This window comes from Camellia sinensis, chromosome 6 (assembly GCF_055761805.1).
Source record: "Camellia sinensis isolate YWXY chromosome 6, ASM5576180v1, whole genome shotgun sequence".
In the NCBI taxonomy this organism is placed as follows: Eukaryota; Viridiplantae; Streptophyta; class Magnoliopsida; order Ericales; family Theaceae; genus Camellia; species Camellia sinensis.
Window position 1 is genome coordinate 139,757,648 of NC_138966.1, and position 144,179 is coordinate 139,901,826.

The 144,179-nt window shown below is 36.0% G+C and overlaps 3 protein-coding genes, 1 long non-coding RNA gene and 2 pseudogenes across 6 annotated transcripts in view; 4 read left to right on the plus strand and 2 right to left on the minus strand.

Annotated features, from left to right (window-relative positions):
* Positions 1-2,785: 2,785 nt before the first annotated feature.
* LOC114272699 (2-alkenal reductase (NADP(+)-dependent)) lies at positions 2,786-9,544 on the plus strand. Its single transcript, XM_028214415.2, has 5 exons — positions 2,786-3,192; positions 6,633-6,810; positions 8,154-8,320; positions 8,570-8,652; positions 9,024-9,544. Exons 1-5 carry the CDS (start codon positions 2,839-2,841, stop codon positions 9,400-9,402), a joined length of 1,161 nt encoding a protein of 386 aa, XP_028070216.2. The 5' UTR covers positions 2,786-2,838; the 3' UTR covers positions 9,403-9,544.
* Positions 9,545-21,787: 12,243 nt separating this feature from the next.
* LOC114272724 (2-alkenal reductase (NADP(+)-dependent)-like) lies at positions 21,788-60,252 on the plus strand (annotated as a pseudogene).
* LOC114272704 (peroxiredoxin-2E, chloroplastic-like) lies at positions 51,732-53,957 on the minus strand (annotated as a pseudogene).
* Positions 60,253-99,139: 38,887 nt separating the features above from the next.
* LOC114272706 (2-alkenal reductase (NADP(+)-dependent)-like) lies at positions 99,140-107,576 on the plus strand. The gene is made up of 5 exons (XM_082874853.1): positions 99,140-99,705; positions 104,608-104,785; positions 106,179-106,345; positions 106,594-106,678; positions 107,058-107,576. Exons 1-5 carry the CDS (start codon positions 99,469-99,471, stop codon positions 107,432-107,434), a joined length of 1,044 nt encoding a protein of 347 aa, XP_082730979.1. The 5' UTR covers positions 99,140-99,468; the 3' UTR covers positions 107,435-107,576.
* LOC145792923 (uncharacterized) lies at positions 100,902-101,593 on the minus strand. Its single transcript, XR_014333144.1, has 3 exons — positions 101,540-101,593; positions 101,293-101,433; positions 100,902-101,153 (listed from the first exon to the last, which is right to left on the minus strand). It is a non-coding gene; the product is annotated as an uncharacterized LOC145792923 (long non-coding RNA).
* A 19,512-nt stretch (positions 107,577-127,088) lies between the features above and the next one.
* The window catches only part of LOC114272707 (integrin-linked protein kinase 1-like), an 18,221-nt gene continuing 1,130 nt past the window's right edge, over positions 127,089-144,179 (plus strand). Inside the window, exons 1-12 of one of the 3 annotated variants that reach the window (XR_014333146.1) lie at positions 127,089-128,181; positions 131,255-131,329; positions 131,412-131,516; positions 138,874-138,959; positions 139,891-140,011; positions 141,444-141,523; positions 141,797-141,859; positions 141,980-142,101; positions 142,757-142,842; positions 143,024-143,084; positions 143,202-143,326; positions 144,031-144,162. Coding sequence is in view for 1 of the 3 variants with exons in the window: in XM_028214420.2 (XP_028070221.2) it covers positions 127,765-128,181; positions 131,255-131,329; positions 131,412-131,516; positions 138,874-138,959; positions 139,891-140,011; positions 141,444-141,523; positions 141,797-141,859; positions 141,980-142,101; positions 142,757-142,842; positions 143,202-143,326; positions 144,031-144,162 (1,412 nt within the window). In the remaining 2 variants the exon portion in view is untranslated. Of the gene's footprint in view, positions 128,182-131,254; positions 131,330-131,411; positions 131,517-138,873; positions 138,960-139,890; positions 140,012-141,443; positions 141,524-141,796; positions 141,860-141,979; positions 142,102-142,756; positions 142,843-143,023; positions 143,327-144,030; positions 144,163-144,179 lie in introns of all 3 variants that reach the window. The other 2 variants (XR_014333145.1, XM_028214420.2) reach the window with 2 other exon arrangements.

Below are 144,179 nucleotides of genomic sequence, written 5' to 3' on the forward strand. Positions count from 1 at the left end.
AACAGTAAAATAAAAATAAAAGTGCATAATAAAGTAATATTTATTATATAATAATAATAAGAATGGAACCCTTTTCTGGGGTCCAAAACAAGTTTCTAATATGAAACCTCTTAAGATAAAAAAAAAAAAAAAAAATATGAAGGCTCTTATACATACATACATATAACGCTCCAAAGTAAAATTTTAATATCAATTGATTTTTGAATCACTTTTTGACAGAATCAGACTAGTTGATAATTCAAATTTTATTTAAATTTTTTAAACTTTTGAATTTTTAACTATAAAATTACTAATCAAATTGTTTTAATCAACTCATCAACCAAACTCATTTAATCTGTCTTGTGGTATGCGTCACTAAATGCATGATTTAATAAATTTCAAATTTAAAATGTTTCTTTTTTCCATAAACAATTTGTAAGTAATAACTATGATTAATAATATTTTATATACAATTCATACATTTAGAAAACAACCATCAATTAATTTTAAACAATTCGCTATATCGATAAGTTTTTTGTTTTTTAGGAGCCCTTTTGATAATATTTTTTCAAAGTTTTTTTGATCCTTTTCCCAATTAATTTATAAGGGTCCAAAACTGCCGGCTGTATCCAAAGCCGGCACTGAGCATTTCTTTTGGGTTGGGTGGCCTCCTGGTTCAGGATAAGTTATTTGGATGCTATTTAAAATAATATTATGGGTTAATTTGAAAATATATTATTTTAATAATTTTTTAATTTTTTGACTAAAATATAAAGTGACAAAAATTAATATGTTTAGAATAATGTAAATATGAATAAGTTCTTAATAGATAGTCTTTTGAAGCAAATTTTTTTTTTCTTTTCTTCTGGACTAAACTCTCTATTAAAAGTTTGTCATTTTCTATATTTTTTTTTAATAGTAATACTATGAATTCAGACTTAATTATTCACAATTATTATCTTATAATTAAGATTTATTTTATATATAAATTTCACATTATACAAACTTAATTTTCACTATAAACTTTGGGGGGTGGGGGTTGCGCCAAGATACAAGTCGTAACAATACATTTGGCACATCCTCTATCGGCCATCCACACAGTCCTTTTTTTTTTTTTTTCCTTTTTTTTTGAGCGTTCCATCCACACATTGTTCGGTCCTCAAAATAAGGGAAGTTTTGGGAAGATGAAAAATATTTTTTTTTGGTTTATTTTAAGATTTTTTTTTATTTTTTTATAAATGAAAAGTGTTAAATAAATATTTTTTTAAACTTTTTTTTTTGAAATTATTATAATATGATGTCACTTATAAAAATTATAAAATTCTCATTTTATTCTTGTGCATATTTTTAAAATTATCATTTTACTAAAAAAAAAAGTGAGGGCATTTTGATAATTTCTCAGGTTGATTATATCTATCTTTCCAAATGGTTTGTTGCTCAAAAAAGCTGACTTTATAAGCAAAAAGCTGGTTTATATTCATTTTTCCAAAATGTTCCTAAATTATCATTCTACCAAGCTTATTTATTTTTTGGTAATACTACAAATATAGGGAAATCATTCACTAAAAAATTATTTAAAATTATTATTTTTTTATTCAGATTTATTTTTCTTATAAATATAATACTATATAAATTTAATCTCTACTGTACAAATACCCACCCTATAGACGTCACATTATATAATTAATCTCTATCATACAAGTAACCGCCCAAAAAATCCTGAATGAATATGTCTAAGGTTCTAGACTTTTTCATTTTTTTTTTTTTTTTGATAATTATCATCCTACCAAGCCTATGATTACCTTAATTATTATTATACATATATTTTACCTTTACCTCAGTTAATTATAATAATAGCTATAGCATAATCTAATTTAAAATAAGGAAGATCTATTAGAATTTTTTTTTTTAAATGTTTGTATCCCAATTAGTTCATAAGATATTCTTTTATTCTAATAAGTCCTATTATTTGAACATTTGATCTATCAAATCCTAATTCTCATATTTAAAATATTTTACGGACATTTCTACCCTTATAAATATTTTTTGAACGATTAGCAATTTGGTGATGTGAACATTCATATTTTACAACGTGAATATTCACATTGACGGTGTGAACATTCACATTACATAACATTCACACTATAAATGTAAATATTATTAGGGATATTTTGATAATTATATCACTTATAAAATTTATTGGAATATAAGAAAATAATATGAACTAAATAAAATATAAATAGGTAAAAAAAAATTTATGAAAAAGTATTCCTTAAAATAATTTTCATACGTGCACTATAAATATAATATTCTTTTAAAGGTTAGGTAATCAAACCTATACCAGTCACATTTTATTTGATTTTATTTTTTTTTAACTCATATTTGATTTTATTTTTTTGTAAGATAATTTTTTGGTATGTATAAAATCTTAACATAAAATTACATAAATTTTTATAAATTCATATAAATTATCTTACAAAAATATATAAATTAAATAAAATTAATGTAAATTTATATTCAATATATGTAATTTTTTAGTGTGGGTATTGCACAGTAAAATATTTAAAACTCTAATAATAGAGTTCTAATCAGAACTCTATTGATATGATAAAGTAAAATAAAAAAATTAAAATAACATCACACCAAATAAATAATGAGGCCCACATCCTCTATAGCTCCAAATTTATAACTGTCAATCATTTTGCGTATTGCACACGAAGAGCATTTCGCTTTTTTGCACTCAAAGCACATTATTAACGTGAAAATGGAATATAATAATAATAAAAAAAGTTTAAAAAAAAAAACGTGAAAATTGAAGAAAATGCGAGATCGGCTTTAGAAACGGTTGACAGTTCAGTGATGAGTCACACAGGGACCTACATACACGCTTATATATCTATATCTATATATATATCTATATCATCAAATCTCTCTAGGGTTTTCCATTGTGTTTGTGAGAGAGAGAGAGAGAGCGCTATGGCGGTGGTGGGAGAGGAAGTGAGCAACAAACAGATCATTCTGAAGGAGTACGTGAGTGGTTTCCCCAAAGAGTCGGACATGGTGGTGAAGAATGGTACCATTCGTCTCAAGCTTCCAGAGGATTCGAAGAACGCCATTCTGGTCAAGAATCTCTACTTGTCTTGCGATCCTTACATGCGTGGTCGCATGAGGAAGTTGGAAGAGAGCTACGTTGAGCCCTTCACTCCTGGTTCTGTAAGTCAATTCTGAAACTATATACATATACATATATATATGTATGTATGTATGTGTATTATATTGAGAAGCATTTGATTGGAAGATCTAGATTGTTTGATGAAATTGGGGGTGTTTTTGGTGAATCACGATCCCTTCCTTGGCTTCTTACTTGATGGGTAATTGGACCATTTTAGGCTTAATTTCGATAATCCGAACCGTTAGATTTGTTAAGTATATTATATTTGTAAAAAATTAAATTGATTGGATATTAAAAATATGCATTCCAAAAGCTGTTTATTAAATTTTTTGAAAAATGATTTTTAATTCAATGATCCGAACACATACTTTTTTCTATCTGATCAGTTTAATTTTTTACAAGTATGATATAATTAACAAATTTTAAAATATAAATGGTTCGAATTATAAAAATTGAGCTTAAAAGTGGATCTAATAGCCCCGCAAGTAAAAAATCAAGGAGGGTATCTTGACTCGTTTTTGGTAATACCCTAGAGGAGGACTGTCGGTTGATGTCCTTTTGCCTCGTTTCAAGTTCTGAATAATTATTTTAACAAATTAATTGAAAAAGTGAAATTTCTTTCTGTTCACCTATTCAATAATAAAATTATCTGAATTATTAATTGAAATAAAATTTTAACAATATAAAAAGCTGTTAATTAACTTGATAATTTATTAATAAAATGACCTATTTGTTATAAAATTAAAAATCTTGGGACATATAATTTTTAGAATCACAGGAATAATTTGTAATTTAAATAAAATTTAGAGAACTTGTTTATAATTTACCATTATTTTAATGGAATTGAAGGAGTGGATATGTTGAATTTTATATTTGTGGGTTTTTATCATGATCCCAATTGTTGATGACGTCCTTTTTCTTGTTTTCTATTTGATGGGATGATCTGGATAATAATGTAAAGCTCTTGAAAATTAGGGGAATTACAAAACTGTTGTAACAAACTCTCAAATTGCTCTCCAATTCCGCAAACCAGTCTCACCATGTTTAGAATTTAGGGTATCATCACAGATATTTTGTACGATTCCCAAATTTTTTTTTTTTTTTTTTTTTTTTTTTTTTTTTAAGAGTTCTAACTATGTTGAATATTTATTAGAGCATCTCCATCCAGTCCCCTCTCTGTCTCTCTCTCCAATCAAATTTGAGTGAAAATTTGAATAAAAGTTTGATATGACATGGGATATTTCAATCCTTACTCTCTCTTTTTTTCATCAAATCAAATCTTTTTAATAAAATTCCAAACTTATCCAAAAAAACCATTTTTGATGAAAGAAAATAATCTCCAATCCTTACTTTCTTTATAATTTTTATCAAATTTGAGTAAAAATATGAATGTTGAGAATTTGGTCGAGGATTTAATTCATCCTTGATTTGAGGAAAACTTTGCCTCTACCTTTATTTGATACAAATTTAAAAAAATGATTGGAGCATACTTTTTGGTTATTATCTCATCAAATTTGAATTTGATGAAGGATTAGAGATGTTCTTAGATGATCTTACATCTTTCTATTTTGATGATGTGACATAATTTCCGAAGCATCTCTAGAAATTCTGTTTGTTCATTCAGCCAATAATTTTTCATAATGTTCAATTTTTTGTGTGTTTGCGTGGAGGTGAATAAATGGATTTTGATTTTTCTTCATTTTCATTTATTTTCTTACTTTTTGCTCCGGGCTCAAGTATGAATTTGTCTTAGTTATGCCCTTTTAGGCATTGCAAACATTCTGCAAAGGTCTTATTTCCAGAGTTATTTTATGACTTTGACATGAGTCCAAACTTCACAGTAACTGAAAAAACACTAATTCCTTGATGATTATATTTTGGGCAAACTTCACTATATCCCCTAGGATTTGGGTGATGTGTGGTTTACTCCCCTAACGTTTGGAAATAGCCACATAACCTCATGTGATTTGTGGACCAAAATGCACACTAATATCTATTAATAGAACATATGAATTGACCTTTTTGCCCTTGTCTTCTTCCTCTCTTTAGTAAGACCTCATCTTCATCACCATGACCAGCCACCCTTTTCCCTCCCTCACAGACCATCGCCGTTGCTTCCTCTGCCATCCTTGACTGTCACCATCGTCTCCTTTCCAGTCCCCGACTATCACCGAGCGTCCCCTCCCATCTCCAACCATTGCTGCCACCCCATCTCCCATCCCTGTCGTCTCTTCTTCCATCCCCAACCATCATCAGTTTTTTTTCATTTTTTTCTGGGCTCCAGTGATGCTTCCTTACTATATATATATATATATATATATATATTATTCTGTGAAGACAGAAAATTTGAAGAAAAACACACCAGGAATTACAAAACAGAGCACTCTAATATATATTTATCAAAAAAAAAAAAAAAAAACAGAGCACTCTAATATATATAGAATTACAACCATATGAGAAAGGAAATAACAACAGTAAATAATCCCAAGATTTCAACAATATCATATCAAATCAAGCATGAGTTGTTTGCATAATTAATTTGGATTTGCTAGAGAAGGAGAGACTTTAGGCTATAATTCATACTTTCCTTCTCCACAACATTCTGTGATAATTATGAGAAAAGGGTTGCCAAGAAAGCAAGTGGAATTGAAGACTGAAAATTGTCTGGTTTAGGTTATCGAACTGGAGAAATTGTTGTGGGAGAAGTTCTATATATATATATATATAACTAGTGAAGGATTTATTGTTGTTATGGTAATGGTGAAAAAAATTAATTATTATTAGGGATTTGCAAACTGATGAGGCAGAGCTGTGCAAATGGAGGAGGAGTAGAAGAATAAGAACTGGTGCGAGGATGTGCTAATGGTTGAGGAAGAAAGGTGTAGAGAGAGAAACAATAGAAAAATGGAAGAAATGGCATTTTTTGTAAATTTGAAGATATAGAGAGGATATTTTCATCTTTAAAATTAACCTATTCTCTCCAGGGTGTGTGACTCTCACCTTCTATCTTCTTTGACGGAAAAATTAACAGTGCATTTTCGTTCACAAAACACGTGGGAGTTATGTGGTTATTTTTAAATGTTTGGCAGTAAACCACTACAAGGGGTAAAGTGAAGTTTGCCCTTAGATTTTTGCAAGGACTTTTAAGATGGGTTTTTCAAAAGGCCTTTTTTTTTTTTTTATCTGCAACTTTTTAGACCACGTATCAACCTAATTGTTCCAACTAGTGTAGTCAACATCTTCTAATTCTCAGGTCTTTCCAATGTTGTATCACAGTTAAATCGAGGGCACAGTTTTCTTTTTATTGAATCAACTTGTATGCTTGGCCTTCCTCTTATTCTTTTTGTTCCCTCAACCTCATTTTAGCTACAATATTTAGGAATTTGTGTGGTCTTTTGAGAAATCACAAGCTTGAATGAGTGACTTTTCTTTTTTCTTTTTTTGATTTCAAGTGACTTCTCTTGTTAATGTTTTTGGGCAGCCTATAACTGGAGGTGGAGTGGCTAGAGTTTTGGATTCTGGACATCCAAACTTTAAGAAAGGTGACTTGGTTTGGGGAAGAACTGGATGGGAAGAGTATAGCGTCATTACAGAGCCAGAGAGCGTATTTAAAATTCAAAATACAGATGTACCTCTTTCTTATTATACAGGAATCCTTGGTAAGTTTATTTAATTTGTTTGCTTCAATTATTGCAAGCGCAATAAGTGATTCTCTTACATATCTTTTTTTTTTCCTTTTAATTACAAGAATAATTTTATTCTTGCACAAATTATTGCTTGAGGAGGTTATCAGGACATGGAAGGTTAAAGAAGCTTTCTTCGTTTTACTTATTTTTATCTAACTTTGAGGGCCCCAACAATTATACTAAATGAAATCGCCAAGGGGATCATTTAATATATTACAAGAACAATCATTCTGAGAACTATCTTGACACTTGAAGGAACAAATGAGCTTGCAGTAGTGCTTCGTTAGGTCCAATATTGAAGAGTGGGTAACTTGTAACTACACTTGATAAATTTATGGATCCTGTTGGTGTCTTAAAATTGAAATTTGCAATGTGGCATTGGAAGATTCTCTCTCTCTCTCTCTCTCTCACGCACACACACACACACACACACAAGAACATAGATTTTTTTTTTGATACATGAAACTCTCTTTATGTTTTACTATGTTTTAATGAATAGCTTCCTTATTTTTGGACTAGTAGTTTCCACTAATTAGATTGAATATACCAACCTAATCTTTCTTCTTCTTTTTTTCTCGAACACAAATACGGACACGGACATGGACATGGCAATGGAAAAAAATATTTTTTTATATATGTTTATTTATTATATAGATTATTTTTGCATTCTCAAACAATCAAAATTAACAAAAACTAACACTAATTCAATATTTAAAAAATTTCCATTCTTAAGTTAACTTTTATCGTTTATGTCTTTTTTATGGATGATTTATTATTAATTATTTAAATCTAAACAAAAAATAATAAACATTCAACACACAACATCTCTCAAAAGCACTAAAGAACAAATTAATTACATAAAGGGACACGCCAGCTAGCATGTCCTATACGTGTCCCCGGCATGTCTGACACCACTATGACACATGATTTTGAGTGTTGGTGCTTCATAGTCTGTACACAGCTTCATTATAAATTGTAACAACTGCCTATCAAGAGAAAATTGTAATTATAGCAACACAGTGTAACTCCTACAGTAGTATTTGATCACTTCTTTAGAATTTCCTAGTCTATTACAACAAAAGGAGCTGATGACCTCAATCCAACATTAAGGTCCAAGTATGAACTTTATTGCAAACAATAGGATATTTCTGTAGCTATTGATTGATTTAATTTCTGGTAGTTTGATGGTTGCACTCAAGGTGCAGAACACGTGTTTTTATCGAATTCTACTCTTTTTTGTTGTTGTTGTTGTTGCTGTTGTTGTTGTTGTGGCTACATTGGATGCTCAATTGGTTGCTTTGAATTTATACTTGTAGGTATGCCTGGTATGACGGCCTATGTTGGTTTTTTTGAGATATGCTCTCCTAAACAAGGAGACTATGTTTTCATTTCAGCTGCATCTGGAGCTGTTGGTCAGCTTGTTGGCCAGTTTGCAAAGTTATTAGGATGTTATGTTGTTGGAAGTGCTGGAACCAAAGAAAAGGTAAGCGCCCCTCCACATGTCCATCAATGTTCAAATAACCAGTAAGTGGCTGCTAATAGAGTCAGAGTATATTAGTTTGCACAATGTATGTGATCTTCCACCTTTTTCTTAACTGGCATGTTTGCAGAGCCGTCACAAATTTAGAAATTTTAGCCTAGTATATTAAGCTGGGTCAGAGCAGGCATGGTTACTGACTCTCTTCTATTTTTTTTTCTTTTGTTTCTTTCTTTTACTATTTGTCTACTTAAGGTTGATCTGTTGAAGAACAAATTTGGGTTTGATGAAGCTTTTAACTATAAAGAGGAGAAGGACTTGGAAGCAGTTCTGAAAAGGTGAGCATTTCATTTTCTTGTAGAGAAATACGTAACAGCACTAAAAAAAATAGGAATCCAAAACACCTAGCCAGGATTGGTGAAATGTAGAACACAAAACAACAAACGCACGACAAAAATAAAACAGACGCACACATGAAGAATACAAAGATTTATGTAGTTCATCCCATAACTAGAGCTCCTACTATATTCACTATAATCAAAAAAGTTACAAGAGATTACTTGATAAAGCCGTCTCCTCTCAACTATAAATAAATTAAAAATCCATGGTCGAGTGGAATACCTTTTAGGTAGTTTTTTTTTTTTTAATAATCTCAAATTTTCAAGTTAAATATCCGCATTCTCTACACCTCTGTTTAAACTTCTGCCAGGTACTTTCCCAATGGCATCGATATTTACTTTGAGAATGTTGGAGGAAAGATGCTTGATGCAGTACTTGTCAACATGAGACTAAACGGTCGCATTGCTGTGTGTGGTATGATCTCACAGTACAACCTTGAACAACACGAAGGTGTACACAACTTGTTCTGTCTTATCACGAAACGTGTCCGAATGGAAGGATTTCTAGTTTTTGATTACTATCACCTGTATCCGAAGTTTATTGAAATGATCCTCCCCCGCATAAAAGAAGGAAAAATCACATATGTGGAAGACGTAGCTGAAGGCCTAGAGAGTGCACCAGCAGCTCTTATTGGGCTTTTCTCTGGTCGAAATGTTGGCAAACAGGAGGTGGTGGTTGCTTGTGAATGATGATGTTATTGATGTCCTGGTAATCCCTAATGTAAGTTGTTAGTATGCTTTGACTAAAGTTATTAGGGAAATGGTTTCTCACTGGATGATGTTGCTAGAAGCAGTGTTTTTTAAGTTTTAATCAATGGGTTTTGAACTGAAAGTATTTTTATTTCTTCTTTTTGTTTGGGTATATTTATATTTCTTACAATTTACGACTTGCAAAAATGTTTTAGGTGGATGTAAGTTTTTTCTTCTCAACTCTCAAAGCTATGTTTGTTTGAACGAACCGAATTAAATGAGATTAATCTCTCTTGGTTGTGAGTCATGAGATTATTAATTTCATATTGGGATCTCTAGTGGAATTATAAAAATTTTATTCAATGTGCAACATACTTTATACTCTACATTTTAAAATATTTTTCTTTAGTTCCAATTAATACAGATTTTTATTTGTACAAAAAAATATGAAAAATTACTACCACCGTATAATGCGATTTTCATGACTAAAGCGTTTTCTTTTTCTGTATAATTTTTTTTTCTTATTGCAAAATAATCGAGCATATTGAATATGCATAATTGCTCTTTAAATTGAATATTTAGAAATTAATAAAAATCTATATCTATATATCTATATCTATACTATATATTAAGTAAAATGGGGTTTTTAACCCCCAAAGCTTGTGGAAGCTTCAATATGTCAATCTTAATTTTCTAATTTTTTGTTTTTTTTAAAAAAAAAATTAATCTCAGCATTTATTAACTTGGTTCAACACACAACACTTTTTGACTTCTCTCATAATTACTGTAGTACATTTTCCAAAACCAATAATTTACATATTAAATTTTTTTTAATACAAATATAAATATCTATATCTATCTATTTATTTATTTCTATCTCTAACCCACAAGTTTTGTGGGAGTTCCAATAGCTGAACATTAATTTTTTTGATTTTTTTGAAAAAAAAAAAAAACTGAACACTTATTAAATTTTTTCAAGTCTTTTTAACTTCTCCAATACACACACTCTTTTTAACTTTTCACATATCTATTGCAAACAGTGAGTCTCCTTTTTGTTTTCTTCTTCTTGACTTCTCACTTCTACATTTTCAATTTCAGTGACCACGTATGCAAATAGTAAGTCTTGTTTTTGTTTTCTCCTTCTTGACTTTTCCTTTTGTTTACTGTTTTAATATTGTAATTAAATAGCGCATAAAAAAAATTGTGATTGAAGTTAGTTAAAAAATCAAATTATAATTTTTTGATTATAATTAGTTGAGTAATTTTTTTTTTTAAAATGTGATTGTAGTTAGTTTAACAGTTTTTTTTTTCATTTATTTATTTTATTATGTGAAAAATGTGATGTAATTGTAGTTTAGTTTAATAATTCTTTTTTTTCATTTATTTATTTTATTATGTGAAAAATGTGATGTGATTGTAGTTTGTTCAATGGTTCTCTTTTTTTTAATATGATTGTTGTAATTAGTTAAATGCTTTTTTTAATGTTATTTAATCTTTTTATTTACTATTTTAATTTTATTTTTGATTTTTTAATATGATTGAAATTAGATAAATATAAACCCTCACAAAGAGAAAAATATAATTATAATTATCATAATTTTTTTATTATAATTAGTTGAATGATTTTTTTTTTAATTTGATTGTAGTTAATAGTTTTTTTTCATTTATTTATTTTATTATGTGAAAAATGTGATGTGATTGTAATTTGTTCAATGACTCTTTTTTTTAATATGATTGTTGCAGTTAGTTCAATGGCTTTTTTTTAATGTTATTTAATCTTTTTATTTACTATTTTAATTTTATTTTTAATATGATTGAAATTAGATAAACATAAACACTCACAAAGAAAAAAATGTGATTGTAGTTAGTTCAATGGTTCTTTTTTTTTTAATGTGATTGTAGTTAGTCAATGGTTCTTTTTTTCATTTATTCATTTTTGGATAAATTACATTGACACCCCCTGAGGTTTATATTTATTACAGTTCTCCCCCCTCACATTTTGAAAATTACATCCCTCTCCCTGAGGTTTAAAGTTTCATTACAGATTGCCTACTGAGGTTTAAAGTTTTATAACAGTTCCCCCCCTCACCGTAATGATCATCACACATAAAATTAGATTAACAGGGGGTCAGTGTAATTTCCCAAATGTGTGGAAGGAATCTATAATAAGCATAAACCTCAGGGGGTATTAGTGTAATTTACCCTTTACTTTTTTATTATGAAAAAAAATGTGATGTGATTGTAGTTTGTTCAATGATTTTTTTTTAATTTGATTTAATCTTTTATTTACTGTTTTAATGGTTTTTCTTTTACAATTATTTATGAAAAAAATATGATTGTAGTTAGATAGCATAAAAATATTTGTGATTTGATTTGATTTTTTTCTGATTTGATTTTTAAAGTACCAATTATTAATAATTATTAGATGGTATTTTGAAAAAAAATTGTAATTGATTTTTTTAACTCATTGTGTTTTTTAAAAAATGTCACTAATTGTTTTAGTGACAGTTTGAAAATTTTATCTATACTATATATTAAGCAAAATAGAGTTTTTAACCCCCAAGGCCTGTGGGAGATTCAATATCCCAATCTGAATTTTCTAAATTTTTTATTTAAAAAAAAAACTCAGCATTTATTGATTTGGTTAAAATCCCCTTATCAGCATTTATTAACTTTTTTCAATCCACGTGTTTTTCCATATGTCTGCATTTATTGATTTGGTTAAAATTTCCTGATTAATATTTAAAATCCCCTCATACAAATAATTATAGATACAATCCGTATATAGTTATTACAGTATCCTTTTCAACTTTTCCCATACATTATGGTTAGTGATAAGATTGTTAAATTATTTTTATAAAAAATCTTAAAAAACATAATTTATATATTAAAAAAAATCTAAAACAAATATTAATATCTATAATTATCCCGTGCATAGCACAGGTGATGGGTTAGTTATATATTAAGCAAAAGGAAATTTTTAACTCCCAAGGCCTGTGAGAGTTTCAATATGTCAATCCTAATTTTTTAATTTTTTATTTTTTTTTAAAAAAAATAACCTCGGCATTTATTAACTTCTCTCAACCCACAAGAATTTTTAACTTCTCTCATAATTACTGCAGTACCTTTTCCAAAACAAATAATTTGTATATTAAAAAAAATTTAAAACAAATATAAATATCTATATCTATCTCTAACCGACAAGTTTTGTGGGAGTTCCAATATCTGAACCTTAATTGCTTAATTTTTTTTTATTTTTTTTGAAAAAAAAAACTTAGCACTTATTAAATTCTTCCAAGTCTTTTTAACTTCTCCAATACATACACTCTTTTTAACTTTTCACATACGTATTGTAAACAGTGAATCTCCTTTTTGTTTTCTCATTCTTGACTTCTCACTTCTACACTTTCAACTTCAGTGACCACGTATGCAAACAGTAAGTCTTCTTTTTATTTTTTCCTTCTTGACTTTTTCTTTTGTTTACTGTTTTAATATTGTAGTTAGATAGCGCATAAAAATATTTGTGATTTGTCTAGCGAATAAAAAATTATAATTTGATTTTTTAATATTATTAAAGCTAGATAAATATAAACACTCACAAAGAGAAAAAATGATTATAATTAATTGAATAATTCTTTTTTTTAATGCGATTGTAGTTAGTTTAATAGTTTTTATTTATTTATTTATTTTATTATGGGAAAAATGTGATGTGATTGTAGTTTGTTCAATGGCTTTTTTTTTTTTAATATGATTGTTGTAATTAGTTCAATGGTTTTTTTTTAATGTTATTTAATCTTTTTATTTACTATTTTAATTTTATTTTTGATTTTTTAATATGATTGAACTTAGATAAATATAAATCTTCACAAAGAGAAAAATGTGATTATAATTAGTTGAATAATTCTTTTTTTTTTTTAATGTGATTGTAGTTAGTTTAATAGTTCTTTTTTTTTCATTTATTTATTTATTTTATTATGGGGAAAATGTGATGTGATTGTAGTTTGTTCAATGATTTTTTTTTAATATGATTGTTATATTTAGTTCAATTGTTTTTTTTTTAATGTTATTTAATCTTTTTATTTATTATTTTAATTTTATTTTTGATTTTTTAATATGATTGAAATTAGATAAATATAAACCCATCACAAAGAGAAAAATGTGATTATAATTAATTGAATGATTCTTTTTTTTTTTAAATGTGATTGTACTTAATTTAATAGTTCTTTTTTTCATTTATTTATTTTATTATGGGAAAAATGTAATGTAATTGTAGTTTGTTCAATGGCTCTTTTTTTAAAATATGATTGTTGTAGTTAGTTCAATGATTTTTTTTAATGTTATTTAATCTTTTTATTTACTATTTTAATTTTATTTTTAATATGATTGAAGTTAGATAAATATAAAACTCACAAATAAAAAAAATGTGATTGTAGTTAGTTCAATGGTTCTTTTTTTTTTTAATGTGATTGTAGTTAGTTAATGATTTTTTTTTCATTTATTTATTTATTTTTATTATGGAAAAAATGTGATGTGATTATAGTTTGTTCAATAGTTTTTTTTAATGTGATTTAATATTTTATTTACTGTTTTAATGGTTTTTCTTTACAATTATTTATGAAAAAAATATGATTGTAGTTAGATAGCATAAAAATATTTGTGATTTGATTTGATTTTTAAAGTACCAATTATTGATAATGATTACATTGTATTTTGAAAAAAAAAATTGTAATTGATTTTTTTAACTCACTGTGTTTTTTGAAAAAAATTATTTTAGTTTGTGTTTTCTGAATTAAGTTTTTTGAAAACTGGCTTTTTTGATTTTCGTGTTTTTTTGTTTTTAGTGAATATTTTTAAAATTTTAAACATTTGTTTTTACTTTTTTAGATGCACCTTACTTAGATGTATCTAAAAAGTAAAAAATTTGTGAAAAAATATTTAAAAAAATTAATAAATACATAAAAATACAAAAAATATACTGAATTTTTGTATGTTTTTTGTATTTTTGGTATTTAGTGAATTTAAAAAAAAATTTACAATTTTTTTACTTTTTAGGTGTATTTATGTTAGGTGTGTCTAAAAAGTAAAAAAATTGCTTAAAATATTAAAAAAATTCAGTAAAAATAAAAAGCACGAAAAATAAGAAAGTAAAATTTTCTGAAAAGTATTTTTTGAAAAGTGGAAACAAGCTACTATCAATTCATTTAATTTGTGATTTGATTTTTAACTCACTGTGTTTTTTAAAAAACAAAATGAATTGTACTCATTAGGGTCACATAGTATACCAATTATTGATGATGATTAGATTGTATTTTGATCCAAAAAAAAAAAAATTGTAATTGATCTTTTTAACTCACTATGTTTTTTGAAAAATAAATTATTGTGTTTTTTAATTATCAATTGACTTAATTTGTGATTGAGTTCTTTAAATATCGATGATGATTAGATAGCATTAAAAAAATTATGATATGTATGATTGAAGTTATTTCCTTTTGTTTATAATTTTATTTTTTAATATGATGGAAGTTAGATAAACATAAACACACACAAAAAGAAAAATGTAAAGAAAAAAGGATTTCTAACCCCCAAATCTTGTGGGAGTTTCAATATACCGATCTTAATTTTCTAAATTTTTTATTTAAAAAAAAAAAGAAATCTCAGCATTTATTGATTTGGTCAAAATCTCCTGATTAGCATTTATTAACTTTTTCCCATCCACATGTCTTTCCACTGCATTTATTGATTTGGTCAAAATCCATGATTAACATTTAAAATCCTCTCATACAAATAATTATAGATACAACCCGTGCATAGTTACTGCGGTACACTTTTCAACTTCTCTCATACACTATGATTAGTGATAAGATTGTTAAATTATTTTTATAAAAAAAATTAAAAAACATAATTTATATATTAAAAAAATTTTAAAAAATAAAAATATTTATAATTATCGCGTGCATAGCACGGGTGATAGGCTAATATATATTAAGGAAAAAAAGGGTTTCTAACTCTCAAACCTTGTGGGAGCCCCAATATCTCAATATAAATTTCCTAATTTTTTATTTAAAAAAAATAAAAAACCTTAACATTTATTAACTTCTCTCAACCCCCAAGCCTTACCCTCATAATAACACTTTAATGCATTAAGAACAAGCATAAAAAAAAAAATTTGAAAAGTCCAACACATATGAATTCCTTGAAAAGTCCTAACACATATGATTATTATCTCTCATAATAACACTTTAATGCATTAAGAACAAACATAAAAAAAAAATTTCTTGAAAAATCCAACACATATGATTTTTTTGAAAAGTCCAACACATATGATTATTATCAAAATATTAAACTTTAATATAATATAAAAAATAAAAAAAGGCATTTAAAAATCACAATTTACATATCTAGTGGTAACCGATGCTATGCACGGTATGTAAAAAAATTAATAATATATTTTTATATGAAATAATATAATATTTAAATTGGGGGAAAAAATAGACACTCACAACTCCATCTTAAATAAATTGGAAAAAAAAAAAAAAAACAAACAAACCAAACCAAATAGAAACCATACAAAAATAAAAAAATATAAGAATTTAAATATGGATCTCAAAAAAATATGACAATATCTAAATTTGAATCTAACGCATATGATTATTATCAAAATATTAAACTTTAATATAATATAAAAAAGAAAAAAAGAAAAAGACATTTAAAAATCACAATTCACATATCTAGTCGTAACCAGTGCTATGCATGGTATGTAAAAAAATTAATAATATATTTTTATATGAAATAATATAAATAGTTAAATTGGGAGGGAAAAAATAGACATCCACGTCTCTATCTTAAATAAATTAGAAAAAAAAAAAAAAACAAACCAAAACAAATAGAAACCACACAAAAATAAACAACAAATATAAGAATTTAAAATATGGGTCTCAAAAAAATATGACAATATCTAAATTTGAATTATAATTTAGTAATATAATTATTTATGTTTCTTATATATATACCTATCAAAATTTTAAATCACTTAATGAGATAAATTAATCAATTTTCAAATCTTATTTGAAGAATAATCTGATTAGTCATCCCAACTCCTAGACTTTGCGGGCACTGGCGGAAGAGTTAACGGATTGGGTTAGGTGAGATCTAGGTTGTTGGAGGTAACATTCTCTCATTCCATAAATTTATTTGTTTTTTTAATTTTATTTTTTTTCCCCTGTGATTCTTTTTCTCTGTTGTTGGTTTGGTTTTAGTTTCGATTTTAGTGAGGTTTATGTGTTTGTTTACAGGTTTGCATGGTGGAAAAGAATTATTGGTGATTATGGTTGTAATCAAAGTATCTGTGTCTGTACTGTGCCAAGGATTTTGATCGGATTTTGTTTTCTTCAATGAAAACCATAAAATTGAAGTAAAAAAAATGGGTATCCAATTTTTTTATTTTTTATTGTCATTTTATTTTATAGAAAATGTGAAAATTTATTGGGAATTCAAGATTTTACTATAATATTAGATTTTTGTATAACTAGGTAAATTTAAAATTTTTAAATATCATTGCGTTATTTATTTGTATTCTCTTTCTTTCCCATTATACCATTATTGCTATTTCTTAGTTTGTTAATTATAATTTAATTAATTGAAAATGAAAGCTTAATATAACTTTTCATATATATTATAATTAATTTATTACAGCTATAGTTGTATATAATAACATAACATATAGGGATAATCTCTAAATATAATTTCTATTTTTTTATGTGATTAAATAGTCCATCTTAAATAATATATAGAAGAGTTAGATGCCTTTTTTATCTCTAAAAAACCCAACCTTTTTTTTATTACTTTTTAATTTTTTAAATTGAAACATTAATTGTTTATGTCTATAAAACAAAACTGATAAATACATATCCAAAAGCTGCACTTTTTTTTTTAATATGTAGGATATTTGCAAATGGAAAATTTTTGACATCTCAAATTTTTTTTCATAATCTGACTTATAATGATGTAATTATAAGTGTCAATTTCTTTACAAATATGAGAAGAAAATTAATTAAATTATACATTTCAACCAACCACATACCCAAACTTTGACTATTTCAATATGTTATTTCACTATAATTCTAATTAAGAGAATTTTCAACCCTTAATAATTTTTTTATTAAATTATAATTTGATAAAAATTTAAAAAGATGAAACGTTGAAAATTATTGTTTTTTTTTCCATCAAAATTGGTATAAAAAAATTAAAAAAAAAAAAGGATAAGAATGAAGTTCTTTTAAAAATTGATAAAAAATTTAATAAAAAAGTGAAAATAATTCGTATCAAATCAAAAAATTTATTCAAATTTAAAATCAAATTAGATAGAAAAAAATTAAAAGAAAATGATGAAAATTTGAAAATATTTTCAAACCTTCTTATTCTTAAAGACTAGAAATTCATGTGTGTATTATATTCATATTGTATTTTTAGTTATAAAATTGAAATCAAAAGAAATGTAACTTAAATTATTGAATTAATAATAGAAACATCATATTAATTAGTGTTAAATATCGCTTCACTTCACATTTAATAATAAAATTGTATATTTATCTTAACATAACTTTTAAATTTGTATATTTTCATAGCAAGAAAAGGTATGTCATGACTTATTTAATTAGGTTTAACTTTTTTTTAATACAAATTATCAAAATTATACTAAACAAATTTATATATATATTTTAATTTTTTTTAAACTAATAATTTAAAAAATTATAAATATAAAAATTAACTTATAAATTTTATGTATTCTACAAGATAAAATATTAAATTATTTTAAAATATTTATAATATATTTTTTTTAATTTATAAAACCTCGTACATAGTAGGAATTATCACTAATAATTAATATAATGCAATATGGCTGTCAACAAAATCCTAGTTACTGTCGCACATTAGGTTTGTCTTTGTGAATATGATATGATACGAGCTAACGAGTAAAGTAGTCATTGTTATCTGATAATGAAAGTGGAGATTTTTCCTTTGTGGACATCCAATACAAGGCCCAGCTGGCTTATCAGATGTTGATTTCTTGCGGCCCCACCATTGTGAGTTTTTGAGAAGTTAGGTATTTTAATAATTTATTTTAGTTTTGACTGTTTTAATAGATTAAAATTTTTTATTTATAAAGATAATTGAATTTTTTTATAATTAGATATGATGTTTTTGTGAGAAAAAAAATAAAATAATTATAAGTTTGATGTGATATTTTGTCTTATTAACTATTTTAATATATTTTGTCTTTTTATAAATTTTAACCAAAAAATAGGTTAAACTTAAGTTACCAAAGATAGTTCTACATGCATCAATTAGTATACTAACATTAATTATAACATTATTATTGGCCCAACTCATTATATAAATTATAAATATTAAAAATATCTTAAATTAATACACTAACGAGTACATTAATTAAAGTATATATCATTATTCTTTCGGCTTGGGTGGCCCTCACGATTCACGAGATGAAAACAATTATTGACGTTTGATAAATTAATTTTTTTAAATACATTCTATTTGATATATATTTTCAAGTTTTAACGATTTAGATTATAAAACAATCTTAAATAAGGATCTTTTGATAAATAAGTTAAAAGTTAATTTTTATTTTTTTTTATTTTTAAAAAATATATATAAAAAATAAAAATAAAAAGAGAATGTGATCAAAAAAGTCAAAACAGCTAAAGTTACCAAAATGGGCCTAAGTCTAGCATAACAATTAGGGGTAAAAGTATTCGTGGTTCGGTTGTAGTTAGGGAACTAATCAGCCATCTATCCACCGGATGTGCGGATTAAAAAAAATTAATTTGCATCCGTCTGCTTAATTGACGGATACGAATTGAGCGAATTGATAGATGGATGCAAATCGGTTTCGCGGTTTAAACGTTTACAAATTTTGAACATAATACAATAATTTGCCAATATTTTTTTTGGATAATAATCTAACTCAACATAACCAAAAGATTATCAATTAAATTATCAAATATTAATAATAAATATAAATAAGAAAATCATATATTACCAAAACTATTTTTAAGCTGTTTTTTTTTTTTTTCTTCTTTTCAATAGGCTATTTTTTGTTTGTTATTTTCTAGACTAAATGTTCAATTCTAGTGTAGTTTATTGTTGGATGCTGAACCTTTGGAATCTTGTCTCTTGTGATACGCAATAGGGGTGAGCAGCGGATATACCAATCCGCCAAAACCGACCGAACCGAACCGATCCGCCGCATTTTGGACGGATGCGTGATGATGAGCGGACGGTTGTGGATTGATTTTCTCCAATCCATCAATTTGGCAGACGGATGGCGGATTTGAGATTTTTTGGCTGCAACTGAACCGCCAAACCGCCAAATCGCGAACACCTGTAGTAATTTATAAGATTTTGTATTTTCAATTTGTTTAAATATTATGTTTGTGTTTTCAATTGAAAAAGAGTTTAAATATTCTGTTGAAAAAAAGTTTTCAACTTGAATATATTTTTGAATTGAAAAAAATAAACGTATTATTCATCTATATTTTTTAGTTTTAAATCTAACTCTAAAAATAATAAATAGAAATTATGATATATGCTGGTTGGTTTTTGTTTTCAAAAATATATGTAGATGTAACAATATAGAGACATTCAATCTCTACTACTGCTCTGTTCATGGTTTTGGTGGTTTGAATTGTCATTATATTTTAAGAATCACAGATTGTAATACTTTATAGGGATGAATCATGCTGCGATTGTAATATGTGGATGAAGCATGCAGTGATCATGATATTTTAAAGTTTCAAACTTTCTTTCTTTGGATAAGGCATACAGTGATTGTAATACTTTTTTAAGTCATTGACTGTAATACTTTTTTTTTTCTTTTTTTTTTTAAAGAAGTGCACAAGTTGAATTATGTTGAAAATTTATAAAATTTTAAACCGCCAAACCGATTTGCATCCATCCGCCAAACCGCCAATCCGCTCAATCCACATCCGCCGGATTGGCGGACAGATGCGGATTGATTTTCTTCAATTCGCCAATCTGGTGGACGGATGACGGATTGGAGGTCTCGTGGCCGCAACCGACCCGCGCCCACCCCTAATACGCAATCCAAAACAAGGAACACTTCCATTCCAAAACAAGCCTTTATTATTTGAAAATCAAAGTTTTTTTTTGCATAGTTAATGGAACGCCCTCAAAATAAATTCGTAAATCATGTATTCACGACATCCATAAATGTAAGAGAAATAAACATATTTCTATTCATCAGAGTGTTTAATCCAAAAGTATTACATGTTGACAACAAAAGTAAATGCCCCACGGGCTTACAACTTTCCAAGCCAACACTTGGCTACAAAAGAAAGAGTACTAACTCTACACAAAATAAGCCCTTGGCTTAATATACATGTAATACACAAAAATAAACAAAAGAGTCTTCAACTCCCACAACCATCCAAGCTATGACCTCAGAGGTGGCATATTACCTGAACCTGAAAATGATCCCATATAGGGTGAGCCAACGCCCAGTAGAGATATGCTAAACATAATATGAGCAATAACTAAAACATTAGCATTCGATAAATGTTTAACTAACATAAATCAATTCATATCCCATTTCAATTACATGACAAATGTGTCCATGTATCATTTCACTTTCCATTTCCATTTCTTATCCAATTTCTCAATTCATAACTATGGCTCAGTACCTGGCCAAACAATTTAAATGAGATTACATCTCATATCAACAGTATTTCCATTTCAATTGAGATAACAACTCAAATTAAACACTTCCTACTTCACAATAGATACACATAATTGTTGTATCAATCTCAAACAAAACACTTCCATACTTCATATATGATACACAGATTTGCTGTATCAATACTTCAATAGATATACATATTTTCTGTATCAGTGGAGTCCATCCCCTATCTCCTCCCAAACAATAACCGGTTTAGGAGTCCATCCCCTATCTTCTCCTAAATCGTGGAGTATATCCCCTATCTCCTCCCACACAATACAATGTATATAAACACATATCATATACATAGTCAACCAATACACAAATTTGATGTATTATTCCAATCGTCATATTCGATGACATATTCAATTGATTAGTTTTAGTTTGCCTAATCATCATGCATTGTCTACAACAATCAAAACTATCCTCCACCGATAGCCCAAAATAATTATTTCTAAACAGAAAATAATTACATCAACAGATAATTTATCAACAATTTTCAAAGGTGAGTGATTAGTAAATCCAACTCCACTATTCCATCTCATATTAAACCAATTTCATTATTTCCAACTCAATTTCATGATTCCATGATAAATGTCATTAATTACACTAATGACCCAAATATACCCAAACATGGCATTTTTCTCCTTTTTTCCCAATATTGATCCAAAGGTTCAAATATCATCAACAACATTAATAATCTCTTTTTAAGACCCAAAATATACATACATGAGTCAAAAAGACAAAACCTCTCTTTTCAATATAACACATCTCAAACCCTAACTTCCCAAATCAAATCATCTATACAAATAGCTCAACATCTATGTTAAAGCACATAAGAATGAGTAGTTATCCCTACCTCAAATTCGGAGCTCCAAGGAAGAAGATGTAGAAATCTCGAAGTACTCCAAATCAAGAAATTTTCGGATTGATAGGAAGCCCACACCAAGCTCTACACTTTTTGCAAAGGCTCAAAGGTAGGAGATCATTCTAACTAGATCAAATCCTAAAGAGAAGGTGAGGTTTTAGAGAGAGAAACTCTCCAATGGTGGTTTTTGAAAAGTAAGAAAGAGAAAAGATGTTGAAAAGTCATCCAAAAAGTCAAAACTCAGACTGATATAAAAGTCACCCCGCTCGAGCGTGGAACGCCCCCTCGAGCGTCAGACACAGACTCACGCTCGAGCATGAAATGCGCCGCTCGAGCATCGATTGCACACCTGCAGAAGTTTTGCAGACATGGTCCTCGCTCGAGCGTCAAACTCCCCGTTCGAGCGGAGGGACAAAGATCAAAGGGTCACGCTCGAGCGTCAAAACTCCCGCTCGAGCGTACGAAGACCTGCAGAGAAAAATACTGGGAGATGGAAATTTACGCTCGAGCGTCAAAACTCCCGCTCGAGCGGAGAAACAACAACAAAGGGCCCGCTTGAGCGTGAAGGCCAAATTCTAGGCATCAACTTTTGGTTTTAAAGCACAACCAACCTGTTTCAAACCTGCCCAACACAACCCAAGACTCAAGTAACAGGAGTAAAGGATGGAAATGAGAATGAGACAACAACACAACCACGGAACCTAGTCTGGAATACAATAAATAAATGAAGGACAAACTGGGATCGCTATATTTAATAACTCAAAATTAGCAAAATAAAAAGAATCCACTAACAAATTCTCTTAATTTCTAGATATGGAGACATGATAATGATTGGTGGAAAATGATTTAATTATAATATTAACATTTAAATTTGAGTTTACAATTTCACCTCAACTTAACAAGCCTTAGTCCCCTTACTTGGGGTTTAGCTACAAGGGTTTGTCTTCACCAATTGAGTCTGTCCAATGTTGTATCCTGGTTAAATCCAAGGCACAATTATATTCTTTTTCATTGGCTCAACTTGTACGCATGGCCTTCCTCTTATCCTTTTAGTTAGTGCACATTGCACATGCATATGACCCTTAAATTCCAATTAAATAAACCCATCCACTAAAATTTTCCTGCTATACTAATCCAATACTAAAATTTTCCTGTACTATTTATTTTGTTCCATCAAACATCTCCAGAATTTAGGGACTCAAAAGGTCTATTTTATTTCTTTCCATAGAGTGATTGTTTATGTTTTGTTAGCTACAATATTTAGGATTTTTTGTGGTCTTTTGAGAAATTATAAGTTTGCATGAGTGACTTTTCTTTTTCTTTTTTTATTGCTAATGACTTTTCCTGTTGATGTTTTGTAGCCTATAACTGGATATGGAGTGGCTAGAGTTTTGGATTCTGGATATCCGAACTTTAAGAAAGGTGACTTGGTTTGGGAAATGACTGGATGGGGAGAGTATAGTGTCATTAAAGCACCAGAGAACGTATTTAAAATTCAAAATACTTTTTCTTATTATACAGGAATCCTTGATAAGTTTGTTTAATTTGTTTGCTTCAACTACTGCAAGTGCAATAAGGTATGTTACATAGACTCGGATATAGGTGTTGGGTGCGGGTATGTATCTATAAGTCGGACTTGTTAAACCATAAATTTAAATATACGATGACTCGGTAAAAAAATGTCATATTTTTATATTTTTAATCAAGTATATGAGATAAAATGGTGCTATATATAACTTACAACGTCAAAAAGACATTTCTAACAATTATACAACAATATGTATATATATATATATTATAATAATGTTATATACATAAATCAATTTGTGAGTGTCTTGTGCTTGGGTGAGATCTTTGTCTCACATGGTGTGTTTCAGAGGACTGTTTGGGGGCACAGATTTTATACAGTTTGGTTGTCTTCTTCAACTCTGTTTCGAAAACTTTTGTTCGTCTATTTGGTGAGGCATTTCCTCTTGATTATTTGTGATTATTTGGAATTCACCTAAGAGTGGTTTTGTGAGACCATTCGTGTCTTGTTTGTAATCGTTTGGAAACCTTTTAGTTGATAATGGAATCGGATTTTGATCCCGTGGACGTACCTCACATTGAGAGAACCACGTAAAAATTCTTGTGTCGTCATTGATTTAATTTTTCCGCATTAGTTTTTATTCTCATTGCTTGATTTACTTGTGGGAAATCATATATTTTCCCTAACAACTGGTATCAAAGCTTACGGTTTATTTGGGTTTATGAAGGAGAATGTGGGTTGTATGTCTAGCTTCAATGGAAGCAATTGGGTAACTTGGAAAACTAAAATGGAGGACCCATTATTTTGTAAAGATTTGTATTGGCCTATTGAGGGTGATAGTGACAAACCTGATGGTATGAAAGATGATAAATGGAAGAGGCTTAATCGAAAAGTCGTTTGTGTTATCCGTCAATGGATTGATGACAATGTGTTTCAGGATGTTGCTACTAAAACTTTAGCACATGATTTATGCAAAAAATTAGAAAGCCTTTATGATAGGAAATCAACCACAAATAAAGTCTTTCTGTTTCGAAAGTTAGTTAATTTAAAATAAAAAGATGGCAGCCCTATTCCGGAACATTTGAATGAAATAAAGAGTAATGTTTACCAACTTGCTTCTATGAAAAAATTTTTTGATGATGAGTTGTAGGTTTTGATGCTACTTAGTTCTTTGCCCAAAAGTTGGGAAACTTTGGTTGTGACGATTAGTAATTTGGTGGCTGATAGAGTTGTCACAATGAGCCAAGTCACTAGTAGCTTGTTGAATTAAGAAACTACAAGAAAATCAGCGGGTTCCTCTCATTCGGAAGCATTTATTATGAGAGGCCAAAACAAAACAAGGGGGAGGAGTAAAACTCATCATGGTCGTGATCAAAGCCGTGACAAATCAAGAGATGGTTCTTTTTCCAAGAAAGACATTGAGTGCCATTATTACCATGAGAAAAGGCACATAGAGCGGAAATGCTGAAAGCTCAAGAACAAGGAGAAAAGACATGACAAAAGTGTGGATAAGAAGCAAGAAAAAACAACGGCGGTTACTATCGATGATCTCATGGTCGTTTGTAAAGATGATTGTATTAATTTTGTGGACCAAGAGAGCAATTGGGTGATTGATCCCGGTGCTTCTTTTCATGTGACTTCTCGAGTTGATTTCTTCACTACCTACACCAAAGGAGATTATGGTTGTGTTCGAATGGATAATGAAGATTTGTCCAAGATTATTGGCATGGGTAATGTTTGCTTAGAAACAAATTTGGGCTGCAAGTTGTTGCTTAAAGATGTGAGGGACGTTCCCGACATTCGCCTCAATTTGATCTCTACCAAGAAGCTAGATGATGAAAGCTATAACAACAAATTTAGTGATGGAATGTGGAATCTCACAAAGGATTCTTTGGTGGTGGCTAAACACAAGAAGGCTCACATACTTTATTCGATGCAAGGAAAAATTTGTAAAGGTATTGTCAATGCACTTGAAGATGATACTTCTACCAAATTTTGGCACAAGTGGCTTGGCCATATGAGTGAAAAAGGGCCACAAGTTTTGTTCAAGAAAGAGCTTCTACCCAGTTTGAAAGGTACACATCTTAAAACTTGTGTTCATTGTTTGACGGGTAAACAACATAGAGTTTCTTTTCATAAAAATGTTGCTTCTAGAAAAGAAAATGTTTTGGAGTTGATTCATTCGGATGTTTGTGGTCCTTTAAAAGTTAGAACACTTAGTGGTGAACTTTATTTTGTTACTTTCATTGATAATTATTCAAGGAAAGTTTAGGTTTTTATACAAAAAATGAAAGATCAAGTTCTAGATGTATTTAAGCATTTTTAGGCCATGGTTGAAAGAGAAATAGGGCAGAAATTGAAGTACATCCGAACAGACAATGGTGGTGAATACATTGGGTCATTTGATGAGTATTTTCGCAGCTAAGGTATTCTGCATCAAAAGACAGTTAAGAAGACTTCTTAGCAAAATGGCACTGCCGAAAGGATGAACCGCACTATTGTGGAAAAAACAAGGTGTCTGCTTTCACATGCTAAATTGCCAAGATCTTTTTGGGGTGAGGCATGAGGATAGCTGTTGACGTGATCAATTTGTCTCTTTCTTATCCTTTGAGTGGTGATGTTCCTAAAAGAGTTTGGACCGGCAAAGATGTGTCTTATGAGCACTTGAGAGTGTTTGGTTGTCAAGCCTTTGTTCACATTCCAAAGGATGAAAGGTCTAAGCTTGATAGTAAGTCAAGACAATGTATTTTTCTTGGCTATGGGCGTGATGAATTTGGTTATAAATTGTGGGATCCGAGTCGACAAAAAGGTTATTCGAAGTCATGATGTTGTGTTTCTTGAAGACCAAACAATTGAAGACTCTGGCAAAGGTTGTAATGCCCCGACCCTTTACACGTCATCGATATTGTCCACTTTGAGCCATGCTCGCACAGATTTGTTCTTTCTAGTGGGTCACCCATCCTAGAATTACTCCAGCCTAAGCACACTTAACTGGGGAGTTCTAATAAGGATTTCACCACTTGGGAAAACGCTTCGATGCTATATAAGGGTTCAGGTTTTTACTTTTATAGCCCAGGAACTCCCCCTTCATTCCCGATGTGGGACACCGGAGCTTTACAATCCACCCCCCATAAGGCTGCACGTCCCCGTACAGTAGCCTGCCAGCTCGCAAGCCCGCCCACATGCACCGAGAAACGCTAGGGGCCTACACTCGGTACTCTAGAGAGTCGGCTCTGATACCATTTGTAACGCTCCGACCCTTTACACGTCATCGATATTGTCCGCTTTGGGCCACGCTCGCACGGATTTGTTCTTCCCAGTGGGTCACCCATTCTAGAATTACTCCAGCCTAAGCACGCTTAACTGAGGAGTTCTAATAGGGATTTCACCACTTGGGAAAAGGCCTCGATGCTATATAAGGGTCCAAGTTTTTACTTTTATAGTCCAGGAACTCCCCCTCCATTCTCGATGTGGGACATCGGGGCCTTACAAAGGTGATCAACCGAAGCCTAAAACTAGTGATCTCATTGACATTGATCCATCTCCTTCGTTTTTGGTGGATAATGAAAATAGGGGAGATGTGCAGCCACCTCTCGAAGATGTAGATGATGATACTACTCTAAATAAGGTTGAGCCCGAAATTGAGGAAAAGTATTCAACTTAAGAACCGCCACCACAACTTGAGTTGAGAAAACCTACAAGGGACCGACAACCTTCGAGAAAGTATCCTCCCAATGAATTTGTGTTGATTTCCGATCAAGGGGAGCCCGAGAGCTACCAAGAAGCAATTAAGCATGCAAAGAAAGATGATTGGAAAAAGGCCATGGAAGAGGAGATGAATTCATTACTTGAAAATCACACTTATGATTTAGTGAAGTTGTCTAAAGGAAGGAAAATTCTGAAAAATAAGTGGATCTTCAAATTGAAGAATGATGGCAAGAATCTGAGGTACAAAGCACGTCTTGTTGTGAAAGGCTTTGGGCAAAAGAAAGGTATTGACTTTGATAAGATTTTCTCTCCAGTTGTGAAAATGTCTTCTATTCGAGTTGTACTTGGCATGGCTGCAAGTATGAACCTTGAAGTTGAACAACTTGATGTGAAGAATGCATTTCTTCATGGTGATCTTGAAGAAGAAATTTACATGGAGCAATCGGAGGGTTATGTGGAGAAATGGAACGAGAAATTTGTTTGCAAATTAAAGAAAAGTTTGTATGGCCTCAAGCAAGCCCCGCGGCAATGTTATAAAAAAATTGACTCTTTCATGATGAATAATGGTTTTTCTAAAAGCACTTCGGATCATTGTGTGTTTGTGAAAAATTTTCCGGATGGCAAATTTATTATTCTTTTGCTTTATGTTGATGATATGTTAATTGTGGGTCAAGATTATACTATGATTAATAGGTTGAAATTGGAGTTGAGCAAGTCATTTGCTATGAAAGATTTGGGGTCAGCAAAGAAAATATTTGGTATGAAAATTGTTCGTGATCGCAAAAAGGGGCTGATTTGGTTGTCTCAAGAAAACTACATTGAAAAAGTTCTTGAGAGGTTCAACATGGATAAAGCAAAGTTAGTTGGTTGTCCACTTGCGGGTCACTCTAAGCTTAGTTCGAATCAATGTCCTACAAGTGAGAAAGACAAGGAAGAGATTCAGAAAATTCCTTATGCTTCAGCGGTTGGTTCTTTGATGTACGCCATGGTTTGTACAAGGCCAAATATTGCTCACTCTGTTGGTGTGATGAGTCGTTTTCTCTCTAATCCGGGTAAAGAACATTGGGCAGCGGTAAAATGGATTCTAAGATATCTTCGAGGGACTTCGAAGGTGTGTTTGTGTTTTGGGGATGGTAAACCAATACTTGATGGGTTCACAGATTCTGACATGGCCAGTGACGTTGATTCTAGAAAATCTACTTCGGAGTATTTGATGACATTTGTAGGGAAAGCTATGGCATGACAATCTAAATTACAAAAATGTGTTGCTCTCTCAACTACAGAAGATGAATTTATTGCCATTACAAAAGCTTGCAAAGAAGAGTTATAGTTGAAGAAATTTTTTCAAGAGTTAGGTTTGAAGCAAGAAATGTATGTGCTTTATTGTGATAATCAAAGTGCTATTCATTTGAGTAAAAATTCTACTTTTCATTCGAGATCGAAACACATTGATGTGAGATACCATTGGATTTGTGATGTGTTAGATTCCAAGTTGTTACAACTCAAAAAAGTTCACACAGATGATAATATTTCGGATATGTTGACTAAGACTTTGTCAATGGACAAACATTTAAAGTGTTAAACTTTGGCGGGTATGGTTGATGTCTCCACCTAAGTTGGTAGGGGGAGAACTGTTGGGTATACCTCCTTATTGGAGTATGGGACCCAATTGGTTTATTAAAATATTTAGTTTGGTTTGGTGCTGGTTATAATATATTTTTAATATATTATACCAACTTTTGGAGGCCCAATGGATATTTACTAATTTATTTGGTGGCATCTAGGATTTTAATAAAAAGTCCAAGAATCAATCAATAATAGATTTATATATATTGTTTTTTTCCGAAGGGTTGCGGCTAGAGATAATATATTATTCTTGGTGGCTTCTCACAGTGCTCTACTTTTGAAGATTTGGTTGCTAAATTAATTTGTGAGTGTCTTGTGCTTGGGTGAGACCTTTGTCTCACGTGGTGTGTTTTAGAGGACTGTTTGGGGACACAGATTTGATATAGTTTGGTTGTCTTCTTCAACTCTGTTTTAAAGACTTTTGTTCGTCTATTTGGTAAGGTATTTCCTCTTGATTATTTGTGATTATTTGGAATTCACCTAAGGGTGGTTTTGTGAGACCATTCATGTTTCATTTGGAATCGTTTGAAAACCTTTTGGTCCATAGTGGAATCAGATTTTGATCCCATGGACGTACCTCACATTGAGGGAACCTCGTAAAAATTCTTGTGTCGTCATTGATTTAATTTTTCCGCATTAGTTTTTATTCTCATTACTTGATTTACTTGTGGAAAATCATATATTTTCCCTAACAATAAGAAGTGTCCATTGATAAGTAACCGATACATATCCCATACCCTTGTCCAAGTATCGGGTGTCTAACACACGTATTTGATTTATTTTGAAGAGTCCTTGTAACATAGGCAATAATAAGTTCTCTTATATTTTTTTTAGTTACAAGAATCATTTTATCTTTGCGCAACATCACTACTTGAGGAGGTTAGCAAGACATGAAGCTGAAAGAAATTTTCTCTGTTTCACTTATTTTTGTCTAACTTTAAGAAGGTCAACAATTATACTCAATGAGATCATCAAGGGGATCATTTTGGCTGGGCATTAATATTATGAGAACGTTCATTCTGAGAACTGACTGTTTGACATTTGAACAGAATGAGCTCCCAGTATCTTTTACTAGCATTAGTGATAATATGTGCTCTCTCCCATATTTGCTGAAATTTCCTCTCTATCATTTTGCATCTCTATAATGACATCATGGGTCATTAATTGCACTAGCCTTTGTTCCAATATATGGGGTCTTTGGGAAGCTTCTTTAGGTCCAATTTTGAATATTAGGTAACTTGTAACTAGACATGCTAAATTTATGGATCCTATTGGTGTCTGAAGAATGAAATTGGGGATGTAGCATTGGAAGACTCTCTCTCTCTCTCTCTCTCTCTCACACACACACACACACACACACACACAAGATTTACAGATGTTTGCACGAAACTCTATTTTCTTTTACTACTTTTTTTTTGTTTTGTTTTTGATAAGTACATTTTCTTTGACTATACTTTAATTCACTAAATAGCTTCCTTTCTTGTTTTTGGGCTGGCAGTTTCCACTAATTAGACTGAATATACCAACTCAATCTATTTATTAATATTATTATGCAATGCGATTGATAGATATAGCATTTTTTTCATGCATACTAGCATTAGTTTACAACTAATTTCTATCCAAAACTTTCTTTTTTTCTTTTTTCCTTCACTATGCAGAACTTGCAAACTGACGAAGTAACTTTAATCCTTCTGACCACTACAACAAAATGGTTCTTTAATGACAAAATCACTTCGTCTCCAATAGTGAAATTTTTGTCACCAAATTGATCTATGACGAAAAATTTTGTCACCGCGTTCGTCATCTATTGGTCATCTCTAAAAGTACTTGGTGACAAAATTTTATTTTGTCGCCTATTATTGGTATTTGGTGACAAAACATTTCATCGCTAAATGTTAAATATTTTGTCACCTATAACATCTTTTTCGTCACTAGAATTAAATAAGATTTTATTCTATTTGTTTTGGGTGACGAAATATTTCGCCATTAAAAATCATGATAGAATTTTTAGTGACAAAAATATTTGTGACCAAAATACGCAAAAAAAAAAAAAACCCTTCAGTGACGAAAATTTTTGTCAAGAAATATTTCAATTTAGTGACGAAAAACTGAACATGTGTGATTTAATTATTTGTTGGGATTAAAAAAATTTAGCGACAATTTTGTCGCCAATATTAAATAAATTTTAAAAATTGTGTTGCGGGAATATTTGCAATTTATATATATATTTTTCAATAAGCATTCCCTGTGCATTTTAATAATCTATTCAATAAAATATCTAATACAAATCAATATAAAATTAAACTGTTCATTTTCATAAAACAACACAAGCAAAATACATGTCTCATAGTATCAAGAAATTAATATATGTTGGATCATTTTAATATTATTTATTTATTTATTTATTTTTGTTCATGAATCTTATTTTGTTTTATTCATGAATCTCATTTTGTTCATGAATGGAGATTAATTAGAATTCATGAACTTAGTGGTGAGTTATTATTTGGAGTCTCTCCATTTTCTCTAGTTTAATGGTCATCATTATTTTTGGTGTAATTTGTAAGGTCCTAATGGCCTATAAATAGTTTCTCTTATCAACTCTTTTCTTCACCAACACACCAACTATGTTCTATACAAGAGAGATTACTAGCAAATAAGGGTGTTTTTCTTGGTGGAGCTTTGGGTTCACCATCTTATGCAGAGTTGGCCTGAACCATACGACAAGTGGTCGGACTGTTATATCCTAGAGGGGACAAGTCATAGTTTTGTGATTGCTACATCAGTATTTGGGTTCTTCCTACCGCAGTGGGCTTAATCTCCTTAAAGAAAACGAGATATCCGTGCCTCAGCCTGATCTATTTGTATCTCATTTTCTTTGCATTATTTATCAATAAAATATAATTTTTTCTGGTATTTTCTCCAACAATTTTAAGGAGATCAAAACATGGAACAAGTACCAGAAAAAACCAATGATGGAATTGGAGATCTTAACAAGCCTTTCAAGTTCAAGGGAGTTCATTTTAAGAGGTGAAAAGGAAAAGTTCTTTTTTATCTTAGCCTTTTGAAAGTTGCATATGTTCTTACCGAGAAGAACCCAAACAAAATGCCAACCGAGGAGATGAATGATAAAGACTACAAGGCACATGAAGCAAAAGTGGCTTCCTACAATACAGATGAGTATAAATGTCATTTTTATTTCTTACATTTCCTTGCTGATTAATTTTATGATTATTACTATGACACTACTTACACTTTGTTTTCTATTAATTTTTGACATGCTTGCTTGTGTCATATTAACAGTAAATATGTGGGAATCATGAGTAGTTTAGGATTAATTCCTAAAGTGACAAAAAATTTTGAGAAATGTGAAGTTTGCAGTAAAGTAAAAATTACTAAGAAGCCTCATAAAAGTGTTGAAAAAAATACCGAATTGCTAGAATTATTTCATACCGATTTGTGTGAGTTTGAAGGAATTTTAACTCGGGGTGGTAACCGATATTTTATCACTTTTATTGATGATTTTTCAAAATACACAAACGTATATTTATTAAAAAATAAAAGTGATGCTTTTGAGAAATTTAAAGAATTCCTTCTTGAAGTGAAAAACCAATTCTGTAAAAAGATTAAGAGAATTAGAAGTGATAGAGGCCGAGAGTATGAATCTCTTGGACTCAACTCTTTTGTTCAGTCATTGGGAATTATTCATGAGACTACTCCACCATATTCACCTTCATCTAATGGCGTAGCTGAAAGAAAAAATAGAACGTTAATTGACTTGACGAATGCTATGCTTATTGATTCAGGTGCTCCCTCAAATCTTTGCGGCAAGGCTATTTTGATAGCTTGCCATGTGATAAATAGAGTGCCACACAAAAAGACTAAAATTGTACCTTATGAGTTGTGGCGAGGGCATAAACCAAATCCACGTTATTTGAGGGTTTGCAGTTGTTTAGCTTTTGTGAGGCTTGTAGATCCTAAACGACCTAAATTGGGTGAACAAGTTACCACCTGTGCTTTTCTTGGGTATGCATTGCATAGTACATCCTATAGATTTTGTGATATGGAAAATAATATTATTTTTGAATCAGGTGATGTTGTTTTTCATGAAAATAAATTTCCTTTCAAATCTAGAAATAATGGGGGTCAAATAATTTTTGAAAGTATGTTATCTGTGCCTAGCTCTTCTACTCCATCTCAAGTTTTTCAAGAACAAGAAAATTCTCAAATCCAACCAAGGAGGAGTAAACGAACTAGAGTTGAAAAAGATTTTGGCCCTGACTATTATCTTTACAATGTGGAAGAAATTCCTCTTACGGTGCAAGAAGCTTTATCATCACCTTATGCTATTTTCTGGAGAGAGGCTGTAAATGATGAGATAGATTCATTACTTTCAAATAAAACATGGAAACTAGTGGATTTACCTCCTGGTTGTAAAACTATTGGGTGTAAATGGGTCCTTCGTAAAAAACTTAAACCGGATGGAACTATAGATAAATATAAAGCGAGGCTTGTCGCCAAAGGTTTTAAGCAACAAGTTGATCTTGATTTCTTTAATACTTTTTCTTCGGTTACTAGAGTTACATCCATTAGACTGTTGATAGCAGTGGCTGCAATTCATGATTTAAAAATTCATCAAATGGATGTAAAAATAGCATTTTTAAATGGAAATCTAGATGTGGACATTTACATGGACCAACCCGAAGGCTTTGTGGAGCCTGGCTAAGAAAGCAAGGTGTGTAAGCCAACTAAATCCCTTTATGGTTTAAAATAAGCTCCTAAACAGTGGCATGAAAAATTTGATTCTTGCATGCTTGAGAATGGCTATAAGACTAATGAATGTGATAAGTGCATATATTATAAAACTTGTGAGAATGCACATGTGATTATTAGCCTATATGTGGATGATCTACTTATCTTTGGCTCTAATTTGCATATCATAAATAAGACTAAAAATATGTTTAATAGCCACTTTGATATGAAAGATCTTGGTGAAGCCAATTTTATTTTGGGAATTAAAATTACCATGATGGTATTTTTCTTGATCAGTCGCATTATGTTGAGAAAAATTTAAAGAAATATAATTTTCTAGACTGTATACATGTTGTTACTCCTTTTGATGCAAACATACATTTATCTGTTGTAACAAATGAAAAAAAAGTGATTAATTAAAAGGAATATGCTAGCATGATTGGTAGTTTGAGATATGCTACTGACTGTACTAGACCTGACATTGTATATGCTGTTTGAGTACTTAGCAGGTATACTAGCAAGCTAAGTCAAGATCATTGGCTAGCCATGGGAAGAATTATGAGAAATTTATCTGGTACCAAAAATTATAGTTTGTTTTATAACAAGTATCCTGCGGTACTTGAGGGATGCTGATTGGAACACTTTGTCAGGTGATTCTCTCTCTACCTCGGGTTTTATTTTTACCTTGGGTGGTGGTGTTATAGGTTGGAAGTCTAAAAAACAGACTATAATTGCTAATTCTACTATGGAAGCTGAACTTATAGCGTTAGCTTTAGCACGTGAGGAAGCGAATTGGTTAAGAGATTTGTTACATGAAATCCCTTTTTGGGAAAAACCATTTCCTCCTGTGTTAATTCGTTGTGATGGCACTGTTGCTATTGGTAGAGTGAACAACCATTTTTATAATGATAAATCCAGACCTATTTGAAAGAAACACAGTAATGTGAGGCCCTATTTGAGTAATGGCATCATAACTGTGAATCATGTAAAATCTTGTGATAATCTTGCAGATTCGTTAACCAAGGCCTTGGCGAGAGATAGGGTCTGGAATACATCGAGGGGGATGGGTTTGAAGCCTATAAAATCATAAACCATGTATGAGGATACCCAACCTAGGGACCGGAGATCCTGTAACTAGGTTCAATGGGAAGAACGAATCATATGGTGGTTGTAAAAATGTACTTTTTAATATTTTGTTATCCATTCCTATGATGTAAGTGCATTTGTCCTGTAATGTTGGAGGGTTGAGTTTTTATACTCTTAATGAAATTTTGTAGCTCTTGTTGAGTGAGTGTGTTAGTTACAGGAACATCCTTGACAGATTTCACCTATGTGAGCATGAAAGTGGGGCTACTTTGTATGAGAACAAGGCTTATTCTCAAATATGCTTATGAAAACTGGGATAAACACAAGGCCGTAATGTGCTAGCTATTAAAGCTCATGTCAACACCTGGATTATTATGTGTGAGCAGTAATATTTTATTTCCCCTAAGTAGTCATAGTTCAAGTCTGATACCACTACTGACTCTGGAGTAAAGGTTGTTGTTTCACTAATGAAGGTTCAATGCAGGGCACACCTTCATGATGCATACTAATCTATCTTTGTTTGGTAATCTCTCTTGTCCTTGTTGATATTAAAATGAGTGGGGGATTATTGGACTATTTTAATATCATTTATTTATTTATTTATATATTTTTGTTCATGAATCTTCTTTTGTTTTATTTATGAATCTCATCTTGTTCATGAATGGAGATTAATTAGAATTCATAAACTTGGTGGTGAGTTATTATTTGGAGTCTCTCTATTTTCTCTAGTTTAATGGTCATCATTATTTTTGGTGTAATTTGTAAAGTCCTAATGGCCTATAAATAGTTTCTCACTACAACAAAAAGCAAATTTCGTGACTAAAACTAGATTTTTCGTCGCTGAAAGTAGTAGAATTGGCGACTAAAATGGAATTAGTCGCCAAAATTGATCACTTTTGCCGACTAAAAGAGTTTAGTCGCTGAATATAAGGGTTTTAGCAACTAAAAGTCAGTTTAGTCGCCGAATATAGGGGTTTTAGCGACTAAAGGTTTTTTAGTAGCCAAAAGTGACAGTTTTTGGCGACTAAAATAATTTAGTAGCCAAAAGTATAGGTTTTGGCGACTAAAAAATAGTTTGGTCACCGATTCTACGTGTTTTGGCAACTAAAAACAGTTTGGTCGCTGAAAGTGAAGCTTTTTGGCTACTAAAAAAAAAATTAGTAGCTAAAAACAGTCAATTGGCGACTAAAATTTAGTTTAGTAGCCAAAAGGGGACATTTTTGGCGACTAAAAACAAGTTTATTCGCCAGAACTGGTTTTTTTAGGCGGGAATGAATTTTTTTAGCGACTAAAAACTAATTAGTAGCCAAAACTATACAATTGGCGACTAAAAAATAGATTTAGTCGCCAAAAGTGATCTATTTTTTTTTAGTAAATAATTTATTTTTTACATAAATTATATTGAATAAAAATAATTATTTATATATATAGAGTTTTGTATAAATACTGGTCAAAGTAATATATAAATAATATATGTTGCAATTATATTCATGTGATGTTGTAGTGGCATAGTAGGGAGAGTGTGTTGGTAAAGGTTTGGAATGTGGGATGGGTCGGTGGTTCAAATCTTGGGAATAGCAGAGGGTAAATTTTTTTTCCTGAAATATGCTTTTGGCGACTAAAAACAGTGGTCGCCAAAAGATTGACTATTGGCGACGAAAAGCTTAGTCGGCAAATGTATTAATTAAAAAAAAATAATTCACTATTGGCGACTAAAAGATTAGTCGCTAAATGTATAATTTTCAAAAATGTAATTGACTGTTGGCGACAAACTCTTTGGTCGCTGAAGACTAAAACTTTGCCGACTAAAATTTTTTTAGTAGCCAATACCTCCGCCGACCATCTATTCGCGACACAACCGGCGACTAAAATATTTAGTCGGAGAAAGTGAAAAGTCGACTTTTGGCGACTAAAAATTTAGTCGCCAAAGATGTTTTTTCTTGTAGTGTCATATCTACTCTTTTCTTCACCAACACAACAACTATTTTCTATACAAGAGAGATTACTAGCAAAGAATGGTGTTTTTCTTGATGGAGCTTTGGGTTCACCATCTTGTGCAGAGTTGGCCTAAACCATACGACAAGTGGTTAGGCTGTTGTATCCTGGAGGGAACAAGTTATAGTTTTGTAACTGTTGTATCGGTATTTGGGTTCTTCCTACCGCAGTGGGCTTGATCTCCTTAAAAAAAACGAGATATCCGTGGATCTATTTGTATCTCATTTTCTTTGCATTATTTATCAATAAAATATAATTTTTTTTGGTATTTTCTCCAACAATATATAACATCCAAACTATAACATCTATTCTAGTAAAATCAAAAACTACGACAACACAATCAAAATAACTTGTGCATTTTAATAACCTGTTCAATGTAATATCCATTACAGATCATTACAAAAACCTGTTCATTTGCATAAAGCAACAACATAGTCAAAATATATGTTTGATAGTATCAACAAAAGATAAGATCCATCACAACATAATCATAACCCACGACAACATAGTCAAAATACGTGTTTGGTAATATCAACAAAAAGTACAACTGCACTGTGATGGATACGTGCTTGGTAATATCAACAAAAAGCTCTTGCTATGCAGGTTACCAAATTCGTTCATCTCCAATCTACCATTTAACAACAACAACAAAAGGTTAAGGTAACCATTCACTAAATATGTGAACATGCAACCTAAAAGAGAAAAAAAATTTCGAAGTAAATTTCAAACCAAAATTTACCGTGATTGTTCCGTAAATTTTTACAACTTACATTAGTTCCTCCCATGGTGTTCATGATGTTTCCCGGGCCTTTTAACGACTATTTCAAGATTTTACTCCCTAACGGCCTATTTTCAAACCTAAATGTTGTCCAACCGAGAGTCCTATGATTGTTCTGTAAGTTTTCACAACTTATGTTGATCCCTCCCAAGGTGTTCATGATAATTTCTAGACCTTTTCATGCCTATGTAACGATTTTGCCCCTCGATAGCTTATTTTCATGTCCAAGTGTTGGAAATTTACAAATTTCAAATTAGTTTTTAAATTGGGAGTCTCGTGCTTGTTCTATAAGTTTTCACAATTTACATTGGTTCCTCTTGAGGTGTTCATGATGTTTCCCGGCCCTTATTGTTTATATTTCACTATTTTGTCCCTCAATGACCTATTTTCAAGTTTAAGTGTTGGAAAAATACATAATTGAAAGTAGTTTTCAAACTAGGAGTCACGTGCTCGTTCAAATAGGGAACCACGTCTATTGTTACTCAACCCTCAACAAAAACCAAAGCAATACATAAGGTAAAACCCATCAACCCAAAACAAGATAAAAGGAAAACACTACAGATAATTTATTCACTTAACCCTTAACAAAAAAGCTCCCTAATATAAGTAACTTTAATATCTTAGTAAAATCTACTGAGATGAAAGAGCTTTCAACACTACATGAAAAGAAAAAATGAAAAGAAAAAAAGGAAAAGAAGATAACCCAAATACATTATTGTGAAACAATATGCTTTCTTGCAACTAAAATACGCACTTAACAACTATAGACATAAAATTATACTAGCATAAAAAGTCGATAAAATCATGATGGATGCCAATATTAAAGTTATAATAGCATTGGGCTGCTAAGGGGGCAGGAAAGTGAAAACAAAATTACATTGGGCACACTGTCAATAAAGATTTTGAAGTAGAAAAACATGAATCATCCATTATAATTTTGTAATTGTTGGCATGAACACTGTAATGCCCTCAAAATAATAACATTAAACCCATCAAATAAGACATTCATTGATATGTAAAAGTTCCACATTCTTCCATTTATCAAGGTTTGATTACAAAAAGTATTACATGTTAACAACAAAAGCAAATGCCCTAAAGGCTTACAACTTTCCAAGTTAACACTTGGTTACAACAAGAGAGTACTAACTCGCTTACACATTAAGCCCTTGGCTTGAATTTACATGTAATACATCAAAAATAAAACGACAAAAGTATGTCCGCCTCTAGCCTCCCAAGCTATGTCCTTGGAGGTGGCATGCTACCTGTACTTGAAAATGATATTCCCATATAGGGTGAGCCACAGCCCAGTAGAAATACACTAAACCAACCATGAACAATGACTAAAAGATTAGCAATTGATAGATGGCCAACACTGATACATTCACATAAATCACATATTTATGTCATACGACTTATGAGTCCAAGTTACCTTTCATTTTCTCTTTTTCAACAGATAAGCATGTTAGCTCTATCATCATTTCAACAGATATGTATAAAAACAATATCCCATATTCACAGATAAGCATATAAGCTGTATCCACACTTCACAAAGATAAGCATATGAGCTCTATCTTCACTTCTCTAGACAAGCATATGAGCTGTATCCACGAAGTTCATCCCCTATCTTCTCCCAACACTATCCGGTTTAGAGGTACATCCCCCATCTTCCCCTAAACCGCGGAGCACATCCCCCATCTCCTCCTCTACACATAACGTATACAAACACATTGGTTCTATATACAATCACTCAATACATATAGTTAATGTATTCTATCAACCGTCAAATTCCATGACACATTCCATTGATTAGTTTCCGTTTGCCTAATCATCATGCATTGTCTACAACAATCACGACTATCCTCCACCGATAGCCCAAAGCAATTATTTCTAAACAGAAAATAAATGCACAAATGGATATTCAATCAACATTTCAATTCGGTGTGTGATAAACAATTCAACTACACCCTTTAATCCCATACATTCCCAATCTCAACAATTCCATTTCATTTCCTCATTTCTCACAATTAATTATCTCAATTAATCAACAATGTAATTAGGTCATTTTCCATAATTACCATTTCAACCCTTAGGTCCCATTTTCATCAATGATTCAACATTTATTTCATTTCTCTATACCAAACATACACCTAGGTTTATTATAAATAAAACCCCAACTTTTGTAAAATAACACAAAAGCCCCAAACTTTCACTAAATTACCAAACCAACCCCAACATCTCAAAATACCAAAATTTAAAGACAAAATCCATAGAGAGGAGTAGGATATCCCTACCTCAAATTCGGAGCTCCAAAGGAGAAGAAGACAAAACCCAACGTGCTCTAAATCTCGAAATTTTCAGATTAAAAAGTAGCCCTCGACGATTAACAACTATTTTGTAAAGGCCAAAGGTGAGCAAATCACTCCTACTAGATCAAAACCTAGAGAGAAGGTAGAGTTCTAGAGTGAGAGGCTCAACAATGGTATTTTTGGAAAAGTAGGAGAGAGAAGAGAAAGTGAAAAAGTGATTTGAAAAGTCAAAACACGGAACTTAAACCCAGTCGACCCGCTCGAGCGTCAAAAACTCCGCTCGAGCGTCACTCACAGACTCCTGCTCGAGCGCCAACAAACCCGCTCGAGCGGCGAATACACATTCCCAGAACTTTTACAGAACCAGGTCTTCGCTCGAGCTTCCAACTCCCCGCTCGAGCGGCACTCACACAACCCCGCTCGAGCAGCCAATACCACGCTCGAGCGTCCAACACTGCACAGGAAATACTGGATGGGTGCAATTCCCGCTCGAGCGCCAGAACTCCCGCTCGAGCGGACAGGTCAAAATCTGGGCAACTAGTTTTGGCTTCTAAGCTCAACCAACCTGTAACAAACCTGCCCAACACATCCCATAACTCAAATACTAAGTAAAAAGGATGTAAACAAGATAATAAACAACTACCAACATCCACGGACACATGTCCGGATCACTGTACAACAAGGATAATTCTGGGATCGCTATAACCTTTCCCCCTTAAAGAATTTCGTCCCCGAAATTAAGCACAAGTTTTCAAAAACAAGTTTTCCTTGATTTTAAACAATGTTACATTTTAACATTCAACAATTCGACCCATTATCGGTCATTCCATCCCTTTAACAAGGGGCATTTCACAATATGTAAACAACATATGTACTTTCAACATGCATCAACATTACGCATTTCCTTTCCAATTTCAACAATATATTCAACATATATAATGTTACATTCAACTTCCATATGAGGCAAGTTCCAAAACACACTTCCGATAAACCAAAACATTTTCAATGTTTCACAACTTAAGACATATATAAAAGCTCTTAAGTTCAACAATAGTTCAAAATCTAAATACAAGATTACATATCAACAAACAAGTCCGGATATTTTTCGCGGACTTCCAACTCACGCTCCCAAGTGGCTTCCTCCACTCCGTGATGTTTCCACAAGACTTTCACCAAAGGAATGGTCTTGCCACGCAGGACCTGATCCCGCCTATCCAAGACCCGAACCGGTCTCTCCTCATACGAGGCATCCTCATCTTCCTCTAAATCGGTCCAATCCAACACATGTGATGGATCTGGCTCATACTTCCGAAGCATACTCACATGAAACACGTCATGCACTCCGGACAACTGCGGCGGTAAAGCTAACCGATAAGCAACCTCGCCAATCCTCTCAAGGATCTCAAAAGGACCAATAAACCGAGGGGATAACTTCTCACTCTTCCCAAACCTCATCAGGCCTCGCCTAGGTGATATCTTCAGAAAGACATGATCACTTACCTCAAACGCCAAAAGCCTCCTCCTACGGTCAGCATAAGATTTCTGACGACTCTGGGCTGTAACAAGCCTCCTACGGATGAGCTCAACTTTCTCCGTCGTCTCCCTAACCAACTCCGAACCCAACAAAGGTGCATCACCCACCTCGGCCCAACATACTGGAGACCTACACGGTCGGCCATACAAGGCCTCAAACGGTGCCATACCGATACTAGACTGAAAACTGTTGTTGTAGGCAAACTCTACCAAGGGTAAGTGGCTCTCCCACGTCCCACTGAAATCCAGGACACAACCCCGAAGCATATCATCGAGGATCTGAATAGTACGCTCGGACTGCCCGTCAGTCTGCGGATGGTAAGCCGTACTAAAGGTCAACTTAGTGCCCAAGGCACTCTGCAAACTCTGCCACAACCTAGCAGTAAAACGTGGATCTCTGTCTGAGACAATCGTCACTGGGACCCCGTGCAATCTCACTATGTCCCGAATATATAAGTCGGCAAGATGATCCACCGAATCTCTCACGCGCATAGGAATAAAGTGCGCCGACTTAGTCAACCGGTCTACAACCACCCAAATAGCATCACTACCCCGCTGAGTCCTCGGAAGACCTACAACGAAGTCCATAGTGACGTGCTCCCACTTCCATTCCGCAATAGGCAAGGGTTGCAACAAACCCGCTGGCCTCTGATGCTCGGCCTTCACTTGCTGGCAAGTAAGGCACTTCGATACGAAAACAGCCATATCTCTCTTCATACCCCGCCACCAAAACTGGCGACCCAAATCCTGATACATCTTAGTACCTCCTGGATGCACTGCAAGGCGCGAATGATGGAACTCTCGGAGTACTTCCTCTCGGCAAGACTCCGGTACAAACAAACGGTCTCGGTATCTCACACTCAGGTCGGGATACACCGTCAAACCCTTCTCAACCTTCCCACTGGAGATCTTCTCTCGGAGGGATTCTACCTCAAGGTCACCTCTCTGTGCCTCTAACACTCGTGTCACAAGTGTAGGCTGCGCAACAACAGAAAACAAGGCCGCAGCCTCAACGGATTCACTCAGAAGTAAATCAAACTCCCCAAGTGCTCCCAACATCTCCCATTCTTGGATGGCTATACTAGCTACATCACTAATGGATTTCCTACTAAGGGCATCGGCCACAACATTGGCCTTTCCCGGATGATAATGCAGCTCAAAATCATAATCTTCGATGAACTCCATCCACCTCCTCTGCCTCACATTCAAGTCTCTCTGTGTAAACAGATACTTCAAACTCTTGTGGTCCGAGAACACCTCGAATTTCTCACCATAAAGGTAGTGCCTCCAGATTTTCAAGGCAAAGATCACAGCCGCTAACTCAAGGTCGTGTGTAGGGTAATTCTTCTCGTGTATTTTCAACTGACGTGAGCCATAAGCTATCACTTTCCCCTCTTGCATTAATACACAACCCAAACCCTCTCGTGAGGCATCACAATAAACCGCATAACCCAACCCTCTCTCCGGAATAATCAACACCGGAGCGGTGGTCAATCTAACTTTCAGCTCTTGAAACGACTTTTCACAAGTCTCATTCCACACAAACTTGACTCCCTTCCGAGTCAGTCTAGTCAACAGTGACGCTAACCTGGAGAAATCTTTCACAAACCGACGGTAATACCCAGCTAATCCTAGAAAACTGTGGATCTCAAACACACTCTTAGGCTGTGCCCAATCTTGCACTACCTCTACCTTGGATGTATCAACAGACACCCCTTCCCCGGATACCACGTGGCCTAAGAATTTGACTTCCCTCAGCCAGAACTCACACTTCCCAAACTTGGCATACAGCCTATGGGCTCTAAGCAACTCAAGCACCACTCTCAAGTGTTCCTCATGCTCCTCCTCAGAAGGAGAGTAGATAAGAATGTCGTCCACGAAAACGACTACAAATCGATCTAAGAACTCCCGGAAAATCCGGTTCATCAAGTCCATAAAGACTGCCGGTGCATTGGTAAGCCCAAATGGCATCACCAGAAACTCATAATGGCCATACCGCGTACGGAATGCCGTCTTAGGAACATCCTCCTCCCTGACCCTCAACTGGTGGTAACCCGATCTCAAGTCTATCTTAGAGAAACAACGGGAACCCTTCAACTGGTCAAACAAATCATCTATATGGGGCATAGGGTATTTATTCTTAACCGTAGCCCGATTCAACTTCCGGTAGTCAATACACAATCTCAAGGCACCATCTTTCTTTTTAGCAAAGAGGGCCGGTACTCCCCACGGTGAAACACTAGGGCGAACAAAACCCTTATCTAGCAATTCCTGGAGCTGAACTTTCAACTCAACCAACTCTGCTGGAGCAAAACGGTAGGGTGCCATAGAAATCGGCGCCGTACCGGGCACTAGATCAATAGAGAACTCTATCTCTCGGTGAGGTGGCAAACTAACAAGATCTTCGGGAAAGACATCCGAATACTCACAAACCACCCTCGGCAATACAATCTGGGTCTCATCACACTCACCACTCTCAAAGCTAGTAAGTAGACCACTAAGCTCACTTCGCCCTCGCGAATCATACCCCGGTGGTAAAACACAACCAACCCGGTCTCCCAAGAAATGGAACCACTCCCCGCTCAAGGTACATAACGTGACCCTCTGGTGGTAGCAATCGATAACAGCCCGGTATGACGATAACCAGTCCATACCCAAAATAACATCAAAACCTTTCATGGGCATGACAACAAACGGAAAAGAAAGCCTATGGTCGGCGACCTTTATATCACAACCTCTAGCACCCTGTTTCAGGATCAACTCACCACCCAAAGGCGATACTACACAAATAGGAGATGCTAACTGTGCTAACTCCAATTCCAAAACAGATGCAAATGCAGCAGATACAAAAGAATGAGATGCACCCGTGTCTATCAACACATTAGCAACCGAGTTACAAAACAGAAAAGTACCTCTCACTACCGATGGAGCTGGTACTAAATCCTGCGCGGTAACAGCATACACGCGCCCTGTAGGCCCCTGGTCTACCTGCTCACCTCTAGGAGCAAAAGACTGCTGCACAGACTGGGACGACGAAGCCCCCGGATTGGCCCTCGAGGCCTGCACAGACTGAGCTGGCTGAAAACTCTGCGTCTGCCTGGAACCAGACGCTCCCGACGTGGCACTCAACTGCGGGCAAAACCTCTTCAGGTGCCCAGGCTGTCCACACTGATAACAAGACAAGGGCTGCCCCCTGCCCAAACTCTGACTCTGCAGTCTAGCTGAAGAAGAAGCAACTCTCTGACCCCCACCCTTCTGCGGGCAAATTGAAACCTTGTGACCCAGCTGGCCACACTTGTAACAAGCAAACTCCCCCTAATTGCCACTCCCCGAGCCTGCACTTGGCACTGGAAAGGTCGATCTAGAAACTGCTCCCTGAGACTGCTGAGGGTTATAACCCCTCTGCCTCCTGCCATCACCCTGGCCATCTTGGCTCCTCTTGGAGCCCCTCTGCTCTTCCTCCTCTTCCTGCATCATAATTTCCATATGAGCAGCGGCATCTACCAGGTGTCTATACTCTAGGATGTAAGACCCACCAACTCTCAACTTGAGGCCCCGTCTCAACTTCCGCTCAAACTCATAGCAACGGCGTTCCTCAGACGCCACCAGTTCAGGTGCAAACCTGGACAGACTGGTAAAGTAGCCTCAAACTCGGCCACTGACAAGCCCTACTGTTTAAGCCGGCTAAACTGATCCCTCAGCTTCTCCTTAGCTGCTGCAGACAAAAACCTCTCCTGAAAAGCATTCACAAACGCCTCCCACGTACCACCAACACGAGCCTTCTCGTACTTCCACCATTGACCCGTATCTCCCTTCAGCTGGAAGGATGCCAAGGTCACTTTCAGTGCTCCGTCCTCGATGCCAAGCATCTCGAACGTCTTACTCATTTGCTCTAACCACTCATCAGCCTTCAGTGGCTCCTTCGGATCCCGGATAAACTCATCCGGATTAGACCGAAAAAACTCCCTTTTCAAGAAAGAAGGCCTTGCCTCAGCTGCCTGATTCCCAGCTCTAAGAATACCCAAAGCTCTTGCTATCTCTCTGGCCAAGGCACCCATGGCCTGCTGACCCACTGGCTCGGCCACATTGGCCTGACCAACTCCCTCCTGCACTGCTGGAACCTCCTTCGGTAACGGTACCTCCTGCCTCGCAGGTCTACCACACCTAGCACCTCTTCCTCGTCCTGACATCCTAATAAGGTAATACAGAACGTTAGCACATTCATAAATGTGCCGAAACTAAACACTCACGTCCTAATGCATGGACAACTGTAATTCACTCCACGTAAGCACATAAACACATAAGCACTTACGAATTTCATTTCCGGATAATGATTGTCCCGAGGCGTTACTAGAGTTCCGGTTAGAAACAGCATTGATCAAGTGCTTCTCCAACAAGACTCCCAGAAACCCAAGGATCCAATCAACATCCTAGAAATTAAATCCCATACCCACATAAGCATGTTATCAATTAAGCTCATAGCATATGACACTACATCTAAGTCTCTATCAAGCGAGACAAACCCATTGTGATCCTAATCACTTCCCACGTACCCAAAGTGTTCGAACCCGGTACGCTCTGATACCAAGTTGTAACGCCCTCAAAATAATAACATTAAACCCATCAAATAAGACATTCATTGATATGTAAAAGTTCCACATTCTTCCATTTATCAAGGTTTGACTACAAAAAGTATTACATGTTAACAACAAAAGCAAATGCCCTAAAGGCTTACAGCTTTCCAAGTTAACACTTGGTTACAACAAAAGAGTACTAACTCGCTTACACATTAAGCCTTTGGCTTGAATTTACATGTAATACATCAAAAATAAAACGACAAAAGTATGTCCGCCTCTAGCCTCCCAAGCTATGTCCTTGGAGGTGGCATGCTACCTGTACCTGAAAATGATATTCCCATATAGGGTGAGCCACAGCCCAGTAGAAATACACTAAACCAACCATGAACAATGACTAAAAGATTAGCAATTGATAGATGGCCAACACTGATACATTCACATAAATCACATATTTATGTCATACGACTTATGAGTCCAAGTTACCTTTCATTTTCTCTTTTTCAACAGATAAGCATGTTAGCTCTATCATCATTTCAACAGATATGTATAAAAACAATATCCCATATTCACAGATAAGCATATAAGCTGTATCCACACTTCACAAAGATAAGCATATGAGCTCTATCTTCACTTCTCTAGACAAGCATATGAGCTGTATCTACGGAGTTCATCCCATATCTTCTCCCAACACTATCCGGTTTAGAGGTACAGCCCCCATCTTCCCCTAAACCGCGGAGCACATCCCCTATCTCCTCCTCTACATATAACGTATACAAACACATTGGTTCTATATACAATCACTCAATACATACAGTTAATGTATTCTATCAACCGTCAAATTCCATGACACATTCCATTGATTAGTTTCCGTTTGCCTAATCATCATGCATTGTCTACAACAATCACGACTATCCTCCACCGATAGCCCAAAGCAATTATTTCTAAACAGAAAATAAATGCACAAATGGATATTCAATCAACATTTCAATTCAGTGTGTGATAAACAATTCAACTACACCCTTTAATCCCATACATTCCCAATCTCAACAATTCCATTTCATTTCCTCATTTCTCACAATTAATTATCTCAATTAATCAACAATGTAATTAGGTCATTTTCCATAATTACCATTTCAACCCTTAGGTCCCATTTTCATCAATGATTCAACATTTATTCCACTTCTCTATACCAAACATACACCTAGGTTTATTATAAATAAAACCCCAACTTTTGTAAAATAACACAAAAGCCCCAAACTTTCACTAAATTACCAAACCAACCCCAACATCTCAAAATACCAAAATTTAAAGACAAAATCCATAGAGAGGAGTAGGATATCCCTACCTCAAATTCGGAGCTCCAAAGGAGAAGAAGACAAAACCCAACGTGCTCTAAATCTCGAAATTTTCAGATTAAAAAGTAGCCCTCGACGATTAACAACTATTTTGTAAAGGCCAAAGGTGAGCAAATCACTCCTACTAGATCAAAACCTAGAGAGAAGGTAGAGTTCTAGAGTGAGAGGCTCAACAATGGTATTTTTGGAAAAGTAGGAGAGAGAAGAGAAAGTGAAAAAGTGATTTGAAAAGTCAAAACACGGAACTTAAACCCAGTCGACCCGCTCGAGCGTCAAAAACTCCGCTTGAGCGTCACTCACAGACTCCCGCTCGAGCGCCAACAAACCCGCTCGAGCGACGAATACACATTCCCAGAACTTTTACAGAACCAGGTCTTCGCTCGAGCTTCCAACTCCCCGCTCGAGCGGCACTCACACAACCCCGCTCGAGCGGCCAATACCACGCTCGAGCGTCCAACACTGCACAGGAAATACTGGATGGGTGCAATTCCCGCTCGAGCGCCAGAACTCCCGCTCGAGCGGACAGGTCAAAATCTGGGCAACTAGTTTTGGCTTCTAAGCTCAACCAACCTGTAACAAACCTGCCCAACACATCCCATAACTCAAATACTAAGTAAAAAGGATGTAAACAAGATAATAAACAACTACCAACATCCACGGACACATGTCCAGATCAATGTACAACAAGGGTAATTCTAGGATCGCTATAAACACAATGAATGATGAGAATCTACCACCCATTTTATTTTTACCTAAATTATATATATATATATATATATATATATAACTTGCTGTGCTGAATAGGAAAAAAAATTTACAATGATGATATGAAATGATTATGGATACATGATATATTACTCAGTAATTATTATATAAGTATAATAACAAATCTCACTATATGTAAATGTGACAGGTACACATTATACTAAAACAAAGAATTTCATTTTAATAGTAAAATTCAGCATCTTAACGACACTAGATTGGGGAGCTGCCTCCCTCTGTGCCTCTATATCGACATCAAGTGGCTGTAAGTGTTGGGTCTCCACATTGCCATGTAAATCCCTATTCGGAACAAAAATTGCCTTGTGCAAAGGTTGAAGAAATGACTGTGCCAATCATTTTGGTGGCATTACTAAGCCCAATGGTAGCCCAACTTGTTCAAGCACCGCATAACAAAATGATAAGCTTGAACAAGGGACATAAACTGCCAATAAACTCAAGACTGCAAGATCTACACCAAAACAACAGCATCAACTAAACACCCCTAAATAAAATAAAATAAAAACTCCAAGCAGCAACCACAGTGACCTCTAGCCCAGGATACCAACACAGCAGAGGCATCAGAACAACATATGCACAGGTTGCAGCAACATATACACAGCTACAGCATGTACTCACTTTAGCAATGGCAACAGGCGGGGCGGGATCGGGGATTACACTCCCTATTCCCGATCTCCGAAGGTGCTAAATTCCCTGTCCTTGCCCCCGATCCCCGGCGGGGAACCCATCAACCCCCCCGCCCCAGCCCCTGATCGGGGATTGGGGTTTCCCCGACCCCAAAAAATCCCTAAACATATCCAGCATCCTAACAAGATATAACAGCCACAACCCAATCCACAAGGGATGGCAATTTGAGCAAAATCAATCAAACAAATAGTGGCGAACAAAATAAACATCGTTCCCCAATAAACATTTTGGTTTGATGAGTAACAAACTTGCCTAATTCAGAAACAAATTCAATTAAACAAAGAGAGATAACAGAAATGAAAAAAAAAACAGAGTAGTTGAGAAAAGAAAACCCTATTAAACATGTTTTCGCCTCTATTAAACATGTTTTTAGTTTTTGCACTTTTTTTTTTTTTTTTTTGGTTGTCAAAGTCTCCTACAGTCATGGTGGCTAACAAACTGTTGTTGACAAACTCAGAATCCTCAATCTTGGAAGGAGATGTTCTTGCTGAGTTACTATTTGATCCATCTTTCTTCTTCTGATGCTGAGCAGATGCCCCTATTGGCTTCATCCTCAATTTACTTGGAGATATTATACCACTCTACATTACCCATTTATTTATACCACCAAAAAAAATTTAAAAATAAAATACCGTAATTAGGAAAAATACCCAAAAAGATAAAAATAATAAATAATAAAAACATAAATTCAACATTGTAATAGAATCATTTGAACACAAAAGCCCCCCATTCAAGAATTTCATTCAAACACCATAATGAGTTCTCTTATCTTACTAATTCAAAATTTGAAAGATTTGTTCAAACAAAAATCAAATATTTGGGAAACCTACCAGTAATGTTAAAACTCAGAGACTTTCACTCACATTGAAACTTTTCTACACAGACCCATTTTAGAAAATAGTTTGTTAGCAAACACACAGATTAATAGCTGCAAATTGTCTTTTTTGTATTGGCTTTAAATAAATACAAGATGGTCATTAGAGGAAGCCATACCTGAACTTTGTGAATCTTCTCGTACCCCATTAGATCCTCTCTCTCTCTCTCTCTCTCTCTCTCTCTCTCTCACACTTTAGGACATGAAGAGAGAAAATGCAGTGAAGTACGAGTTGACTCAACTGGTTTTCGACCAGTGATCGGCGGTGAGGAAGAACGAGAGAGAGAGAAAGAGAGAGAGAAAGAGAGAGTACCCTTTGAAAATCGGCGGTGATAGGGCAGGAACAGTAGCCGTAAGAGAGGCAATTCACCATAAGGGATGATGTCGAGCCGGTGAGGGAGTTTGGCGAAAGGTAACGTCAGCGGTGAGGGAGAAGCAACTGAGCGACGGAGGCAACAACCATGTGATGTGAGTAGAGAGAGAGTGTGATGTGTGTATGTCTCAGTGTAACCTCTAACCCTAAAATGATAAAAGAAAGAGAGAAAACATATATATATATATATAGACAGGGGTACAATGGTAATTTCATATCGGGCAACCAGGGTCGAGGACAGGTTGGGGCTGGGGTCGAGTCCGGGGCTATGGAACGTATCACCGTTCCCGGCCCAAAAATGGTCGAGGATTCATTTTCGAATATCATCCTTAACCCGTCGAGGGTATTTTTCGAGAAAAAACCGTTCCAATCGGGGTCGCGAGGTCGGGTCCTCGTTGGGTCGATTTCAAATTGCCATCCCTAACTCACTTCACTCAATAGAACAGCAAACCAAACCTGTCCAGCCTAAACACAGCAGCAGCATATACACAAGTTGCAGCAGTAAGTAGCTCAACCAATGTATAATTCAGCAACATAACTACTCGAAATTGTTCTATAACAGGAGGTGGACAGCTTGTTCCAAAGCCTCACTTAATTGATCCTGGAAAGCCAAGCAATGAACACACTCAATAGAAACAAACATCAATAGTTATTGCATCAAAATCTCACTAGTTTATTGCTACCATCACTCAACCCACATATGAACACTCCAACTCAGAGGGAGAGCATTTATCACCACAAAGAAACTAACAAAAATATATGCTCACACCACTCAACTCTCAACAATAACATCCTTTAATTGAGGACCAGCTAGTACTTGCACAAAAACACAACTGGAAATATAGAGATCTCACAACCACTCAACCCTTAAAAGTTTGTATCAGTCACAATTCACAGCCCTAATATAAGAGTTCACCATCCCTTAACCCACACATCTCTACACTGTGTACCAGCTTTGAAAAACTTGCATTAACAAAAGTTAGCAAAAAAATAAATAAATAATAAAAAGGAGACCAGCACCTGTTGATGTACTCACTTCACTCAACCTACTTCCCTCAAAAGTTTCTTAAGATTGTTTGAAAAAATGTTTAAGAGCTTTTGAAATTAATTTGTCAATCAATTACAAATATAATATAATAAAACCCTAGGCAAGTTGAGTTTATTCATCAATAAGAGAATGAGGCACGAAACAAAAGTTCAAGATCAAACAAAATGAAACAAAAGGAAAGTTATTAGTATAAGCTTAGTAACAAATGATGGACACAAAAAAATAAAAAAAAAAAAGGCAAATAGGCTCTATAAATCATCAAAAGTCATTCAGCTTGCAGTAATAAGCTACTTGAGTATATTCATTAATTAGGCAATGAAATAGCAAGTTTAAGATCAAATAAAAAGAAGGAGAAGGAAAAGATACTACAAATAAGCTTTGTAGCGAATCGTGGACAATATAACAAGAAACATAGGGAAAGGGCTCTATGAATCATCAAAAGTCACTAAGAATGCACACAATCTTGCATATAATGCAGGAACTTATTTTGTTATTCAATCTTCGATGTCAAGTGAGGGGAGGAACCAATAAGTTGTTGGGCCGCATTATCAACCATAATAAGGTCAAATTCCAACATTGCAGAATACACATCCTTCCTATTTTACTAGAAAAGATAAATCTTCAATTAACAATCAACTTCATTCTATTCCTTTCAATTGGAGTCAAGTTGCCATGACTCAAGTATCCCAAAGGGATGCCATTCCTAATCTACTATCTAAAAGTAAATGATTCAACCCTCAAATGTTTCAGTCCTCTAAAAAAAATTTATACCAATTTGAATCTAATCATGCTTTACACCGTCTTAATTTACAAACAAACGAAACTTTAATTTTTCCTACCTTTTTCATTTCTCTTTCCAAATCCCTCCTCAAATCCTCCAACCAAACACAATAATAAAGTTTCACCCTCCAATTATAAACCCAAAAACAAAAACAAAAACAAAGAAAACAAAATCATTATTCAAAAAAAAAAAAAAAAACAAAAACAAAAACATACCCAATTCAACCTCTCAAATCAAAGCACTTTAAGCATATAAACCCAAAAACAAAAAACAAAAAAAAAACAAAATCATCATTCAAAAAAAAAAAAAACAGAAACATACCCAGTCCAACCTCTTAAATCAAAGCACTTTAAGCATATCCTCAGCACCCCTGAAAGTAAAAGCACCACATTCTTCTAAATTTAGCACCTTCACAATCCCATCCTCCACGAACATCACGTACCTCCTCGACCTCACTCCCAACCCTATCGGATTATCACTCGATTCAATTCACACCCAATCAACTTTAGGAATGGAAATGGGTCGGGTTGGGCCAGGGCCGGGGATCACACTCCCCGTCCCCAATTCGCAATGGTGAAATTTTTTCGTTCCTTGCCCCAATCTCCAACAGGAAACCTATCACCGTCCCCAGCCCTCGCCCCCGTCCCCTAACGGGGATCGGGTTTTGCCGACCCCAAAAATTCCCCGATCTAAAAAAAAAAAAAAAGTAATACAGAAATCTATGTATAACTTCCAGATCGAATACATCAAATACAAAAAAGAAATCATTAACAGATCAACACAAACCAGAGTTCTTTACCAATAGATCAACAAAATCATCAATAACAACATCATACACAACTGTCAACAAATCTGTAACATCATTGTCTCTCCTCTCATCTCTGTGATCCTCACAATCAACTCGTAAGATCTGCAAGAAATCAAAAAAAGAGAAATCAGAGAGATGGTAAGATCTGAGAAGTACAACTCAAAAAAAGAAATCAAAGAGATGATGTCAGCGGCGAGGTCGCTAGCTCGATGATCAAAGATAGCGATGTTGACGATAGCGTAGAGCAAGGCGTCGGAGTCGCAGTGATGTTTTGAAGAGGGAGATCAGGGAGATCGAAAACCCTAACAGCTCTCTCTCGCCGAAGACAATGGAGGAGGAGGGAGATCGACGGCTACGCTACCTCCGATCCACCGCCGTACCACGGCGATGATGGCGGATTCATTGCTCACGAGGAGGTCACTGTAGATCTGAACTATGCTCAACAAATCTAGGTAAATGATGGGCGAAGTAGACTATGGGAAGGAGGGGAAGAGGTGACGAAGGATGGTGCTGAAGGCGATGAAGTGACGGAGGCTCAGACCATCACTTCTTTCTCATCTCTCACAGCCACAGAGAGTAGAGGAAGAGAGAAGAACGAGACAGAGACACAGAGAGAGAGAGAGTTGAGATAGATAATAAACCAAACTCTAATTTCTAAACATATATGTATATATATATGGGGACTGTTCGAGGCCAGATCGAGCCGGGCCGGGCCGGAGGCACCTATCATTGTTCCCAGCCCGAAAATCATCGGGAATTTATTTTTCACTACCAGCCTCGGCCCTATGGGGAGTAATTTTCGGGAAAAACCTGGCTTATCGGGGCGGGGCGGTCCGAGTCCCTGTCAGGCTAGGTTCAAATTGCCATTCCTAATCACCTTCGTGAAATCCCCATTCCCATCGCTTAGAATCCTCACTTCATCTTCAATTTCTAGCCCCTTCTTCCACTCCTTCATCGCGAACGCGTCGTTCACGGACATGCAGACGATTGCATCAATCCCTTTCGATTTCAATTTCGCAGCCGTCGACACGAATCTGGGAACGCATTTTTTGGAGCAGGTTGGGGTGAATGCACTTGGGACGGCAAAGATGATGGTTTTTTTTTTTTGTTTTTGGTGAAGTTGGAGATGGTTAGGGTTTAGAGCTCGTCTGCGGCGTTGAAGTAGGAGAGGGTGGATTCAGGGAGCTTGTCGCCAATGGAGATGATGGCGGAGACTTTGGTGGTGGAGAATTTGAGGGAGATTGGACAGCGGTGGCAGAGATTGAGGAAAAGGAGAGAGAAAAAGAGGAGGTGAAGTGAGAGAGGGGTTTGGAGGAGGATGAGAGTAATAGGGTTGTTGACATGGTTTGAGCTGTTGTGGCTGCCATTGCTTTAGAGATAAAGCAGTGTGTGTATAATGTATATCTGTATCTATATATGTGTGTGTGTGTGTGTTGTAAAGAGAGAATGTGGAGGGAGATTTTAGAGAGAGAAATGTGGGGATGGGTGAGAATGTGGGGAAGGACTTTATACCCAGTTTTTTTGTAGTGATCGTGTCTAGTTTTTTGCCATATATTTTACATAGTAAATATGGTTATTCTCTTGATGTTAATCACTGAATTTCTGCTGATAAACTAATACAGAGAAAAACTAAGGCTCTGTTTGGTAGAGCTGCCTAAACTTAATTCTACCCTTACATTGTTTTTTTGCACCCATTATTTTTATATTTTAAATAAAAAATATTTTCAAATTTTTTTTAAAATTTTTTATAAGCTTTGAATAGAATTTTGGGTTGTGTGTTTGGTTATGAGTTGTAAATTTTTGAATCAAATATCATATGTCACATCAAATCATTTCAAACTCAATTCAAAACTCTTTTCAAAACTCATAACCAAACAAATTATAGCGATCCCAGGTTTAACTTGGCTTTTATGGTGTTCCGGACTCGGGTCTTGTGATTTAATGTCGTTATTTTTGCCTTTTCCCTCTCTCACTCTTTGAATTTGAGTTTTGGAATGTCTTGGGCGTGTTTAGAACAGGTTGGTTTCTAGTTAATCTAGAATCTTGTTGCCCAGAATTTTGGTCTTCCGCTCGAGTGGGCCCTTTTGCGCTTGAGCGGGATTTGCAAACATCCAGTACTTTGTGCTTCTGCAAAAATGCTGGGGGAGTGTTTTTCACGCTAGACTGGGTATGTGCTTGAGCGACATTTCTTGCGCTTGAGCAGTTGTCTGAAGTCTATAAAAATCCTAGAAGTGTGTATTCTACGCTCAAGCAGGTCTTCTTGAGCTCGAGCCGATGGTCCCTTGTTGTTGTGTCTTGGCGCTTGAGCGGGACAAATTCATGTGTCTGACGCTCGAGCATCAAACTCTCTGCTCGAGCGGACTGCGCATATATCAGATCGCGAAAAACACTTTTTACATCACTTTTTCATATCTTTTCAGCTAAAACCCTAAAGCTGAGAGCCTCTCTCTCTAAAACATTCTCTCTCTCTCTTCATTTTTGCCTAGATCCGTTGATCTTCTCACCCTACTCCTTTTGATAAAAAGGTGGAGCTTCTCAAAATCTCCATTTTCATCCGATTGGAAGTTGGTTTCGGCATTTTTGGAGCTCCATCCTCGCTTGGTTTGTCTTTACTCTTTGAGGTAGGGATCTTTTACGCTTTATTATGGTTTTTAACTTAAGTATTTTGTAGTTGTATAACAATGGTGGGTTTTGTGGTATTTCGAACACAAACCTAGGGTTTGGGTGATATTTAAAAGAGGAGTTTTTGGGTGGGAATGAAATAAAAGGACATAAGGTTTGAAAATGAAGTCTTTTTGTGTCAAAATAGTTGATTTTGGTACTTGGTTGAGATTTGAGAAAAGAGGGGAAATTTGCCCTAGAATGAGTATTATATTTATTTTATGTAAATAAATGATTTTTATGTTATAAACATGGGATTGGACAAGTATAGAGATGGTTAGTGAAACGAAATGGATAATGTGCCTCATCTTCAGAAATTTTGAATAAATTATCTATCTTAGGAATGTATATCTGTTTAGAAATAACTGTATTGGACTATCGGTGGATGATAGCTTTGATTGTTGTAGAAATTGCATGTGGATTAGGTGAATTGGAACTATCCCATGATTAACTATCATTGAATAGGATTATGTTGTGAATACATTGCATATGTATGTACTTTGGGAGTGGAAAGGGGATATGCTCCATACGTGATTATGTGTTTATATACATTGTATATGTATGTTTGTTTTGGGAGGAGAAAGAGGATGGACTCCATTATAATTAAGTTAGCTAGAGTGTCTTGGGTGAAAGTCCCGAAATCTATACATGGGTGCTAATCCCGCGGACAAAATATCCATAAAATGACAAGATGGAAAATCTATACATGGGTGCCGATCCCCAGAACGAAAGATCCGTAAAATGGCAAATGAATGTGGATGTGTTGACTTTGAAAATGTTTAACTATTGAGTTGTAGTCTCGCTTGAGATATTGAAGAAAACGAATGAAATTAGTTTATGTAGCAAAGTGAAACAAAAAGGGGAATGAAATGAGCTGTGAACTTGTTATGTTGTGAATACAAGAGATGATGAATACTTTAGCCTTAACATTGTTTATGCTTACTACTCTTATACTTTTGTTAAATCTCATATACTGTGTTAGATTATCTTTACTGGGTTGTGGCTCACCCTATTTGGGGAAAAATATTTTCAGGTAATGATGGTATGCCTCCACCAAGGCAATAGCATTGGAGGGTTATTTGGGAAGCACGAGGGCTTCTTGTTTTGTTCACATTTTGTATAGCTTAGGGCCTTAATCGTAAGGGTTAGTCCCACTTTTGTTGTAACCAAGTTAAGACTTGGAAAGGTGTAAGCCCAAAGGACATTTATTTATGTTAAACTCTATTATAATAGTAACTTTGTGTAATGGGAGAACTGTTTACTCTGATGTATGTTGCCTTCTTTATATATGCTCATGGGTTATATTATGATTATATCTTGAGGGTGTTACACAAATTTTCTACATTCAAATCATAATTCTAAAACTCACAAACTCAAAATTCAACTCTATTCTCAAATTATAATTCTAAAGCTCTACCAAACGCAACATAAAATTACCCAATCTCACAAATTACCTAAATTCTTACATAGCTATAAACTAGAAAAGTTGAAAAGGTATAAAATGGATGTTTGAATTGTGCCTTTATTTTGATTCTTGCAATATGGAATTATGTTTGGACTTTCCATGATTTTAAGCAAATAAAAGCCAAATCTTCGTTCAATTTGAGAAAACCATGCACACATCACCAGAATCGAAACCCTAGTTTATAAATATAATGGCTAACTACATACATTAACTAGCAAAAAACCCCAAAAAATATATAAAACTTGAAAATTCAGATAATAAATCAAAGCTTTTAACTCGCTCAATAAAGAAAAAAAATACAAAATTTATTTACCATATCAACAATAAAGTTAGATTAGAAGCTAAAAAAATTATGAAGCTTAAAACCGTTAAAAATTCTGAAACAACTCAACAAAATTGAAGCAATACAAGCTTAAATAAAAGAAAAAAGAACCTGGGTTTGATGTAGAGAGTAGAGCCCTGTTTATACAAGTCCAAAGTAGAGAAAGAACAATACGCTTGCTCGCGATGTCGGCGGCGGTACTGAACAATGAGAAGTGGCGACGACAGTGGGGAGTAGCAAGGGCAGAGAGGAGGAAGGAGTTATTGTGTGTGTGTGTGTTTTGAGAGAGAGAGAGAGAGAGAGAGAGAGAGAGAGAGAGAGAGGAAAATAGCTAGACAAAAGATGGGAAAAAAATTAGTAGAAATTAGTAGCCTATTTTGTTTTTCATTGCCGCTTAATTTTCCCTCCAAAGTTGGTGACAAAATTATTTCCTCTCTAAAAGACAAAATTATTGACCAGGAAAATAGTTTTCTCACTATATGATATCAAAATATTAAAAATTATTGGTGACGAAAATATATTCGTCACAAATAATTTTATAATTGGTGATCAATTTTTTTCTCACCAAAAGTTTCAAAATTTTGGCGCCACCCAAAAAAATTAGTGAGAAAATCTTCTATGACAAAAACAAAAAAAAAATAATGACGAAAAATAATTTTGTCACCTAATTTTTTTTTTATTATGTATGTAGATTGGTGATGAAATTTTATTTTTTCCTCTAAAAATGGTATATTTGGAGACGAAATATTATTTTCTTCACTAAAAGGTACGTCTTTTGGGACAAAATTTATTTTCGTTATTAGTTTTCATCTCCAAAGACTCTTTTTGTTGTAGTGGACCATTTGTGGACATTATGTTGGTTTGGTGAAGTAGAATCACGTCACTTGTTCAAAGTCCTGTGCACCACCTTTCATTTGACATTTTCAGGTAGTTGTTGTAAGGTAGATAATTTTTTACTTGATTTTAGGGTAAGGTGAATTCAGTATGTGACATTTTTCATTGTCCCTTCTAGATCTATGGCTTTGTATTCTGACTTTGACAATTGATGAAGTTTATTGGTAAAATTCCATAGAAGGCAAGCATTTTGTTATAGTTCTGTCAGTAATGCAATCCATCAGAGGGCATATATTGCTTGGAATTTTCAAAGCCTTAGTTATCATGCTTCCCTCTGTAAGATGTGCAATACTCATGTTTTTATCAAATTCTCTGTTTGTTTTTTGTTTTTGTTTTTTTTTTTTAGGGGATGCTCAATTGTTGCTTTGAATTTGCATTTTGTAGGCATGGCTGATATGACGGCCTATGCTGGTTTTTATGAGCTATGCTCTCTTAAGCAAGGAGAATAAGTTTTCGTTTCAGCTGCCTCTGGAGCTGTTGGTCAGCTTGTTGGGCAGTTTGCAAAGTTATTAGGCTGTTATGTTGTTGGAAGTGCCGGAACCAAAGAAAAGGTGAGTGACCCTTCACATTCCATTATGTTATTCATGTTAAAATAACCAGTTAGTGGCTGGCCCAGTCAAAATTATATTGATTGCTCAATCAATGTATGTGGTCTGACACCTTTTCCTTAACTAGCATGTTTGTAGAACTCTCACAAATTTTGAAATTTTAGCCAAAGAATATTTTATGTTGGGTCAGAGCAAGCATCGTCACTGACTCTCTTCTTTTTTTGTTCTTTTGTTTCTTTCGTTTACTATTTTTCAACCAAGGTTGATCTGTTGAAGAACAAATTTGGGTTTGATGAAGATTTTAACTATGAAGAGGAGGACTTGGAAGCAGCTCTGAAAAGGTGAGCATTTCATGTTTTTGTATAGAAATACATAACAACACTAAAAGATTTAGAGCTTGAGTACATTGCTAGATAGAATGGCTACTAGTATGGACAACCTTGTTCAAGGAATGCCCCTTCATAAATAAAGCATGAAATTCTACAAGCCACCTTTTGACTTACCTTGTATAAAATAGATGGCGGCCAAAACTCAACTCCTTGGGGTCGTTTGTTGAAGATTACATTTCTCCTTTTTTTTTTTTTTTTTGAAAACTAAAAACTAAAACTTGTTTGGTTTATTGTTTTCATTTACAAAAAAATGGAATTGATTTTAAATTTTTCACTTTTTTTGGAAATGAAAAAATGGTGTTCACTTGTTTTCAAAAAAAGTTTTCACTCTCTCCTCCTCCTTCACGTCTGGCCACCATCCACTGTTTCCACCACCCGCCCACCCACCAGAAAACAAGGAATTGGCAACATTGACAAACAATATGGCTATGTTTGATTATGTGTTCCGAACACATTTCCACCCACTCATTTGAGTATGGTATTTCTTTTGAGCTTTCAAGTTACAATTCCACACCTATTTTTGAAAACTCCTTTATAAGGGGAAAAATTTGGTTAACCTGGACGTCCGACCGGTTGACCAGAACAGTGTTCGATTTTTTTTTTCTTTTTTTGGCACCTGTTATTTTCATTTTGTAAATAAAAAACATTTTTAGAATTTTTTTAATTTTTATGATCTTTGAATGGAATTTTTGGTTGTGTGTTTGGTTATGAGTTATAAATTTTTGAATCAAATAATTTTTCTAATTTCAAAAACTCAAAACTCCCTCCAAAACGCAATTCAAAACTCATAACCAAACGACTTTTTCACACTCAAATCATAATTCCCAAAACTCACAAACTCAAAATACAACTCTATTCTCAAATTATATTTAGAAAACTCTACCAAACGCTACCTATATTTCTTCAGAAAAGTGTTTTTTTTTTTCTTTTCTTTTTTTTAAATCTCAATTTTCCCAAATTCAATATCTTCCTTATGTACCCCTCTGATTAAACTTTTTCCCAGGTACTTTCCAAATGGCATCAATATTTAATTTGAAAATGTTGGAGGAAAGATGCTTGATGCAGTACTTCTCAACATGAGACTCCACGATCGCATTGCTTTGTGTGGTATGATCTCACAGTACAACCTGAAAATCTGAAGGTGTTCACAACTTGTTCTGTCTTATCACAAAATGAGGCCATATGGAAGGATTTATAGTTCACGATTACTATCACGTGTATCCAAAGTTTCTGGACATGATCTTGCCCCACATAAAAGAATGAGAAATCACATACGTGGAGTGCCCCAGCAACTCTTATTGGGCTTTTTGCTGGTCACAATGTCGGCAAAAGGTGGTGGTTGTTGCTCGTGAATCATGATGTTGTTGATGTCCTGGTAAACCTTAGTACGCTTTGGGCCATTTTGGAAAGTGGGTTAAATCCCACTTCCCAGCTTTTAACCCACTTCCCTCTCTCACCAAAAAGTCAAAAAAAAATCAAAAAACGGCTTTTAATCATCCTCCCAAAATATCCCTTTGACTAAACTTATTAGAGGAAAGAAATAAACCTTCTCGTATAATCCTGTTGACCAAGTCTACTCTCCTCCGTACGTCGTCGCTTTATCACCTGAAAACACAAACGTGAGCTAGCCGGTGGGTGTGTGCCGGAAACCTCTCCGATGCCTAAGTCAGCAAGCTTGACAAATAGACAAAGCTCTGTGTATTCAGAAAACAAAGTTGTGTGTTACCTCTTCAAAGGTGATGTTTGTGAGCTTTTATAGGTTTCGTGTGGCACAATCCTAGTAGGACTTCTACTCCTCCACGCAGAGTCCTCCTAGGATTTAACCTCCTAAAAGATAATCCTTATCCTCCAACACTCCCCTCACTGCTTAAACCAAGTGAGATGGTTATTACCATGGCCGAACTCCAACATGATCGAAGTAATCTTGGCTATGCTGAGCCGTAGAGTAGGCCGAACTATACTTAGTTCGGTTCTTCCTTTTACTTCTCCTTATCTCGGTTCTCTCATGTACAACCCATGGTGTGTTCAGACCGAGCTACCGAGTAGCAAGGTTCTGACCGTTCTAACCACAATACGCCATGACCGGACTAACTCTGAGACCAGCCAAACTCCAAGTCGCTTCCGGGCCGGAGTAACTTTACATTTTCCTCGGGCCGGAATAATTTTGTACCTCTCTTGGGCCGGAGTAACTTTGCGGCCTTTTTACTCAGCCCTTCGTATTGTGGGCCATAATGACCATCTCCCAGCTCGGCCCAATTTTCACAAAAATTAACCTCTCAATTGCCCCTTAATTCCATCTGCGCAGCATGATAGGGATTACCTGTCTACCAGCCGAGCTGAAGTTTTTAAGCCTTTCCAGCCGAGCTAAAAAACCCTTTAGCCTTTCCAGCCGAGCTAAAAAACTCTTAAGCCTTCCAGCCGAGCTAATTTCACACCGGGCTCTGCTTGTCCGGTCAAAGCGTCTCTTCAATCATAGCGACTGTAACGCTTCCCATTCTAATGGCACGTGGCACGCTCTGATTGACTGAGGACGACTGTCACGCCGTCTTCGTACTTCATGAAATTTGAACAGTCCCGCCTTTTTTCCCTTTACCTAAAACGAATCTCTTCGTCTTGGTACACTTTACATCTTCTTTCTCTCTGAGCCTCCATTGCTTCCCAACTTTTGCAACTGTGAAGCTTGCTTTGCGTTCGTCTTTTACTGCTGTTGCATCCATTTCCAGGTCCTCTATTTCAACTTGGTAAGCAAATCCATCTTTCTTGCTCTGTTTGTTTTCGTATTTGTTCTATGTGTTTTGTTTTCTGTGTTTTTTGCAAACACATTTTTCCGTTTTGCTTTGCTCTGTACTTCTATGGAAAAAACTTAACAGTAGAACACATGAGTATATGAAATATCCTGTAGAAAACTGGTTTTTGATCCAAAATCATGATGCAACCGAACTAGGATACTGTTTAAGCTAGGTAAAAGTCTAGTCAGCTTACAACCGGACTAACACTTCATGTTTACACCAGTAGCTTTGAATAAGTCAAAACGCTTCTTGATAAACCTTAGCCGAAGTAACCAACCGAACTAGGTTTGCACTTAGCATACTGAGATACCCGAACTCCAACCGATCTAGGCCTTTGGGGCTAAACCAGCTTTCTTAGTTTTTTCGATGGAACTCAGAAAGCTGCCCCTAGACGGTCAACCAGTCAAACAGAACCGTTTCCACAATCAAGATATCTAGACGCTTGCCCAGCCCGAACTAATAAAAGCCCTGCTCAAACCGAGCTACCAATCACCTTGCAGAAACCGAGATAGAACTTGTAGCTTCCACATAGCCGAAGTAGGGCTCCTATTTTTTGCTTTTCTTTTGTAGCACGGTCCATTGATCTGTGCTTAACCCCTTTGTTTTCTACTTTGCAGACTTAGGTTGCCCAGGCACTCCTCTGTGCGCTCAACCGTGCTACTGAGTACAATTTTTGGACCGAACTAAGTTATTCGTAAATTATACAATAAATGGGGAAGTATAGGTATCTAGTTGAGACGCCAGGTGGTCTAGCCGAATTCCGAAAAGATTACAATATACCCGATGACGTCCACTTGATTTTGGCCGAAAAATATGTCATACCCTGGGGAAATGAAGGCTTTGTCCCCTTCACCCTTTTGTCCATAATTGAAACCGGACTACGATTTTCGGTCCAACCCTTAATTTGTGAGTTTCTTAGGCAAACCAGACTATGCCTAACCCAACTATCCACCAATTCATACCGTATCATAATGGGAATAGCCGAACTAAACCGCCAAGCCGGTCTGAACCTCGGTCTGGCCGAAATCTTCCACCAATACTCTATTGGTTCAAAAGAAGATGGGTGGGTCTACTATTTAAGAATACGCCGTCGCCGAGAGAAGATAATAAAATATACACCGGATAAAGACTTAAATGATGACGATTTTTTCTGGGTGTCTGGGAACTTTGAAGATCACCAAGCCCAGATTCCTAGCCGACGTATAAACTGGAAAAAAGGAGAACCCGGTATATTTACTTCGGTTTTCTTGCGTGCTTTACTGTATTTCGGTTTTTCAATCTTTCAGCCGAACTAACAGTCCTCTTCTTTCACAGATTCTGCCTACCTTCATTCTCTATACAGCTACCCCGATCTAGCGACCTTGCGCGCCGCACTACAATATCCAGAACGTAGTTAGGCCAAGTTGCTAAAGTTCGAGCCGACCTACAGATACAGCGGCCGCCGAAAAGCGAGAGTGACCGGCTTTCTACTAGAGGAGGCTCCAGAACCGGACCCAACCTTGCTAGAAATCAGACTAATCCCACTGACCGCTGAAGAAGAAATGGCCAAGAGAAACAGAGTTAGGGCCCTCTTGACCGAGACCAACAGACCCGAAGTACCGCCACCACGCCAAACGACTGAGATCGTGGTAGCCCTTCCATCCCAGCAGCCATCTTCATCTCGGGCGAACAAGCGTGCCCGGACAAGCCAAACCGAGCAACGCCTAGTCGACGAAGACGAGTCCATCCTTCCACCAAGCCCTCAACCCAACCTTCAACCGGAGCAATCTGACCGAGCTGACTCCTCCAAATGGGCTCCAATTCTCATCTTTCAAAACCGAAATATCCAGGAAACTGACTCGGTTGTTGTTGAGAAGGATCACTTGATGGCTTTCAATCTAGCCAAGAGTGTTTGCCTTCCAAAAGATATGGAGCACCACAACAAGTAACTAAACACCGAGCTGAAGGCCATCCGGTCATCAATAAAATCAATGATCCTGGTAGGTGGCTCTCTGTTTTCTTTGTCTAACTTTTTCCCAACTGTTAGTCCGGCTAAAGAGAGTTATTATTTTGCAGGCCATTCAGAAGAACAACATTGCACATAGGAAAGTGCTGGAGCTCCGAAAAACAACGAGACAGGCAATAGCGGAAGCCGAAGCCAAGACTGCCGAACTAACGCGTTCTCAACAAAGGATGGCCGAGCTGGAGGCCGAGGTAACTTGTCTAACCGGAATAGTTGCCTCGGCTGACAGTGATAAACGGCGAGCTGTTACCGAAGTGAAGGACAAATATTTGTGGAAGATGGCACAGCTTGAGGGCACTAAAGATGCCGAATTAACAGTTCTGAAGAAGAAGGCTGAGGACGCCGAGGTGAAGGGTTTCAAGGATGGCGAGGCTGCGTACATCCAACAGTGTGAAGCTGCGAAGGACTTGTTCTTCAAATGCGGCTGGAGGGGTGCTGTGGAGCAGCTCGGTTGTGGGCCTGACACCGATATCTACAATGCTCCGCAGTATTTCATTCCAGCCTCACTGGCGGAGTATGCTGCCGACCTCCAGAAACAATTTCTTGAAGCGTCTGACGATGAAGAAGAAGATGAGCAAACTGAGACTCCGGTTGTCAATGCGGCTGTCAACGATCAATTAGCTCGGTTGGAGCCAGTAGTCGAAGACTTGATGACCGAAAATGTGCTTCCAACAGAGACCATGCTTCCAACTGAGACTGTTCGCCCCTCTGAAACCGGAGTCGGTGTTGATATTGAAGCCGATCTCGATCTTTTTGACTAATTTTGTATTTTTCTTTTTCTTGGACTTGTAACCGGGCTGCGGTCCCTCTTGTGTACCTCTTTAATGAAAATCCTCTTTTGTGCTCAACTCTTATTCCGGTTTTGATTTGTATGCTTGCACTTGTAATGTCCTCTATTACTCCAACTGCTATTTCGGTTTACTCTGTATCCTTGTACCTGTACTGACTTTGTTATAGCTTCTATGATCTTTTTACTTCAACTGTTATCTCGGTTTTGGCTGGTCAATCTACTATGCTTACTAGCCAACCACTTTTTAGCCGACATAATTACTTCAGCTGAGGAGTACAAAGAGTTGGTTTAATCCAGCCAACCACTCTTCAGCCATACCCTTACTTCGGCTGAAGAGTACAAAGAGTTGGTTTAATCCAGCCAACCACTCTTTTAGCCGATGTCCTTACTGCGGCTGAAGAGTACTAAGAGTTGGTTTTTTCAGCCAACTTAGAAAAGAATGTTTGGTTATTTCGACCAAATGTCCTGTAGCCTGGATCCTTATCCTGGGCTTAGGAAGGGTGTTGGTTTAATCCAGCCAACCTCTAAGTTAGTTTTTTCAGCCAACTTAGAATAATGTTTGGTTATTCCGACCAAACGTCCTGCAGCCTGGATCCTCATCCTGGGCTTAGGAAGGGTGTTGGTTTAATCCAACCAACCTCTAAGTTAGTTTTTCCAGCCAACTTAGAATAATGTTTGGTTATTCCGACCAAACGTCCTGCAGTCTGGATCCTTATCCTGGGCTTAAGAGGGGTGTTGGTTTAATCCAGCCAACCTCTAAGTTAGTTTTTTCAGCCAACTTAGAATAATGTTTGGTTATTCCGACCAAACGTCCTGCAGCCTGGATCCTCATCCTGGGCTTAGGAAGAGTGTTGGTTTAATTCAACCAACTCTAAGTTAGTTTTTCCAGCCAACTTAGAATAATGTTTGGTTATTCTGACCAAACGTCCTGCAGCCTGGATCCTTATCCTGGGCTTAGGAGGGGTGTTGGTTTAGTCCAGCCAACCTCTAAGTTAGTTTTTTCCAGCCAACTTAGAATAGAATGTTTGGTTATTTTGACCAAACGTCCTACAGCCTGGATCCTTATCCTGGGCTTAGGAGGGGTGTTGGTTTAGTCCAGCCAACCTCTAAGTTAGTTTTTTCCAGCCAACTTAGAATAAAATGTTCGGTTATTCTGACCAAACGTCCTGCAGCCTGGATCCTTATCCTGGGCTTAGGAGGGGTGTTGGTTTAGTCCAGCCAACCTCTAAGTTAGTTTTTTCCAGCCAACTTAGAATAAAATGTGTGCAATGTACCTAAACTTCACTAAAGCTAACTTTTACAGAGCACAACTCATGCTGAAAAGAATCGATTGTTTTATTGAGGAAAAAGAAATTACACATGTTTGAAAAGAAGAAAGCTAAAAATAAAATAACTTCAGATTGGCCGTGTTCCATGGCCTAGGGATTGCTTTGCCGTCCTTGTTTTCTAAGTGGTATGCCTCTTTGCCTGCTAATCCAACCACTTTGTAAGGACCTTCCCAGTTTGGTCCTAACTTGCCATCTCTTGGTATCAAGGTGTTTCCCATCACTTTGCGCAGTACCCAATCTCCGATCTTGAATTGTCTTGGATGCATCGTTTTGTTGTATTTCTTGGATAACTCTTGTTGGTATAAGGCAATGTGAACCAGTGCTCTTTCTCTTCTTTCTTCCGCAAGGTCGAGTTCCAATGCTATGGCTTCTCCATTCAAGTCTGGATCAAAATTTTTGCTTCGAATTGTGGGGAGGCCAACTTCCAGTGGGATTACTGCTTCCATTCCGTAAGCTAAGGAGAATGGTGTCTCTCCTGTTGATCGTCGAGGTGTGGTGCGGTAAGCCCATAAAACATGAGGAAGTTCATCCGCCCACTTGCCTTTTGCCTTCTCTAACCTTTTCTTCAGTCCATCTAAGACGACTTTATTTGATGCTTCTACTTGGCCATTTGCTTGAGGATATGCCAGTGTAGAATTATAGAACTCTATCTTGTACTCTTCACAAAAGCCTCTGAAGATTCTGCCGTCGAACTGAGTGCCATTGTCTGAAATTAGGGCTTTTGGTATGCCAAACTGAGTGATGATGTTTTTCCAGACGAACTTCTTCACATCTTTTTCCTTGATTGATGCTAATGCTTCTGCTTCCACCCACTTTGTGAAGTAGTCTGTTGCTGCGAGAAAGAACTTCATGTTGCCGGGTGCTGTTGGAAGTGGTCCTACTATGTCCAAGCCCCACATTGCGAAAGGCCATGGGCTAGTCAATGGTAGGAGTTCTCTAGCTGGTTGATGTATTTGGTGTGCAAATTTCTGACATTTCTCGCACTTCTTCACATACTTCTCCGAGTCTGCCTGCATGTATGGCCACCAGTATCCTTGTGAAATGGCCCTGTAAGCTAGCGATCTTCCACCTTGATGGCTTCCGCACACCCCTTCGTGTATTTTGAACAAGAATGCTTCCACTTTGCTGGGATGAACACACTTTAGGTAAGGTCCTGAGAATGACTTTTTGTATAATGCCAAGGATGGGGAGAGCCAAAATCGCTGCGACTTCGCTCTTATTCTGTTGGCTTCTTTTTTCTCTTCTGGTAAGATGCCATCTTTTAAGAACAGGATGATGGGATCCATCCAAGAGGGGCCTAGTTCTGCGCAACATACCTCTTCTGCTTCGGGGTCTTCAATGCTTGGTCTAGGTAGGTAGTCGATCAGTCGTGGATGAGGTATGGAGGTATCTGCCATTGAGGCGACGCCTGCTAGTTCGTCTGCTCTGCTGTTTTCCTCCCTGCCGATTTGTTCTATCCTTACTACTTCAAATTTTTTGATCTCTGTTCTGACCAATTCTTGGTACTTGGCCATCCTATCATCTTTTGCTTCATAGTCGCCAGAAATTTGGTTTACCACCAGTTGTGAGTCGCTGTAGACCATTAATTCGGTGGCCTTTATGTAGTATGCTGATTTGAGTCCTGCAAGAAGCGCTTCATGCTCCGCTTCATTGTTAGATGCTGGGAAGCCAAGGTTGATTGCTTGTTCCACAACCAGGCCGTCTGGTGAGATAAGGACTATGCCAAGTCCCGCACCATGCCGGTTGGATGCTCCATCCACAAAGAGCTTCCACATCTCTCCAACGAACAACTTCCAGCAAGTGGAGGGGTTAGATGATGTTGTGGGATCAAGAATGTCGCTGGTGTTTTCTTCAAGGTCCATGCTTGCTGTCTGCCCCTCGCTATCTGATTGTACCAAGTCTTTATTTGTTGGTGAGTTTTGATTTGGTGTAGTATGGTTTGGCTCTTCCTTCCTTGCTTTGCTTTGATCTGTCTTGGCGTCTGACTGAGTATCCTGTACTAGAGGTTGCGCTATTCCTGCGTCAACTTCCATCCCTAGTTTGGTTGTGTCAGTTAGGTCAATTGGGCATATATGATGACTTCCAGGAGTAAACTCTGCGACGAAGTCTGCCAAAGATTGGGCCTTTACTGCGGTTCTGGGTTGGAACTTGATGTCGAATTGTCCCAACTCTACTGCCCACTTTAAAATTTGCCCAGAAAAGTTCGCCATTTCAAACAGAGCTTTAGTGGGAAAGCTGTGAGGACGACTATGGTGTGGGCGTGAAAGTAGTGTGCCAATTTCCTGGAGGCCATCATCAAGGCTAATGCCAGTTTTTCCAGTGGCATATACCTTGTTTCGGCTCCCAGCAATGTCTTGCTGACATAATAGATGGGCAGATGTTGAATTCCTTCTGCACGGACCAACACTACGCTAATTGCGTGCTGAGAGACTGCAAGGTATAGGAAGAGTTCTTCTCCTGGTATTGGGGTGACCAGCAATGGTGGAGAGGACATGTATTGTTTCAGGCTTTCTAGTGCTTGGTTGCATTATTCGTCCCATTCGAACTTGGCTTTTAAAGCTTGAAAGAATGGTCATAGTCTGTCTGACGATCGGCTTATGAACCGATTGAGGGCGGCCGCCATGCCGGTGAGATGTTGTACTTCTTTTACTAAGTTTGGTCTCTCCAAATCCTGAATTGCTTTGATCTGCGAGGGGTCCGCTTCTATACCCTGGTTGGTCACAAGGAAGCCCAAGAATTTGCCAGATCCTACTCCGAATGCACACTTAGATGCGTTGAGGCGCAACTTGTGCTTCTTCAGGATTTCAAACATCTCTCCTAGGTCCTTGAGATGGTCATTTTCATCCTTGCTTTTGACCACCATGTCGTCGATGTAAGCCTCCATCGTTCTTCCTAACAATGGTTCAAACATCTTGGTGACCATTCGTTGGAATGTTTCCCCTACGTTCTTCAGGCCAAAGGGCATGACCTTGTAAGAGTGTAGTCCTCTTGGAGTTGTAAAGGATGTGACCTCCTGGTCTGGTTCATGCATGGCGATTTGGTGGTAGCCTCTGTATGCATCCAGAAAGCTAAGTCGGTTGTGCCCCGCCGTTAAGTCTACTAGTTGATCTACCCGTGGTAGAGGAAAGTTGTCTTTTGGGCACGCCTTGTTGACTGTTTTGTAATCGACGCAGACACGCCATTTGTCATTCTTCTTTGGCACTACGACCGTGTTGGAGATCCATTTTGGGTAGTGCACCTCTCTAATTGCTCCTGCCTCCAGTAGGTTACCTACTTCTTCCGCCACTATTTCGGCATGGTGAAGTGCCGATCTGCGAGTGCGCTGAATGACTAGTCTGGCGGATGGGTGGACATTAAGTCGGTGACAGATGAAGTTTGGATCAATGCCTGGCATGTCGTAGGGTGTCCAGGCGAACACTTCGATGTTAGAGGTTAAGAATTCCAAGACCTCTAATCTCTCAGTGCTGGACAACGACGAACCGAGCAAAAAGAACTTATCCGGGTTCTTTTCATCTATTTTTACCTCTACCAAGTCCTCAACTGCTTTCTGATCCGCCGCTTTGCCAACATCTGCGAATAGCTCATTGCTCTCAGGTTCTTCCACCGAATGAACGTATCCTTTGGCAGCGCAGCTGCCATTCACCGTGACGAAGCATTGCTTCGACATGATCTGATCTCCATAGACTTCTTCAATTACACCGGTGTCGTTGGGGAACCGCATTACTTGGTGGTAGGATGACGCCACCGATCGCATGGCATGCAGCCATGTTCTGCCCAAGATGATGTTGTAAGTGGAGGGGACCTTTAATACCCAGAACTCCACTTGTTTCGTCACGCTTCCTGCTCTAACTGGAAGAATTATTTTGCCGACGGGCCATTCTGGCATGGAGTTGAATCCAATTAGGGGAGATACAGCAGGCGCCAAGTCTTTGTCTTGTAGCTTCAGTTGTTTAAATGTTTCATAGTACATGATTTCACATGAACTACCCTGGTCAATCAGAATCCGCTTGACGTCAAAATCCTTGACTCGGAGAGTGACAACCAGGGCATCATTGTGAGGGCAATATATTCGTTCTAAGTCTTTATCCGAAAAGACATAACGTTTGTTGCCTCTGTCTTCCCCTTCTTGGTGGCAGGTTGGGCACTTAGCACCTCTCTTAAATGTTCAGCCTTTTTGATTGATCCTCTGAGCTCGCATACATGCTCAGGCTCAAAGACTCCATGTATCACATTGATAATGCCTTGAGGCGGGGCGTCGATTGGCATCCCATTGGGGTTATTATGGTCTTGGGGGGCTGGCTGCGTCCCTCCTTCAATGTATTTATCCAAGTGACCTGCCGCCACCAACTCCTCCAGGTGTTGTCTCAATGGCGTGCAATTCTCAGTGCGGTGTCCCTTTTCTTTATGGAAGGTGCACCGTGATCTTTTGTCATAGTCCTTCTGTGCTTCCCCTAATTTGGCTGGCCATCTGACGAAAGGCTCATCTCTTATTTCACTTAGAATCCGATATATCGGTTTCTTGAACACCGTGGTTATGGCAGTGCGGATTCTCAACCATCGTTTATCCGGGTCTTCTCCATTATCTCGTCTGCCACGTCCGTTTCTGTTCGGTCGATCTACCGTATTAACCTTCACTGAGGTCTTCTTTTCTGGTACTGTGGTCGCCCCAGATTTTGCTTTGGCACGTGCGCCATCCTTTTCTACCCTGATGTGCTGATGCACTCTTTCCATCAAGGCTTCCATGGTGAGGGGTGGCGTCATGGTGATCGAGTCCCTTAGTCTGTTCCAGACTGGAAGGCCTCTTTTATACTGTGCAATGGCGAGATTGGTGGGGCAGTCCCCAATCTGATTGAATGTCTCCCAGTAGCGACTATTGTAGGATCTTAGGGTCTCTTTATCGCCCATGTCGATGGAGAGCAATTGGTCAATCTCCACCGGGGTTTTAGTGTTCGTTCGGAACCTTGTTACGAACGCCTCTGCCAATTGTGCCCAAGAGGCTATGCTGCCTTCTGGAAGTTTCTCGAACCAAGTCAAGCCTAGGTCGCCAAGGCTTGATGGGAAGAGTATGCACATTAAGGCCTCATTTCTCCTGTATACAGCCATGACCTGGCGAAAGTGGTGAAAGTGTGAGTAGGGGTCCGTCTTCCCTTCATATGTAGTGAATTTGGGCTGAAGGAAGCCTGATGGTAGGGGCGCGTTTTCAATCGCCGGAACAAACAGCGAAGTCTGCAGCCTTGCTAATGCTTTGTCCGTTGGTTCGTAGGCAGGGCGCGGTATTGGCATTCCAACCTCGACGCTTCCATGCGTCCGAGGAGCCAACCGCTGTAAGGTAGAAACTCTGTGTGGATCCCGTGCCCTGGCATCCTCCTTGCATCGTGCTTTTTCTTCGAGCACGGTTCGTAAGTCAGATGATCTGGGTAACTCCGTCTATCTAGATCTGGTTCGGTGCGTATGTGAGGGCCAATACGTGCTTCCTTCAGTGTATGATCTTTCAGATCTCGTCCTCTCAGACCTGGAGTGACGAGTTCTGAAAGACCTGGATTGAGTATCGCCTGTCCTGAGGCTTCTGCTCTCTCCTTGCGAGGGTGTGGTATTCCTACTATGATTTTTCGAGTGGCGAGGGGGCGTCTTGTTTTTGCGCCCCTCTCCTGTCGCCACTTCTTTTCTCTTCATCTGGCGCTTTAAGGCCTCCATGTCCGCCGCCATCTTCCTTATTAATTCATCTTGCTCCTTCACGCGGTCTTCCAGAGCTTGAGGATCAATCCTCCGTCTTTGCTTGTCAGGACTTTGCGAGCGAGATTGATGGGGGCTGTGAGTCCGTCTTCCCTAGTATCTCTCCTGGGGTTATGTCGTTGCGGCTCCAAATCTGCCATGGGAGGGATAGAAGGTAATCCTTCACGCCTTGCTCCCCCATCTGGAGTTTGCCCGTCGATGGCAGAATGTGGCAATTCTTCAATGTGCGCCATTGTTTGTAAAGAGGAGAAGCTTTAGTCAAGAGGTTTTGTTCTGTCTGCAATTCCCACAGACGACACCAATTGTACGGGAAAGAAATAAACCTTCTCGTATAATCCTGTTGACCAAGTCTACTCTCCTCCGTACGTCGTCGCTTTATCACCTGAAAACACAAGCGTGGGCTAGCCGGCGGGTGTGTGCTGGAAACCTCTCCGATGCCTAAGTCAGCAAGCTTGACAAATAGACAAAGCTCTGTATATTCAGAAAACAAAGTTGTGTGTTACCTCTTCAAAGGTGATGTTTGTGAGCTTTTATAGGTTTCGTGTGGCACAATCCTAGTAGGACTTCTACTCCTCCACGCAGAGTCCTCCTAGGATTTAACCTCCTGAAGGATAATCCTTATCCTCCAACACCCCCCTCACTGCTTAAACCAAGTGAGATGGTTATTACCATGGCCGAGCTCCAACATGATCGAAGTAATCTTGGCTATGCTGAGCCGTAGAGTAGGCCGAACTATACTTAGTTCGGTTCTTCCTTTTACTCCTCCTTACCTCGGTTCTCTCATGTACAACCCATGGTGTGTTCAGACCAAGCTACCGAGTAGCAAGGTTCTGACCGTTCTAACCACAATACGCCATGACCGGACTAACTCTGAGACCGGCCAAACTCCAAGTCGCTTCCGGGCCGGAGTAACTTTACATTTCCCTCGGGCTGGAGTAATTTTGTACCTCTCTTGGGCCGGAGTAACTTTGTGGCCTTTTTACTCAGCCCTTCGTATTGTGGGCCATAATGACCATCTCCCAGCTCGGCCTAATTTTCACAAAAATTACCCTCTCAACTGGGATGATGTTGTTAGAAGCTGTTTTTTTAAGTTTTAATCATTGTATGAGTGTAAGGAAGTGTGAGTACGTGTGAGTGTCAGCATGAGCGTGAAGATAAGTGTAACGGGCTGTTTATACTTTGACCTTTTTGTTTCCAAGTTTGTGAACTCTTGTAAGTTTCTTCATTACTAGTACTTTCGGTTTAATAAATATGAGTGTGATGTTTATCGATGGTGTTACATTTATCAATTAGTGTATTAATTAATGTACCAACACTAGTTATGATATTATTATTAGCCCCACTCATTATACAAATTACAAATATAAAAAACCTCTTAAATTATGCCACATTATCAATTGTTACACTAGTTAGTACACTAATTGGTACATGTAACATTATTCGATGTTTATTTATTATGCTTTTAATTTTTGATATATTAAAATTAATGATAATTTGCAATATATTGATTTAGAAGAAGAATTCAATCATTTAAGAGTACTATTATCAATCGCTTCCGGTCAATCTATCATTAATTATAATAAAAGGATTTCTACTATTAAAAGATGAATCAAGGCTGAATAAATTTTTGTAAAATGTCTCTAAAATAATTGCAATATTTAATCTTGATTCAATTTTTATCACTAGGATCAGCACCCTGGGCCTTATTTGGTACCCTAAACTGAAAGTACTTACATTTCTTAGTTTTGTTTTGGTATTTATATTTCTTTCAACTGTCAACCCTTAAAAGCTTTCTTTGTTTAAACAACTGAATAAAATGAGATTAACATCCCTAAGGCTGTGAGTCTTAGAATATTGTACCCTATTCCATATTTGAATTGGTCTCCTATCCCAAATTTAGATTGGTTGAGTGGAATTGACAGAATTTTATTCAATTTGTAACATACTTTATACTACTTTTGAAAATATTTTTCCATAGCTTCAATTAATACATCTTTATTTGCACAAAAAAAACATAAAAAATTACAATCACTCTAGAATTGTATTTTATGACTAAACTAAAGTGTTTTCTTTTTTATATTATAAATTTTATTGCATATATATAATTCTTTTTCTTTATTGCAAAATAAATAAAAACAAATTGAATATGAATAATTGCTCTTTAAATTGAATATTTAGAGATCATTGTTAAGAAATTAATTGGTGACATAAAATAGATGAAATATCGCATCAGTGAAATTTTAAAAAAATAATTGCAATCAATAAAAATATTTATAAATATTAATAATTAAAATTATTAATTTTTTCATAAATATATAAAATAAAATAAACAAAATTACTCGAGTGTAATACCCCTATAAAATTATAATAATAATCAAGTAATGTATAGCCACTACAAAAAATTAAAATTTTAGAGGTCAAAATTTAGGAACAAAATTATTTTTTAGAGGCCGAATAATTTTGTTACGAAAAGTGTCGTTATTATATTTTTAACAACAAAAATTGAAAATTAGTGATGAATTATTATCCTTTGGGACCAAATTTTTTGTCTTAAAAAATTAAACCATTTTGAGACCAAATTATTTTGTCCTTAAAAATCTATTTATTAGTGGCATTTTCAAAATTTTGTCGCTAAATGCCTTGTTTTTTACTTTTTGGGACGACCTTTTAGTGACTATCCTCGTGACGATGGAAATTGGTCGTTCAATGTCTTTTGTAACAAAATTTTTACTTTAGAAGCCAAAATATTTGATCCCTAAAACTCTTATACGTTGTAGTGAGCAATTCTCTTATAATATTGGCACATTAGGTTTGTCTTTATGAATATGATGATATAATAGGACCACTATAAAAATTTAAAGTTTTAAAGGCCAAAATTTAGAGATAAAATTATTTTTTAGGGATCAAATATTTTTACTGCGAAAAGTTTCGTTATTATATTTTTAGCAACGAAAATTAGACATTAGTGATATATTATTATCTTTTTTGGGACCAAATTTTTTGTCTCAAAAAATAAACCATTTTGAGACCAAATTATTTTGTCCCTAAAAATATATTTATTAGTGACATTTTCAAAATTTTGTTGCTAAAAACTTTATTTTTGATTTTTCAGGACGACATTTTAGCGACCATCCTCACAATGATAAAAATTGATCCTTAAATGTCTTTTATAACAAAATTTTCACTTTTGAAGATCAAAAAATTTAATTTATGAAACTCTTATACGTTGTAGTAGATCTTAACCTGAAAGTATTAAGGAGTAATTTTTAGTTAAAAAATAGTAAAATAAACATAAAAGTATATAATAAAGTAGTATTTATTATATAATAATAATAATGAGAATGGAGCCTTTTTCTGGGGAGCAAGGATCCTCGGCCGCCGTTTTCGGCAGCCGTTCCATCAGCCCCCCAAAACGACGTCGTTTTGAGGGTTTTTTGATTTTTTTTCTTTTCTTCTTCCTCGTCAAGCTCGACAGAACCAGAGGGGAGGGGAGGGGAAGGAGAGAGAGGGGGAGGGGAGGGGAAGAAGAGCCGCCGGTGGGCCGGACTGGAGGGGGCCATAACCAGTGGGGGAGGAGGAGGAGGAGAAGGAGGCGGAGGCGGAGGCGGAGGAGACGGCGGTGCTGCGACGGCTGGCGGCGAGGCGACGAGCTGCGACGACGACGATCGGACCTCCCCCTCCCTCCTCCCTCTTCTCCCCCTCCCCTCCCCTCTGGTTTTGGATCATCAAAGAGAGAGAGAGACAGAGAGAGAGAGAGAGAGAGAGAGAGAAAAAAAAAACAAGAAGGAAGAAGAAGAAAGAAAAAAAAAAAAAAAAAACCCAAAACGACGTCGTTTTGGGGGCTGCCGGGTAGGGCGGCCGATGATCCAAATTCTTTTTTGGGGTCCAAAACAGGTTTCTAATATGAAGCCTCTCATACATACATACATACATATATATATATATATATATAAACGCTCCAAAGCATTTTAATATGAATTGATTTTTGAATTACTTTTTAGCATACTCAGATTAGTTGGTAATTCAAATTTCATTTAATTTTTTTGAACTTTCGCATTTTTAATTGTAAAATTACTAATCAAATTTGTTTTAACCAACTCATGAAGCAAACTCATTTAATTTTTCTTGTGACATACTTCACTGAATGTATGATTTAATCAATTTCAAATTTGAAATGTTTCTTTTTCTATAAACAATTTGTAAGTGATAACTATAAATTATAAATATACCCTCTGAGGTTTGCTTCAAATACGAATTGCCCCTTATGGTTTGAAAAATTACAAATACCTCCCTATCAGAATTTTTTATTTAACAGAATTAATTTAAAAAGTGAAATTTCTAACTGTTCACCTATACAATAATAAAATTATCTGAATTATTAATTGAAATAAAACTTTAATATTATTAAAAACTGTTAATTAACTTGATGATTTATTAATAAAATAACCTATTTGTTATGAAATTAGAAACCTAAGGAGGTATAATGTAATTTTTAGAATCACAAGAAATAATTTATAATTTAAATAAATCTCAAAGAGTGCATTTGTAATTTACCCTAATTTCTAAGGGTCCAAAACCTCGGCTTGTACCCAAAGTCGGCATTGAGCATTTCTTTTGGGTTAGGGTGGTCCTCCTGGCTCAGGATAAGTTATTTGGATGCTATTTAAAATAATACTATGGGTTAATTTAGAAATATATTATTTTAGTAATTTTTAAATTTTTTAACTAAAATATAAAATAAAAAAAAAATTAGGAATATTTACCAATAAATCTCATCTCACAAACAAGTACTTCAATTAATTCTAAATTTTTTCTATTGATCTATTAAGTCCTATTAGTAGAGAGTTTCTTTCTATGTAGTCCTAATTTTTTTTATTTTTGCAGTATTTTGGTGGACAACTATACCCTTTTATTAATGTAACATGTATGGTGTGATACTCCAATATGACAAGTATTAATGTGACACTCTAAAAAAACTAAAAACTTCTTAATGTACTTTTCCAAATGTGACAATGTGACGAGTATGATGTGACACTATAAGACTTTTACTCCAAAAAAAATTAAAAACTCGTTAGTGTATTTTTTTCAAAAGTGACAATGTGACAGATATGATGTAACACTCCAAAAAAACTAAAAACTCCTTATTGTACTTTTTTCAAGTATGGCAACGTGGTGGGTATGATGTGCCATTCAAAAAAATAAAAACTCCTTAGTGTATTTTTCTCAAATGTGACAACGTAACGGGTATAGTGTAGCACTCTAAACAAAATAAAAGTTTCTTAGTGTACTTTTTCTAAATATGACAATATGGCAAGTATGATGTAACACTCCGAAAATAATGAAAACTCTTTAGTGTATTTTTTTTCAAATGTAACATGTGACACTCCAATGTGGCGGGTATGATGTAACACTCTAAAAAAATTAAAAACTTTTTAGTATACTTTTTTCAAATGTGACACTTCAACGTGACAGGTATGATGTGACACTAAAAACTTGTTAGCATACTTTTTTTTAAATGTGATACTCTAATGTGATGGGTAAATGAGTCATTACACATCCAAAATGACTAAATGATTCACAAGAAAAAATATGAGATTATATAAATTACAAGCCCAAAATATAAGATTTATTGGTCAATCTCTCAAAAAAATAATATGTTTAGGATAATGTAAATATAAATAAGTTCTTAATAGATAGTCTTTTGAAGCAATTTTTTTTTTTTGGGAAAATTACTATGTAGTCCTATGTAGGGGATCTATTTCCTTTCTAATCCCAATATATTTTTAAAAGACTAATAGATGCACAGTTTTTTAAGTTTTGTACCCGGAGGTCCCGTCTTTTATTTTATTATTTTTTAAATGACTATATTACTGTGAAACCCCGTATTTTTATATAATAAAAATAATATATATTTTTAATTTTCTTAAATAATTATTCACAATATTTTGAATTTAATAGTCTATATATTTTTATACTAAACATTTATTCAAAATAAAATGAAATAAAATATTTTTTTGACTTTATATTATTACTCAATATTAATTTCTGAATCTTATTATATTTTTCTCTATATTTTTTTATAATCAAATTACACTAGAATGTAATATTTTCTGTACAAAAATCCAATCAAAAACCATGGGTTTGCTCCCCATGTTTTCTCACCTCCTACCTTCGACGTGCTATCATTCTCTATAACAAAACAAAACGTGGTGAACATGCTGATGACATACCACCAAGTGTTCTATTTCTCCTTTTTTTTAATTTCTTTTCATCTTCCTCATTTTGCTTCTCTTCCAATTTGATATCTCTCTTTATCCGTTTCATATATATCTCTCTCTCTCGGTTCTCCCTCTTCCTCCACCTCTCATTCTCAAAACTCTCTTTCTCCTTCTTTATCTATGTTTTTGCTCCTTCCCCCCAACCTCCATAGCCATGGCCTCAATCCATACTATCACCATCCGAAACACCAACCCGCGAACTTCACCACCATTGGCGCACCGTTGGACCGCCACCACCACCATCACCTATTTCCATTATCATCTAGAACCACCATTCACAAAGTGTTGTAGGTGAAAAAAGAGAAAAAGAAGGAAGATGAAGGAGAAAGTAACAAAGTTAGAGAAGTTTACTTTGAATTTCAAAAGTTGGTTTTCGGCTTACTTTCGGCATGCCAAAACCATCCATTCCGGGAAGAATTGAGAAAAATAGGTCATGTAAGATGAAGTACGGAGTAAGTTGAAGAGATTGGCGAAAGAATGAAGTAAAACCGTTAAGAATTAAGAAAGTTATGGAGTCCGAAAGATGGTTCGAATAAATGTCCGAGATGGTAGGAAAAAAAATCTAATTTTTCGTCAAATTTTAGAGATCTGATGGCATGCAAAAAGAGATGGAACAAGGCGTGTGAGTAGTGAACCAAAAACTAGGCCGTGAGGTGAATCCAATGACAGAAAAATAAGATAAAACGGAGTTACGATGAAGAAGATACAAGTATTTGAACTGAGGACATTGAAACTAAAATTCTGGGTCTCTCAGTCGTGCATGTTGCGGCTGTTGGAGAAGATGAATTAAATTTTATCCGGTGTTTCTTGGCTCATGGTGCTACGGTGCATCCTAGCACATTTAGGTTAATCGAGTGGTCCTATGACTTTGGGGATGACCACCCTTAGGTTTTTCGACATGTAGAATCCATTTTTGGGGTTAGATCTTGCAAATTCTGAGTCTAAGATGATGATCAACAACTAAAAGTTCTAAGAGAATCCAATGGCAGATCAACAGTGAGATCGCGTCCGATTGATGTGAAATTTCAGCAAGACAATCATGGAGCCAGGACGATCATATCTTACGATCAGAATCATAAATCAAATTCGGACGATAAATTGTTAGCAACCTAACATAGTAAGAAAACTCTCACAACCGTCTCATTCTTTTTAATTGTTAAATTTTTAGATTTGTGTTCATATGTTAACATAGCTAAAACTTTAGATAAAATTTTGTTTATAGTTGTATGTAAATTTGTGATTGGTATGTTAAATATTTGAAGGTCAGTTCTTTATTAGTAGCCTTAAAATCATGATATAATCATGGAATTAGACTTGCATGTGTAGTTTGTGCCATTAAGGAGATGATTAAAAATTTTATTTGGTTTGATTATATAACTCTTCAATCTGTCAGAAACTTGTACGAATTTTTAGACAATTTTATGCTCAAAATTTTGAAATGATTTCTTCTACAAAGTTGTTGAGAATGATGTCTAGTTCATCCAAGAATTTTTTCAACAATTATTGAGCTTGGTACGAATTTATACAAATTTATAATTAAATCTGCTACTGTAAGATAGATTTTACTCTATGTTTAAAAACTTAATAAAAATTCTGTATTAAGCCAAATCTGGTAATTTCTAACTAAAATATGAAATTTTAGAATTCTAATTTCATACTAAATTTTTAGATTATGGATCTAATTTATAAATTTAAGTATGGAATTAATTTAAGAAAATGTGATAAATCTATGTTATAAAATTTATGGAAATTTTACAGAATTATTTATAACTTATTTTTGGGAATTTATTTCTGAAAAATGACCCAAACATATTTATTGAATATTCTGTACATTTTCACGAATTTTAGAACTGTATAAATAATTTATTTATAATTTTTATTACCTAAGGTATAACCTGAAAATTTCTAGACAGGTTTAAGATCATCACTTCAATTATTTATTTGGATAAAAATCAGTTATTGTGTTGGTCCAATCCATCAAATATAGTAAATTAGTAATCCATGTATGGGTGTATTGTGATTTATTTAATATTGTGGTAGTCTAATCTTGTAAATTAAAAATCCATGCACGTGTGTGACTTTGGTTTATTTTCTTTGTATCCAAATTATTATTTCATACCATGGTTTAAATAAATTGTTTATTTAAATGTTGTACATTTATTTATTATTGTGTGACATGTGTAATATTTTATGTTGGGAATTTTAATGAGTTGGTATAACATCATTTGTGATTAAAAATTGGAATTATTTGTGATTAATATCAAAATTAACTAAAAGGATTAAAGGCATATACAAAGTTAACAATTGACGGTTAATACCAGTTTTCAGAGTGAGTCTTGGTTTTAAAGAGTGTATGAAATCAAGGGATTGACGGTTAATACCGGTTGTTCAGGGTGAGCCCTGGTTTTGAGAATTCTCACGTAAATTGTGTTGCGAAACTCTAAGATGGCACAGGACTTATTTGAACCTTTTTTGGTTTTTGGTTTTGGAATAAGGGTGGATGTGCCGGTGGCACACAAGGAGGTTACGTACCCCTAGCAGACCGTTTCCTTGGGGCAGACCACGGATGCTACTACTTGGGTATATAACTCCGGACGTGGGCATCCCTGGTAGTTACGGTTTTTAACACTAAAATATTTGACCAAGGGAGGGTTTCAAATTAACTGTTGCCATGCTTAGTGGTTGGTAAGTTCAATCTCTTTGGTGAGATTTCTAGTGTCACCTAATTTATTAAAATTATTGAAATTATTTTAATGGTTGTAATTCATGTTTACAATTATATTATTATCTCGTGTTTATAATCTCATTATTTTTCTCTTAAAAAGAATGGTAGGTTGGTTATGTTTTCTTATTGTGTTGCAAAACTCATGGCATATAGTTTTGTTGCCCTGGCGTTTTATGCCAGGTCTTGGCGAGAAAATAATTGAAGCTGAAATGGAGTCGACGCTAACGTAGAGCCTTGGTTGATCTGAAACCCCGAGTAGAGCTGAATAAATTATATTATTTTATATAATAGCTATTAAGGACTTTATAATTTCATTTGATGTTGTATTTGGATAATTTTAAGTTTTTATCTATTGTTATTTGGACATTTGGTTATGTACGAGAGTTGGATTACCCTATTAAGATGTCAAATTTTTGATTTATTAAGTCATTTTGTTTATTTAATTTCCCTTGATATTTCAAAAAATTTGGGGCGTCACAATTACCCTTTGTTTTGAGATCTATATATACGTGAAAAATCAAATATTTGCCTCTGCGATCTCGATTTCTCTTCGTTATGGCGATATTTTTGTGCTGTGTGGTCAATCTCATTATGCTATAAGGTGGATCTGGTCGTGCGATTTGAATCTCTGTGTATAGGCAATCTCTGCGTACGTTCTCTCTCTCTCTATATATATATAGATATGCGTGTGTGTGTGTGTGTGTGTGTGTGTGTGTGTGTGTCTGTGTCTGTGTCTCAGTCTGTCTGTATCTGTAGATACATATATGTATGTATATATTGATAAGCAAATTTGCGTGATATCTAGTTTGTGTTCGGCAATGTTGTTATAGTTCTTTATTTTGTGATAAATTTTGTTTATTTGATACTTATTTTGTGATTTTTGTATGTGATATAGTGTAATGATTTTGATTTTGTTTGTTGTATAGTGTAATGTGTTTTGAAGTTGTAGTTTGGAATTGTGAATTCTGATGCTTTGATACTGATATGTTGTAACTGTATAATTTTGCAGTTTAGAATTGTGAATTGTGCAGTGTTCGCACTGATATGTTGTAACTGTATAATTTTACAGTTTGGAATCTGTGAACAATTGTTTACTGGTTTGTGATTTTGTAGTATGGATGGGTGTTTTATATTAAAGTGCAAATACAGTAATTCTTGTGCTGCTATTAAGATTAAGGAGGGATGTAATTATCATGAAGTTGTTGAGAAAATATCTGCGAAGTTCAAAGAGTTGAGTGTTGGTAACTTTTGTTTGTTTTTCTCTATTCCTGGATAGTCTAATTGTATTGTTGAATGTGATGATGATTTGGGGAATATGCTGTCAATGGTAGGTTGTAGTGGTTCTCATGTTGTTGACGTTGTTGATGTTGTTGTGGGTGATAAAACAATTGTGGAGGTTGATGATAATTCTTCTAGGATTGATTCTGTAATTTGTGAGAGTTCTTTGGTTAACGATTGTGATGATTTTGGTGGTTTGTTGCCTAATTTTTATCCAAAACCAGATAGATTTTTGTTGTCTGCTAGTTGGAAAGGGATTATATATAATGTTGGTCAAGAATTTGAAGGTGGAGTGCCGGCGTTCCGCATTGCATTGGCTAAGTATGCAGTTGAGTGTGGTTTTGCAGTGAATTATTTGAAGAACGATGCAACAAGAGTAACTGCTGAATGTATGATGAAGTCGTCTACGGGTTGTAAATGGTTTGTGCATGGAAAGGTGTTGATGAATTTCGGTATTTTTTTTATTATGAAGTTGGATAATGTGCATACTTGTGGGGTTGTTGCTCGTAGATCTTGTAGCAAAATGGTTGGTTCTAGACTTGTGTCTGATATTATGCATAATGATATTAGTGATAATCCATTGACTCGTCCTATTGAAGTTAAAAAAAAAAATTGAAGAAGCAATATGGTATAGATGTTTCTTAACAGGTTGCATGGTTAGGAGTTGATAAGGCAACAGGTGGGTTGTTTGGTGATTTTGCAACTTCTTTTGACCAATTTCGATGGTACCTTGAAACGGGTATGAGAACGAATCCAAAAAGTGTGTTTGAATTAGATGTGGATGAAAGTAGTGGGTGTTTTCGGAGGTTGTTTGTGGCATTTCATGAATGTTTGTATGGCTTTCAATTTTGTCGTCCGTTGTTGTTTGTTAATGGTACATTCTTGAAGGGCGTTATAAGGGGCATTTGCTTGTAGCAACATCAAAGGATGGTAATCAAGGTATGTATTTATTTGCAGTTAGTATAGGTTTGGTTTGTCAGTGTGTTATTGTATTGTGAGTCTGCTAATTTTTACAGTTTCATGTTATTTTGTTTGCAGGCCTGTTTCCTTTGGCTTTTGCGATTGTTGACGCTGAAAATCAAGATAATTGGATGTGGTTCTTAAGTCAGTTGTTAAAGGCTGTTGGTTCAGGCCGGAGATTGACCTTTGTGTCTGATCATCAACATGGATTGCTAGACGCTCTCTGTAGACACCCCATTTTTGACCATCCTCAAGACTTGGACGTCATTGTTTGAACACTCGATGATCATCCATGCTCGTGTTCGTTTTGAGTTTCCGAAGGTCTCGACTGCGCGCCTTGCCTTAGGATCTCTCAACTTGTTTATTTTGTGCTTGGTTGTGGACCAAGGACTTGTGGTTTTTGCTTCTGAGGGAAGAGGGTGGCTTGTTGGCCATCCCTATAACCCATCGGCTAAGGCCTTGTGCCATTGGCCTTGTTTTCTTTCATCGGCCATAAGTGTTGGCCGATCGGCACTCTTTTTGGTCGATCGGCCATATTTCTTGGCCGAGACGTTTCCACCTGCTTTTGCAGATATTTTTGTGCCAGCTATGACAGCTGATGAGCACAATTCTCATACTTCATACACGTGTATGGAGAGATTGAATCAAGACTCAGGCTTGTTCAACAAGCTTGAGAATTGATTTTCTATAAGAAGGGAGACCCCTCTCCCTTTCAAGCTTGTTCAACAAGCTGGGGAATTGATTTTCTATAAGAAGGGAGACCCCTCTCCCTTTTCAGAGGTTCTGAAAAATTGAGATACAAGTTATATATCTCTATATATATTTTACCTCTCTCTCTATATTTGTGTGAGTTTGAGCTCAAATGTGTAAATTCTTCACACTTTTACACTAAAGCACCTACTAGAACACCATCTTTTTTGTTGTTGAGGCTTCTTGAAGTTGGGTTTAGTGTTTTTGGACTGGTTTTGGTTAGAAAAGAGTGTTGGAGTTGTGTTCTTGAAAGTGTTCTTCAAGGGTGAGTCAACTAGCCTTTAAATCCTTGTTTTGGCTTAAGCTTTTGGACCTATTTTCGTGCTGATTTAAGATTAAATTTCTACTATAAAAAGTTTTAATTTTTCATGCTTGTGATGTTTGTTTAAGGTCACTTTTGTGTTGGGGGTTGTCTACCCCCTCTTAGGCCTTGTTTGGTCTTGTTCTTGTGCCTTCCTTTTAAGCTATTGGGACCACCTTGTTTTGGCCTTCTCACCATTGAAATCCAGAGGATTTTCAGTGGTAGAAATGGTGTTTTGAGGTCCCAAATAGGAGAGGGTCATCCCCTCTCCTTATGTCTCATATGCTTGTGTTGATGGCTCATAAAAGTAACATGCTTGTTAAGCTTGTTTTGTCTCCATCTTAGCATGCATTAGGCCTTATTTCAGCATGAAATACCTCTGTCTAACGTTGGTTTGATAGCCTCTTGCATGCATCATGCACTTGTAGTGCAATCCTCTCTATTGCCTTAACATGCATCTTGCGTTTGGATCATTATTCTTGCTTGTTTTGGCTCAACTCAAAGAAGCTTTCCCTCATGTTTTACCATGCTTGAGCTCTTTTTGATGTTGTTTCAGTCATTCATGCATTGCTTTGTATAGCCATAGTGCATTCTAGCTTGTTAGCTTTGAGTGTCCAAGTCACTAGCATGCATTGCTTAGACCATTTTCATGATTTGGCATCATTCCATATGTGATTTCAGTCCATATAGTGTGGTCTTGCACTCACATTTGTCATCTTTTCCATGCATTGGGAGGTTTGTGTTTTAAGCCTTGAACATGAGCCATTATGCATGTCTTCTTGCTTAAGCTTTTGGGATGCCATCTCAGTGGGTTTTTGGGCTTACTTTGGCATGCCATAACTCTGATTTTTACTAGTTAAGTCATGCTATGCTTAGTCTTGGTAGATGTAGTGTAACCCTCTTTATTGGCCTTGCATGCATCATGCCTTATGCCCTTTATGTTGGCTTGTTTTAGCTTTGGCCCATGCATGTTTTAGACTCATTTTGGCATGATCTAGAACTGTTTTGGTTGTCCTTAGCCCTTTGGGGTTTGATTCATGTGGCTTTGGTACAAGTTCCTATCCTTGTTTCAAGCTTTGAGCTTTCTTGCATGCCATACTTGTCTTGTTTGGTTGATTTGGCATCATTCCATACTTAATTTTAGAGCTTATAGTGTTGTTACACTTCCACGTTTGTCACCCTTTGAGTGCCTCTAAGGGTTGTGTTCTTGTTGCCTAGCTTATGGACCAATATGTGTGCATGCATGTTTTGCCTTTTGGTGCCTTAGTTTGGTGTTTTGGTCACTGATTTGGGCATGATTGAGGTCTGTCCATTTTAGTTTAAGTCCATTTTGCATATTGTTGCATGCTTGTCGCCTTGCATGTTGTCGCATGCTTGTTGCATTCCATGATTCTTGCATGTTGTTTACATGTTTAGGTTGCATTACATGGTGCTTGCATGCTCATGTTGCATTACATTGTTTGCATATCATTAGCTTTGTTAAGTTATGTTTGCATTGCATTGCATTTGGCATGCTCATGTTGCATTGCATTGCATTTCCATGTTGTGTGCATTGCATTGTGTTTGGTTCGGGTGTTAAGCCAAACACGAGGAACGAGGGACATTTCATACTTGAAGTGATGAAACGTGCCTCAATTTCCGGTCGCCAACACTCTTGATCATGCATGATAGAGGTTAAGGCACTTACGTGATTTTGTGCATTTCATCCACATTGAATTGTGCAACTCGGCCTCTTTGGCCATCATGCATCTCAATACGTGATTGATGGCTCGAGAGCGGAGTACTACACACCTTTGAGCCTTAGACATGATAAGGGATGTAGTTGCACAACATTTTCTTGCAAATACATTGTCATGCCTTTGTTTGTGCTCTGTTACAGTAAAAGGAGCAGTTTACAGGAAGAGATGGCCGATCGGCTATATAGTGTGCCGATCGGCTAACAATACTTGGCCGATAGTCTCCAAATTGGCCGATGAACCTTATCCACTAGCCGATGGCCACCCCTCTTGGCCGATGACCTCTCAGAATGTCCATGAGGTAAGTCAGAAGCATCACAGAAGTTGGCATAATTTTTAGAGATGCAGAATAGTGCCAACAGAGGCAACATGAGACATGGCAATGGATTTCCGAGCGAAGTCGATCGAGCATGCATATGTCCCTCTTCTCGAGGCCGTTTTAACTACTTTGTATAGTTAGTTAATTTGTAATTAATTAGTTAATGTGTTAGCTAATTTTAATTCATCGTTGTAAATTCTTAATTAGCTTAGCTTAGCTAATATTCAATTTGATTATGTAATAATCAGTCTAATTAGATTATTAGATTAGTTAGAATAGCTTAGCATAACTAGCTTGTATTATTCATTCAAACCCTCCGTCGAGAGGGCGAATTTTGTAATAAGTGTGCGTGAGTGTGTGAATGTCTTCCAACCCCACGTCTTTCTCCCTTTTACTTAATCGCTTACGATGGTTAGTTTTAGGGCATGCTTCAATTAGCATACTTATACTTCCCATGTTTGCATTCATTCATCTGTCTTGCATGTACCGGGCTCGGCGTATCATACTGACCGCATTATATTTCAATACCAATTTGAATACATGTTATCTAGTTGCATTCACATGACATCTTAGAATAGCCGAGCCTATCTTAGTTGCATTTTTGCATGTGTTGCATTTTTGCATGTGTTGCATTAGGCATTGTTGACATAGCTAGGATCATGCATTGATTTCTAACTAGCTTCTGTTTTGGCTCAGAGTACACTGTAAGTGTTTATGCTTTAGTATCCTTGCATGTGTGTGAGTGTTGCCATGATAGCATGCTTGCCATGAGGCTAACTGCTTAAGTGTTTAGTTGTATGAGTGCCTGTGGATGAAGGTTAGATTGCTTGAATTGGAACAATTCATTGAAATGCGAGTTTTAAACCCACTTGAGAGTGGCAAAATCATGTTTTCTTAAGCCCACTTGAGGATGGCAAATCCACGTCTTAGCCTACTTGCGAGTAGCACCTTCAAACCATTTTCAAACAAACAAACATGAGATGTTTTGTTCTAACTTAGGCGATCTAGTCTATACTTTTGTGTTGTGCGGATCACATAGTAATTCTAAGCTAATAACCGGAATAAGAACGTATGTGTTTTCAAAAACAAAATATCATGTTAGTAAAGGCCGATCTCTTGATCAGGCGAGAGGGGGTGCTCATTGCATGACCTTCCCCTCTCCTACCCAAGTTCCCGAGCCGAGGCAACTTTGGTGATGACGGACACGTGGCCTTAGGCACGAGTTAGGCTTTCCTAAATTTTTTCAAATAAAACATTTAGGTGGCGACTCTGTATCTGGCAAAGCAATCCATGTTTGGCACTTCTTTATAAAATCAGTCTTCCAAAACGATTTGTCGGATTTGGACTCTTTGGTGATTTATCGGTCTTGCATTGCACTTTGCGAGATTAGATTCAGAACCGTGACATTGAGTCCGAACTGTAGTAGCTTAATGAACAAAACGGATTTCGCGCCATTCGCGTGTGGAGCTGGGACGTTCGGGCACGTCTACACTCTCTCAGTGGTTTTTCCCAATGCACATCATGCATATTGCTTGAATCATTTGAAGAGAAATTTGATTGACAAATTGGTGGGACTTCGTACTAACTATATGCTGCCTTTGATGAAAATATTAGTTAAATGTGCTTATGCGCCAACTATTGCTTCTTTCCAACATTATATGGAGAAATTGAGGCGTATTGCTGGGAATGGTAAAGTTGATAGTATGTTGGATGGTTTGCAAAATAATAAGTGGGCCAATGCATTTTTTAGAAGGAAACGATATGGTGAATATCATCTAATGCTGCCGAGTCTTACAATAATTGAATTGGTGGGGACCGTGAGCTGTCTATTACTTGTATGGTTGATATGATTATGGTTCAAATCATGACTCAATTGTCTAATAGAAGAGCTGAATCTAAAAGATGGACTACGAAATTGTGTCCAGTTATGGAAAAGAAGTTGGTAGACTCTTTGAAGCTAGCTAAGTCTTGGAATGTGATTGTTGCTAGTGATACTGTGCTTAAGGTTCATTCTTCTATTTCTTTTTATGTTGATATTGGTAGACAGACTTGTTCTTGCCATGAATGGCAATTGAATGGTTTTCCTTGTTGTCATGTTGTGCATGCTTTGCGTAGTAGTGGTAGAGATGTGTATGATTTCATTGATCCTTTTTTTCATGTAGATTGTTTTAGAGAGTCATACAAGGAATCTGTTTATCCAGTGCCTTCAAGTGAAAGATTTGACTTTGATGGTGCCGGTAGTTCGATTATCAAACCTCGTATAATAAAGAAGCAGCCCGGGCGGAACAAGAAGAAGAAGATACCTTCTAGGGGTGAGAATGTGAAGCAAATCAAGTGTGAGAGGTGCTTGAAATATGGGAATCACAATAAGAAGACGTGCAAGGCTACTATTTGAGGCCATAGTCTATTCTTTTTGGATTTGTATTTGAATTTGAGGAATTATGTAATAAAAAATGTGATACTTGGTATTATGGAAGTAATGAATAAAGTTGGTTGCCTTTTTTTTTTTTTTTTTGATGTGTTCATTAGTTATTGAAGTTGTTTTGTAACAGTTTTGTTTTTTTTTTTTTTTGTGTGTGTAGATTTGGTTAGTTTTATTTTTATAGAATACTGAGAAGGTTATTGAAAATTTCTTATTGAAATACAGTTTTACTACATGATATATTTATTTCATATTTCATAGTGACAAAACTGTAAAATTTTACAGTTTGATTTTCAATTTTGAAATGTAGTTTATCTATTTGTTGAGTCATGAAATTGGATGCATAATTGTGTAGCATAATTTTTGTTTCAGTAATGAAACTGCATAATTTTGCAATTGTAAGAATTATGAAAAACAACCTGATGAAACTGCATAATTTTGCAGTTTTAAGAATTATTAGAAATAACCTGATGAAACTGCATATTTTTATAGTTTGAAGAATTATTAGAAATAACCTTTATTGTATGAAAATATATGCAACCACAAATGTGACGACAATAATAATCAGAAGAACACAAACAAGTATAATAAGCACAAGACGAACAACAACAATAGTAATAAGAAGAAGAAGAACAACAACAACAACATCAATGACAACAATTATTTTCACCATAATAACTACAAAAAGATCAATTCCCAAAAGCATATAAAGTACTTGTCACATGTCACATGTTAAAAAATAAAATAAAATAAATAAATAAATAAATAAAAAATAAGTACAAAAATATGTTCACTTGAATATTTGTATTGTCAAGAAGTTTGTTCATTGTTTCTATGGTTTAGTATGTTTTGTCAACATTTGGTAGTGCTTGAGTTTCCAAGATCAGTTCTTATCATTGAGGAATTGACTGATGATTTCCGCTCGAAATTTGACCCACTAAGTTAGTCAACGTGATTTCTGCACATGTTGCCAATTGATATATTGGTTGATAACATTACAGACGGCGATTGCACAATCATTCTTGCAAAGTTTTAGATGAAGTTAATGAATTAGATAAAACTGCAAAATTTAGCATATTGGAACATTAGTTTATTGAGTTTGTATCTTACGAGTATGGGGTTTGTTGTGGGCATTCCTCAATTGATGCAATTACTGTCTCGTACTCTTGAGATGATAACATGTTTCCTTGATTGCTGAATAATGCTTTATTCCATCTCAGTTGATGTTATTGCTACAAAATAGTTAGTAGGTGTTTTTGTTAGTTATAATGATGTGTTAAGATGTTTTGAAAGGAATGGAACTAAGTACGAAATTTCATTTAACTTACAATTTCCTTTGCAATTTCAAAGTGTTTGTTGGGGTAATCTTTTGCTGGCCTCAAAGAGTCATAGTGCCTTCATATCCCATCAGCATTGTCAAAGACCACAATTGTCCAATGGTTGTCGTGGTTGATTGGAAAATGGATATATCTATTTTTCATTGCTTCTGAAAAATGGTTGTCCATCATTTTTTCTCTCAGTGCTTGATCTTAGTTTTGTAGTGGAGTCTGTAATTTATATATATGTTTGAAATATGTTATAAAACTATGTAGTAAGACATGTTAAGAAAGTAGAAAATTTTGCAGTTTGAATAATATTGAGGTATGTTAAGTTTTGCTTACATTGATGAGTGTTAAGAAAACGTAAGATCTCCCTGCGTATGGATTTCTTGCAAAGGCTAGATCATGTTTCTCAAATTCTTCAATTGGGGGTTGGAGTGCCAATTTCATTTCTGAGAAGGCATCAATGACCTGAAACATGTTATATATGAACAGAAACTGTAAAATTGTGCAGTTGGAGACCTACATTCCCATATAAGGCTTCCATGTTGGTCAATCTGTATATATCTGAAAAAGTATATGCAATTTTCATCTTCGCTACCAGACCAAACACAAGCACTTGATTGTGTGTTGTTGATGAGTTGAATTTGGTCTTGGCCTTTTTTGGATAGGCTATGCCAAACCTTGTTTGTTTTACGGCATGAAATGACGAGTGGCTTGTTGTGGATTGATTCTTCTTTGAAATCGTCATCACTTTCCAATACTTGAACTTGTGTCTTATCTTGATTGGCATCCTCTTTTGGGTTGGTTTCAGCAGCACCTTCTTTCTCTTGGCCAATATATTTTTGCATCTTTTCTTTCTGCTATTGTTTTGCTTCATGAGCACCCTCTTTTTGCTCGGGTTCAGTAGCAGGTTCTTTCTCTGTTTCGATTTCTTTTCTTCTTTTTTTCATTCTTCTTCTCTTTTCTTCATCGGTACACTTTGTTGGTTTGGGTACATCAGCAGTAGTTTCTATTTTGTTCCTTGTATTTTCTTTGGCTTTTGTCATTGGTTGGTATTCAAAATCTAGGTTATGTGCTTGTTTTCTTGATTTTTGCTTGATTTTCTTAACCATTGATCTTTGTAGGGGACTGCCAGTTTTTTTGGTGGACATTTCCTTCAATTGATCTTCTTTTCTATGCAATTCAACCATGAATTTTTGTTCCATTTTTTGCATTTGTGCTCTCATGGCTGCTATGAGTTTGTCATTGTCGTCCTCTTTGGTTAATGTTTGTGCTTGGTCATGACCTATAAAAATGTTGGATTGTATTTTGGTTAGTTTAATTAAATTTTGCAGTTTGCTTCAGTATTAGACAAGAGTTTACCTTGTGCATGAAATATGTCAGATTTCTCTTGCAGTTCTTCTTGTTGTTCTGTCCTTTATTCTTCTTGTTGTTTTGCTTGTTCTTTTTTTTTTTCATGTTGTTGTTGTTGGTCTGTCAGTTCTTGTTCATTGACTTCTTGTTGTTGGTTTGTTTGTTATTCTTCTTGTTCTTGTTGTTGGCCTTCTTCTTCATCAGTGTCTTCTTGTTGATCACCTGCTTTTTCTTCTTGTTCTTCTTCTTCATCATTGTCTTGTTGTTCATCAGCTTCTTCTTCTTCAGTCACTTGTTTTTTTTCATCATCACTCTCTTCTTTTTGTTCATCACTTTCTGGTTCTTCTTGTGGTTCTTGCTTTCTTTTCTTTCTTTTTTTTGTTCTTCTTGTTCTGATTCTGATTCTGATTGGTGTTCTTCTTCAAGAAAGTCATCCTCATCACTGTCTAGAAGTCTTCTTTTTTTTTTTTTGTTGCTTTTGTTTATTTTTGTTCGCTAATTGTCCTTTTTGTGGTCATGTTTCTTTGCTGAAGAGTCTATTGATGTGCTTTGATTAATATGCAATAACTGTATTTCTTGTTCAGTTGGGGTTAAAGCACTTTGGTCAACCTACATTGGAACAATATGGCATATATTAGCAATACTGTAAAATTGGTCAGTTTCATAACATGAGTTGTACTGTGAGTAAAGTGAGTTAAGTGTTGAAATATGTTGTTTGAAACCAAAAACTTTTATAGTTTCATAACATGAGTGATGTTAAATAGATTTGTACGTTTAAACTAAAAATTTTTGCAATTTCATAACATGAGTGATGTTAAATAGGTGTGTGCTTTGAAACTGCAAACTTTTACAGTTTGATAATATGATTTGTACTGTGAATAATATGAGTTAAGTGTTGAATATATGTTGTTTGAAACTGAAGAATTTTACAGTTTCATAACATGATTTTTACTATAATGACTGTGAAAGGAGTGTTGAATAGATTTGTGCTATGAGAGTATAGAAGAGTTTGAATACTTTTTCAAAGTCAGCAAGGCTGATGTTTTTCCACTTGGAATACATTTTGCCAAGGTTCCACTTCATAAACCTTGAGAAGCCTTCTTTGTTGGATAGTCGGAGGAGTTTACTGTGCTTACAGTACTAGTACTGTAAAAAAAAAAATTAAATATGTTAGATAGTTCGAAATAGGTGGATGTTTGATATTTTTGTGTGAAGTAGTTGAGTAGTGTGTTTACCAAGAGTAGCATAACGCATCCAATGACATGCCTTGGGTTGTTGTTTGCATTTGCCATTGAATTCATCAGTGTGTCTTTTATTGCCTCAACCCAATTGTACTTCTTGATGTTGTTGAGATTGTTAACATAGTTGAAGAAACTCCAACTGAGTGTATGGCCTGTTGTAGGCATGAGAAGTTTCAAGCACAAATAAAGGGTGATGACCCTTGCAAGATCTTGACAATCATTGGTTGATTTTCCTTTTTTTGTTTGTTGAAACATTTTGGTTAATGACTTGCCATCCAATCTCTTTACTGATTTGCATCTTCGTTTGTAAAATGCAAGCTCAAAATCCTTTGGTCTTGCATAGGATTTGGTGGTGATGCTGTCTTCTCCACAGTCGATACCAAAAATGAGCCTAACATCATTGTTTCTGAGTTTTATTTCCTTTTTGCCAAGTATAAATGCTCTTTTTCTTTTGTTGTAGAGTGTTTTCATTTCTGCTACAATGGAATTATAGCATCTGCACCAAAAGGCCTTCAGTTGTGTTGAAGAGAGAGCATTTATAATGGACCAAAAAGGGGTTTTTTCCACCTCTGTCTGTTGAGCTTTTGTGAATTTGGCCCCCTTCAACAGTTTGATTACTATTCCGATTTTGGAACAGTAATTAAACTGTTGGACTCTCTTTGTAGGGACTGCTCCTTTTTTCCCTTTTGATGGCTTGGTTTTTGTTTTGGGAGTTGATTGGCTTTCTTGGAGATTTCTTTTTTTGGTTAGAAGAGCTTCTTGTTTTTTTGTTGGCTTTCTTTTGTTTGTTTTTTTTTTTGTGGTTGGTGTTTGTTGTGTGGGTGGAGTCTGTGGTGTAGTTCTTGGGTTTTTTCTTGTAGGTAGTGTGGTTATTTTGTGGGTTTTTTTGATTGTTTTTGGTTGTGGTGGTTGGGTTTTTTGTGGAGGGGTAGATTTTGATGGCATTTCAATGGATACAAGCGAAGGACTGTCAAAAAGGGAGATACTTAAATCCCTGATTGGATTTTTAGGCATATGGGTTTGTTTCTTCCAATATCTTTCAACAGCTATTTCTGAAAAAATGAAAGTGACAGCAGGGCATGAGTAATATAGTGACAAAACTGTATAATTTTGTAGTTTTATATGCAATTTGATATGAAGTTATATCTATTTGTTGTTAATAGTTGAAAAACTGTATAATTTGACAGTTTTATTTGCACTTTATAATAAGTTACCTATTTGTTTTGAATAGTGATTAAACTGTGTAATTTTGCAGTTTCATTTGCAGTTTGAATAAATTTAAATATGTTACTTGTAGAGTGATGAAATGAAACTGTCTGATGTTTCAGTTTTTATAAACAGTATCAACAATAAGAACAACCCATTGTATTTTGTAAACAACAACAATAACAACGAGAAGATTAAGTATTCAACGAAATGTAGCAACAATACGAAGAAGAAAATCCAATATTTAACAACAAAAAGAAGTAAGAACAACAAGAATAAGAACATGGAGTTGAATGTGTAAAAATAGGGGTTTATGTGTAAAAACAGTAGATTTGAATGTTTAAAAATAGGGGACTAAAACGTTTTAAAATAGGGTATTATTTATAAAAGAGGGTTTATACATTTTGAAGTATGTAAAATGTGTTTTACAAGGATTTTTTTTATGAAAGTGTTATTGAAACTGTATATACGAAATATAAAAGAATAATGTACAAATTTGAATGAAATATAATAGGTGAAGAGAGATGTTACTTTTTTTTCCTATTTCTGTGAATCGGAAGTCAGGAACTATGAAATTTCTTCAGAGTGTTGATGGTTCTTCATGTTGTTGAGAGTCACCGATTGAAGAAGATGAACGGCTTGGTGTTGTGTTGGTAAGAGTTGACGATTGGAGAAGATAAATGGGTTCATTTTGTGGTTAGGGTAGGGTTTCAAAAGGAGTGGAGTCGAATGGTGGAAAGATGGAGGACTGAGAATGCAAAGTCGAGTGGCGGAGATGTGATAGTGTACTGATCAGACTGAGATGATCGTGGGTGAAGGTTGCGCGCATGTAAATTGGATGATATGTTGTGGGTATTTTCGTCTGATTGATAATTTGAGGACTTAATGGAGTATTAAATTTGTTTTGGGGCTAAATGGAGCATGATATGTTGGGCTTGGACCTTTGGGTCAGTTTCCCTTTTTTTTTCTTTTCTATTGGACTGAGCTCTCTATTAAATTTGTCGTTTTCTATATATATTTTTTTAATAGCAATACTACGAATTTAAACTTATTATCTAAAAATTATTCAAAATTATAATAATATAATTTAAATTTATTTTATATATAAATCCCACGTTATATAAATTTAATTTCTACCCTCCATACTTTCACCCAAAAAAATCTGAGTGATTTTCTTACATCACAAACTTTTTTGAATGAGAGGCATAAAGCCTTAACAATATGGTCCCAGGGGGGTGATCTGAGTGATTATCTCACACCACAAACTTTTTTGAATGGGAGGCATAAAGCCTCAACAATACGGTCACGGACTTTTTTGAATGGGAGGCATAAAGCCTTAACAATATAGTCACGGCAGGGGAGGGGACATCCTCTATCGTCCATCCGCACTGTTTGTTTGTTTTTTTCGAACATTCCATCCACACTGTTTGGTCCTCAAAATAAGGGTTGTTTTGAAAAGATAAAAATAAGTATTTTTTTATTTTATGATTTTTTTTATAAATAAATTTGAAAAGTATAAACAGTTTTTTTAAAAACTTTTTTGAGAATTATTATAATATGATATCACATCATTTGTAAAAAATATATAGGCTGTTTTTGAAATTACCATTTTACTAAAAAAAGCGAGAGTATTTCGATAATTTAACAAGTTGGTTTATATCTATCTTTTCAAATGGTTTGTTGCTCAAAAAAACTGATTTTTTAAGCAAAAAGTTGGCTTATATTCATTTTTTCAAAATGCCCCTAGACTTGGTGCTCACTACTACAAATATAGGGAAATTATTCACTAATTATTTAAAATTATCATCTTTTTATTCAGATTTATTCTACACATGAACGTCGCACTATATAATCTCTACCATACAAATACCCACCCAAAAAATCTTGAATGAATATGCCTGAGTTTCTGAACTTTTTCATTTTTTTATTTTTTTGATAATTATCATCCTACCAAGCCTATGATTACCTTAATTATTATTATAAGGGTTTTTTTTTTAGGGTCCCTGATATTAAGATTTTATACTATAAAGGACATTCAATATTTTCATAATGTCTAAGGTTCCTCAACATTGATCCAGAGAAATTTCAATCCAGAAAAATTCGCTCCAGAGAAATTCTGGACTTCCCAAAGAATTTCTCTAGGTTCAACCCAGAGAAAATTCAAATTTCTCTGGGTTCATTTTGACCAATTTTCTCTGGTTTCAAATTCAAATTCAAATTTGATTTATAAACCAAAGAAAATTCAGATTTTTCTGGATTCATTTTAACCAATTTGTTGCAACACTACTATCATTATACTGGAGCTTATAAAATAAACTCTGCAGAGCCAAAGGAATGCTTGCAGATGGTAAATCATTATCAGTTGTGGGCATGTGATACACGGCCTGAATACACAATCTACAATATCATCTTCTGCTCCTAATAACTTCATGTAATCAAACCGTAACCAGATAGAGAAAAAATTGGAATAGAACAACTAACCTTCCTGAAGGTATGTGATATAGGGTCTAGAGGAGAGAGTTCATCTAACAAGTTGCTCCTTGGTTTTTCAGGCCCACAAAACCAGTCTCCTTCTTTGAGTCATATGGCCAGTAATTAACAACCCTACGAACAGCAACCTCAGCTTCAATTATACATGTATCATTTGCAAGATAGCCTCTGCCAGGATCGTACAGTTCACTAAGAGGCATAAAAGATGTGAAACCCCAATCACTTTCGCGGGCATTAAACTGGTGTTGTGTTTCTACAGAATGAACAAAACAAAACAAAAAAGGTTAATAAAGTCTACAATACAGTCACATCCAACTCTGCTTATTTTTTCATAGTAAGATACATCAAGAAAACATGTAATTACAGATTAAAAGATTCTGCAAGCAAAATCAAATAGTTTATTTAAATATTGACCATTCCAAAAACATCAGCAACATAAAAATAAAATAAAATAAGGAAAATAAATAAATAATCCAATAATCTAGAAAGCATGTTTGCATAACATGTTAGCAACAAAGGACAAGTTAAGACATCTGGGGATCACATGTTCTCAAGCCCCAACTCCTCCCCCATAATCTGGAAAACAAACGAGCCATACAATTCTTCATCGTTCCTCCAAGACTTCGACCTATTTGGAAATAGTTTGTGGGTTTGGATTTCCTTGGCACGAGTGTGGTATTTTTTTTGGGAAAGCGTTTCAATACCAAAAAAAATTTATACAATGACGCTCAATACACAACCCAAAACGGGCACAATAACACGGCCAAGCAAGCCGACTCTGGATCACAATATCATTTTATAAAATCATTTTGACAGACCTTAGACCAATTTCTCTGAGTTCAAATTCAAATTCTTCCTCCAGAGAAATTCTTTGATAGCCTTCATCATCATCATCATCATCATCATCATCATCATCTTCTTTCTACATCAAATAAGTAACTGTAGTAGCACCATGAAAGCCATATAAGCAAGAGCACTTTGACAGCATCAACACAAATACACAACATGACAAATGATTAACTGGAGGTAGCATGAGGCAATAACAAAGCTTCCAGAGAAATTTGAACAACCCAAAGACCTATCAGAGAAATTTGAACAACCAGAGAAATTTAAACAAACCAAAGACCTACCAGAGAAATTTGAACAACCCAGAGAAATTTGAACAATCAAATAAATTTGAACAATCCAGAGAAATTCTCTGGTCCAAACCATTGCAAGGTTTATGTTCTTAAATCTATTGTTTAATTAATAGTTGGGGTTGATTTATTCAAATGGTTGTTGTTGTTGAAGGTAAAGAAAATGGTAAACAAATCAAAGAAAATTTTAAGTAAACCAGAGAGAATTTCTTTAGTTTGGAGAGAATTTTTCTGGTTTGAACCAGAGAAATTCAAAGCTAGATGGTTGTTGTTGTTGTTGAAGGCAGAGAAAATGATAAGGAATTTCTCTGGATATCTACAAAGCTGTGTCCTCATGGGAAGCCACTGATTTTTCTCTCATATTTGGATTTTTGATTTCTAAATTCTTACACTAACAAACACACTGCAGACACATCCATTGGAATGAAAAAAATTCCTTTTTTTCCAACGGTACCTGAGATGGTGCAATCACGGTAGAACTGACGGTGGGTGTGGGCGTAGTGGGTGTCTTGGTAACCGTCGATTTGACTGTTGTAAATGATCGCACGGTCAGAGGACATATGAAGTGCAACAGCTTGGTGCATTTCACTTCCAGCACTGTTCTCGATTCCGATGTCCTTTACCATGAAGTGCTCTCCATCAGCCGCTATACATTTTTATAATTTCAAAATTTTAGTTTGCATAGTGTTTTGTTGGTAATATAATATAATATAATATAATATCAAATAAGGATGATATGATACTTACACTGTGGCGGTTCTGTAGGTATTGACACCGCCGACGAAGCTCTTGCTTCCAGTAATCTTGGTCTAGGTCGGTCCATCTCCGATCAAGAAAACATTCCTCATATGCTTTGAAACATTCACAATCTCCACATAAACACCAGCCTTGATATAAATCACAAAAGTCTCATTGCTTTTCTTGGGCACTTCGGCTAAAGCTACACTAATAGTCTTGTATTTACCAGATCCATCCTTAGCCACCACTACATTAGGCTTCACAGTTGCTGCAGTGTCCTGAAGCAATTTTTGTTGTCTATCGGCAACCCACGATGGAAATCCATCGCCTCCAACCTCCGCCGACTCCTCAGAAAGTAGGCGGCGACTCGAGCTAGGGAGGTCATAAGATGTCAAAGCATCAGCCAGAGTGTTAAGGAATGCTGGTGGTGTAGGCAGAGGGAGAGAGAGAGATTGGAAGTGCTGCTCTGCAGTACAGGAGGAGAGACAAAGAGTCAAATTTCTCTAATATATGTTTAGGGACCTTAGACATGAAAAAATAATATTGTGGATCTCTTTCATTACTAAAAGTGGGAGAGGGACCTTAGACTAATTTTCCCTAATTATAATAATCGCTATAGCGTAATTCTACCTTTACCTTAGTTAATTATAATAATCGCTATAGCATAATCTCATTTAAAATAATTTTCATACACACCCATTTTAAATTTCACTATAAATATAATATTTTTTTTAATGGTTTAATGGTTATGTAATCAAACCTATACCAGCCACATTTTATTTTATTTTTTTGTAAGAAATTTTTTTGGTGGGTATATAAGAGCATTCGTATCAAACTAGCTAAACTCATTTTTTAGCTAGATTAGTGGTACTGTTCATAAAAAATGATCTGCATCAATCTCACTACTGTTTATCGTTAATATACGAGTGCTACAGTATCTTGCTACAATAAGCGAGGTACTCTTCATCGCTAGTTGTGTGTTACCGGACATTCAGCCGGTCAACCGGTCAACGGCATTTTTTTTTTTTTTTTTTTTTACATTTCCTTCGGTTTTACCTTTTGTAAAACATAAGAATTGTTTGGTTCATAACTCATCAATTTAATTATAAAAAAAAAAGAATAACATATATTTTAATAGGATTGAGTTAAAATAGAGAGTTTGATGCAGTGGGGTAACTAGCTAAAATAGAAAATTGGCTTTTTAAGTTATAATTTGACTAAAATTTTGAAGAGGGTGATATTGATGCTCTAATCTTAACAAAAAATTACATAAATTTTTATAAATATATATAAATAATCTTACAAAAATATATAAATTAAATATAAATTCACACAAATTCATAAAATCAAATAAATTTTTAAAAATTTTATTTAAATTTATAATTTTTTAGGAGGGGCATTGCACACGAAGAGCATTTCGCTTTTTTGCACTCGAAGCACATTATTAACGTGAAAATGGAATAATAAAAATAAAAATAAAAATAAAAATAAAAACGTGAAAATGGAAGAAAACGCGAGATCGGCTTTAGAAACGGTTGACAGTTGACACCAGATGAGTAATGAGTGGCAGCAGCAATACACACAGGACATACATACACGCTTATATATCTATATCGTCAAATCTCTCTGGGGTTTTCCATTGAGAGAGAGAGAGAAAGAGCGCGCTTGATTTGTTGCTATGGCGGCGGTGGGAGAGGAAGTGAGCAACAAACAGATCATTCTGAAGGAGTACGTGAGTGATTTCCCCAAAGAGTCGGACATGGTGATGAAGACTGGTACCATTCGTCTCAAGCTTCCAGAGGATTCGAAGAACGCCATTCTGGTCAAGAATCTCTATTTGTCTTGCGATCCTTACATGCGTAGTCGCATGAGGAAGTCGGAAGAGAACTACGTTGAGCCCTTCACTCCTGGTTCTGTAAGTCAATTCTGAAACTATATATATATGTATATTATATTGAGAAGCATTTGATTGGAAGATCTAGATTGTTTGATGAAATTGGGGGTGTTTTTGGTAATACTCTGTAGAGGAGGACTGTCGGTTGATGTCCTTTTGCCTCGTTTCAAGTTCTGAATAATTATTTTAATGGAATTGAAGAAGTGGATATGTTGAATTTTATATTTGTGTGTTTTTATCATGATCCCAACTGTTGATGATGTCCTTTTTCTTGTTTTCCATTTGATGGGATGATTATGGGAAATTATTTAATAATCCTGGAATATAGGTGTCATACTCCAAGTTAATCACTAATTATTTAATCTTTATATGGTTTCTCATCCCAATATAAATAGTGAGCTCTTATTCATTTCTACCAATCAAAACCTTATGGAGTATCGTATCCATACTTTAAGAATACTGAATACTCACCTGATGATTATTATAAAGCTGTTGAAAATTTGGGGGAATTATGAAACTGTGGTAACAAAAACTCTCAAATTGCTCTCCAATTCCGCATACTAGTCTCACCATGTTTAGAATTTAGGGTATCATCACAAATATTTTGTATGATTCCCATTATTTATTTATTTATTTATTTTTATTTTTTTGTAGAGTTCTAACTACGTTGAATATTTATTAGAGCATCTCCATCCAGCCCCCTCCCCCCCTCCCCTCTCTCTCTTCAATCAAATTTGAGTGAAAATTTGAATAAAAGTTTGATCTAATATGATATATTTCAATCCTTATTCTCTCTTTTTTTCATCAAATCAAATCTTTTTAAAAAAATTCCAAACTGATCCTAAAAAACCTTTTTTGATGAAAGAAAATAATCTCCAATCCTCACTTTCTTTAAAATTTTCGTCAAATTTGAGTAAAAATATGAATGTTGAGAATTTGGTGAAGGATTTGATTCATCCTTGATTTAAGGAAAACTTTACCTCTACCTTTATGTGATTCAAATTTGAAGAAATGATTGGAGCATACTTTTTAGTCATTATTTCATCAAATTTGAATTTGATGAAAAATTTGATGAAGGATTAGAGATGTTCTGTCACGACCCAAACCCGCCCCGAGAAGGTTGGCATCGTAACCGGCCAGTAATCCTAGATTACCACAGGCCTTTCTGTACAAAACATACATAACCGGGGCTTGCGGAAGCGAAAACAAAACACTAATAGTCCAAAGAGCTGTGCATTTATATGAACATACATTACATGCCAAAAATGTTAATTTACCCACTACATTACATCACATATAATCAAAATTCATGTACAAAACATAGGCTCACGCCACATGTACAACCAAAACCAAGCTTCCTAACGGCCTTCTAGGCCTAGCCCCAACTCGGAGGCACCAAAACACCGGGTAGGCTTCAAAACGGCGGCTCGGCTCGGACTCCGCCTAGGCTTGACTCCCAGAGTGCTCACCTATAAATACATATATACAAACAATGAGCTAAAGCTCAGCAAGTAACATTAAGGTAAAGGGGTAGTGAACGAATTCCACATTTCATATATCCATAAAATAAATCATTCATAAACATAATCATCTCATATCAAAACATACATAATGGCATACTCCATAGAACATAACATTTGTCGTCCAACGACTAGAGTAACCGGTCCCGGACACCGATTAAACACATACCGAGATCTCGTAAACTGGTCCACTTAGGACTATCTATGGATGCCATACTAGATTCGCAAACTGGACATTCGTTCACAGAAAACATTTATCATTTCAAAACCATAGCATAGCATAGCACTTTTAAACATAGATCATACTAACATATCTTTACAGAAATGTTACTCACAGTGGGTTTCCAAAACCGATTGCACGGTCTTCGCCTCCTGACCTGCAATTATCAACATATAACACATTTCTTCAATACACATTATCATTAACTCACTTAATTCATGCCATTCTATCCTTTCTTTCCTCTATTGCATGATTATGAGATGCTAAATGATGCAAATGACATGTGAAAATCATGTAATTCAACTTCTCAAACTTTCCTGAAATAAGTCCCCCGCTCGAGCGCCACTTTGTCCGCTCGAGCGGACTGCACAATTTTCCAAAACTGCTGGGAGGCCGATTTTCACGCTCGAGCGGACCACGCAAAAATCTGAAATTCTGGACTCTTCTCAAGCTTCAATTTCTCCTTTGCCAAAACAACTTCAAGGTGATGAAACCCAAGTCCCAAAACACTTGACCAACAACTTAAATTAAACATCAAATCTCTTCAAACAACCCACATGAATCTTTTACAAGATCAAACTTTGAATTAAAATAGAAAACCATGAACATGTACATACAAGCTTCATTTCTTACATCCATGGAGGTTCTCCCTCAAATGTGACAAACATGCAAGGAAACCATGATTTTGACCATGAACTTCATACTATTATGCCATAATCTTGAGATCAACATGCTAGAGGCCAAGAAGCAACAATCTATTTCATGAAAATCTTACCTTAGATGGTGAATTGGAGAAGTTAGCTTGTTTTTCCCCTTTTTCTTCTATCTTCTTCTCCTTGGTTTCTCTCTTCCACGAATTCACTCTCTCTCTCTCTCTTAGATATTTTCTTTCTTTTGTTTTGAGTTAAAACATGGTCAACATCCTTATCTATATGTACATATATGTCATAAAAATAGAATTGTGCCATAATCTTAAGCCAAACAAGGCTTAACGAATCAGACGAAATTCAGTCTTCAATTTATTGTCGCAAATGGCTCTAAAAATTCCTGGTATCACATAGGCGTACTCAATTTCGTTTTCTGAACCCATTACGGTCATCAATTTCAGTCCCAAAGTTCTCATCTCAACAGATATTCTTCTAATTCAAACAGATATTCTTCAATTAATTCGCATAAACACATAATTAATTACTGATAAATATGACACGTGTTTTGGGGTCATTACATGTTCTTAGATGATCTTACATCTTTCTATTTTGATGATGTGACATAATTTCTGAAGCATCTCTAGAAATTCTGTTTGTTCATTCAGCCAATAATTTTTCATAATGTTTGCGTGGAGGTGAATAAATGGATTTTGATTTTTCTTCATTTTCATTTATTTTCTTACTTTTTGCTCCGAGCTCAAATATGAATTTGTCTTAGTTATGCCCTTTTAGGCATTGCAGACATTCTGCAAAGGTCTTATTTCCAGAGTTATTTTTCGACTTTGGCATGAGTCCAAACTTCACAGTAACTGAAAAGACACTAATTCCCAAATGTTATACTTTGGGCAAACTTCACTTTACCCCCCTAGGGTTTGGGTCATGTGTGATTTACATTCCTAACGTTTGGAAATAACCACATAACTCCACGTGGTTTGTGAACCAAAATGCACACTAATATCTATTAACAAGACATATGAATTGACCTTTTTGCCCTTGTCTTCTTCCTCTCTTTAATAAGACCTCATCTTCATCACAATGACCAACCACCCTTCTTCAGTAAGACCTCGTCTTCTTCCTCACCATGACCAGCCAGCCACCATTTTCCCTCCCTCACAGGCCATCGCCATTGCTTCCTCTGCCATCCTTAACCGTCACCGTTGTCTCCTCTCCAATCCCCAACTATCACCGAGCCTCCTCTCCCATCTCCAACCATTGCTGCCGCCCCATCTCCCATCCCCGTCGTCTCTTCAACCATCATCGGTTTTTTTTTTTCGTTTTTTTCTAGGCTCCATTGATGCTTCCTTACTATATATATATATATAATTTTGTGAAGACAGAAAATTTAAAGAAAAACACACCACGAATTACAAAACAGAGCACTCTAATATATATTTATCAAAAAAAAAAAGCAGAGCACTCTAATATATATAGAATTACAACCATATGAGAAAGGAAATAACAACAGTAAATAATCCCATGATTTCAACAATATCATATCAAATCAAGCAAGAGTTGTTTGCTTAATTAATTGGGATTTGCTGGAGAATGAGAGACTTTAGGCTATAATTCATACTTTCCTTTTCAACAGCATTCTATGATAATTTTGAGAAAAGGGTTGCCAAGAAAGGAAGTGGAATTGAAGATTGAAAATTGTCTAATTTAGGGTATCAAAATGGAGAAATTGTTGTGGAGAAGTTCTATATATATATAACTAGTGAAGGATTTATTGTTGTTATGGTAATGGTGAAAAAATTAATTATTATTAGGGATTTGCGAACTAATGAGGCAGAGCTGTGCAAATGGAGGAGGAGTAGAAGAATAAGAATTGGTGAGAGGATGTGCCAATGGTTGAGGAAGAAAGGTGTAGAGAGAGAAACAATAGAAAAATGGAAGAAATGGCATTTTTTTGTAAATTTTAAGATATAGAGAGGATATTTTCATCTTTAAAATTAACCTACTCTCTCCAAGGTGTGTGACTCTCACCTTTTGTCATCTTTGACGGAAAAATTAGCAGTGCGTTTTAGTCCACAAATCACGTGGGAGTTATGTGGTTATTTTCAAACATTAGGCAATAAACTGCACATGCCCAAACTACAAGTGGTAAAGTGAAGTTTGTCCTTAGATTTTTGCAAGGGCTTTTAAGATGGGTTTTTTAAAAGGCCCTTTTTTTTATCTGCAACTTTTTCGACCACATATCAAACTAATTGTTCCAACTAGTGGAGTCAATATCTCCTAATTGTCAAGCCTTTCCAATGTTGTATCACGGTTAAATCGAGGTCACAATTTCTTTTTATTGAAATTGAATCAACTTGTATGCTTGGCCTTCCTCTTATCCTTTTTGTTCCCTCAACCTCATTTTAGCTACAATATTTAGGAATTTGTGTGGTCTTATGAGAAATCACAAGCTTGAATGAGTGACTTTTCTTTTTTCTTTTTTTGATTGCAAGTGATTTTTCTTGTTAATGTTTTTGGGCAGCCTATAACTGGAGGTGGAGTGGCTAGAGTTTTGGATTCTGGACATCCAAACTTTAAGAAAGGTGACTTAGTTTGGGGAAGAACTGGATGGGAAGAGTATAGCGTCATTACAAAGCCAGAGAGCGTATTTAAAATTCAAAATACAGATGTGCCTCTTTCTTATTATACAGGAATCCTTGGTAAGTTTGTTTAATTTGTTTGCTTCAATTACTACAAGCGCAATAAGTGATTCTCTTACATATGTTTTTTCTTTTTCTTTTTTAATTACAAGAATAATTTTATTCTTGCACAAATTACTGCTTGAGGAGGTTATCAGGACATGGAAGGTTAAAGAAGCTTTCTTCGTTTTACTTGTTTTTATCTAACTTTGAGGGGCCCAACAATTATAATAAATGAAATCACGAAGGGGATCATTTAATATATTACAAGAACAATTATTCTGAGAACTATTTTGACACTTGAAGGAACAAATGAGCTTACAGTAGTGCTTCGTTAGGTCCAATATTGAAGAGTGGGTAACTTGTAACTACACTTGATAGATTTATTGATCCTGTTGGTATCTTAAAATTGAAATTTGCAATGTGGCATTGGCAGATTCTCTCTCTCTCTCTCTCTCTCTCTCTCTCACACACACACACACACACACACACACACACAAGAACATAGATTTTTTTTTTTTTTTTTTTTGATACATAAAACTCCCTTTATATTTTACTATGTTTTAATGAATAGTTTCTTTCTTATTTTTGGACTGGCAGTTTCCACTAATTAGATTGAATACACCAACATAATCTTTCTTCTTCTTTTTTCTCGAACACAAATATGGACATGGACATGGCAATAGAAAAAAATATTTTTTTATATATGTTTATTTACTATGTAGATTATTTTTGCATTCTCAAACAATCAAAATTAACAAAAACTAACACTAATTCAATATTTAAAAAATTTCCATTCTTAAGTTAACTCTTATCGTTTATGTCTTTTTTATGGATGATTTATTATTAATTATTTAAATCTAAACAAAAAGTAATAAACATTCAACACACAACATCTCTCAAAAGCACTAAAGAACAAATTAATTACATAAAGGGACACGCCAGCTAAAATATCCTATACGTGTCCCCGGCATGTCTAACACCACTATGAGACATGATTTTGAGTGTCGGTGCTTCATAGTCGGTACACAGCTTTATTATAAATTGTAACAACTGCCCATCAAGAGAAAATTGTAATTATAGCAACACAGTGTAACCCCTACAGTAGTATTTGATCACTTCTTTTGAATTTCCTAGTCTATTATAACAAAAGGAGCTGGTGACCTCAATCCAACATTAAGGTCCAAGTATGAACTTTATTGCGAACAATAGGATATTTCTGTAGCTATTGATTGATTTTATTCCTGGTAGTTTGATGGTTGCACTCAAGGTGCAGAAAACGTGTTTTTATCGAATTCTACTCTTCTTTTTTTTTTCTTTTTTTTTTTTTTTTGTTGTTGTTGTTGTTGTTGTTGTTATTGTTATTGTGGCTACATTGGATGCTCAATTGGTTGCTTTGGATTTATACTTGTAGGTATGCCTGGTATGACAGCCTATGTTGGTTTTTACGAGATATGCTCTCCTAAACAAGGAGACTATGTTTTCATTTCAGCTGCATCTGAAGCTGTTGGTCAGCTTGTTGGCCAGTTTGCAAAGTTATTAGGATGTTATGTTGTTGGAAGTGCTGGAACCAAAGAAAAGGTAAGCGCCCCTCCACATGTCAATTAATGTTAAAATAACTAGTAATGGCTGCTAATAGAGTCAGAAGTATATTGTTTGCTCAGTGTATGTGATCTTACACCTTTTTCTTAACTGGCATGTTTGCAGAGCCGTCACAAATTTAGAAATTTTAGCCTAGTATATTAAGCTGGGTCAAAGCAGGCATAGTTACTGACTCTCTTTTATTTTTTGTTCTTTTGTTTCTTTCTTTTACTATTTGTCTACTTAAGGTTGATCTATTGATGAACAAATTTGGGTTTGATGAAGCTTTTAACTATAAAGAGGAGAAGGACTTGGAAGCAGCTCTGAAAAGGTGAGCATTTCATTTTCTTGTAGAGAAATACATAACAGCACTAAAAAAATTAGGAATCTATAACACCTAACCAGGATTGGTGAAATGTAGAACACAAAACAAACAAATGCACGACAAAAATAAAACAAATGCACACATGAAGAATACAAGAAGAATACAAGATTTATGTAGTTCATCCCATAACTAGAACTACTACACTTTTCACTATAATCAGAAAAGTTATAAGAGATTACTTGAGATAGGCGTCTCCTCTCAACTATAAATAAATTAAAAATCCATGGTCGAGCTGAATACCCTTTTAAGTAGGATTTTTTTTTTAATATCAATTTTTCAAGTTAAATATCCTCATTCTCTACACCTCTGTTTAAACTTTCTGCCAGCACTTTCCCAGTGGCATCGATATTTACTTTGAGAATGTCGGAAGAAAGATGCTCGATGCAGTACTTGTCAACATGAGACTCCACGGTCGCATTGCTGTGTGTGGTATGATCTCACAGTACAACCTTGAACAACCCGAAGGTGTACACAACTTGTTCTGTCTTATCACAAAACGTGTCCATATGGAAGGATTTCTGGTTTTTGATTACTATCACCTGTATCCAAAGTTTCTTGAAATGATTCTCCCCCGCATAAAAGAAGGAAAAATCACATATGTGGAAGACGTAGCTGAAGGCCTAGAGAGTGCACCAGCAGCTCTTATTGGGCTTTTCTCCGGTCGCAATGTCAGCAAACAGGTGGTGGTGGTTGCTCGTGAATGATGATGTTGTTGATGTCTTGGTAATCCCTAATGTAAATTGTTAGTATGCTTTGACTAAAGTTATTAGGGAAATGGTTGCTCACTGGGATGATGTTGCTAGAAGCAGTGTTTTTTAAGTTTTAATCAATGGGTTTTGAACTGAAAGTATTTTTATTTCTTCTTTTTGTTTGGGTATTGTTGGCTACATATTTTGTAAAAGCCAGTTACAGTTTGACACGTGGCAGAATAAGGGTAATAAAGGAAGGTTATTCAAGCCTTCAATCCTGATCGTACAGGTGGCAATAAATATTGGTTCTCACATGATCTGAGTAACACTAGATCAATAACGGGATGCAAGATGACATAGCTTCAACGGTTACTCATATTCAAATTCAAATACAAGAGGGAAGCTCAACTGCCAGTAATGGCGTAGTGGAGCTACTTGTAAGGAAGCATGATCAGCGATCATGGAGGAGCAGTTCGAAGGTCATCACTGACGAGTATAAATAGCAGGGCAGCCCCCAGAAAAAAAGGGAGGACTCAGATCATACAATTCAGTCATTTACTTCATATATTTTCTTCTCCAGTCTTTTACATTTCCAGTCTTTAAATACCTGTTCTTTAAATACCTGCACTTTAAATACCCGCACTGCACTTCGATTCATAGGAGTAGTTTCAAGTAGATTCAAGTGGATTGCTGTTGTAAACCTCTCCGAGGCTGAGTTTGGACCATTGAGTAGTTTCAAGTAGATTCAAGTGGATTGCTGTTGTAAACCTCTCCGAGGCTGAGTTTGGACCATTGTAAGTGTTCATTATAATGAAATACTTCAATTGTTCTTCATATTACTGTTATTCTTTTTAATTTCTCCTAAGTCAAGCCACCAGTAAAAGTCCTCTTCATTGAGGCTGAAAGAACTAAAACACAATCGTCTGGTAATTGGTTGGCAATCACAATTTCTGTAAGGACTGATTGATCCTTGCTGGCACGCTCACATTTACAAAAATACCCTTCGAAAAGCCAAAAAGCCAACATATACTTTTGGCACGCCCAGTGGGACATAATTAAAAATGGCTAGAAGAAGACGACAAGGAGAAAATGAACGCTTGGAAGAAGGCGTGGAAGGAGAGGTAGAAATACCAAATCTAGAGGATAATGTGGTAACACATCCTGTGGAAACTCCTATATTGTCAGAACCTATGGTCGAACAGACCAGTACTTCTGGACAAGAACCATATGTTCATATTATTGGACGAAACCAAGGAATTGGACCATCCACTGTGCCATTTACTCAACCAACAAATCCATGGGATGGTTTAGTAGATGCCATGGGACAACAATTAATGAACACAATGGAAAGGTGGGCAACATCCTTTTTGGATCGAATGAATAACCACCAACCAACAAACACAAGACACACGGAGGAAGTTGTAAATGTCCCCCAACAAAGATTGGCTAGAGAAAAACAGCCTATGCAAGTTAATGGACATCCTAATGGTCAAACTAGTACCCAAAACTTTGAAAGACCATCACCTCAGTCTTGGTATGAACCCATTTCAAGGCCTATAGCAGGCCAAAATGCCTCAGTACTTAATAATGAAGCCACACAAGTTGGTGGATCTGGCCAAGTACAAGAAACTGGCATAAGAATGGTTACAAATCCCATGTTCGAAGCCATACCTGGCACAAGGGGGTACACTAATCCCTTATTCGAATTTACACCCGGGGGGTTGGAGGGTTTTCCTACAAATGGCAGAGACACAACACCTGTTCCAGCACCTTTTGCAGGTCCTTTCGCAGGTCATGCTCAAAGGGGTTACCCATACCCTCAACAGCAACCTGCACTGCAAGGACAACCAGCCCCAAATTTACCACCTTATGGACCAAGAGGACCACAAGCACAAGTTTGTCCACCAAATCCTGTGTTTGCCCCTCCAGTAGTGGTTCAGCAGGCACAAAATATGGTCCCTAGAGACCAGATTGCTAATATTGTTAGGGAGATATGTGGACCAATGGCTCGGGGGGTCCAGACTTCTATATACAAAAAACCATACCCAGAATGGGTAGATAGGGTACATGAATACCCAAGAGGATTCAGAATACCAGATTTTACTCTATTTTATGGAACTGGAAATCAGTCAACTGTAGAGCATATTGCTAGATTTGCTGTTCAATGCGGTGAATTCACTAATCATGATTATATGAAACTGAGATTATTTCCAAATTCTCTGACTGGAGGAGCATTCGTATGGTACATTAACCTTACACCTGGGTCCATTCAAAATTGGCAACAGATGGAAGAGGCATTCCATGCCCAATTCTTCCAATCAGAGCCAGAAGTTTCCATGGCAGACTTGGCTAGATTGAGTCAAAGGCCTGAGGAAAAGGCTACTCAGTTTATTGCCAGATTTAAAAGGGCTCGGAATAAATGTAGAGTCATTCTCCCAGAGCCAGAGTTTGTGAGATTGGCCCAAAACGGTTTAGAGTTCAGGCTTCGAAAGAAGTTTGATTCAACTGAGTTCAGGGATTTGGTCGAATTAACCTATAAGGTGTCTAGATATGAAGCACTATTAGAAGAAGAACAAGATCGAAATAATGCCTCGTATAAGACATATTACAGAGATCCCAATTATGAAATCGATGCAGCAGAGATTGTGGGCAAAGAACCTGTAATTTGTGAAGCATTGATTCATAAAGACACCACCATCGACCAGCAATTTAAAAAGAAAGATTTCCATAGAAAGTATTCTTTCGATCTGGCAAAAGCAGATGACATTTTTGACTATCTGCTTGCAGCCAATTTCCTTAAGTTACCAAAGGGAGTAAAATTGCCATCTCCAGATGAACTTAAAAGAAAAATATATTGTAAATGGCATAACTCTTGGTCTCACTCGACTAAAAACTGCATTGTTTTTCGAGACAGGATCCAGGAGCAGATTCGGAAAGGAAGTCTGAAATTCCCAACCAAAACAGAAAAGATCATGGGGATTGATAGTAACCCGTTTCCAGAAGTTGGAGAAGGCACAGTTAATGTGGTTGTACCAAACTTCCAGAATCTATCTCTGCAGGAGTTGGAAGAGGTCAACGTGCAAATGCATACTGCTAACCAGACAACTGCTAAGAAGGAGACTAGAAACCCACCAGCTATTGGACAAGGTTTCTCACATCAGAAGGAGCAATCTGACGAAGAAGCACTAGATGACAATTCCTTGGAAGCAGCTGTAATGCAGAGGATGTGTCCCAGGTGCAGACTGAGTCATAAATGGTTGAGGGGGCTTCCAATTGATGGAAAGCAATACTACAGAGATGTTCAAAGACATTCTAAGCCAACCAATGCTTACAACAAAAGGCCGTACCCAGGTAGTGATAGGCAGCGACCATCAATAGTTGAACCTGCAGTGGACAGAATGCATGCTAAAGGCAAGAGGTCCTTGTATGAGTCTAGACCACCTAACTACTACAGAGTAGAAAGCAACCATTCTGAAAGAAGATTGGGGAATAGTTCAGGTTACGGGATTAAAGCTAGGGATTGGCCTCCTAGACTAACCTCACGCAGAACTGAAAGTGGCCACTTTCATCAAAGGCCAGAAACAGACTCGAGACATGAAGTCAGGAACAAGCATCTACCTTCACAGCCAGTTTCGAAGGCGGTTTCGAAGGTAGAAAGAAACAGTTCCACATCTGGATCAGTAGGATCGTGGGTGCCTGGAGTCCCAGACTGGTTTGTAATGCAAAACAAACCTAGGGAAGTGCTTGCTTATGGAGATGTTGTAAACCAAGGCAGGATGATCAAGCCTCCTATGGTGGCTCCGAATAACTGGGTACTGCTTAAACATCCAAAGACGAGGGAACCAGACATGGTCCCAGTCATCTTAAGATCACAGAGGAGAAAAATTCAGCGCAGGTACACCCAGTACCAGAAAGATCTGAAGGAAGGTGGAGAAAATTCTTCACTAGTCAAAACGGAAGGAAGGAAGAACCCAAAGTCAGACCATGCTCCAAAGCCGGTTCCACAGAGCAAAGTGGTCTGCAGCCGAGAACAGTTGGCCAAGGTTCATTCTGAACTGAAAACCAGAGAGAAGGCTAGTTTGGCAGGGTTGGAGAAAGCTCTGATGGAGACAGATAGCGAGACCGAAGAAGAGATTGGCATAAGCTAGAAGAAAGAGGTCGTGGAGGAAGAGATGTTCGAAGCCTTCATGGCTGAACAAACGTTTCTGACTGAAGAGCCAGTTGAGAAAGATCCTTCGAAGGGATCAGTTAGCAATGAAATACCAGAATGCATCATGCAGGATGTTTCTGAGGAAGTCGACCAAAGTGACCAAGAAGGGAAATAGGTATAGCCAGCCATCCAGTTTGGCTCGTTTCCCCCAGTATCAGTGAACATGGTACACATACTACCACAGGAATTCCAAGCTGGAGATGAGAATCAAGAGGGGCAGGAAGCTGATCCTGTTCAGATCTCTAGTGAAGACTCACAAGCAAGTATGGTGCAAGATAATTTCGAAATGGTTACCCCGATGGAGGATGAATATGAGAGCAAGGAAGTGGTAAGCATCAACCTATCGTATCCATTCGAGTATCCCTCGAATTCCATGACACAACATGTTAAGCCTTTGTACATCAAGGCTTTCTTCGATGGGATACAACTGAATCGAGTCCTAATAGACAATGGGGCAGCAGTAAACTTGTTGCCGAAATCTTCTTTGAAGAAACTAGGAAAAAAGAATCCTAGGTTGATACCAACCAGCACAACCATCGCTGGTTTTGCTGGAGATAAGCAAATGGCTCAGGGGATTCTATCCATTAATTTAGGTGTGGGAACCAGGGATTGCATGACAGCATTCTTCGTAATCGACAGTAATGCTAAATATAATGCTTTACTTGGAAGGGATTGGATCCACACTAACAAATGTGTGCCTTCTTCTTTGCATCAGAAAATCATGATGGCTTTAGGCAATGGAGAGACAGAGGAAATCGATGCAGATCCTCAACCCTTCATAGCCTGTGCAGACTTTGCGGAGGCTAAATTGTATATTGAGGGAGTGACACCGCTCAGTATACTGATGGAAGATGACGGTTCAGCCGAAGTGACGGCTGATGAGGAAGTGACACACTTGAAGCACTTAGTCCAAGAAAGTGCTGATGAAGAGGTCGTTCTAAAAGATGACAATGATGCCTGGTTATAGGCAAAGAAGTGAAAAGCAAGAAGCCACATCCTTGGCTCTGATTAAGTTCTCAACATTGGATGTAGAAGCTATAGTCCAGAGAGTACAGGAGCAAGAAAGGGAGGCCATGATACTCGGCTGCAAGCAGAAACAGCAACAGGTCAGAATTTTGACCCTTGGGAAATATTGTGCATTGGACATTGAGACAAAAGTCCAGGAGATACAGGAGGAAGATGCCTTATGGACAGATTTTGTCTATGAGGAGGAGGGCAAGGATGTTGGACTAAAGAACCTAGGAGCAGAACAGAGCAAAAAGGCTACTTCGAAGGTTGAAGAAATCAAGGAAGAAGCTTTGGTAAGTCCTCAGGCACAAGACCCTTTAGAAGAAGTAAATCTAGGGGAAGGTTCTGTACAACAGCCCACTTATATAAGTGCTTGTTTGAATGCACTGGACAGAAACCAGCTATTGGTTGTTCTGAAGAAATACAAAGATTGCTTCGCATGGTCTTATAATGAACTACCAGGATTGGATAGGTCATTAGTGGAACATAGGCTCCCTATGAAACCTAATTTCAAGCCTTACAAGCAAAAACCAAGGAGGATGAGTCCAGAAGTAATTCAGAAGGTCAAGGAAGAGATCCTTAGACTCCTCAAGGCAGGTTTTATTAGAACAGCCAGGTATGTCGAGTGGCTGTCTAATATTGTGCCTGTAGTCAAGAAGAATGGCAAAATGAGGGTATGTATCGATTTCAGAAATTTAAATCTGGCAACTCCCAAAGATGAGTACCCTATGCCTATAGTGGACTTGCTGGTGGACAGTTCAGCAGGTCACCAAGTCTTGTCAATGATGGATGGGCATTCCGGTTATAACCAAATCTGCATTGCAGAGGAAGATATCCACAAGACAGCATTCAGATGTCCTGGGAATATTGGCACCTTTGAATGGGTTAAAATGCCATTTGGTCTAAAGAATGCTGAAGCTACATATCAAAGAGCCATGAACACTATCTTTCATGATCTTATTGGAGGATATTTGGAATGTTATATTGATGACATTGTGGTTAAATCCCAATCCATGGAAGAGCACCTGTTTCACTTAGAAGCAGCCTTTGAAAGAATGAGAAGGTTCAAATTAAAGCTCAACCCTCTTAAATGTGCTTTTGGCGTATCATCTGGAAACTTCTTGGGTTATGTGGTACACAAGAAAGGAATACAGATTGACCAGAACAAAGCCAAAGCCATCATTGCAGCCAGGCCTCCATCAAGTAAGAAAGAATTGCAAAAGTTCCTTGGACAGGTTAACTTTCTTCGAAGGTTTATTTCTAACACTGCAGGAAAAACTAAAGTATTTTCTTCCTTGTTAAGGCTGAAAGCTGAAGAAGAATTCGTGTGGTCAGCAGAGCATCAAATTGCTTTCGAAGGTATCAAAGCCTACTTGGCTAACCCTCCAGTGCTGATGCCACCAAAGGGGAACAAGCCCTTGAAGTTGTACATAGCTGCAGCAGAGGATTCATTGGGAGCTTTCTTAGCCCAAGACAACGAAAAAGGCAAGGAGCAAGCTATTTATTACCTTAGTAGGTTTTTAAATTCTTGTGAATGTAAATATTCAGCTGTTGAAAAGTTGTGTCTTGCTTTGTATTTTGCTGCAATAAAATTAAGATATTATCTTTTGCCTACAACTGTCTTGGTAATTGCAACGACAGATTTGGTTAAATATATGTTATCTAGACCAATGTTGAGGGGAAGAATTGGCAAGTGGATACTTGCCTTGTCAGAATTTCATCTAGAATATGTCCCTCAAAGGGCAGTAAAAGGGCAGGTTTTAGCCAATTTTTTGGCAGATCATCCATCTCACACAGAGAACCAGGAGATAATGGAGCTTGGTATGGCTAATGTTGAGCCATGGCAGATGTGGTTTGATGGGTCGAAAGCCAATGGTTTAATTGGAATTGGTGTTGTAATAAGATCTTCACAAGGGGTAGAAACCACACATGGTTTCAGAGTAGATGAAGCTACCTGTTCCAATAATCAGGCTGAATATGAAGCCTTAATTGCGGGACTAGAGATTCTTATTGGATTACAAGTACATACAGTTGACATATTCGGAGATTCTCAATTGGTGGTTAACCAAGTGAAAGGAATTTTCAAGTGTCAAAGCATAAGTATCTTGCCATATTATGTTGTTGCATTACATTTGCTTTCTCAGTTTCAAATAGCAAATGTAACCCATGTTCCAAGATTCTTGAACAATAGAGCCAATGATGTGGCTCAGAAAGCTTCGGACTTCAAGAGAAGGGATAATACCCAAAGGGACATAAGCCAAACAACATATCAGAGATTAATACAACCTTTGAATAAAAGGAATGTGATCTTGGAAGTCAATCATAATGACTTACAAGAACAAGATTGGAGGCATCCAATAATGCAGTACTTGGCTGGTCCATCTTCGAAGGCCAGTAGAAAAGTCAAATTGCAGTCTATGCAATATATGATATATGGTAATGCTCTCTACAAAAAGGGGGGAGATGGCTTATTGTTAGAATGTCTAGGCCCGAAAAAAGCATTAACAGCCATGGCTGAGGTTCATGAAGGCATCTGTGGTGCTCATCAACCTGGTGTAAAAATGAGGTGGTTGCTTCGAAGGCATTCCTATTATTGGCCAACCATCCTTAAAGACTGCATAGAATATGCAAAGGGGTGTCAGGCATGTCAAAAGCATGGCACAATAAGGCACGTGCCCATAACTGACCTACATGCAGTAGTGAAGCCTTGGCCATTCAGAGGGTGGGCCATGGATATGATGGGAAAAATACACCCACCTTCTTCGAAACATCATTGTTTCATTCTAGTGGCCACTGACTACTTCACTAAATGGGTCGAAGCTAAGCCATACAAGGCTGTAGACCAAACAGAGGTTATTGGTTTTATTAAAGATTTGATCCATAGATTTGGCATCCCGCAAACCATAACAGTTGATAATGGAACTGTGTTTGATGGGAAGATGGTGAAGTCTTTTGTGGCAGAATTTGGAATTAGTCTTGTTAATTCCACACCCTATTATGCACAAGCTAATGGTCAAGCTGAGTCATCCAATAAGTCCTTGAAAAAAGGAATACAAAAGGTTGTGGATGACAATCCCAGGGATTGGCATAACCTGTTATTGGATGTTCTGTGGGCATATAGAACCTCACCGAGGTCAAGCACAGGAGTCACTCCCTATGCCTTGGTGTATGGACATGATGCAGTCTTACCAGTGGAGATTAATGTTAAATCTTTGAGAGTAAGATGTCAAGATCAATTGAATCCTGAACAATACCATCAAAGTATGTGCTTAGAATTAGAAGGCATAGATGAAGCCAGAATTTTGGCATTAAATAGCATTCTTTTCCAAAAGAAGAAAGCAGCAAAGAATTATAATAAGAAAGTCAAACACGTTGGCTTTGATGAAGGTGATTTGGTATGGAAAACAATACTCCCAATTGGGATTAAAAGCCATAAGTTTGGCAAATGGTCACCTAACTGGGAAGGACCATATCAAATTCATAGGGTTCTGCCTTTTGGAGCATACCATTTAAGAAATTTGAATGGTTATGTACATCCCAAAACGATTAATGGCAGATATTTAAAACCTTATTTTCCAACCATTTGGGAAACACAAGGGATAGAGTGAACACCATATGCAAAAACACAAGCTTGCTCAAATGATATACAAAATATTGTGCTTTCATAAAAAATCAAGTACATTGTGCCACAAATTGGCCCAAAAATCATTACAATGCTTTAATTGTTTTTGTACAATAGCTTTCCTATTGCTAAGGGAAGGAAATAATTGAATAGCTACAGCCATGTCTTCTTTTCGATCAGCCAGCCCTTGATTGGTGATGTGCAGTTTCTTATCAGTTCGAACCAAGGCTTGGTTTACTGCGGCTAACTCCTCTTCAAGCTGAGCTTTCTTCTCCAGAAGTTGGACTCGAAAGTGGAAGGCAAAAGAGTGTTGTTCTTTCAGAGTTGATACTTCAGTATGCACTTGAGAAACAAAACTCTGGTCCTTAGCCAGCTTCTCATCCGCAGTCTTAGCAGCATGGCAAATGTTGAGATAAAAATCAATAGTAGCTGCAGCCTGAGATAGATGACTTGAGACACTCATGGCAGACTGCTCAGCAATGTTACAGCATTGAAGGAACCCATTCCTGATGATAGGCCTTTGTAGAGCCTCGAAGGGGATCCTTGAAAAAGAAGTCAACAGTTGCAAGCATGTGTCCAAATCTACTGAAGGTGCAAAAGGCTTGTTGCTGGAGGAATGAGAACTCTTGAAGATTTCCAGTAGGGAGTCAGCCAAGGCTAATGGCTCAGCTTCAGCAGTAGAGATGGGAGAGCTAGAAGGTATGTCAAAGAGACTAGCTAGTCTTCCTTCAAAGATGTCTACCTCGTCCCTTGACATGAAGCGCATAGAGAGTGTTGTGGTGGAAGACACAAAGGGCTGCATAGGGATGGGAGAAACGGATGGAGCATCTTTGGCAGCCTCTATGGTCTTGGCTACCAGCAAATCAAGTGAAGAGGGGCTGGAAGTGGGCATTGGTGATGAGCCATGAATTGAAGAGCTACCAATGTCCTCTGTGGAAGAATCAACTGCCCCTGGGAATGGAGCAGCAGTTGGAGTTTCTATAAAGGACGGAAAAAGAGCAAGGCTCGAAGGAAAAGTAGACTGAGGTAGGTCACGAGCCAAAAAAGGGAGGTATGGCTTTAATCCAAGAAGAAGAGATGCAGGAATACTGGGACTTAAGGAAGGTACGTCAAATATAGGCTTTGGAAGTGGAAGTACGATTCGAACAACCCTGACATTCTGCATTTGATCAACCTCAACCGAAATTGAGGAAGGCCTCATTGGAAAGGTGAGTGCAGTAGTTGTCGCTGCAAAAGGAAGAAATGCAGAACAATGTTAAACTTCAATACCACAAGCTGACAAAGTAAAAAACAGTAGAGGTATGAAAGAAATTACTTGTTCCAGAGGCACTGGTACTGATGGGAGAACTGCGGAGAGAATAGTGTCCAGCAGTCCGTTGTTTTCTGGCTAGTTCCCTTTGCAATGCATCAACAGCAGCAGCTCTCTCTCTTAAAATTTGTTGCTGCCGTCTTTTCTCAGCTCTTTCAAAGACGACTATGGCTTTGGAATGTTTTTGTTCCACGGCCTTGGCGGCTGCCTCATGAAGGGGATCTTCAATCAAGGCAGTAGTTGAAGCAGTCATTTTCCTTCTCTTTCTTATTGCTTGGGCAATTGTCTCAGAATCAGAATCCTCATCAAAGTTGGAAGGGGAGATATCAAACTCAGAAGAAGAGACAGTAATCTTTCTTCTCTTTTTTATTTGAATTGGCATTGTCTGCTCCTCAATTGTTTTCTCAGCTCTTTCAGCCTGAGGTTCGGATTCCTTAAAAATAACCTCCTCCTCTACTTCCCTAGTGGTTGTCTCTTCTTGGGACAAATTAATCACCCTTTTCCTCCTCATCAAGGGTGACTCATGCTCTTGATCTTTTGCATCTTCTTTTCCTTCTTCTTACACCTCAATTGTTTTCTTCTCAGGCTCAAGCAGTCTCTGCTTCTTTTGTTTCTGATCACCTTCAACTAAATAAACTTCCATATTACTCACCCACCAACTCTGATATCTCTTCAAAAAGGTGCCTTGAGGAATGAAAGGGATGTACTCAAAAGTGGCCAGATCATCCATAAACTTGAAGGTTGCCTCTTCTAGCCTTGACTTTCGAACCTTCAAATCTCTCTTGGTCAGAGTTAGGTTGGTGTTGCTGCAGAGAGGTATTGGAACTCCTTGTGTGAGGCCAAATTGTCTAGCAAATTGAGCAGGACAATAAGGCTCAGCTATGCATTTATAGGCTCTGGGGTTGGTGGTCCCAATAAACAGTTCTCTGGGGATCAGTAGGGAAGCCCACATATCTTTGTGAATAGGCAAGGCACAGAGCCTGTCACTGAGGAAGTGACTCAACCAGGCTGGACCTATGCTAGCTTCGAAGGGACGGAAACGGTGATCAGGAAGAGTAACTGGTAGTTGATGAAAGAAGGAGAAATAAAAGGCAAAAGTAGCTGGATAAAGTGAAGCATTGGCTAGTTTTATGCCATGAGTAAGAGAGTGTAGCCCAGAAAATTTAAGGCATTTGGATTGTAGTTCAGTAAAATAGGCAAAGAGCCAAAGCTAAAGGATCCAAAATGGTCCCCCTTGATTAGCATCTAAGGGTTTCTCACAAAAGAGGGAACAAACTCTATATACATGACCCAAAATGTATGGGGCTAAGGCTACTCTTTTCTGCAAAACCAAGGCTTTGGCAAGAGGAGCAAATTCAGGCATGATTCTTTGGGAGGAGGTGCAGAAAAGAAATTTGCAAAGCCAATATAATAAAAAGGAAAAGAATTCCCTATCAGTTACTGGACCCACTCTTTTGTTCTCGGCTCTAACAAAATCACTGTAAGATGAATTAAGAGAGGGGAGGGAGAAAGGGACTGCTAAGTCAGGAAAATCTGGTGTGATGGGGGTACCAATGGGGGATACTCCTAATAGATGGCAAATATCAAGAACAGTGGGGGCCATCATCCCACATCTAAATTGAAAGAAATTGAAGACGGTGTTCCAAAAGCACAAAGCAGTAGGAACTAGGAAAGGGTCCTCCGAGATAGTTACCCTAGATAGTCGAAGAGCATCAAGGAGGCAAAGCTCTTGGAGGTCCAGTGTCTTAGCAGGAATGATCCGATCATACCATTCTTGCCATTCCGGTCTTATCGTGGGCCAGCATCGATGAGGACGATTGCTTCTCCAGTTCTTCCAGTCAAGGCCATCTTCATAAAGGAGACGTTGGTCCACCAGACGCGGATAAAAGGTTGGGAGCTCAGTAAGGACTTCCTTGAAAATTGGTCCGAGCACGTAGTTCTGCTGCTCATGATGACGAGGGACGAAGATACGCCCATCGATAGCGCTTTTCTCTCCAGCCTTGTACTTTTCACATTCTGCGTCAATAAGCCTCTTCAAAGCTAAAGATGAGCCTACGCGCTCTGGGGCTGGCACTTTTGGTGAAGAAGAAGCCATTGATGATACACTCTTCAGAAGATGAAGACCGAAGCAAAGAGGAACCAGTAGAGAGAAGGGTTTGTAAAAGCAAGAGATTTCGGAACACGAAACGAGAGGGTTTTAAAACCTTTGTGTCCGAAATTATACCCCGTAAGTCGTTAAGTACTAAAAGTACGAATGCGAGGAATCTCTTCCAATATTGATAGTTTTGGAGGGAAGAGCTTTTCCCGGGATTGGGGCCAGCTTCAAAATGAAATATTTGGCTTCGAAGACAAGATGTTGGCGCCAAAAAATCAAATAACAACGGCTTCGAAATACATAAGCCGGCTTCGAAGCCTATTATATGCTTAAAGGTGCTAAATTGCTTGATTATTGGTCTATTTCGAAGGGTTTAAAGACCTGTTTAGGGATTATGAATCAAAATAACGACCTTCGGAGCAAACCCTAGTATTCTCTGAGTATGAGAAACACTGTTCGAAGCATCAAAACTAATTGTTGGTTTTTTGTACATACTACTCTTCGAAAGAAAAATGGTCAATTTGAAATTGATTGATTATATTAACCATGACCATATGTTGGTTGTAATTGGTTTTGAGGGGTAAGAAACACTGTTTGAAGCATCAAAACCAATTGTTGGTTTTTTGTACATATTACTCTTCGAAATAAAAATGGTCAATTTGAAATTGATTGATTATATTAACTATGACCATATGTTGAGGGGTAATGTTGTTAAAATTTAAAGCATTAATTCCAGACGATATTGACCAGAATTGTCAATTTTACTCCATAAATTGGAATAAGACATGTTGGTTCTTTTAAATATTTCATTAAAACAATTGACTCGAAGGATGAGATTGTTCAATTCGAAGTTATGAGTTGGCTTTTAAAAAAGGAAACAGAGTCAAACAGTGTTAAATACAGAAAGACTTTGTTTTTATTAAAGCCAAGACGATTAAATTAAGTAACCCTATCTGGGTACAAATTCAAGTTCATAAAAATAAGAAATAGAATAAATAACAAGGTCATGAAATTTTGTCCAGCAATGGTCAATAAGTTTCTGTTCTTTCTTTATTATTTCTTCTATCTCTTCTAAAGTTGGTTGCATAAGCTGATGAGCTCTCACTTCATAATAGAGTTCTTCAGCCTTTGTTTCAAAAGCCTCTTCCCTCGATTTTTGTTCCAATTCATCTATAACCAAATCATCCCAGTACGCAGAATCTTTATTCTTGAAGTCATCGAACTCTTCGATAAAATTCTCTGCTTCATACTGGGCATGAATTCGGAGAGATAAAAGTTGATCCAGAGATTGGATGGTGATCTTAGAATTCCGATGCTAGTGGAGGAGCACTGGAAGTTGGTCCAAAAACAAATGAAGCTCTGCTTGGGCAAGAGGGTTGAGGACATAACCCCTAGTCAGGACATCACAAGCCCATTGAAAGTTCTTAAGAGGAATGTCATCCTCAAGAACATTGAAGGGCAGGTGGGAGAAAGCCGCGAGCAAAAGTTGAGCTTGCTTTCGCTCGGCTGGAGAAGGGGGTGACGGGGGTTGGTAAGGTGGAAAAACTTTGTCCATTGGAAGGGCAAGTCTTAGTTTCTCTGTCCAGGAAAGAATGGGAGAAGGAGAAGGAGAAGATGGTCCTGCTTCGGAAGGTGGGAAGAGAGTAGATGGCTCTGCTTCAGAAGACAAAGGGGAGGGAGCAGATGTTTCCATCTCAGAAGATGCAGAAGAAGGTGTGGATGCCTCTATCATGGGAGATGGCACGGGAGCAGAAGGAACAAAGGCATTAATATAATCAAGCCAATCAGAAGAACAAATCTTCGCCTTCTTGGCTAAGAATGAAGGGATGTACCCTTGTGCTTCTTCTGGGCGCTGGGTGTAGGCATGGAAGAAGTATACCAAGCCACAAGCAGAGTCTCTTCCAAGCTACGTCGAAGGTCAATGGGCACGTAAGGATAGACCACTGAGCTTCGAGCGTAGGAGGGAAACTCCAAGGGGTCAGTGAACTCAACAAAATGGTGATTGATTCGCTCCCTTAAATCATAAGTCTCAGGAGTTGACCAGCTTGTCCAGCCAGAAGCCCCAGAGGGTGAAGAGGTTACAGCTTCATCCCATGCAGAGGTCGGTGAAGAAGAGTTTCCTAAGTCCATATTTGCAACTTGTCGAAGCAAAGGCTTGAGAGTAGTTCGGTCAAAATACAAAGGGAGCTTAGGGGAAGAACTCCTTGTATCTGTAAGTTTGTAAACCAAGGGATTAAAGGCAATGTGTTCGTAGTCCAAAGGTTTATAATCTGCAAAAGCCTCCATTACCTGAATAGAGAAGGGCGGGTAAAGGTGGCTAATGAATGCGTGGAGGTTCTTTCGAGGGGGAACAACATCACTCAAAGGCTCTTCATATGCTTGATCAGTAGAAAGGGAAGTTGATGCAGCCATAGCCTGTTCGAATACTAAGGTATTGGGATGTTCGACGAGTTAATGCAAATGATCACCAAATGGATGACGGTTGTGTTTCCAGAATTTGGACTCCATACACGTTCTAGAGGCGCGGGAAAACTGTAATCCACTAATATCGCCAAGTATTGGGTATATTAGTGCGGGGGGTAATGTTGGCTACATATTTTGTAAAAGCCAGTTACAGTTTGACACGTGGCAGAATAAGGGTAATAAAGAAAGGTTATTCAAGCCTTCAATCCTGATCGTACACGTGGCAATAAATATTGGTTCTCACATGATCTGAGTAACACTAGATCAATAACAGGATGCAAGATGACATAGCTTCAACGGTTACTCATATTCAAATTCAAATACAAGAGGGAAGCTCAACTGCCAGTAATGGCGTAGTGGAGCTACTTGTAAGGAAGCATGATCAGCGATCATGGAGGAGCAGTTCGACGGTTCGAAGTGCAGTTCGAAGGTCATCACTGACGAGTATAAATAGCAGGGCAGCCCCCAGAAAAAAAGGGAGGACTCAGATCATACAATTCAGTCATTTATTTCATATATTTTCTTCTCCAGTCTTTTACATTTCCAGTCTTTAAATACCTGTTCTTTAAATACCTGCACTTTAAATACCCGCACTGCACTTCGATTCATAGGAGTAGTTTCAAGTAGATTCAAGTGGATTGCTGTTGTAAACCTCTCCGAGGCTGAGTTTGGACCATTGAGTAGTTTCAAGTAGATTCAAGTGGATTGCTGTTGTAAACCTCTCCGAGGCTGAGTTTGGACCATTGTAAGTGTTCATTTTAATGAAATACTTCAATTGTTCTTCATATTACTGTTATTCCTTTTAATTTCTCCTAAGTCAAGCCACCAGTAAAAGTCCTCTTCATTGAGGCTGAAAGAACTAAAACACAATCGTCTGGTAATTGGTTGGCAATCACAATTTCTGTAAGGACTGATTGATCCTTGCTGGCACGCTCACATTTACAAAAATATCCTTCGAAAAGCCAAAAAGCCAACAGGTATATTTATATTTCTTACAATTTTCAGCTTGTGAAAATGTTTTAGGTAGATGTGTAAGTTTTTTCTCCTCAACTCTCAAAGCTATGTTTGTTTGAACGAACCAAATTAAATGAGATTAACATCTCTTGACTGTGAGTCATGAGATTATTAATTTCATATTGGGATTGGTCTCCTATCCCAAATTTAGATTGGTCTAGTGGAATTGTAAAAATTTTATTCAATTTGCAACATACTTTATACTCTACATTTTAAAATATTTTTCTTTAGTTTCAATTAATACATATTTTTATTTGAACAAAAAAATATTAAAAATTACAACCACTATATAATGCTATTTTTATGACTAAAGTGTTTTATTTTTCTATATAATTTTTTTTTTCTTATTGCAAAATAATCGAGCAAATTGAATATTCATAATTGCTCTTTAAATTGAATATTTAGAAATTAATAAAAATAAATAGTATAATGCAATATGGCTGTCGACATAAAATAATAACAAAAATTCTAGTTACTGTCGCACATTAGGTTTGTCTTTGTGAATATGATATGATAGGAGCTAACGAGTAAAGTAGTCATCATATGTATGATAGGAGCTAACGAGTAAAGTAGTCATTATATGATAATGAAAATGGAGACTTTTTCTTTGTGGACATCCCATACACAGCCCAACCGGCTTATCAGATGTTGACTTCTTGCGGCCCCACCATTATCTCCTAACTGGTTGTTTGGGCTTTCGGTGGCCCTCCCGATTCACAAGATGAAAACAATTATTGACGTTCAATAATTAATTATTTTAAATATATTTTATTTGATATATATTTTAAACGATAAATTACAAACACACCCTTAAAATTTACTTAAATTATAAATTATTTCTTTTAGTTTTAAAAATTATATTATGCATTTTCAGTTTCTAATTTCATAACAAATAAATCATTTTATTAATAAATTATCAATTTAATTAACCTTTTTAATAATGTTAAAATTTTATTTTAATTAATAATTCAGATAATTTTATTATTGTATAAGTGAACAGTTAGAAATTTTACTTTTTTAATTAATTCAGTTAAATAAAAAATTTTGACAGAGAGGTATTTATAATTTTTCAAACCACAGAGGATAATTCATATTTTAAACAAACTTCAAGGGATGTATTTGTATTATAAAACAATTTTAAATAAGGGTTGTTTTGATAAGTAAGTTAAAAGTTAATTTTTTTATTTTTTAAAAAAATATGTAAAAAAAATAAAAAGATAATGTGATTTTAAAAAGTCGAAAAAGCCGAAGTTACCAAAATGGGCCGAAGTCCGTCATCCGTCCATCGGATGGGCAGATTGAAAAAAATCAATCTGCATCCGTCTGACGAATTGACGAATGTGAATTGAATGGATTGGCGGATGAATGCGAATCGATTTGGTGATTTAAACGTTTACAAATTTTGAATATAATACAATAATTTGTTAGCATTTTTTTTTTAATAATAATCCAACTGAAAATAATTAAAAGATTATCAAGTAAATTGTCAAATGCCAATAATAAATACATATAAGAAAATCATGCATTATTAAAACTATTTCATTACTTTTTTTATTCAAAAACTATTTAATTTTTTTTCAAAAAAAATGAAAAAATTAAATTTTATATTTTCTACACAAAAATATCAAATATTAACTATTGTCACAATAGAATATCTAAACTCTTTTTCAATTGAAAATACAAACAGAATATCTAAACGAATTAAAAACACAGTCTTACAAATTATTAAGGGTGCTCACGGTTTGATAGTTCAGTCGTGACCAAAGGAATTCTCAAATCCGCCATCTGTCCAAAATTAGACGGATTAGAAAAAATCAATCCCCAATCGTCTACTCATCATCACGCATTCGTTCAAAATGTGACAGATCGGAATATCCGTTGCTTACCCCTAACTAGAGGTGTGCACGGTGTGATTCAAGCGGTTTGAGAGTAAAATCATAAATCAAATAACGGATTAGCGGATTGGTAAATTAGCAAATTGCAGTTTAAGCGATTTTGGACGGATTGACATATTGAAGAATATTCTAACTAATTGTCAAGTCTTAACATAATATATAACACTAATTTGCATAATATTTTTCATATATATAACACAAACTAATTTTATATAATATTTTTCATATATATAACTATTAATTTATAATAAATTTCACATATTAAATATCTTTCACACTCATTTTTTACTTGGGCAAATTACAAACACCCCCTCAAAGTTTAGTGAAAATACAGATTCTCCCCTGAGGTTTGAGAAATTACATCCCGCCCCCTGAGGTTTATATTTTCATAACAAATTGCCCCCTGAGGTTTTTATTTTCATACAGATTCCCTCCTAATTTCTCCTAATTTGTTATGAAAATTTGACCTTCAAGGGGTAATTTGTAATTTCTCAAACCTCAGGAAAAATCTGTATTTTCACCAAATTTCGAGGGGTGTTTGTAATTTGCCTTTTTTACTTTGATATGTTATTATAGAATAAAAAATATATGTGTATTAATTATAACAAAAGAGAACAATTTCAAAAATGAATTATAAAATGTAAAATTTAAATCACAATTAACAAATAAAACGATGTACCATTCAATAAAAGATAAGATCAAAGTAATAGATTCCATTATTTTAATTAACAAAAACACAGTATTAGCTCCATGGCCGACAAATAGAAAAAATTTCCCGCGGTTCCATTTTTTGTCATGTACCCCTCATGTGGTCAATAGTCATAATGTTTTCAATATTTTTTTAAGAGGGCTTTGTTAGAGTATATTTTTTTTAAATGTGGAATAAAAAAAATATTTATTTCGATTTGTCTAATATATAAAAAACCAAATTTTTTTTTCTTCAAAATAAAAATAAATTCACGAAAGATTTTAAAAAATTCAAATTATTTTTATAGTTGTAATTAACTTCTTTTTTTTCAATAAAAAATAATGTTACTTTCATAGTGCAAACTATTTATCCCACAAAGTGTACAAAAGAATTGAATAATTTTGTAATTACATTAATTTTGTCTTTATAGTTGGGGGTGATAGGATTTTAAGTTCAAAATTTTTTAAAAATTAATTATATAATTCTTGAATTGATAATCTAACTAACCAATTCGAATACTAATACTTACATATTTTCTTACAATATTTTATAAATTACAAAAATAAAATAATATATAAATTCATTTTTTTAAGTTAATGATATGTAAGAGATAATTAATTTATGATTAGATTAGATATGAGAGAGGGAGAGAGAGGGAGTTGCATTAAAAAATTTAATAACGAAAGTGATATACAAACATGCTTTCTAAACTCAATTCCTAAACTAATGCAAGCGAGATGATTGGTTGATAATTATAAAATATATGAGAAAAAATTTATTTAAATATTCTTATTGATTGTCATATTTGAAAAGTAATTTTAATTTTTTATTCACATAATTGGATTTGCAAAATAACTAAATTTTGAAGTCAAATAACACTACGTTTTACAAAATTAATAAAAAAAAAATTATAATAATTATTTTTTTTAAAAAAAAGAATAATAAAATACACAGCATCGTATCGCCAAACATGCCCCAATCTACCCCATGCAACATTAGGATAGTTTTGGGATGTTTGACAGAGAATATATTAAGGGGTTGTTTGGGATGATCTAAATAAGTGTATTTTTTGTCTTTTTATGAAAAAATGTATAGAAAAATAGAGAGGTGCTGTGATGAAAAAAAGATAAAAAGATAAAAAAATAGATTATTTTTGAGTTACCAAACTTGGCCTAAGTTAAAAGTTGAAAAATCAATTTCTTTTAATTTACTTAATTTATTTTTGTTTAATAAGTTATAAATAGAAGATATACTAAACAGTTTGACACAAATTTTTATATTAAAATAAGGGATTAATTGGGATAACTTATATTAATACACTATATATATATATATATATATATTAATTAATCGCATCACTTTTTTATTTTTTTAATATTTTTTATAAAAAAATTAAAAAAATAAATTTATTTAAATAATCACAAACAACTCCTAAGTTATAAGATGCTTCATAATTCTCACCAACCACACCGAACGAACTGTACGATTTCCAACAGGAGATAAACTTTTGCCGCGTTTCAGTGCACTATAAAAATATACTAACTGCTTTCCCGGAGAATTATGTGGAACGCCAAAAACACCTAAAACCAAAGACAAAAAACAACGACAAAAAAATGAAGAAGAAAACAGCTGTTTCATTCAGACCCATTCCTTCATTTATCTGCATTCATTCAACCCAATTGTCTCCCTGATTTCTCTCTCTAAATCTTTCTCTCTCGGCGTCTCATTTGGATCTCTGATATCTCCTTTCTCTTCTCTCTCTGTCTTTCTTTCAATTCTATCTACCTTTCACCTCGTCACCGCTCGAAAATCGAGAGCTTCGTAAAGCTCTCGATCGAGCTCTCCTCTGGATCATCATCATCATCATCATTTTCACACAATCAATTCGATTTTATATGCATTTCGAATTCCGATTTCGATATTGTGGCTTTTGATTCATCTCGCGGTCCTTGTGTAGTTTGTTGAAACATTAAAACTTTTGAATTCTGAGCTAATTGATTTGGAAAACTAGGTTTTCTTTAGAGAGAGAGAGAGAGAGGGAATGGAGATGGCTGCTCAATTGAGGCGGGGGATTTCCCGCCAATTCTCGACAGGTTCGATGAGAAAGAGTGGTAGGTTCAGCTTCAATAGGCAGAATTCTCTCGATCCGCGCCGCAACAACTTGCGGTTCAGCTTTGGACGCCAGTCCTCGCTCGATCCGATTCGCCGGAACGCCTCGCAGGACGAGCTGTCCGTGCCGGAAAACCTGGACTCGACGATGCAGTTGTTGTTCATGGCGTCTAGGGGTGAAGTGAAGGGAGTTCAGGATTTGCTGGACGAAGGCATTGATGTAAATAGCATCGATTTGGATGGGCGGACGGCTTTGCACATTGCGGCTTGCGAAGGCCACGTAGAGGTTGTGAAGCTCTTGCTTAGTCGAAAGGCCAATATCGATGCCCGTGATCGGTGGGGCAGCACGGTACATTCTTGTCATTTTGTTTTTGTTAAGTCATGCTTTACGTATTCTTAACTCTCTGTTTGGATTGAGTAATTTGGATACTAAATAAAGAGAATTATAATTTTTTTTGGTAATTTCACATGTGCATATTTAGAAAAATATTTCTAAATTAGTGGTAAATTTTTTAATATTAAAAAGTAAAATCATAAACTTTATCAGGACTTTATAATTAATTTTTGAAGGTATCTCGGCAGGTAATTTTCCCAATTTTTCCCGGTTATAAGGTAATAAAGAAATGATGAAAAATAATTATTTGGATTATAGATTGTGAGAAATTATGAAAAATAATAAGTTGATTGGTTATAAATTTTTTATAATATTTAAATTTTTTATTAAAATATAAATAAATAAATCTCAATTGTATACTTTGCTTTTTGTTTTTTTCCTTTCATTCAATCATAGTATTTCATTTAACGGCGCTGCTTGAGGGCCCGAATTTCGGGGCTCGAATGCCCCGAAATTTCCACTTTAGGTAAAAAAAAAAAAAAAAAAAGGAAAAAAGAAAGAAAAAAAGAAAACAGTTTCTAAAAATGGAAATTAGGGACATTAGGGGCAAATTTTTTAGGGCCACCAATCATTTTCCTTCATTTAATTTATCATTTGAGACCGCATTCATTTCTTTTCTACTCACCCAGCACTCCAATCGGAGTCTTGGGGTTTGTTTGGTTTGTTTTTCAGAAAAAATATTGAGAAAAATGCTTTACAAATAAATTTGTAAGAGTAATCAAATTAAACAAATTTTTTTTAAAAAAAATTCAAAATTTTATTTGATTGCCTACTTTCTAAAATTATTCTTTCTCTCATACACATCAAATCAATCACTTTTTTTAAAACTCTCTTTCCAAAACAATTTTTGAAAATCATTTTTAAAAAAAGACAAATCAAACAAGTTTTTGTACATTTTATCTTAAAAACTACTCTACAAACATACACCAAACACAGCTTAAGGGTCCAGTCTCTTCACCTTTATTATTATTATTTATTTTATTTTATTTTATTTGGATAGAAAACCATGGGATAAAAGGGGATAAGTATTACCATGACTATTAGGCCCCGTTTGTTTTAGGAGATAGAATAGAGGGAATTGATAGTGAGGGGATTAATAGTGAGGGAATTATTAATGAGGGGATTGATAGTGAGGGAATTAGTAGTGAGTGGATTGATAGTGAGGGGATTAGTAGTGAGGGGATTGATAGTGAGGGGATTAGTAGTGAGAAATTGTTAAATTTTTTTTATATAAAATAATAAAACAAATAAAAAAATATAAAAAATTAAATATTATATTTAAAAAAAAATTCCCAATATATAAAAAATAAAAAAATTTCTAATCCCCTCACTATTTTCTAATACCATCTCTACCTCCTCCTTACCAATCCCCCTTCCAAGGGTATTAGCAATACCAAGGGACTAATAGTCCCAAGGCTTTCTCTACAAACAAAGGGGTTTTAGTAATACCTTGATATTACTAGTCTCAATACCCTCCCTATAGCCCAAAACAAACGGGGCCTTGCTCTGTACTCAGTCCGTTTGAGGAAGATATTTGAGGTTATTCTGATTATCCTACACTATCCCTCTAAAAATGTGAGGGCTTGCTATATAAATGAAAAGCCCTAAGGCCCTGTTTGATTGCAGAATATAAAAGGTGGGATTGGATTTGATTGTAGGATATAAAGGGTGGGATTGAATATTATATCCTGTGGGATCTATATATTCCATGTTTGCAATTTTTTTTCAAAGAGTATATAATATCCCATGAGATTGTATATCCCCCAAAAGTGGAGGATATCCAATACCCCCCATTATATCATATCCCCTTGGTTGGGATATGATTTAAAAAGTCCAATTTACCCTTTTGTCTATCTAACATAATATAATTTAATATATTTTTTGAATATAATATAACATAATTATTGAATTTAATTTAATATAATATAAATACTATTGAATTTAATTTAATATAATATAATATTATTGAATTTAATTTAATATAATATAATTTAATATAAAATTTTGAATTTAATATAATATAATTATTGAATTTAATTTAATATAAATATTATTGAATTTAATTTAATTTAATTTAATATAATTTAATATAAAATTTTGAATTTAATATAATATAATTTAATATAAATTTTAAATTTAATATAAAATAATTATTGAATTTAATTTAATATTATTGAATTTAATATAATATAATATTATTGAATTTAATTTAATATAAATATTATTGAATTTAATTTAATTTAATATAATATTATTTAATACAAATTTTGAATTGAATATAATATAATATTATTGAATTGAATTTAATATAGTATAATTTAATATAAATTTTGAATTTAATACAATATAATATTATGGGTGCAATTTTGGAAATTACTTATTTATATCTCACAATATATTTTCTAAAATAAATATAGATAATATATATTCAATCTTATATATCAAGTCAATAAATATGAATTAGAGGATATATTATCTAATATCTATATCCAATTTATTATATATCTTGATTAAATTTCACATCATATTATATCGTTTATTTTATATCCAGCCAAACAATATCCGCCTTTTGCTTTCTATAGATTGTCAAGATGCTATTTAGCTATATATAGTAAAGCCCTGAGATTCTACTTATGATTTATTGATCCATTCACTCTATTCCAAATTCACGGGCCACTACATAACCGCAGGACTACCAAAGTGAGTTGAGATCCTCCTTGAGCTCTCTCCCGCTTCTCTATTTGTAACGGTGGAGATTTATTTTGGGTTAATTCAATAATTTAGATTTGACTATTTAAAAATAAAAAAAATAATAAAACAAATTTACATTTATTTTTCTCCCCAAATCTAAATCATTGGATCGAGTTAAAGTGTATTTTCATCATTGCAAGTAGGGCGGTAAAGAGAGGGTACAAGGTGAGGATCTCAACTCCTCCCAAAGTTTGTAGCCATACCCATCCGTGTATATGTAACTTGTACTGCTTATCTGCCAAATATGGTCAATTTATATGTGTTTTTGTTTTGTCAGGCAGCTGCTGATGCAAAATACTATGGAAATGTAGACGTTTATAATATTTTGAAGGCCCGTGGAGCCAAAATACCGGTACTTGTGAAATAATTAATGTTTAAGATTGAAAAGGCTCAAATTTTGTGAATTTACATGCAAATGTTTTTCATATTCATAGAAAATCAGAAAGACACCGATGACTGTTGCAAATCCTCGAGAAGTTCCAGAGTACGAGCTCAATCCACTAGAGCTTCAAGTTCGCAAAAGTGATGGTATCACAAAGGTATGTTCTTTATCTCCTTCGTTATAAGTGGATTAGTGCAATTGATTGAACTCATGTATGATTCAATATCAAAGATTTAAAATGTTTTCTTGGTAATTCTGTTTCGGCAACCCCCCCTTTCATCTGGATCTGGAAAAGTAGTGAAATGTTCAAGCTTCCTCATTCAAAACCTACTCTCCCCCAATCAATAGCGCTCTTTCCCCGGGAAGATTGCTGAACTTGGGCCATTCCTTTTAAATGTGCATTTTTCATCAAGATATCATTCAATTCTTATGGGAAACATTCTGCTGATATTAGTTTTTTTTTTTTGCATGTCATGGGCCAACATTTTTTTTATTACTTTTGTTAATATATTAACATAGGTATAACATATAACATATATATTAACATATTCATATACTTATGTATATAATATTATACTCTACTATACAGACAGCTTGCTTTCGTATATAATATAATATAGTCTGTAATTAGTATATAATATAATATGTAATATGCTTTCGGCTTGTCGCCTCTTTCGGCCGCCCACTTGTGCCTTTTTCTTATTTTAGTGATGTAGATCATAATGCTGTTTGTATTCAGCTCTCCTATATAACGGAGCCTCCATTTGATTTGTAATCAGAGTGTTAATAATACAGAAGCCTCTTTCAATATTACTCTCTCAACTCTCTCAATTTCTCTTTCATGGTATCAGAGCCCAGGTGTGTGTCCTAAGTCTCTGCATCACTACTGCGTACCTCGTCCTTACCTAATACACAGATTGGACAGTACCATCACCTTCGTCTCTTCACGACGAAGCCAACGCCACCAGATTCATCATCATCTGCCGCCGCACGCGCCTCCACGCGCCGCCAGAAAATTAGGCCACGCGCTCACTCGGTTCAGACGCGCTCTACGCGCTCCTACACTGTCCAGTGCTATCGTGCACCCCGGCCTCATCTGCTAACGTGCGCCGCGTGTTTCTGACGTCAGCCGACGTCAGCCCTAGCTGCTTCCGTGCGCCTTGTGCCTGTCGCCTGCTAACGTGCGCCGCGCCACTCTCTGCTAACGTGCGCCGCGCATCAGCCCTGTTTGACCAGCTTTGTTGACTTTTCCATTTTCGGTCTTTCTGGTCATATTTTTGGTCAGTTCACTCCTTTTCTGACTAATTTCGACCTTCTGAATTCACTGGTAACCTCAGTTTTTTCAAATTCTACCTCATTTGTGCTATTTTTCTCTCATGGATCGCCTAGACTCCACTACCCACCCTATTTCCGCTATTCTTGACGGGACTAATTATGTCCTATGGGCACAAGCTATGTCTGGCTTCCTGAAAGGAAAGAAACTTTGGCGCATCATTACTGGGGATGTATGCAAACCCGTTCCCGAGCACACAGATTCCGCTGCCACAGACTCCACTGCCAAATATATTGACCGACTGGAAGATTGGGATAGTAAAAACTATCAGATCATCACTTGGTTTCGCAATACTTCTATTACATCTATCAGCCTTCAGTTTGGTCGGTTCCAACTTGACTCTGCTTCCTCTCCTGCCAAAGCCATCTGGGATTTTTTACACGAACGCTATCAGACTACTGGCCTTGCTCACCAATATCAGCTTCTGAGTCATCTTCACGGTATGCGCCAAGAAACCACTCAAACCATTAATGATTTTCTCTCCCAAATGTATTATGCTTGGGATCAACTCGCTCTTTCTGAACCTACATGGGACTGTACTAAGGATGCTACCTTGTTTACTACTTACCGTGACCAACAGCGCTTGGTTCAGTTTCTCATGGCTCTCACTCCTCGCTTTGAGCCAGTACGCGCATCTCTCCTTCATCGAACTCCTTTACCTACACTTGAGCAAGCAATTTCAGAACTGTTGTCCGAGGAAACTAGATTTGGTACTCTCCATCCGCACCCTGTGGACTCTGTTCTTGCCACTCCCCAGATTCGAAGTTCTCCTTCCTCACCTTCACCACAGAGGTCCAATACCTGCAATTACTGTCACAACCGCAATCTTCCATCGACTCATCTTCTGGTTCATTGTCCAGTTCGTCTTTGTCGGTTTTGCAACAAGACTGGCCCTGGTCATCTCCAGCAAGATTGCTTTCGCAATCCCGCCCGTGCCTCTCGCAATGGTCCTTCCACCGGGAATTTTTCTCGCAGCCACTCTCACCGTTCTGGGACTCCGTCTAAACCTGCTCAACGCACTGCTGCTGCTGCCTCCGAGGATTTACCTTCCTCTGTCCCTATAGACCCTTCCACTCCAGTCTTCTCTCAAACCGATGTCGCAGCCATGTTTCAACATTTTTGGCAGCATTCCGGTACACCTCCATCTACTGCTTTATCTGTCACCGCAGGTAACACTTCTTGGTATTTTGATTCCGCTTGTTGTAATCACATGACCTTTGACCCTACTATTTTTACTCCTCTATCTTCTCCTCCTCATGTTCCTTCTATCCATACTGCTGATGGGTCTCTTCTGTCTGTCAGTCATGTTGGTTCTGTTTCAACCTCTCACTTATCTTTATCCCATGTCTATCTTATGCCTGCTCTTACTTTAAATCTTATCTCCATTAGTCAATTATGTGAGCATGGTCTAACTGTTACCTTTTCCCGTACTGGTTGTTTGGTGCAGGACCCTCGGACGGGGCAAACTATTGGGATAGGCCGTAAGCATGGACGTCTCTACGAACTCATCCATCTTCATGTTCCAGATTCCTCTCAGATCACAGCTCCTACTACTACCACTGCTACCACTGCTCCTCCTTTATCTCCTTTTCAGCTTTGGCATTATCGTTTAGGCCATCTTTCTGTTGGTCGTTTAAAATCTCTAATTTCCAGTGGTCATTTAGGTCATGTAAGTTCTGATGTTTTAGATTGTGTGTCCTGTCAACTTGCCAAACAACCTGCTTTGTCGTTTAATAAAAGTGACTCTGGTTCTCTTGCACCATTTGATCTCATTCATTCTGATATTTGGGGACCTTCTCCTACTCCTACTATGGGAGGTGCACGCTATTTTGTTGTTTTTATAGATGATTTTTCCCGTTTTACCTGGTTATTTCTTATGAAAAATCGCTCTGAGCTCAAACAACTTTATTACAATTTTGCTACAATGGTTAAAACTCAATTTTCTAAAAATATTAAGATTTTTCGCTCCGACAATGCCATGGAATATAAAGATTTTGACTTTCTTTCCTTTCTTCAGAATCATGGTACTCAACCTCATCGTTCCTGTCCCGGTACGTCTCAACAAAATGGACGTGCTGAACGGAAACATCGACACATCCTTGACACCACTCGCGCTCTCCTTCTGTCTTCCTCTTGTCCGGAACATTTTTGGGGTGAGGCAGCTCTCACTGCTGCTTACACTATCAATTGTATCCCTACACCTGTCATTCATAATCACACTCCTTATGAACGTCTGCATGGCACCCGTCCCCCTTACACCACCCTTAGGGTCTTTGGATCTGCCTGTTTTGTTCTTCTCCAACCTCATGAACGTACCAAACTTGAACCACGTTCTCGCCTTTGTTGCTTCTTAGGGTATGGTATTGAACACAAAGGGTATCGTTGTTGGGATCCTCTCTCCCAGCGCCTCCGTATCTCTCGTCATGTAGTCTTTTGGGAACACAAAATGTTTTCCTCTCTCTCTCTCTTCCGTTTGTCCGTTCCCTCACCCTCTCTGTTTTTTACTGACCCTTCCATGGATCTGTTCTCTGATGACCTTCCTCCCTCGCCCTTGCCAACCTCTCCACCACCCCTACCGGCCTCTCTCGAGACTGTCTTGCCTTCTGGTCTGTCCCATGCCCCTGCTCACTCTGATGGTCCTGCTCTTGCTTCCTCGGGATCCTCCTCTCCTGGTGCGTCTCTCCCTCTGGCTCCTCCTCCCTCTACTCGACCACACCGGGTAACCCAACCTTCTACTCGTCTTCGTGACTTTATTGTTGGTTCTACTGCTTTTTCCACTTATGAACCGACCTCCTATCGTGAGGCTCGCTCTAATCCTCTTTGGCAGCAAGCTATGACTGATGAATTGCAGGCTTTAGACAAAACTCACACTTGGGACATTGTTGATCTTCCTCCTGGCAAGACTGCCATTGGTTGCAAATGGGTCTACAAAATCAAAACTTGTTCTGATGGATCTATTGAGCGCTACAAAGCCCGCCTTGTTGCAAAAGGCTTCAACCAAGAGTATGGTATTGACTATGAAGAGACGTTTGCTCCTGTTGCTCGTCTCACCTCTGTTCGCAGCCTGATTGCGGTTGCTACCTCCCGACACTGGGATCTTTATCAAATGGACGTGAAAAATGCTTTCCTTAATGGGGTTCTTCTTGAGGAGGTCTACATGCAACCTCCCCCTGGGTCTACTTATCCCCCTCATAAAGTCTGCAAACTTCAGCGTGCTCTGTATGGTCTCAAACAAGCTCCGCGCGCTTGGTTTGCCAAGTTCAGCTCCACTATTCATGACTGTGGTTTCACCTCCAGTTCTTATGATACTGCTCTTTTTATCCGCAACACTGCTCAAGGGACCACCTTGCTTCTCCTTTATGTGGATGATATGATTATCACCGGTGACGATCTTGATGGTATTGTATGTCTTAAACAGTTTCTTAGCCATCATTTCGAGATGAAAGATCTTGGTCCTCTCAGCTATTTCTTGGGTCTTGAAATCTTCCATGATTCCACGGGGTCTTTTCTCTCTCAGGCTAAGTATACCTCTGATCTTCTCACCCGTGCTGGTCTTACGGATTGCAAGACTGCCTCCACTCCTCTGGAGCCTCAGAGTCGTCTTACACCTCTTGATGGCACTCTTCTCTCTGATGCTACCTTATATCGTCAGCTGGTTGGCAGCCTTGTCTATCTCACTGTAACTCGTCCTGATATTGCCTATGCCGTTCATATTGTCAGCCAGTTTATGTCAGCTCCTCGTACCCCTCACTATGCTGCCTTAGTCCGTATCCTTCGCTATCTCAAAGGTACCTTGTTTCATGGACTTCATTATTCCGCCCGGTCCTCTCTCCAGCTTCGTGCTTTTTCCGATGCTGATTGGGCTGGGGACCCTACTGACCGACGCTCTACTACCGGGTTCTGTTTTTTCTTGGGTGATTCTCTTATTTCTTGGCGCAGCAAGAAACAATCTCTTACTGCTCGCTCCAGTACCGAGGCCGAATATCGTGCTCTTGCTGATACTACTCAGGAACTGCTCTGGCTTCGTTGGCTTCTTGCTGACTTGGGTGTTTCCCCCTCTGGTGCTACTCCTCTCTTTTGTGACAATCACAGTGCTCTTCAAATAGCTCACAATGATGTTTTTCATGATCGCACCAAGCACATTGAGATTGACTGTCATTTTATTCGTCAACACGTTACTCGTGGTACTGTCCATCTCCTTCCCATCTCCTCTACTGATCAACCTGCTGATATCTTCACCAAAGCTCATTCTCCTGGCCGCTTCGTTGAACTTGTCTCCAAACTCCAGTTGGTTGCTCCTCCTTGAGTTTGCGGGGGGCTGTTAATATATTAACATAGGTATAACATATAACATATATATTAACATATTCATATACTTATGTATATAATATTATACTCTACTATACAGACAGCTTGCTTTCGTATATAATATAATATAGTCTGTAATTAGTATATAATATAATATGTAATATGCTTTCGGCTTGTCGCCTCTTTCGGCCGCCCACTTGTGCCTTTTTCTTATTTTAGTGATGTAGATCATAATGCTGTTTGTATTCAGCTCTCCTATATAACGGAGCCTCCATTTGATTTGTAATCAGAGTGTTAATAATACAGAAGCCTCTTTCAATATTACTCTCTCAACTCTCTCAATTTCTCTTTCAACTTTCTTGTCAAATGGTTTGAACCTGTGATTTTTTTTATTAATTTATAATTTTTAACATTTTTAATCCCGAAATATTTAGCTGTGTAAATCTGAAGTTGTTAAGAGGTGTTATCAATCATAGTTATTGAAAGGGTTGCAATGTTTGAGTCTTTCTTCTTGAGTTGCTGTATGGACTTTGAATTTCGATAGATATGTTGAAAGCTTGTGTTTTGTATTGGAACCTCTAGGCAGTTGTCTTAGGCCTCGTTTGGCAAGAGGCTATTTTAGCCAATTAGTCAAAAAGTTACTAAATTAGCCAAAAAGCTAACTACCCATACCAAAAAGTCAAAGATTCTCTTTTCTCTCTACTTTTTGCACATCTTTTCGTAATTAGCCAAAAAGTCATCCCAAACATACAAGTTTTTTTTACCTACCTTTTTAGCCAAATAGCCAAAAAGTTACCAAATTAGCCTGTTCCCAAACGAGGCCTTAGTGAATGGATTTTATCTCCTATTTTTGGTAATTATCCATCGGGCCTCTAATTTGTCATACACAGTCATTATTTATTTTTGTAGGACATTTGAAAATGCTGCGTTTATACTAAGTTGTGTGAATCACGGACATTTAGAAAGAACCTATAGTGGAAAAGGAACTTTGTGGTACCTGGTGAAGAGCAAACAACTTATTATAACTATATGACTTGGGTCTAGCAAGAATAGTTGTATTCCTGTTATTGTGGACTATAGTATTTGTCACGGAAAATGTGGAATGGTTCCCATTATAGACTTCGATATTATCTCCAATAATTAGGATGAGAATTTTGTCTTGACACATTAACTTAGTAGCTTGGTGACGTATAATTTGAGGCAGTAATTCCTTCCGAGTTAATCCAAAACCATCTGTAATCTATATAGTCTTGTCAACCTGATGGGTCTATATTGGACATGCCAATGTGGCCCAAACTTCATTATTGTTGAACCATGTCAACAGGCTATTTATGCAAACTGGCCCAAATGATGAACTTGTCAATCCTGACCACTGCCACACTGAAATATGTTTATATATTTCAGTATTATCTTGAAGGCCACAATATGACTGTTATATTTGTGGACTTTTGAATTGATGCATGAAACAGTACTAAACTGATCGTAATGAATTTTCTGCCATGTATTTGGGTAGCACTTTTGATGGCTTAAGATTGTTAAATCCAAGTTGCTCAGTTTGCTGCAACTCTTGTTTAGTTTCTTGTACATTCTTATTTATTTATTTATTTTTCTGTAATTCTGTTTCAATTGTGGCTGAAGGTTTCTATACCTTCAAACCTTCAGCTCTGCAATTTTTGTCTTACTATCAGAATGAGGCTGCATCATTCATTTTCTGTGTGTGTTTGTGTGTGTGCATGTGCACATGCGCGCCTGTGTTTTTTTATTTTCTCTCCCCAAACTTCCTGTCAAAATTGATCTGTTCTATTGATGTGTTCTTGAATAGCTAACTCTCTATGGATGGATGTTAATAGATATTCTACTTACCTTTTGACAGGGGACATATCAAGTAGCTAAATGGAATGGCACAAAAGTTGCTGTAAAGATACTTGATAAAGACAGTTATTCAGACCCTGAAAGCATGTATGCATTCATAAGCACCTCTTTTCTCCACACTTTTGTGGTTGTTGTTGTTTTTTTTTTTTTTAAGAAGACAATACATGTGCTAGAGTCCATTAAATCAAATGGTTATCCTGTCAATTTATATATGTTTTAGGGACAATCACACACAGGTGGTATCAGTGACAATTAATTATATATTAATGAAAAGGTTTATAATTTTAATTATTTATAATGTTTCTCACCTTTTTGTAATTATTTTCCCTGACATCAACTGTCAGGTTATTTCCCCTTTGTTTTAAGTATATTCTTGGTAAGAAAAAGTACAGTCTAATAACTTCCTTATTTGCTATAGGAAAAAACACACCTCAGACCCTTGTTGCCATTTAAACCTTGAGTTATATTCCTTTTGGAAATCAGTCAGTTTATGTTTTTCTGATGCTTCTATTTTGGCAATCTTTTATTCAGGCAGGCTTTGAGCGGACTTCTGTATTGTGCACAAGTCTAGTATAGGCAACTACAACCAAATAAAAGTGAATTATTACTCAAATAAGGAAAAAGAAACTAAATCCAATGCAATTTGGAAAATTAAGTATCCTGATTTGACACAACATACAATGCAATGATACTTAAAAAGTAATAAATATTCAACATCTAACATCCATCAAAAGCACTAGTCATTGTGTTCCCTAAAAAAAAATTAATTAATTAAATAAAAGGTATGTATCCTCGCGTTCTCGCGTCCGACACCACTACCTGCGCCTGTTTTGGAGTGTCAGTGCTTACCTTTCCTAGACCTATGGCATCCTTGTGCATTTAGTTCAACCTTGAGCTGTTTTAAGTTGCTCTCTAATCATTGATGGGAATTTTTTTTTTAAGTGATTGCTTGCTGCTTGGTTTACTGATTTGGCTAATTACATGTCTCTAACACTGCATCTTATATGTTTCTATGCAGAAATGCTTTCAAACATGAGTTAACTTTGTTAGAGAAAGTTCGGCATCCTAATGTGGTTCAGTTTGTTGGAGCTGTTACCCAAAATATACCTATGATGATTGTTTCAGAGTTTCATCCAAAAGTAAGCATGTGTGTGTGTGGGTGGGTGGGTGTATGTATGTTTTAAATCCTACAATCAATAAGTTTATGGAGATAAGAAAATGCAGCCTAATGCCAAGGCCAAGGTACATTGAGCAGGATGAGGAATGAGGAGATCTCGTACTCAATTTGGAAAGAAATTTGCAGCCAAACTATCAGAATGTTATTTGCCTCAAGGATATGCCTATTTGATGTGTTGAGGATGAATTATTAGAGCAATCTTTGATCTCATTTGATATATAATCTTTTTTGGCTGCATTTGGTACAGGGATAAGAATGGGGGGATTTGGACTATTAATCATAGGGACCCATATATCTTGTGTTCGGGTTGGCAAAGCGGGGTGGATAACTTGCCCTCCAAAAATCCACTGTCTCCTCCTTTGCTGGTCAAACACCAGATGAGGCCAGAGTCAAGACACAATTTATAATTAGTCTTGTGATGGGATGCCCGAGACTAATAAAATCTCCCCTAATCCTATCTGTGTGGCAGAAGAAGCTATTATGTATATCAGTGGCGGAATCAAGAAATTAAATCCGATGGGCACTTATCAATTAGTACATTAAAAATTTATACAAAAATATTTCACATAAATTTTTATGATTGACTTTAAGAAAGACAAGATTAAAAAAAAAAAAAAACAATCATGCATGTAAGTTTTAAAATAAATTATATAATGATAAAATAATTTTTTATACAAAATTTGAGTAAAAATTTAATATAATAGTAATACCACGCCATCATTGACATGTGATATCACTAATCAATAGTGAAGAAACACATAGAGGATGAACCCCGTATGTCAATCAAATGTAACTAACAATCCAATGAATCTCATATCTTTATTGAAATTAATTATGTTTGTATGTCAATAATGATAGACATCTCCATTATATTAAAATTTTCATAAACAATAATATGACGTATCGTAATTTCTTTATTTTCAATCAAAACAACTATTATTGTTTTCATAATTTTAAAAATGTTATTGACATTTCACTCTAAACAATATTTTTATAAATTTTTTTTATTTAAAATATTTTCTTTATGTTTGTAAAAAAAAAAAAATCCAAAATCCAAGGGGGGGCACATGACCCCCCTGGACCCTCTATACCTCCGCCACTGATGTATATCATTTCACAGCAGAGGTTCTGGAAGTTTAGATATGTTGCTGTAGTCCTAGTGTTACTGTGGGTTTATTTTGAAATGGTTTCTTCCTTGCTAGTTTGATTTGCTATATAAGAGGGAATTGTTATAGTTAAAAGTGCATTACTGCACTTTAATAAAATGTCTATACTTATCACAACAAAAAAAAAAAAAGAAGAAGAAGAGTTTAAAGTGCATCAACTATATTGAATTTGTATATAATTTATGCCTACAGGTTTAACATTGCTCTCCTTGATGGTGATTTTTTCAGGGTGACATAGGAAGCTATCTTCAAAAGAAAGGGCGTGTGTCTCCATCTAAAGCTCTAAGATATGCTCTTGATATTGCAAGGCATGTGCAATTTTGCTTAAATTAATTTATCATAAGTATTATGAATGTCATTCTTAGAATTAATGTTCTTCTATGCTTCTGCTTATTTAATTATAATCTTTCTTTCTTTCTTCCTTTTTCGGCGCACGTGTATTTGCCCTTTTGCTCCTTTCAGTTTCTATAATTCACATATAAAACTTATTGAAATGTTTGTTATTCCATCTGAACATATTTTTTTTTTTAAGTTTCCATCTTGTTTATATTGTGACGTCTTTGCTTGATTCTTGTTAACAGGGGCATGAATTATCTTCATGAATGTAAACCAGACGCAATTATCCACTGTGATTTAAAGCCCAAGTATGGCAACTAAATGCAAGAGTTGATTCTGATGTGTACATTTGTGAATTCAAGGTTTTTTTTTTTTTCCTTCAGAATTATGGGCTGTTTTTAATATTTGAAATTTTGGTAAGGTGCCAGAAATATTTTGCTGGACACTGGAGGTCAGTTGAAGGTAGTTGGATTTGGTTTGATAAGATTGTCTAAAATATCACCAGACAAGGCAAAACTATTGCAGCCAGAGGCTCAAATTGATCGTTCAAGTAAGTTCTCATGCACTTCATAATCTATTTACCTATGTCACACCGGATGTCCCTCATACAACAGCTTCTAGACTTTTTTTGTCTAAATAGACTTTCTCTCTGGACCAAATCTTGCCTTTAGGCATTGTTATCAAAACTGTCAACTTAAAGAAATGTCCAAATCTCTGTTTGTGTGTGTGTGTGTGTGAGAGAGAGAGAGAGAGAGAGAGTGTCTGAAATTGTTTTGTTTAGGCGGAGCCATTGTTTGATCTAGCATTTGCTAATGTTAGTTTTGGGGCATCAATATTCAAATGTGAAAGTTATGAAATTGAGGGTTGTTAAATATTTGTTGAATTATTGTTTCTTGTTTCTCTTTGGAAATTTGCATTTTTGGGAATTTGATAAATCTGATTGATTGGCTTGTCATTGTAAACTTTTAGTATGGTCCTTACATTTGAGTAAGTAATGCAATCACTATGATCCTTTTTCAACAATACATAGAAGTAAGACATCATATTAAGGAGGTAAGCTTATGTAAGAATTGTACACTATACTGTATATTATAAGTGAAAAGTGTAATTTTTTACTGTACAGTAGGCTGGAAGAAACCTTGGGTTTCAATTGCTTTGCAACTCTTAAAGTGTGTATAGTTACTGATTTCTCATTCTTGTTTTAGATTTATACATGGCACCTGAGGTTTATAAAGATGAAATATTTGACAGAAGTGTGGATGTATACTCTTTCGGTCTTATTCTTTATGAGGTATATTTCTTTTCTTTTGTTCCTTCCATACATAAATAGTTGCCTAATATTTCTTATTTCTGAATGCTTGCAACAGTGAATGTAGTTTATCTTCTCGAAATTATGACACTCCCATGTTATTATAGTATTTATATGTTACTGCTACACTATCTAACATACACACATTGACCTGGACTTGCAGTTGAGGTTGAAATATTATTATTCTTTATGAAGTTTCCCCAACCTCTATTGGGATCTTGGCAGTTTGTGAATTCTTTCCCTGAATACTGCATACTGGCATTTAATCACATATTTCTGTTGAGAACAAATTGGTTAACTAGTTGTTTCTTCCTGTGCATTTCTTTTCCCATTGGGTTCAGATTCTCGAAGGAGTCCAACCATTGCACCCCAGGTCTGCAGAAGATGCTGCTAAATTGATGTGTTTGGAAGGAAACAGACCAATATTCAAGAATAAATCTAAACATTATCCTCCGGATCTGAAAGAGTAAGTTGATTTCCTGAGAGAAAGTTGCCAAATTTGCTGTAGTTTCAAGCTGTTCTATTTTGTAGTTTTTTTTAACATATGAAAGTGGCACTAAGATTTACAGTTTTAACAAGTTTGTTTTGCTAGTTTGTAAAGAAGTTACTTAACCTCATAACAAGATCCGCACATGAAAGTGAAATTGTACATGAAAGGATTGCTTACTTGGCATTCGTAATTATTGGGGCTTTAGATTTTAGTAATGACAAAAGATTTATTAAAAATCCATGATTTCTACCTTTCTGAAAGAAATGAATAAAATTTGGGGCCGAGGTGGAAGTCAACCTCCTACAAATATGGACCTTTTCTTGAAGTTTTTCCACATAGAAAGATAACGTTAGGTACTCAGTTGGCACTTGCCCCACTCAATTTATGAACTATCCGTTCAAGGAAATTGATCTTCTTCATCAGAGGATAGGATGGCCGGGGGGAAGAAGAAAATGAAATATGAATAATTGGGATGGTCTTTTTGTTTCCTTTTCCCCCTAACTTGGGTAAATGAAATGGTTGAGAGTTGTAAATCAATTTGTTACTATAACTAGATTATATGTTCTTGTTCTTTTTCTTTTTCGGTGTTGGTATGCAGTTTTTCATAGCTTTATAGTCATATGAATTGTAAGTTAAAGGAAACATGTAATGTTTTTGCGTTGACTTTCCTTCATGCATAGGTTGATTGAAGAATGTTGGGATCAAGGACCCGTCATCAGACCAACTTTTTCTGAGATCATTATACGGTTAGACAGAATTGTTGCAAACTGCTCTAAACATGGAGGGTGGAAAGACACCTTTAAGCTCCCTTGGTATGTGTCTCTTACCG

Coding starts and splice junctions, on each gene's coding strand:
- LOC114272699 (XM_028214415.2), top strand. CDS start 2,839: ATGAGTCACACAGGGACCTACATACACGCTTATATATCTATATCTATA. Junction 6,811..8,153: donor TTATTATACAGGAATCCTTG/GTAAGTTTATTT, acceptor TTATACTTGTAG/GTATGCCTGGTATGACGGCC. Junction 8,321..8,569: donor GTGCTGGAACCAAAGAAAAG/GTAAGCGCCCCT, acceptor TGTCTACTTAAG/GTTGATCTGTTGAAGAACAA.
- LOC114272706 (XM_082874853.1), top strand. CDS start 99,469: ATGGCGGCGGTGGGAGAGGAAGTGAGCAACAAACAGATCATTCTGAAG. Junction 106,346..106,593: donor GTGCTGGAACCAAAGAAAAG/GTAAGCGCCCCT, acceptor TGTCTACTTAAG/GTTGATCTATTGATGAACAA. Junction 106,679..107,057: donor GGAAGCAGCTCTGAAAAGGT/GAGCATTTCATT, acceptor CTTTCTGCCAGC/ACTTTCCCAGTGGCATCGAT.